At 43.1% G+C, this 110249-nt stretch overlaps 1 protein-coding gene across 3 annotated transcripts; it reads right to left on the bottom strand.

Moving 5' to 3' along the window:
• Positions 1-419: 419 nt before the first annotated feature.
• Positions 420-104982, bottom strand: megf10 (multiple EGF-like-domains 10). 3 transcript variants are annotated; one of them, XM_021601689.2, is made up of 25 exons: positions 104675-104980; positions 78362-78504; positions 71182-71283; positions 70739-70839; positions 66791-66883; positions 48109-48355; positions 46388-46508; positions 45817-45953; positions 25105-25317; positions 21959-22133; positions 21412-21532; positions 20176-20339; positions 14035-14137; positions 11160-11306; positions 9057-9191; positions 8592-8720; positions 6159-6287; positions 5852-5980; positions 5422-5550; positions 4826-5053; positions 4444-4583; positions 3487-3610; positions 3290-3334; positions 2992-3195; positions 420-2823 (listed from the first exon to the last, which is right to left on the bottom strand). In XM_021601689.2, exons 2-25 carry the CDS (start codon positions 78484-78486, stop codon positions 2657-2659), a joined length of 3408 nt encoding a protein of 1135 aa, XP_021457364.2. In that variant the 5' UTR covers positions 78487-78504; positions 104675-104980; the 3' UTR covers positions 420-2656. The 3 variants fall into 3 exon arrangements, with proteins under 3 accessions (XP_021457364.2, XP_021457366.2, XP_036832683.1); XM_021601691.2 differs by having other exon boundaries at positions 78362-78498; XM_036976788.1 differs by lacking the exons at positions 420-2823; positions 2992-3195; positions 3290-3334; ... (7 more) ...; positions 9057-9191; positions 11160-11306 and adding an exon at positions 13436-13746 and having other exon boundaries at positions 104675-104982.
• Positions 104983-110249: the final 5267 nt, after the last annotated feature.

The following is a 110249-nucleotide window of genomic DNA, read 5'->3' as shown; positions in this document are numbered from 1 at the left end:
AACCAGGCAAAGCAAAATAGTAACCTGGAGACTGGTGGTTACGGGGAAGTGTATGCTATGATCGGAGGCGGCGCCGGAACATAGCCTGCCTTGCCACAATCATCTCTTGCCCCCCCCCCCGTAACCTATCCAGTCCAAGTGCAAATGTAAGTCACGAGAAGGCAACTCCAAGTCAACAATGGTTGAGTCCAAGTAGAGTCACAAGTCATGAAAATCGGGACTCGGGTAGAGGTTAGGGTTAGGACCTCCCGAGGATCCCAGATAGCACTGACCGCTCCAAAACATTGTGTCAAAGACAGTACAATATTGGGTTAGAAACTCTGTAATTGCGTCCTGTGTCCCCAGGTGATGACATCTTCATCACTTCTCACTTTTTTTGTTAGCCTAGGCATCATTCATTTATGTGCCATGAACACAGGTCACATTTTTGTCATTTTATTGAAAAGCATTTGCAAATACAGTACATGTAACCTAAAACAAAAAAAGAGACAAAATGCAATATTGAGCATGTATAACAAGTGGTATTAAAATTAAATCCTTGTCATGAGATTTCTTTGGGGAGGAAAAATAAGTGTGAAACTCTTAGAAAAGTCTAAGTAGAATAGGGTGATTGAAAACAAACGAGCAAAAATATGTGTATATACATTTAGATTTACACGGGTCCAATTTGTCTGAAAAAATATCAATAGCCTACATTTTCAATAACACTAATCCTGAATTGTAATGTTTTTTTAGTGACATGTTATTTATAACGCATTATAAACAATTAATGGTATAAAAACAATATGTTGTTTAAGTGACTAGAGTTTTGTCAGCCTTCAAGAAACCAATGTCAAGCCACTGTCAAACTGTCATGTTGTTTCCTTGTGAAACTTGTCATTTGTAAGAGAACAGGGATTTAATTATTATGGAATTCTTTGTAATGAAAATAATTTAGTGAAATATAGTCTTATCTACAGTTTGATATTTATGCTATTCTGATTGGACCTTGAAGAACAGAGCACAGGGTGTGATATATTAATAACATACAAAAAGGAAGGCATGGTGTGTTGTTGATTTATTTGTTTACATCAACACCAAACATCACTTCTCGTTTTCAAGTGATTACAGCTATATACATCATTTTTGTACAAATACATTTCATATCTGGCTCAGAATAGTTTAAGACTTGTGGCTGTCTTTTAGGCCATTCATAATGCGTGAAAAGACATGCAGAATACACAAAGAGTTCTAAATCTAATGTTGAACAAATCCAGTATTTATGGAAATACAGTATTTTCTGGAAATGTAGGCTTATACAGTATTTCATGTGAATCTTGAATTTGTCTCATTATATTGTTTTTTTGATAAGGTCTTTCATTTCATTGCGATGCAAAAGTCCAGCTTATGCATTATTACTACAAATTATTTTTTATTTCTTTCTTTTTTTAAATGATACTGAGCCCTTTTAATTGCACTGCATAAAAGTTCAATTACTATTACATACTTTAACAACAGAGTACATCATATTAATAGTTTTCCTGTTCTAAATTTGATTAAAAGTCTAAACACAATTTCACAGGTAATTGCCAATGAACTCATAGTCTATCTAATTATCTAATATTGGAGATATTTAATAATCTGGATATATTTTAGTGGTCCTCCTTCAACATGCCTTCATAACCAGGAATAAAACCCCGCTCTTTTTCACAATTGAATTGACATAATGCTGACATGGAATGTTACGGTGTTCTGCAGTCAGTTGTATGACCTTCCAGGAGGTTATAACAGGCTTTATGTAATTCTTATGAAGTGTCATGAAAGTATTATGGCAATACATTTAAACTTGTTCTCACAACAGTAACTGACACAAAACTCTAACTGCTTATAGTAATAGACCTGAAACTGTGCGATTGAATGCTTGCCACAAGTCAACTATTTGCTCATAATCCACCACTAATAGAGCAAAAGGAACTTAAAAGAAAAGCTTTACTATGACTTACTATGGCACTTAAACCTTTGGTTACTTTAGTATTGATGTCAGACTAAAAAAAGATTAAGATTTGTCAACAACAATAACAGTTACATCGTCTAACAAACAAACAACAATGCTCAATCGTACAGTACTAATAACAAAAAACAAAGGGGGAAAATAAAATAAGAAAAAATTGGCTAAAATACTGGTAACTGGTTAATTAGCGGATTCCTAATACTGTTAAAGTTCACTTTAATCGTTACAATAATAAATTGAGGTTTGTTTTGTATACTATAGATTTTAAAAGGCAGGTGATGAGTCCCCGGTGATTGAAATGATTTACTGAACACTTCATATACAGCTTTTGACAGATTTTCCTATATCAATATTACTCAAACACCTCAAAATACCAAACTTTTCACAAATAACAGTCATGTCTACATTGATAAAGAAAATTGTGAATGTGACACTTGAGGCAACATAAGAGTTCCTCTCTCCGAAAAAAAACGTGATTAAGAATGATTATAGTGATAATAAAAAAACAAATGCAAGAAAACAATGGTGCAGCGAATGAGCATACAGTATGCCAGCAAATGAGGAGCATTCATTAGCTGAGCCATGGGTAGAGGGGGTGGGGTCCTTGTTGAGTCTCTGGAAGCACATTCGCTTGTCCAACTCCTAGTGGCGGGATTCTCTGGTAGCTCATTCGCTGTCTAGTTCCTTGTGGGGTGACGGGGGGCTGTCCCGCGTGGGCAGGAGATCATAGTGACAGGGGATGTGGCTGTTTTTTGGTAGGTCGTACGGGTCCTGGCCAAAGGGGCCGTGACCGTTGCTGTTCCCAGGTGAGTGGATGGCGTTGACAGTGGGTTCTTGAAATGCAAGCATTTTCAGATACTGTTAGCAACATAGCAATGACACAATTTTGAATTTACCTAACAGTATCACCCCCTCCCACATTTTTTTTTTACCAGACAGGACCTTCAATGGTCATAATGGAGGCTAAAAATAAGAGAAACAAAAATCCTACTGTTCCTCACCGACTTCGTAGACGTTCTTATTTGTGGGACTGGTGTTGTTGATTTCAGCATAGGGCGAGTCTCGCCGTGCGGGTGACTTCATCTCAACGTAGCCGCACTCTACTTTGGGCATCAGGAGGGGTGGGTCCTTGATGGTGGCGTAGGGATTCTCTGAGCTGTTGAGGGAGCAGGAGCTGGCGTGATAGGGTGTTCCCTTCACCAGGTCTGAGTGACAGAGAAAAAGTCAGATACGAAATTCAAACTGACCAACCTGTGTTTTATTATATACAGTATATGATATACAGTAATAAGAGCCTACCTCTCAGGGATTTCCCCATGTGTCGTCGGTCCACTCCGTAAGCTCCTGGTACAATAAAGAATGATATGAAAAATATCTAAGTAGAGCATTAAAACCACTCACTTTAAAATAAGTGTAAAATATGTTTATGTCTGTCTATGTGTGTGTGTATGGTATCCTGGTGAGTGTGTATGGTGTCCTGGTGTGTCTGATCTCACCCAGCTCGTTAAAGCAGCCCCCCTGTTTCCAGTCGGCAGGCAGGGTTCCAGTGTGGTCCGCTATGGGAAGCCTCTTCCTCTGGTCCACGTTCTTCAGGTTCACAAACAACTGGTTGTTCTTAGCCTTAAGTACATCCCAGAATACCCTGGTTATGGTAATGATCCAGGCTTTTAACACATTATATGGAATTACTGATAATTATTGTTAGCTGTATGCTTTTGTTGTGGAAAAATGCTATTAGACAAAGTACAGTACCTTCATAGATACAGTACCATAAGTATCAGTATGCAAGTTTCAAGATTTTTTATTGTCACGTGCTGTGCAGTTTTTTATATGAAGTACAGTGAAATGCCTGTCTTACTTGCTCTTTCTCAACAATGCAGTAATACTGTATCTTATGTAGCCCTTTCCTGTAGTCAATGACCAAAAGTGATCTCTTTGGCCTCATGGGTGAAATGTTATTCATCTTTTTCATAATTAATAAATATACCTATTTTTTTTAAACAAAGAAAATACAGTGTTTCTATGTCAAACAGTTTTGTTATATTTCAGTCTTCTGTGATGTATATAAAGTGTAATATTGGGATGCAAACTCAAAATGGAATATATTTCAACTCTCTATCTGACACGGTACAGGTGTTTTCTTTTCTTAAGCCCATAACCATGTGTGTGAAGTATATACTTTTGTTTCATAGTAGATTTGTTTAAGGTACCAAGACTGTGGCCCTGATTCAGCCCACAGCAAGCAAAAGGTTTTAAAAGTTGGAAAAACAACTATCATCTCTATGATTCCATCAAATAACATCAAAAATCAATTATTTTTTACCTAGCGCTTTTCACACCTCATGAAAATGTAGTTCAATAGGGAGGGTTTGCAAACTCAGTACACAGTTAAATGGCAAATTTAGCATCAAGCTAAGCTCTTTATCACAAGTCCATTTAAAAAGGGGTCTTACCTTTCCGTAGGGTAGGTTGTTGACATGTGGGGGACTAGTGCACTGGGTCAGAGTGTGGTAACTGGGGTTAGAGAAGTAGTTGCTGTTGGGATGTCTGTTGGGATGTCTGGGTGTCTGACTCGTTTGTGGGTGCGCTGCATCTGAAAGACAGAGATAGACTGCTTATTCATTTCTGTTGCAACTGCAGTAGGAATAATTAAAAAAAAGGCTATTTTAAATGTATTTCCTGAACTGAGCAGGGACAAAAACATATTTTCACAGTACTGTCATAGTGATATAACTTGACCACAGGATAAAAGTATATGCAGCTGAATTTAAAATATAGATAAAAGATGAGGCTATAGTACCGCCAAATCACTAGGGCAATGGTGCCTATGCTTACCGGCGATGGCGTAGTCGGCGGCGACGCGGATGGTGGGTGTGTAGGTGACAGCAAGCATAGTGGTCTCCTTGCCCTTCTGCTTCTTCCTGTATACAATGAAGAGGAGGAGAAGGAACAGCACCAACAACACCAGGATGATGATGCCCGCAATGACGCCGATCTGGTAGGAGTCCACAGGCACTGCAGCGCTAGTCAGGCTGTTGGAGTTTCCCACGATCACCACCCCGGCTATGGAAGAAGGATTAAGTTAGGTCTAGGACATATTCAATTCAACTAACTCAACTTTATTTATCCCCTCAGAAGCTATTGTTAGAGTGCAGGTGCCCTAATGCTACTTATCTTACTCTTACAGATTTGCAAGGGGACACTAACAAGGGCCTAGTGGTAGGGGCTAAGGATCAGTTTGGTATTGGGCCAGTATATTGATATTGTTCTTTGAGCAGCAATTACGTGTCTGAGTCTGATCCCAAAGGTGCCAGGTTTGAATCACGCCTCGGGACCTTGCACCACCAAATAAACGCCACATTGGTGTCAGCAGTAGGATTCAAAACCATCTTATCAGTGCCAGGTTTGTTCTAATATGTAACAGTCTTCACCTTGGTCACACCTCACCCCCTTCCAGCCGGGGTTGCAGTAGCAAGTACCCGTCATGTGGTCACAGGTGGAGTTGTTCAGACAGTCGCAAACCTGACGACAGCCGTAACCATAGGAACCAGGGGGGCATTCTGGGAGCAAGCAAGGTAATCGACAAGCATTTTTACAATCAACGTTACTCATTTATTCTTTAAACATGCATTACTGATGTACAACACTGTACAGGAGAACTTGTCATGCTTCTCTGAGTTGGAGTCAACATCACTACAATGCCAGTTAATTTAGGAGAATAATTTTAACATTAAGAGACAACTATTTACATTATGAGTATATTTCAATAGCATGATTTTGACCCCAGCTCTCATTCCTATCATGTGTATCCTGTGTTCTGTAGTTATTCTGATGACACATAATCCTGTGGGGTAAACTCACTTTGCTCACAGTGGCGTCCCATGAAGCCGGTCCGGCAGGTACAATGGCCAGAGATGTGGTCACAGTCGGCTCCGTTCTTACATTGGCAGGTCTGGGAACAGTCCTTACCATAGAAGCCCAATGGACAGCCTGCAATGGATTCATATACTATCAGTCTTAGGTCAGCATTTGATTGAAGTGTGGTCACATACAGCCTGTTATGAAATATATTTTTTACACAGGATCTAAATACAAAGTTTTATGACAGTGTGTCATGATGAGGTGGGCAGTGCTAGATGGGGTGTGTACTTGTGTGTGTGTGACTCACGTTGTGTACAGTAGAGGCCCGTCCAGCCCGGGGTACACTTGCACTCCCCGTCATAGGCACTGCAGTAGGCCCCGTTGTGACAGTTACATGTGTGGATACAGTTGGGCCCCCACTGACCAGGGGGACAAGCTGAAAGACAAGGACAACAACCACAGTATGAGCCTGGGGACGATGTTACAGTACACTAAAAGATGTTTACAGAACACACTATACAGAGTGGGGAATGAAAGCAGCAAGACTTCTGGTTTTACTTCCTCTTTATGCAGTAACTAATCTATAATTGGGCAAACCAGGGAGTGTGAACTGTCTTGCTAACCAATGACAATATTTGAGCCACTGAGCAACGGAGAACCAGGACAAATAGAAAACCAGCGGACCCTAGGCATTAAAAAGACATCTCCTGAACCAAAAAGACATCTCCTGAACTTGTGCTCATAGGGTAAGGATTAGGAATTAACCACAGAAGTATTTCAATGGGCTGAAAATCCATGTATCATGAACCAACACCAGAGGGAGCCACAGTACATCAATCCCCAGACTGTTAGCCACACTACTACACCCAATAGTGCCCTATTACAAACAGAAAATGTTCTCCCTCAGAATGTCTTCCCAGGAATTCGTCCTGGAAAGTCCATGATGTAACATTATGCTGGGCGAAAGTTATCGGGCTACACGAGAGGTCGGCGTCAATACTACTCGACACTCAGAATGCGAAGCATGTCGCCACACATCTGTGATGATGAGGCAGCCCATGCAGTGTATCTCAGGGTCCTTTAAGATTGTGATGAGTTAGGGGGTCATGCAGAGATCAATAGGGGTCATGAGAGTTCAAAAGGGGTCACGGAGGTCTCCTCACTTGGCAGTAACGTGAGCCAGGCCGAGGGGCTAGCAAATGTCAGCGCCTTAGATAATGGTGTCAGAGACCGGTAAATCTAATGTGGAGAGTGTCTCGCTCAAAACACGTTCAGAGTCAAGGGTCACAGTAAGTAGCACCTGTGGTCTGTCTTAATGGGCATTAATGGAGCTAGGAAGACTAGTGAAGCTGGCGAGGGGATTGTCAAGTAGATTAGCAGAGATGGTAAATGTGTACAAAATGGAAGTGTTAAAAGTGTTTTTGGTGTAATTAATCTAATGGTTTTGTAATTTGAGTTGTTTTGCTAAATGTAATCATTTTCTGTTATAGAAGATTATGACTTTCAGGACTTCAGACATGACTTGGTAGAACAAAGCAGGGAAATACTGGATTATGACTTTCAGGACTTCAGACATGACTTGGTAGAACAAAGCAGGGAAATACTGGATTATGACTTTCAGGACTTCAGACATGACTTGGTAGAACAAAGCAGGGAAATACTGGATTATGACTTTCAGGACTTCAGACATGACTTGGTAGAACAAAGCAGGGAAATACTGGATTATGACTTTCAGGACTTCAGACATGACTTGGTAGAACAAAGCAGGGAAATACTGGATTATGACTTTCAGGACTTCAGACATGACTTGGTAGAACAAAGCAGGGAAATACTGGATTATGACTTTCAGGACTTCAGACATGACTTGGTAGAACAAAGCAGGGAAATACTGGATTATGACTTTCAGGACTTCAGACATGACTTGGTAGAACAAAGCAGGGAAATACTGGATTATGACTTTCAGGACTTCAGACATGACTTGGTAGAACAAAGCAGGGAAATACTGGATTATGACTTTCAGGACTTCAGACATGACTTGGTAGAACAAAGCAGGGAAATACTGGATTATGACTTTCAGGACTTCAGACATGACTTGGTAGAACAAAGCAGGGAAATACTGGATTATGACTTTCAGGACTTCAGACATGACTTGGTAGAACAAAGCAGGGAAATACTGGATTATGACTTTCAGGACTTCAGACATGACTTGGTAGAACAAAGCAGGGAAATACTGGATTATGACTTTCAGGACTTCAGACATGACTTGGTAGAACAAAGCAGGGAAATACTGGATTATGATGTGTTCTTTAGCATGGAATGTTATCCAGATTCTAAGGATAGGGTATACAATACGTTCAACATATTCTACCAATCCTAAGAAACAAACCTAATCCACAAAAGAAACAAGTTAATGTCAGTTCCATATTAAATCTAAGAAAACAATAGGATATCTCTCCATCTCTCCAAAATTGAATTTCAACTAATTTGCTGAATTTACCTAAATAAATAAGATGAACTCTACCACTCTGGGGTTGCAGATAGACAGGGTCACACAGGCTTTTTACAAGACATTTCTGTGCCGAAACCGAGCCAAGCCAAGCTGTAACGAGCTGTGATGGATGGTTACACATCCTGTATAGTTTCTTCAACAATGCTAAAAGGACATTATGGGGAAACGTGAACCAGCATAGTTTGGTTCAGAATGGCACAATACTGTGAAAAGTAATTTGAGAGTTCTCACGTTGTGAACAGTCGCTTCCAATCCAGCCGGGGTAACACTGGCACGAGCCGTCGATGGGGTTACAGGTTCCGTTGTTGGTACAGGTGCACCCCCACACACAGTTCTTCCCAAACCTACCACTGGGACACACTGGGGGAGGAGGGCAAGAGAGAGTGAGACACAACCTTTAAATCAACAAGTGAGCCAACAACCCTTACTGGACAAAGAAGGGTCAATGGTATTTTTCATAGCGGAGAGTTACGCCATATAACATTCATGAATAACTCTTGTGGCAATGTTTTCATGTCACTATAATACACATTCATTATCCCAGTCTATCAGGTAAGTAGCCTTATGAAGGAAATAATTAATAAAAAAACGAATTTATGGAAATTACTTGGATAAAGCACTCGGACACAGTATAGCATGTACTGAAAAAGGTGTCATACAAGATTATGTTTGGGTGTCATACCGGGTAACACTCACCTTCGTTACAGAGGGCTCCCTTGAACCCTGGGAGGCAGTCACACTGGCCAGAGACATGGTGGCAAGGTCCAATGCTGTGGACACACTGGGGACAGGCCTGGCTGCAGCGGTGGCCATAGTAGCCTGGTGAACAGACTGGAAGGACAGGTTGAGAATAATGAGTCAGACTTAAGAGTGAGACACATACTGACTTGAGATATTCACATACTGTATGTAACTGTAGTATGAATCACGCATTGATGTCAATGGAAGGATTTAGGACATTTCTAGTACAAAATGGTTGCTGCATATCACCAAGCTGGGTGCCAGGTGGACAGGGTGAGTTACCCCTCTATTGGGTTGCAAAATTCCAGTAACTTCACAAGATTCCCAGGTTTTCCAGAAATCCCGGTTGGAAGATTACCAGAATATGGAAGAAATAAGCAGGAACTCCAGGAATCCACCAACCGGCATTTCTGGAAAACCTGGACATTTTGGGAACATATTTATACGTGCTATATTTACACTGAGTGTACAAAACATTAGGAACACCTTCCTAATATTGAGTTGCACCTCCTTTTGCCCTCAGAACAGCCTCAATTTGCCGGGGCATGGACTCTACAAGGTGTGGCAAGCATTCTACAGGGATGCTGGCCCATGCTGACTCCAATGCTTCCCACAGTTGTGTCAAGTTGGCTGAATGTCCTTCGGGTGGTGGACCATTCTTGATACACATGGGAAACTGTTGAGCATGAATAACCAAGCAGCGCTGCAGTTCTTGACACACTCAAATTGGTGTGCCTGGCACCTATTACCATACCCTGTTTAAAGGCACTTATATAATTTGTCATGCCCATTCTCCCTCTGAATGGCACACATACACAATCCATGTCTCAAATGTCTCAAGCCTTAAAAATAACCCATATCCTCTCCTTCATCTACACTGATTGAAGTGGATTTAACAAGTGACATCAATAAGGGATCATAGCTTTCACCTGGATTCACCTGGTCAGTCTATGTCATGGAAAGAGCAATGTTTTCCTAATGCTTTGTGCACTCAGTGTATATACAGTACCAGTCAAAAGTTAGGACACACCTACACATTCAAGGGTTTTTCTTAATTAATAAAACTATTTTCTACATTGTAGAATAATACCAACCAATAATCACACCAACTCCTCTATACTTCACAGTTGGAACCAAACATGCGGAGATCATACGTTCACTTACTCTGCGTCTCACAAAGGCATGGCGGTTGGAACCAAAAATCTCAAATTTGGACTCATCAGACCAAAGGACAGATTTCCACCGGTTTCGTGTTTCTTGGCCCGAGCAAGTCTCTTCTTCTTAATGGTGTCCTTTAGTAGTGGTTTCTTTGCAGCAATTCGACCACGAAGGCCTGATTCACACAGTCACGCAGTGTATGTTACTTGAACTCTGTGAAGCATTTATTTGCCTGCAATCTGAGTTGCAGTTAACTCTAATGAACTTATCTTCTGCAGCAGAGGTAACTCTGGGTCTTTCAAAGTTCTTGACATTTTCCAGATTGACTGACCTTCATGTCTTAAAGTAAGGATGGACTGTCGTTTCCTTTGCTTATTTGAGCTGTTCTTGTCATAATAATACACCTGTTAACTGAAATGCATTTCAGGTGACTACCTCATGAAGCTGGTTGCAACGTTGTCATCAAGGCAAAGGGTAGCTACTTTGAAGAATCTAAAATATATTTTGATTTATTTAAAACTTTTTTGGTTACTACATTATTCCATGTGTGTTATTTCATAGTTTTTATGTCTTCACTATTATTCTACAATGTAGAAAATGGTATAAATAAATGAGTAGGTGTCTCCAAACTTCTGACTGGTACTATACGTTTATAATAATAATACTAAGAATTTGGCTTATATTTGTTCAATTTCAGACTTGTACAAGTGTGTAATATAGCCATGTGTAAATTGTTTTTTTGCATATTCCAACTCCCCCTTAGACACCTTCTGAGAGTGGGGTCATGGCCAGGGTCAAACTTGTCCTTTGATAAGTTGTGAAACGTTCTATATAAATCCAACACAATAAGATACAATATGAGCCATTAACACAATAATTGGTCAGATATGAAATACTCACTGCGCTGGCAGGTGGTTCCCCGAAACCCAGGCGCACACTCACAGGTGCCCTCATCAGGAGAACAGGAAGCCCCGTTCTTACAGTTGCAAGGGAGGGAACAGTTTGGCCCCCAGCGGCCCTCGGCACACACACTGTCACAGTGGATACCTGGAAACACACACACTGTCACAGTGGATACCTGGGAACACACTTTCACAGTGGATACCTGGGAACACACACACCGTCACAGTGGATACCTGGGAACACACTTTCACAGTGGATACCTGGGAACACACACACCGTCACAGTGGATACCTGGGAACACAAACAACGTAGGGCTCACGCAAACAAGTCCACACAGGTCTGTCTCCCATTGACGTCAAGCCAATGCATCGCAGTGCTAGAGGCGTCACTACAGACCCGGGTTTGATTCCAGGCTATGTCGCAGCAGGGAGACCCATGAGGAGATCCATGAGGCGGCGGGGAGACCCATGAGGCGGCGCACAATTGGCCCAGTGTTGTCAAAGGTTAGGGGAGGGTTTGGCCGGCCAGGAGGTCTTGTCCCGCCACGCTCTAGCGACTCCTTGTGGCGGCCCGGGCGCATGCACACTGACTTCGGTCGCCAGTGTTTCCGGGGAACAGTGTTTCCTCTGACACATTGGTGCGGCTGGCTTCCGGGTTAAGAAGCAGTGCGGCTTGGTAGGATCATGTTTCAGAGGACACATGGCTCTTGACCTTTACCTCTCCCGAGTCCATATGGGAGTTGCAGTGACGAGACAAGACTGTAACTACCAATTGGATATTACGAAATTATAAATAATACAAAATAATGATTTGCTGTATTTGTGGGAAAGTCCAAGTTGCCTGTGTTTATCTCAACTCTGAATCAGAGAACATATATAAAGCCTTCATATACTATAAGAATTTGGGTCTGACGTAGGTGTTGTTAAGAAATTGTAAGGCCATCAAAAAACATACGGAAGGAGGGAGGGCTGTTCAACTCCTGGTCTAAGTACGGGTGGCTGGTAGTAGGGACGGGTCTTTCCCAACCAAGTGCCCTGACAAGGAAATAATCTGGGCATTAGTTGTAGGCTATAATAAGGCCCAGTCTTGGTAACGTCTCATTGTTTTTTAGTAAACAGAGGTAGCACACCTGAAATAACGTTAAATCATAGGCTTAGCAAAAATTGAAGTAGAAAGGTTGAAGGGACTCCCACACACTGTGCACTCTACTTGCAAATAGAAATTCAAGTGTAATGTTTTGGTCACATACATGTAGTAGACCTCAGTCGTTCAATTTCCCGAACAACATCTACAAGTGAATTGCTCTAATGGTTTATTAACATTAAGCCTGTCAAGAAAACATGACATCTTTGTACCCTATCAAATTTCAAACTCTTTTGATGGTCTACATTACTTTCTATTTTGGATGGTGACACAGAAGCAGCCCTGTGCCAAATGAGTAATATGATTCAATTTGCCAGCAATTTGTCCGCAAGTCGTTTTAACCTGCATTACAATGCTTCTCACATTCTCTGTCTCTATCGAGCAAGCCATTTTAAAGCAGCAAAAAAAAAAAACACAAGATTTTTATCTCTAGGACTTAGCAGGAATGACACTAAGTTAACTTTTTCCTCCTGAGAACATGAAATAGAAAGGTGAGACAAACGATACGGCTCTTTGTCATTGTCCAAGGGGATTGGTTTCAGACTATGACAATATGGGCCATACAAGAGCAGCACACATGACTGTCTGGGCACTGTGCCCCTTGGTGGATAAAGAGAATGCTTCAATGGGGAGATTGGACACTATAGAGTTTCCCAATTACATTGTCTTCCCCCCTGAATCACTTCAACAAAGGCATGGGCAAAGCATGTTGAGCGTGTTTATGAAAAAAGAGACAGTTCTCAAACTTTTAAGTGTAAACGCATGTAATATGAGAGAGATATTAACTTGGAGTTGGCAGGACAAGCTGTGACAAAAAACTTGTTTTCTTCTGTTGGAAATTGAACCGTATCTGAGAACCAGGGAGTTCTCCCCCTCCTTCCTCTTCCCTGACTCACTCTGTTTTTTCTCAATCCCTCTGCCACCTCTCTCTTCCTCTCTCCGTCTTTTTGCCACCTCTCTCTTCGTCTCCCTCACATCTCTCTCTCTTCACTCTTTTCCTCTTACCCTTCCCTCTCTGAGTCAAAGGCTTTCTCCCCCTCTATGTTTCCCTTACCCCTCTTTTCTCATCTCCCTCTGTTTCCTCTTTCTCTCTCTAACTTTCTCCCCCTCACTTTCTCTCTCCCTCCCTCCCCGCCTCTCTTTCTCCCTTTTCTCTCTCTATCTCTTTCTCTCTGGGTTGTTTTGATGCTCTCCCCTTTTCCTCCATCCCACCCCTCACTTTCTCTCCCTCTCTCTCTGGGATGTTTTGATGCTCAGGGGGTGATAGGCAACAGTGTGATGGAGTGCGGTGCCCAGGCTGGGGACAAAGGGCTCATTGAGGGGCTGTGTGCGTGTTGCTAGGCGATGGCGGAATGCTGGCGATAAATGTCCGGCTAAGTAGCTTGGAAGAAATGCGGCAGTTTTTAAAGGTCTGACATCAGTATGCTGTGTAGGTATGGACCTAAGCAAAACACGGGAGAAGAGAGGGAAAGAGAGGAGACTTACTGGTGACACAGTTTTTGGGCCATGCTTACAGGTCAAATCATCCAGAGGCAGGTGGTATAGTCAGTCGTACAACTACTTTTAACAGTGGTTTAAATTTTAGGCAAAGTCAATAAATATTCCCAGTAATTTTGGATTTGGATTGGATGGATGGGTGAGTGGATGGATGGATGGGTGGATAGGAAGAATGGACGGATGGATAATCTTGTAAGCTAGAGGGTTCTACAGGTTAAGGCTCCAGACTCACCTGTCCATCCAGCCAGGCAGCGACAGTACCCCGTGGAGGGGTGGCACCCGTCGGCATGGCTACAGTCACAGCGCTCCCTACAGTCCATGCCATAGGTGCCATCCTGGAGAAAACCCAAAAGATGCCGTTTAGACTGATGTTTATTTTTTAATTGTAACTTTTTTTTTTACCCCTTTTTCTCCCCAATTTCATGGTATTCAATTGGTAGATACAGTCTTGTCCCATCGCTGCAACTCCCGAACAGACTAGGGAGAGGAGAAGGTTGAGAGCCGTGCGTCCTCCGCACTGCTTCTTGACACAATTCCCGCTTAACCCGGAAGCCAGCCGCACAAATGTGTCGGAGGAAACACAGCACACCTGGCGATCCTGTCAGCGTGCACTGCACCCGGCCCGCCACAGGAGTTGCTAGAGCGCGATGGTACAAGAACATCCCTACCGGCCAAACCCTCCCCTAATCCGGACGACGCTGGGCCAATTGTGCGCCGCCCCATGGGTCTCCCGGTTGCGGTCGGCTGCGACCGAGCCTGGACTCGAACTAGGACCTCTAGTGGCACAGCCTTAGACCACTGAACCACTCGGGAGGCCATCGACTGATGTTTTGACAGATTCTGCATAGTCAACACACAGTATATTTGGTAAACGTTGTGCATGTACATTAGGCAGCCTTTCCCAGTCCTAGTCCCAGTCTCAGTCTCAGTCTCAGTCTGGTCCTTCAGGTGCTTTGTCTACGCAAGTTTTTGTTTTGCAGCCTGATGTCTTTTCATTCATTTCAATCAACACTATCGGCATATCTATTTATTATGGCTATTACGTTAGCGACTAAAACGTTAGCTATTAAAATAAGATCCAACAATAATATCAAGGACCTAGAAATCCAGAGTTTAAAAACAAAGGTGTCATTGTACGCTGATGATTCATATTTTCTTTTAAATCTACAATTTGGATCCCTCAACAGCCTCATAGAGGATCTAGATACTTTTTCTAACCTCTCTGGATTACGACCAAATTCTGATAAGGGTACTATATTATTTATTGGATTACTAAAAAATACAACTTTTACATTACCGTGTTGGTCTTCACGTTGAAGTGGGCATACTTGGTATGTATTGTAGTGAGATAATTTCATTATTTTGAGTTAATAGAAAGTTGGCAAAAATAGATATGATCTTGCTACCATGAAAAGGAAAATACCTGTCTATTTGTGGCAAAATTACTCTCATGAACTCTTTAGTCATATCCCAGTTTCTCTATTTGCATATGGCCTTGCCTACACCCAGAGACTTGTTTTTTAAATTATACGAGCAAAGAATATTAAATTTTATTTGAAATGGCAAGCCAGACAAAATTAAACAGGCCTATTTATATAATGAATATGAATTCTGGGGCAGAAATGATTAAATATTAAAGCATTAGACCTCTCACTAAAGGCTTCAGTCATACAAAAGTTATACTTAAATTCAAACTGGTTCTCTAGCAGATTAGTAAGAATGTTTCACCCCTTGTTCAAGAATGACCTTTTCCCATTTATTCAGATTACAACCTTAAACTTTCAGTTATTTGAAAATGAAATGATCTCTAAAATATCACTATTTTTAAAACAAGCCAGAGAATTTGGTTGCAATTTCAGTTTAATCCACCAGAAAAGACAGAACAAATGATATGGTTAAACTCAAATATACTAATTGATTAAAAAATATATATTTTTGGACAAATGTTTAAAAAAGGTATAATCTTTGTAAATGATATCATAAATAGGACAGGTGGAGTTATGTCACACATGCAGGAAACAAACATATATTGAAATGTCTGCTCTACTCAAAAATACCAACTATTCTGAGCATTACCACAATAATGGAAGAGGCAAGTGGAAAGGGGAGAAAGTAAGGAACTTGTCTGCATTAAAAACCAAAATTGGCTAAAGAAAAAATTGTGATAAATAAAAAAGTATGCCAGTTTCAATTAAGGACCAAAAAACTTAGATTGTAAAATAGTTGGGAAGAGATTTTCGATAATTCCATGGCACATGGTTTATGAACTGATACACAAAACAACGCTGGATTCAAAAGTTTGAGTTTTTCAATTAAATGTATAATACAATAATTCTTGCAACCAATGTTATATATTATTTGACCCCTTTTTCATGGTATCCCATCTGTAGTTACAGTCCTGTCCCATCGCTGTAACTCCCGTACAGACTCGGGAGAGGCGAAGGTCGAGAACCGTGCGTACTCCGAAACACAACCCAGCCAAGCCGCACTGCTTCTTGACACAACAACCACTTAACCCGGAAGCCAGCCGGAGTCACTGGCGCGCAATGGGACAGAAACATCCCTGCCAGCCAAACACTCCCTCTTTTGCGACTGCACTTGAAGAAACTTTCAAAGTTCTTGAAATGTTCCAGGTTTACTGACCTTCATGTCTTAAAGTTAATGTCTTCCTGTTTGGCCCTGTCCGGGGGTGTCCTCGGATGGGGCCACAGTGTCTCCTGACCCCTCCTGTCTCAGCCTCCAGTATTTATGCTGCAGTAGTTTATGTGTCGGGGGGCTGGGGTCAGTTTGTTATATCTGGAGTACTCCTGGAGTACTCCTGTCCTATTCGGTGTCCTGTGTGAATCTAAGTGTGCGTTCTCTAATTCTCTCCTTCTCTCTTTCTTTCTCTCTCTCGGAGGACCTGAGCCCTAGGACCATGCCCCAGGACTACCTGACATGATGACTCCTTGCTGTCCCCAGTCCACCTGGCCGTGCTGCTGCTCCAGTTTCAACTGTTCTGCCTTATTATTATTTGACCATGCTGGTCATTTATGAACATTTGAACATCTTGGCCATGTTCTGTTATAATCTCCACCGGGCACAGCCAGAAGAGGACTGGCAACCCCACATATGCTCTCTCTAATTCTCTCTTTCTTTCTCTCTCTCAGAGGACCTGAGCCCTATGACCATGCCCCAGGACTACCTGATATGATGACTCCTTGCTGTCCCCAGTCCACCTGACCGTGCTGCTGCTCCAGTTTCAACTGTTCTGCCTTATTATTATTCGACCATGCTGGTCATTTATGAACATTTGAACATCTTGGCCATGTTCTGTTATAATCTCCATCCGGCACAGCCAGAAGAGGACTGGCCACCCCACATAGCCTGGTTCCTCTCTAGGTTTCTTCCTAGGTTTTGGGCTTTCTAGGTAGTTTTTCCTAGCCACCGTGCTTCTACACCTGCATTGCTTGCTGTTTGGGGTTTTAGGTAGGGTTTCTGTACAGCACTTTGAGATATCAGCTGATGTACGAAGGGCTATATAAATACATTTGATTTGATTTGATTTGATTTAAAGTAATGATGGACTATCATTTCTCTTTGCTTATTTGAGCTGTTCAAGGCGCATCTGTTAATTTAAATGCATTCCAGGTGACTACCTCATGAAGCTGGTTGAGATAATGCCAAGAGTGTGCAGAGCTGTCATCAAGGCCAAGGGTGGATACTTTGAAGAATCTAAAATCTAAAATATATTTTGATTTGTTTAACACTTTTTTTGGTTAATACATGATTCCATGTGTGTTATTTCATAGCTTTGATGTCTTCACTATTATTCTACAATGTAGAAAATAGTAAAAATAAAGAAAAATGAGTAGGGTCTGTCCAAACTTTTAACTTGTACTGTATATATAATATATATATTTACGAAAAAATATAGGGGATTGGAAATTATGCAGAAAATTAATGGTGTTGAAATCCGTTTAAGCAAACACTAGCTCACCCAGGAGTACTCCCATGATTTGGTAAGCTTATTTCATGTGTGTTCAATAAAGACTGTTTTCATCCTCGCAAGATTAAACCAGTGTCCTGGAAAACTCCTGAAACTATGGACCTCGGAAGGCAAAACTGCCTATATGAATTATACTGTATGGTATTTCACACTGTACTGAGTACTTGTGATGCGTTCTATTAAGGGACACTAACATTAAACATCTGAGTGAAATATTTGTTATGTTTGATTCATTCCACATTTCACTGTATCTGATTTAAATCTTAATTTGACCTCCTCCATCATCACCACCTTGTTTGAAACTACCATTAAACTGGTATATGGCTTTGTATGCAGATATAAGAACAAATCCTCAAGATTTGGAGCTTCTCGACGCCAAGCTATTGGGAAAAGAGTCTTAATCCACCAACTCCTGACTTCCTGAATGGCAAGTAGCTCTTGGAAGAGGGTGGATTTGCTAAATCATTACGGAAAGCTGTGGATCAAAGGACTAGCGCTTAGCATAGCATGTGACTGCTCAAGACTCCACCGCAAGTGCTAGAGCTGCAGTTTCTTCAAGGGAGCAATTGGCCACGAAACACACTTTCACAAGTTTCACATTTGCGAGTTTCCAAGTTTCTCACATGCAAATTGGCTGTAAGAATGCTGCTCAACTTCTATGGAGGTCAGAGTCAGTGTGATGCAGTTGTTCATTTGTAAATCGGGAGATGTCGGAAACAAAAAGTTGGCGCAAGAGGGGAGTGACCTGGGGAGTTCTGAGGTACTGGAAGAAAATCACCTTTATAATACATTTCATGGTATTTGCATAGTGACATAGAGCAGTACAGTAGAGGCACTTGAAAAAGTTGCACACTTTGGGTACATTTTAAGTAGACTAGATTGTGGCCTTTTCTAAACACATTTCATTCAATTCTATGTCATTTTACATGACTGGAGACTTTAGCAGAATCTTTTTTAATACAGCAGAAATGATGGAAATGACAGGCTACTTTGACACTGACAAACAAAGAATCTGAGATCAGTGAAAATGACCTTGCCTTGAATCCATCAATAGCCTATCTCTAGGTGTGTGGAGACACATATTGTAGGCTACAATATGAGGAGGGAGTTAAAAATGCCTTCCAGTTTCACTGACTGACCCAATGATGCGCAGCTCACTTGCTGGTGATGCTTTGTGGCAAAAGCCCCTGTCTCTCTCTCTCTCTCTTTAGTAAAACAACATTTGGAAGTTGATCAATCAGTATAATCTTCGCTTTTCAGCAGGAGCCATTTGTTTTCCAACCTGTGTTTTCCCTCGATTGTATTTGAAATATTGAGAAAGGGCTGTTTTGTCTGCATTATGTTTTTTCACTGACAGATTTGCTGCGAGTTCCCGACTGTTGGCAGATTTGCTGCGAGTTCCCGACTGTTGGCAGATTTGCTGCGAGTTCCCGACTGTTGGCAGATTTGCTGCAAGTTCCCGACTGTTGGCAGTCCACAGTTAGGCTATTTAAAAACATAAGCTATTGATCTGTGGCTACATCATAGTTATTCTCATGGTGTAGTTGGCTATTCTGAATGATTTCATCAACAGATAGCAGCATTTCTATAACTTTGGCAAATGTATTTCAATTTATCAGGGGTGCTGCAGTTCCTTCAGAACCCTTCGTGTTGCTATGCTTCTATAAGTAAATAAAGGATGAAGTGCAACGTTGGAGAGACGAGAGTTGCAGGCTCATGTCTATCAGAAGAGAGAGAGATCATATAAAGTTAATATAATTCTAGTTATGTGAGATACTGGTGCACTTCTCACACAGCCACGGCCAAGCGTTGGTCTCAAACTGGGTACAATGTTGCGAAAAACCATAAACCCGGTACGGCCCAACCCGAACTCTTAGAATATTAGGCCCGGGCTGAAAATCTACTTTTTCCCCATAACGTTTTTTTGTGGGGGCAGGAGAATTAACGAAGAGGACACTCAAATGAACTTAGATCGCTTTAATTATAATTTTTACGTAAAAAAAAGTACATTATTTTAAATGCCACGAGAGGTACAGGATCCAAATAGGTACTAGAACAAAACATTCCAAAACGGAGAGGTGCCAGATTCTGTTCCGGCAGGATCAAGCTCAAATAAAGCACTGATGTGATGTATATCTAACTGTGCATATTGTAGTTCACAGATCCCTATCAAAGCCAGCATTGTACGCAATGTATCTAGAGTGTTCTGTGGTTTGATCATATCAAAGCTTCCACCACCTTTTTCTCAACTGAAATTAAGTTGAGATAATAATATATATGCCTATTACGTTGTACACATTCATCATATTATTATAGGAGTGTTATAACCTATAATGATGTCATCACTGTGCGACAGGGGCGGGTGGGGGGGACAACATCACTCACCTGGCAGTGGAGGTCACACCTCTCACCCCTCCAGCCGGGGGCACAGGTGCACTGTCCGTTGAGGGCGTTGCAGGCGCCCCCGTTACCACACATACAGGTGAGGTTACACCCCAGCCCCCATGTACCACTGGGGCAGTTAATGGAGCAGTGCACTCCGTGCCAACCTGGAAGGGGGAGAAGACATTTTGAACATCAACATAGTTTAACAGCGGAGTAGTCAATTTCTCTCAAATTTTTTATTTCACCTTTATTTAACCAGGTAGGCAAGTTGAGAACAAGTTCTCATTTACAATTGCGACCTGGCCAAGATAAAGCAAAGCAGTTCGACACATACAACGACACAGAGTTACACATGGAGTAAAACAAACATACAGTCAATAATACAGTATAAACAAGTCTATATACGATGTGAGCAAATGAGGTGAGATAAGGGAGGTAAAGGCAAAAAGGCCATGGTGGCAAAGTAAATACAATATAGCAAGTAAAGCACTGGAATGGTAGATTTGCAATGGGAGAATGTGCAAAGTAGAATAATAAAAATAATGAAATAGTGTCTACAGTTATGTTTGTAAATCTTTAATTGAGAATATTATTTGGTCCCCAAAGAGTCGTACCAAATGCCACTGCATTAGTAGAATGATCCAGCAGATCCACAAATGACAAATTAAGTTTTGCTTTCATATGTAAGTTAAGATTACTGCAGTTCTACTGTATTTTTACTATATTCTACTGTATTCTACTGCATTTCTACTGCTTTTTTACTTTATTCTACTGTATTTTTACTATATTCTACTGTATTCTACTGCATTTCTACTGCTTTTTTACTTTATTCTACTGTATTTCTACTATATTCTACTGTATTCTACTGCATTTCTACTGCTTTTTTACTTTATTCTACCGTATTTTTACTATATTCTACTGTATTCTACTGCATTTCTACTGCTTTTTTACTTTATTCTACCGTATTTCTACTATATTCTACTGTATTCTACTGCATTTCTACTGCTTTTTTACTTTATTCTACTGTATTTCTACTATATTCTACTGTATTCTACTGCATTTCTACTGCTTTTTTACTTAATTGTACTGTATTTCTACTATATTCTGCTGTATTTCTACTGCATTTCTTCTGTATTTCTACTGTATTCTATTGTATTTCTACTGTATTTCTACTGTATGTGCTCCTTGAATGGGCTAGCCTTACACACACAGAGTTCCCTGGTGTAAGCAGCCTACCTGCTTTACAGGAGCAGGCTCCATCCACTGAAGAGCACTGTGCCCCGTTCTTACAGCCACACGTGGCAGAGCAGTTGATCCCGTGGGTCCCTGATGGGCAGGCTGTAGAACAGTCGGACCCCTGCAATGGAAATACTGTTAGCATTCCTGTACTATAGTTTAGTTGATTTTGTGTTATTCATGATACGTGGTAAGTGGGTCGTGTTCAGGGAGGCATACCGTAGAAAACATTTCATAACATTTTCTCCTTATTGAACATGACCCAGGTAACATCACAATGGAATTACGAGTGAATACTGTCTGTTAGACAGTCTGTTAGAATGCTCAAGACTAAGTCAGTCCAATCCTTGGACCTTCTTACAATTCCAAGTATACACCACCTTAATAAAGTCAACTGTTACTTCTTCAGTAAACAATGTATAATCAATAATGTTATGAATGATTTAGGCTACTGTAGCATTATTAGACTGGACATGGAGTATATTACCACTCATTAGCCTTCATAACCTTTCACAGAGCCTTCCTAGACCCCTCATAGCGGCTTTACCTTGAAGCCAGGAGCGCAGATGCACTCCCCGGTCACGCTGTGGCAGTCGGCACCATTCTGGCATTGGCACACTTGCTGGCATGACTCGCCGAAGAAGCCGGGTGTACATGTCTCATTACAGTAGGTCCCCGACCAGCCAGGCTGGCACGAGCACTCGCCAGACATCGGGTGGCAGCTGGGCACAAAACAGGGGGACAAAAGAGGACAATGGACTGTCATTGATATCATCGGATAACTCTGTTGTGACATCTTGTCTGGACACCAAGTACGCCAACACTCAAATGTGAATCTAGCTAATAAACGACTAGCATATTAATAATGTATAAGACATTTTTTTATGTTTGTTTTGCCAAATTACTTTCATAGTGTCTTATTTATTTGGGTTGTGTTTACGCTTGGTAAGGTAATGTATTATCTTGCCCTACAATTCTCTACCATTTCATTTCATTACCTTAATGAGGTGCTTGGCTGACACCTATCTGACTGTTCTGCATGGTTGATCAAATCTCATGTGAAATGAATGATCTCTTGAGTCACAGCCAGGCGGCTTGCCTGTAGTTTATTACATTATAAGATTATATGTGTTCCAATGTTGATCTTTGGCAAGCACTACTTTGACTGTAAAGATCTAAGGAAAATAGAAGTACCCTATAGAGCATGGGAAAATGTAACAATACCGTATCATTGTAATAACAGAAAACAGTCAATGACCGTTTGACTTTTCACATGAAACCTCTGTATATCAAATCAAATATACGCTGTATACTGGGTTGAAACAACTAAACAAACTAAAGAGAGAACGTAAAGTGCAAAGTGCCTTAAATGTGTAATATAAGGAAACCAAGGCATAGAAATACGTTCATTACATCTATACCGCTCACTTTACCCCCATGTTCAAATAAAAAAACATATGGAAAAGCTCTGTATGTCATATATGTAAGTGTGTCAATAAAGTTCTCATGAATGAATCAGCTTTTCGGATACAGATTTAAAACCATAGAGCTAGAAAGAGGGCTCTGGATGAATAAAACCCGTTTTAACATGGATATTGCCATTGAGGGCTTCCACCATTTTAAAGTAGTCTACTGGATGGGTATTCCTATGGGTTGGGAGGGATCAGCCAATGATCAGAGCATTGTCTACTTCTTCAAATTGGGTTACCAATGGTTTGATAATGGCTTTAAGCTTTATTGGTGCCATCAATTGGGTGGCCACAATAAATTAATGACACACAAGACTTGGCTAATATTGGTGAAATCACCACTTTTTCAAACATAAAAGAGGAAGAAAATGTACTACTTTAAAATGGAGCTAGCCCTCAATGGCACCGTCCATGCTGTCACAGAAGCCACTATAGCACAGATACAAAGTAAGTCCTCTTTGTACCTCTATGGTTCAACCCATAAAGTAATTGGTTTAAACATTTCTACTGGTACTGAACAGTAATGACACAGTCTCTAAAACGTTCCAGCTTTGCATATACTGTAGGTAATTGTGTCAATATTTTTTTCTTCTCTCCAAATGAATCAATTCTTCAGAGATCAAGTTCAAACCATACAGTCATTGGTTCAAACATTTATTTTAGTACTTAACACAACACTAATTAAACAGAACATCTCCAGAACTTTCTCCAAATGCCCTCACAGGAGGCGGGATTAAACAATGTAACAGCCGGGGCAGGTTTGCTGCATGCACATGTGGCACAATACCGTTGTTGCCGTGGTACCTGTTTGAGTAGCAGCTGCTCCTACCTGACACAGCAGCCCCATTGAGACAGAGCAGAGCAGCTGTCCCCCTCACAACACATGGAGTCTGCCAGCTGTGCCAGTTTGTCTAATACACAGGCAGTGGCACAATGGAGAACTGTCTGACTCCCCTCCGACCCACCCAGCTACCCGCCACACACACACACACACACACACACACACACACACACACACACACACACACACACACACACACACACACACACACACACACACACACACACACACACACACACAAACCCAGACACACTTTGAATGACTTCCAACAGTCTTGTTAAACTTTGAATCATTAATGTTACTGTAGTACAATCAATGTACTGTGAGAGGTGTAGGGCTGAATAAAACAATTCAATGATAGATTCTTAATTCGGGTGGCTCAATTGGTGTAGCATGATAATGGTTATGAGTAGTGTAATTAGTGCAAGGACAATTACATTATCCTCATAGGATGATCACCATTATAGATTAGAGCATGATTATAGAATGTCCATTCTAGAATGATCTCAGGGATAACTACATTATCCTTATAGGATGATCTCCATTATAGATTAGAGCATGATTATAGAATATCCATTCTAGAATGATCTCAGGGATAACTACATTATCCTTATAGGATGATCGCCATTATAGATTAGAGCATGATTATAGAATGTCCATTCTAGAATGATCTCAGGGATAAACACATTATCCTTATAGGATGATCTCCATTATAGATTAGAGCATGATTATAGAATGTCCATTCTAGAATGATCTCAGGGATAATCACATTATCCTTATAGGATGATCTCCATTATAGATTAGAGCATGATTATAGAATGTCCATTCTAGAATGATCTCAGGGATAACTACATTATCCTTATAGGATGATCTCCATTATAGATTAGAGCATGCTTATAGAATGTCCATTCTAGAATGATCTCAGGGATAATTACATTATCCTTATAGGATGATCTCCATTATAGATTAGAGCATGATTATAGAATGTCCATTCTAGAATGATCTCAGGGATAATCACATTATCCTTATAGGATGGTCTCCATTATAGATTAGAGCATGCTTCTAGAATTAAGCAATAAGGCCCAGAGGGGTGTGGTATATGACCAATATGGCTAAGGGCTATTCTTTCGAGGGACACAACGCGGAGTGCGTGGATACAGCCCTTAGCCTTCGTATATTGCCCATATACCACAAAACCCTGAGGTGCCATATTGCTATTATAAACTGGTTACCAAGGTAATTAGAGCAGTAAAAAGAAATGTTCGAACCACCCAGTTTATAATGTTCATTCTAGAATGAGCTCCGGGATAATGTAATATACTGTATTGTGTTGTATGTACTGCAACGTATATCGTATCATATGTGCCAATGAGTGGGTATTACCTGCGTGTGTTCTCGGCGTGGCAGGGACACCTCTTGTCACACTTGAGGCCATAGTGTCCCTCGGGACAGAGGCGCACCTCGCACATCTCCCCCGTGTAGCCCGGTTCACACAGACACGCGCCACTGATGTGGTAGCACTTGGCTCCGTTCTCACAGCGACACGTCTGGCGACAGGACACGCCAAATGTACCCACCGGACACTCTTCCTGGCACCTGGGGAGAAGGGCGATGGATCAATTCAATTCATTTCAAATAACTTTATTTTTCCTGTGAGGGAATTTCTTGACTACTGCTCAAGGCCAGGTTTAAGGATAGTGTCTCTGTACATACTGCAACACACTGCAAGTGGGGACAAAATGTGACTAATACTGTGACACATTGCACCGAATGTGGATCTCTCGTTCGTCTACTGATCCTTCAGTATGACATTTTCACGCCATTCTACATGTAAAACTGGTTTGCAACTACTCGCTGCAGGCAAACGCTATTTTGGTGTGTTCAAGCCCATACAGATGTATGATCGTAATTTGATCACTATTTTGTTGCTGAGAATTTTCCTGCATAGCCCCGGGCTGTGCCACAACCGGCTGTGGCCGGGAGTCCCATAGGATGGAGCACAATTGTCCCAGCGTCGTCCGGGTTAGGGGAGTGCTTGGCCTGGGGAGCTTTACTTGGCTCATCACACTCTAGCCGGGTGCCTGCAGGCTGTCGCCAGTTGAACGGTGTTTCCTCAGACACATTGGTACGGCTGGCTTCCAGGTTAAGCTCAGGGGGGTGTTAAAGATCCCGGTTAGGCGGGTCATGCTTCAAGGACGCATGACTCCACCTTTGCCTCTCGCGAGCCCGTTGAGGAGTTGCAGCGATGAGACAAGATCCAAATTGGAGAGAAAAAAGGGGGAAAATACAAAAAATAGAGAAACTACACAGTAAGACACATTGTTCTCATATTTCTAAATACGCTTCAACTTTCCAGGAAGAACAGAGTCATTACAAGAGCAACAGTGTTCAGCAATTGGGCCTAATTGCTATGAAAAGCAGGTGATTTGTAAACACACTGTTTAAAATTCAATGTCATAGGTATCTGGTACCTATCACTGATTATAAAAAATCAAGCTTTGTTTATGACATAGGTGGCCGGCAGGTATGCTGAAAGCATGTTGCAATAGCACAATATCAGGGAGAGGAGAATGGATATTATCAAGGTCAGAAAGGACACACATGGAAACCAGCTGAGAACAACTGAACGGAATTGTTTTTGACAGTTGAATTCATATGGAATGTGACACATGAATCCCACTAACAGCACTACTTCTGTCTTACTTTCCAGATTATTCTAAAGGGACCACTGCATACTATATATTTTTATACTTATTTTAATTATTTTCTCTCTCTCTCTCTATCTCTCTCTCTCTCTCTCTCTCTCTCTCTCCTTATTTCATTCATTATTTAAGCATGATTTGTGCGTGTGTTGTTTTTGTGAGTCAGACCAAGACCGAAGCTGTTTACACACACACAAGCACACACACACACACACACACACACACACACACACACACACACACACACACACACACACACACACACACACACACACACACACACACAGACACACACACACACACACACACACACACACACACACACACATACACACACACGCAAACACACACACACATAAACACACATTCACATGCACGCACACACAGCCCCAAAACCCAGGTAACACTGTAATATACTGAAAATTCCTTTTACAACACAGAGGACACCAGCTTGCCGAACAAAATCCCCAAATTTCCTTCCATTCCCAAGTCATATCCATAATATCATTCCCACATTCCATCACCATTGGCTAAGTGAGCAGACTGAGCACTGGTCTCCTTCATTTTCAGTTGTTGATATCCCTCTATCTCCCTAGGGGACTGGGTACTACACTATACCCTCTCAACCCTATCTATCTCACTCAGGGAAGCTAAGGGGCAATCTTAGCAAAGTTAGCATTCTCTAGTGCTAGCAGCCTTAATGGTCTTAGTAGTGTTAGCATCGCCCCGACCACTCATAATGCATGGAGCTGTCACATTAAACAGGATTCAAAGCATGCCGATAGGACACGCTCATTCATTTGCCCGACAGATGGCGTGTGTCAAAGACATGAAGTCACAAAGCAACAGCAACTACTGTACAACACTAGGGGCAGCTGAGAGGATTGTGTGGAAGACACATGGGAACTAACTTAACTTTACATGAAGTGTCCTGTTGATGGTATGCTACAGGGTAAACCCAAGAAAGCACCCTGGTATTAGTAGAATATACTGTATAAGTGCATAATACAGTGCCTTGCGAAAGTATTCGGCCCCCTTGAACTTTGCGACCTTTTGCCACATTTCAGGCTTCAAACATAAAGATATAAAACTGGATTTTTTTGTGAAGAATCAACAACAAGTGGGACACAATCATGAAGTGGAACGACATTTATTGGATATTTCAAACTTTTTTAACAAATCAAAAACTGAAAAATTGGGCGTGCAAAATTATTCAGCCCCTTTACTTTCAGTGCAGCAATCTCTCTCCAGAAGTTCAGTGAGGATCTCTGAATGATCCAATGTTGACCTAAATGACTAATGATGATAAATACAATCCACCTGTGTGTAATCAAGTCTCCGTATAAATGCACCTGCACTGTGATAGTCTCAGAGGTCCGTTAAAAGCGCAGAGAGCATCATGAAGAACAAGGAACACACCAGGCAGGTCCGAGATACTGTTGTGAAGAAGTTTAAAGCCGGATTTGGATACAAAAAGATTTCCCAAGCTTTAAACATCCCAAGGAGCACTGTGCAAGCGATAATATTGAAATGGAAGGAGTATCAGACCACTGCAAATCTACCAAGACCTGGCCGTCCCTCTAAACTTTCAGCTCATACAAGGAGAAGACTGATCAGAGATGCAGCCAAGAGGCCCATGATCACTCTGGATGAACTGCAGAGATCTACAGCTGAGGTGGGAGACTCTGTCCATAGGACAACAATCAGTCGTATATTGCACAAATCTGGCCTTTATGGAAAAGTGGCAAGAAGAAAGCCATTTCTTAAAGATATCCATAAAAAGTGTTGTTTATAGTTTGCCACAAGCCACCTGGGAGACACACCAAACATGTGGAAGAAGGTGCTCTGGTCAGATGAAACCAAAATTGAACTTTTTGGCAACAATGCAAAACGTTTTGTTTGGCGTAAAAGCAACACAGCTGAACACACCATCCCCACTGTCAAACATGGTGGTGGCAGCATCATGGTTTGGGCCTGCTTTTCTTCAGCAGGGACAGGGAAGATGGTTAAAATTGATGGGAAGATGGATGGAGCCAAATACAGGACCATTCTGGAAGAAAACCTGATGGAGTCTGCAAAAGACCTGAGACTGGGACGGAGATTTGTCTTCCAACAAGACAATGATACAAAACATAAAGCAAAATCTACAATGGAATGGTTCAAAAATAAACATATCCAGGTGTTAGAATGGCCAAGTCAAAGTCCAGACCTGAATCCAATCGAGAATATGTGGAAAGAACTGAAAACTGCTGTTCACAAATGCTCTCCATCCAACCTCACTGAGCTCGAGCTGTTTTGCAAGGATGAATGGGAAAAAATGTCAGTCTCTCGATGTGCAAAACTGATAGAGACATACCCCAAGCGACTTACAGCTGTAATTGCAGCAAAAGGTGGCGCTACAAAGTATTAACTTAAGGGGGCTGAATAATTTTGCACGCCCAATTTTTCAGTTTTTGATTTGTTAAAAAAGTTTGAAATATCCAATAAATGTCGTTCCACTTCATGATTGTGTCCCACTTGTTGTTGATTCTTCACAAAAAAATACAGTTTTATATCTTTATGTTTGAAGCCTGAAATGTGGCAAAAGGTCGCAAAGTTCAAGGGGGCCGAATACTTTCGCAAGGCACTGTATCTTTAACTCTGCGTTGTTGGAAAAGGACCCATCAGTAAGCACTACACCTGTTATTTACCTGTGACCATCAACAATGTTCTAGTGAGACTTGGGAACTAAGTTAACTAACTGTTCACTTTAGATGAAGTGTCCTGTTTGTGCTATACTACAGGATATACCAAACAATGCAATGCACCCTGTGTCGTATATACTGTAAGTTAATCAAGTGTATACTGTACTGTTGGGAATAAGGGGCTATATGGGGTCAATTAATGTGAGACGTGGTAAACGTTACCCTCCCACACCAGAGGGGGCTGGTGGGCGGAGATATAGAAGGAAACGCTCATAGTAACGGCTGGGATGGACTAGATGCTAAGGTATCAATCACGTTTCCCTGTTTTCCATGGTTTCCATGGTCTATATGTTTTCCATGGTCTACATGATTCCATGGTCTACATGGTTTCCATTGTCTACACATTGTTTCCACAGTCTACATGGTTTCCATGGTTTCCATTATCTACATGGTTTCCATGGTCTACACATGGTTCCCATTATCTACACATGGTTTCCATTGTCTACACATGGTTTCCATGGTCTACACATGGTTTCCATGGATTACACATGGTTTCCATGGTCTACATGGTATTCATGGTCTACATGGTTTCCATGGTTTCCATTATCTACATAGTTTCCATGGTCTATACATGGTTTCCATAGTTTCCATGGTCTACATGGTTTCCATAGTTTCCATGGTCTACACATGGTTTCCATAGTTTCCATGGTCTACATGGTTTCCATAGTTTCCATGCTCTACACAAGGTTTCCATGGTCTGCATGGTTTCCATATAGTTTCCATGGTCTACACATGGTTTCCATGGTCTACATGATTTCCATGGTTTCCATTATCTACATGGTTTCCATGGTCTACACATGGTTTCCATGGTCTACACATGGTTCCATGGTTTCCATTATCTACATGTTTCCATTGTCTACACATGATTTCCATGGTAGACACATGGTTTCCATGGTCTACATAGCTTCCATGGTTTCCATGGTCTACATGGTTTCCATGGTCTACACATGGTTTCCATGGTCTACACATGGTTTCCATGGTTTCCATTATCTACATGTTTCCATTGTCTACACATGGTTTCCATGGTCTACATGGTTTCAATGGTCTACATGATTTCCATGGTTTCCATTATCTACATGGTTTCCATGGTCTACACATGGTTTCCATGGTCTACACATGGTTTCCATGGTTTCCATTATCTACATGTTTCCATTGTCTACACATGATTTCCATGGTATACACATGGTTTCCATGGTCTAAATGGTTTCCATGGTCTACATAGCTTCCATGGTTTCCATGGTCTACATGGTTTCCATGGTTTACACATGGTTTCCATGGTCTACACATGGTTTCCATGGTTTCCATTATCTACATGTTTCCATTGGTCTACATGGTTTCCATGGTCTAAACATGGTTTCCATGGTCTACATGGTTTCCATGGTCAATATGGTTCCCATTGTCCACACATGGTCTCCATGGTCTAAACATGGTTTCCATGGTCTACACATGGTTTCCATGGTTTCCATTATCTACATGTTTCCATTGTCTACACATGGTTTCCATGGTCTACATGGTTTCATTGGTCTACATGGTTTCCATGGTCTAAACATGGTTTCCATGGTCTACATGGTTTCCATGGTCAATATGGTTCCCATTGTCCACACATGGTCTCCATGGTCTAAACATGGTTTCCATGGTCTACACAAGGTTTCCATGGTCTGCATGGTTTCCATAGTTTCCATGGTCTATACATGGTTTCCATAGTTTCCATGGTCTACATGGTTTCCATAGTTTCCATGGTCTACATAGTTTCCATAGTTTCCATGGTCTACACATGGTTTCCATAGTTTCCATGCTCTACACAAGGTTTCCATGGTCTGCATGGTTTCCATAGTTTCCATGGTCTACACATTGTTTCCTTGGTCTACATGATTTCCATGGTTTCCATTGTCTACACATGATTTCCATGGTCTACATGGTTTCCATGGTCTACATGGTTTCCATGGTCTACACATGGTTTCCATGGTCTGCATGTTTCCATGCATTTGATATCTTTCCATTTATTCCAACACAGCCATTACGATGAGCATGTCCTCTGATTTCTCCGCCCAACAACCACCACTGTCCTACACAGCTGAATGGATGTAGCGCGATTGCTGTGCTGAAATTTGATAAAAGTATAGGAGCTTACAGTCATGGCCAAAGGTTTTGCGAATGACACAAATATTAATTTTCACAAAGTCTGCTGCCTCAGTGTCTTCAGATATTTTTGTCAGATGTTACTATGGAATACTGAAGTATAATTACAAGCATTTCATAAGTGTCAAAGGCTTTTGTTGACAATTACATGAAGTTGATGCATAGAGTTAATATTTGCAGTGTTGACCCTTCTTTTTCAAGACCTCTGCAATCGGCCCTGGCATGCTGTCAATTGACTTCTGGGCCACATCCTGACTGATGGCAGCCCATTCTTTCATAATCAATGTTTGGAGTTTGTCAGATTTTGTGGGTTTTTGTTTGTCCTCTTGAGGATTGACCACAAGTTCTCAATGGGATTAAGGTCTGGGGAGTTTCCTGGCCATGGACCCAAAATATCAACGTTTTGTTCCCCGAGCCACTTAGTTATCACTTTTGCCTTATGGCTAGGTGCTCCATCATGCTGGAAAAGGCATTGTTCGTCACCAAACTGTTACTGGATGGTTGGGAGAAGTTGCTCTCGGAGGATGTGTTGGTACCATTCTTCATTCATGGCTTTGTTCTTAGGCAAAATTGTGAGTGAGCCCACTCCCTTGGCTGAGAAGCAACCCCACACATGAATGGTCTCAGGATGCTTTACTGTTGGCATGACGCAGGACTGATGGTAGCGCTCACCTTGTCTTCTCCGGACAAGCTTTTTCCGGATGCCCCAAACAATCGGAATGGGGATGCATCAGAGAAAATGACTTTACCCCAGTCCTCAGCAGTCCAATCCCTGTACCTTTTGCAGAATATCAGTCTGTCCCTGATGTTTTTCCTGGAGAAAAGTGGCTTCTTTGCTGCCCTTCTTGACACCAGGCCATACTCCAAAAGTCTTCGCCTCACTGTGCGTGCAGATGCACTCACACCTGCCTGCTGCCATTCCTGGGCAAGCTCTGTACTGGCGGTGCCCCGATCCCGCAGTTGAATCAACTTTAGGAGACGGTCCTGGCGCTTGCTGGACTTTCTTGGGTGCCCTGAAGCCTTCTTCACAACAATTGAACTGCTCTCCTTGAAGTTCTTGATGATCTGATAAATGGTTGATTTAGGTGCAGTCTTACTGGCAGCAATATCCTTGCCTGTGAAGCTCTTTTTGATGACGGCACGTGTTTCCTTCCAGGTAAACATGGTTGACAGAGGAAGAACAATGATTCCAAGCACCACCCTCCTTTTGAAGCTTCCAGTCTGTTATTCGAACTCAATTAGCATGACAGAGTGATCTCCAGCCTTGTCCTCGTCAACACTCACACCTGTGTTAACGAGAGAATCACTGACATGATGTCCGCTGGTCCTTTTGTGGCAGGGCTGAAATGCAGTGGAATTTTTTTGGGGGGGGGATTCAGTTCATTTGCATGGCAAAGAGGGACTTTGCAATTAATTGATTCATTGATTAATCTGATCACTCTTCGTAACATCTGGAGTATATTCAAATTGCCATCATACAAACTGAGGCAGCAGACTTTGTGAAAATGTATATTTGTGTCATTCTCAAAACTTTTGGCCACGACTGTATACTTAATGGAATTTACTATTTACTATTGCAATAAATTGACAGTGGACCTGTCGAGTCACTACACCCACTCACTTAACTCCACAAAATAACACACATCGCCTCATCCCTCCCTACCTCCCTCCCCACCCAACCATTAACATTACATTGACATCTGAGTTTTTTAGCAGATGCTCTCCTCCAGAACGACTTACAGTTAGTTTATTGATCTTAAGATACCCTAGCCAGATGTGTGTAGAGCCCTCCTGAGTTGACAAACACACACACACACACACACACACACACACACACACACACACACACACACACACACACACACACACACACACACACACACACACACACACACACACACCCCATCCCTCCATCAATTAACTAGCATGGCTTAGACTGGGTTTCCATCCCTCCATCAATTAACTAGCGTGGTCTAGTCTGGGTGTCCATCCCTCCATCATTGAACTAGCGTGGTCTAGTCTGGGTGTCCATCCCTCCATCATTGAACTAGTGTGGCCTGGTCTGGGTGTCCATCCCTCCATCAATTAACTAGCATGGCCTAGTCTGGGTTTCCATCCCTCCATCATTGAACTAGCGTGGTCTAGTCTGGGTGTCCATCCCTCCATCATTGAACTAGCGTGGTCTAGTCTGGGTGTCCATCCCTCCATCATTGAACTAGTGAGGCCTAGTCTGGGTTTCCATCCCTCCATCATTGAACTAGCATGGCCTAGTCTGGGTTTCCATCTCTCCAACATTGAACTAGCGTGGTCTAGTCTGGGTGTCCATCCCTCCATCATTGAACTAGCGTGGTCTAGTCTGGGTGTCCATCCCTCCATCATTGAACTAGAGTGGCCTAGTCTGGGTGTCCATCCCTCTATCAATTAACTAGCATGGTCTAGTCTGGGTTTCCATCCCTCCATCATTGAACTAGCATGGCCTAGTCTGGGTGTCCATCCCTCCATCAATTAACTAGCATGGCTTAGACTGGGTTTCCATCCCTCCATCAATTAACTAGCGTGGTCTAGTCTGGGTGTCCATCCCTCCATCATTGAACTAGCGTGGTCTAGTCTGGGTGACCATCCCTCCATCATTGAACTAGTGTGGCCTGGTCTGGGTGTCCATCCCTCCATCAATTAACTAGCATGGCCTAGTCTGGGTTTCCATCCCTCCATCATTGAACAAGCGTGGTCTAGTCTGGGTGTCCATCCCTCCATCATTGAACTAGCGTGGTCTAGTCTGGGTGTCCATCCCTCCATCATTGAACTAGTGAGGCCTAGTCTGGGTTTCCATCCCTCCATCATTGAACTAGCATGGCCTAGTCTGGGTTTCCATCTCTCCAACATTGAACTAGCGTGGTCTAGTCTGGGTGTCCATCCCTCCATCATTGAACTAGCGTGGTCTAGTCTGGGTGTCCATCCCTCCATCATTGAACTAGAGTGGCCTAGTCTGGGTGTCCATCCCTCTATCAATTAACTAGCATGGTCTAGTCTGGGTTTCCATCCCTCCATCATTGAACTAGAGTGGCCTAGTCTGGGTTTCCAACCCTCCATCAATTAACTAGCATGGTCTAGTCTGGGTTTCCATCCCTCCATCATTGAACTAGCGTGGTCTAGTCTGGGTGTCCATCCCTCCATCATTGAACTAGTGTGGCCTGGTCTGGGTTTCCATCCCTCCATCAATTAACTAGCATGGCCTAGTCTGGGTTTCCATCCCTCCATCATTGAACAAGCGTGGTCTAGTCTGGGTGTCCATCCCTCCATCATTGAACTAGCGTGGTCTAGTCTGGGTGTCCATCCCTCCATCATTGAACTAGTGAGGCCTAGTCTGGGTTTCCATCCCTCCATCATTGAACTAGCGTGGTCTAGTCTGGGTGTCCATCCCTCCATCATTGAACTAGTGTGGCCTAGTCTGGGTTTCCATCCCTCCATCATTGAACTAGCATGGCCTAGTCTGGGTTTCCATCTCTCCATCATTGAACTAGCGTGGTCTAGTCTGGGTGTCCATCCCTCCATCATTGAGCTAGCGTGGTCTAGTCTGGGTGTCCATCCCTCCATCATTGAACTAGAGTGGCCTAGTCTGGGTGTCCATCCCTCCATCAATTAACTAGCATGGTCTAGTCTGGGTTTCCATCCCTCCATCAATTAACTAGCATGGTCTAGACTGGGTTTCCATCCCTCCATCAATTAACTAGCATGGCCTAGTCTGGGTTTCCATCCCTCCATCATTGAACTGGCGTAATCTGGGTTTCCAGCCATCCTTCATTGAACTGGCATGGCCTAGTCTGGGTTTCCATCCCTCCATCATTGAACTAGCATGGCCTAGACTGGGTTTCCATCCCTGCATCAATTAACTAGCATGGCCTAGTCTGGGTTTCCATCCCTGCATCAATTAACTAGCATGGCCTAGACTGGGTTTCCATCCCTCCAACATTGAACTAGCATGGCCTAGACTGGGTTTCCATCCCTACATCATTGAACTAGCATGGCCTAGACTGGGTTTCCAGCAGGGTGTGGCTAGGCAGGCAGAACCACAGGCAATGGCATGGTATACAGTACCGAGGTTTTGCCATGACGTCTGGTTTCCCTCAAACCCTTATTAACTCATAAAAGCTCACTTGCAGTGCTATTCCTGTAGGTTCACTGGGCTGGCTAAGTATATGGTGCGTCCCTCTCTGATAATGTTAATTATATGGACAAAGTCCTACTCTGTTGCAGGAACCAAAAGCCTCTGATTGGAGCATGATTCATTGCTCTAAACTTTGAACTGTACACTTAGAAAAAACCATGCTATCTAGAATGTAAAATGATTCTTTGTACGTCTCTATGGGAGAACCCTTTGAAGAACACTTTTGGGTTCCATGTAGGACCCTTTCTACAGAAGATTCTACGTGGAACCAAAAAGGGTTCTCCCTGGAACCAAAATTGGTTCTCCTATGGGGACAGGCGAAGAACTGTTTTGGAACCCTTTTTTTTCTAAGAGTGTAGCTTGATTGAGCTTGCCTGGTACAATGGGAGCAATGGAATATTCCCAAAAGTACAATCCACAGCCAACCCTCTGGAACTCCAAACAGACTCGATCAAACGCTCAAAGCATTTTAAAGAAAACAAGTACAATTTCAACCCAGGTCTTCTGAGGTCACAGTTGCGTGTTTGATTGTGTCAATACAAACATGTATAGTTGTTGTGAAAGTACTAGCTAAGCACACTTTCCTCATAGTGCTTTCAAGGAAAAGAGGATACAAGGAAGATTTACTGTCCTAGACGGTTTGGCTCAAGTCCAGCTCTGGCAGAGCAATGGGAGGGTCTCTCTAAGGAAGAAACTGAATAACAAAGAAAGTTTCCCACTCTAAATTACTCCCAGGATGCGTCTCGAATGGCACCCTGTTCCCTATATAGTGAACCCAATTGAAGCCCCGGTCAAAAGTAGTGCACTATAAAGGGAATAATATGCCATTTGGGACGCATGACCAGCGCTTCATCCTCTTAGGAGGAGCCGACAGAAGCCTCAAGCGGCAGTAGTGCATGGGAGGGTCTCTCTTTCTATGAATTATATTTCTATGGTCTCTCCCCCACAGCTTCCTCAGGCATCCCAGGTCACTGGCTGCAGCCTGACAAGAAGCAGACAGACCACACGCATCATACTGGTCTGGAAGAGATCCACACCCCTGTGATCACACACACACACAGACACACATGGGCGCACACACACAAATTCCCATTCACTTCCTTCCACTCCTTACATCCTCCCCGCAACCAGACTGTCCACACACACACACACACCACACACACACACACACACACCTATGTCAGGGTTCCCCACCTTTCGGCCCACAGATAATTTTATTTGGCCCCCCAAGTTTTCTGTGCAAAAAAAATATGTTTTTATTGTTGGACATAAAACACTGTAAAAAGGGGGACAGGGAGAGGGGGTTTAGATCTGGGATAAGAGGAGGACAGGGAGATGGGGACAGGGAGATGGAACTGGGATAAGGCTAGAAAGTTTTTCCACATTTTTATTTTGGTCATAAGGGTTGTTTTATTAGCTAAAACTTGCAATGCACACACAACAAAAATCATATTCCGAAAATATTCAGACCCCTTGACTTTTTTCACATTTTGTTACGTTACAGCCTTATTGGATTAAATTGATTAAATTATTTTGTTTTCCCTCACACAAAATACCCCATAATGACAAAGCAAAAATAGGTTTCTAGAATTTTTTGCAAATGTATTAAAAATAAATAACAGAAATACCTTATTTACAAAACTATTCAGACTCTTTGCTATAAGTGTTAAGGTGCGTGAATGAGGACCCAAAAGCGAATTAACAAAACAGAGTTACTTTAATGACGAAACACACGTAGGCTCAGATGGACAGGCAGATTCCGACAGGACAGGACAAGGTTAGATGAACAGGCAGATTCCGACAGGACAGGACAAGGTTGCAGCAAACACGACGATAGTCTGGTTCAGGCATGAGTAACACAAACGAGAATCCGACAAAGACAGGAACAAAAACAGAGAGAGATATAGAGGACTAATCAGAGGGAAAAAGGGAACAGGTGGGAAAAGGGGTGACGAGGTAGTTAGGAGGAGACAAGGAACAGCTGGGGGAAAGAGGGGGAGAAAAGGTAACCTAATAACGACCAGCAGAGGGAGACAGGGTGAAGGGAAAGGACAGAAACAAGACACAACATGACAATACATGACAGTACCCCCCCACTCACCGAGCGCCTCCTGGCGCACTCGAGGAGGAAACCTGGCGGCAACGGAGGAAATCATCGATCAGCGCACGGTCCAGCACGTCCCGAGAGGGAACCCAACTCCTCTCCTCAGGACCGTACCCCTCCCAATCTACTAGGTACTGATGACCACGGCCCCGAGGACGCATGTCCAAAATCCTACGGACCATGTAGATGGGTGCGCCCTCGACAAGGATGGGGGGGGGGGGGGGGGAAGACGAGCGGGGGCGCGAAGAACGGGCTTGACACAGGAGACATGGAAGACCGGGTGGACGCGACGAAGATATCGCGGAAGAAGAAGTCGAACTGCGACAGGATTGATGATCTGGGAAATACGGAACGGACCAATGAACCGCGGGGTCAACTTGCGAGAAGCGGTCTTAAGGGGAAGGTTCTGAGTGGAGAGCCAAACTCTCTGACCGCGACAATATCTAGGACTCTTAGTTCTACGCTTATTAGCAGCCCTCACAGTCTGCGCCCTATAACGGCAAAGTGCAGACCTGACCCTCTTCCAGGTGCGCTCGCAACGTTGGACAAAAGCCTGAGCGGAGGGAACGCTGGACTCGGCGAACTGAGATGAGAACAGCGGAGGCTGGTACCCGAGGCTACTCTGAAAAGGAGATAGCCCGGTCGCAGACGAAGGAAGCGAGTTGTGGGCGTATTCTGCCCAGGGGAGCTGTTCTGACCGAGACGCATGGTTGCGAAAAGAAAGACTGCGTAAGATGCGACCAATAGTCTGATTGGCCCGTTCTGCTTGACCGTTAGACTGGGGGTGAAAGCCGGAAGAGAGACTGACGGAAGCCCCAATCAAACGGCAAAACTCCCTCCAAAATTGAGACGTGAATTGCGGACCTCTGTCCGAAACGACGTCTGACGGAAGGCCATGAATTCTGAAAACATTCTCGATGATGATTTGTGCCGTCTCTTTAGCAGAAGGAAGCTTAGCAAGGGGAATAAAATGAGCCGCCTTAGAGAACCTGTCGACAACCGTAAGAATAACAGTCTTCCCCGCTGACGAAGGCAGTCCGGTGACAAAATCTAAGGCGATGTGAGACCACGGTCGAGAGGGAATGGGAAGCGGCCTGAGACGGCCGGCAGGAGGGGAGTTACCGGACTTAGTCTGCGCGCAGACCGAACAAGCAGCCACGAAGCGACGCGTGTCATGCTCCCGGGTGGGCCACCAAAAACGCTGGCGAATGGAAGCAAGCGTACCCCGAACGCCAGGGTGGCCGGCTAACTTGGCAGAGTGAGCCCACTGAAGAACGGCCAGACGAGTAGGAACGGGAACGAAAAGAAGGTTCCTGGGACAAGCGCGCGGCGACGGAGTTTGAGTGAGTGCTTGCTTTACCTGCCTCTCAATTCCCCAGACAGTCAACCCGACAACACGCCCCTCAGGGAGAATCCCCTCGGGGTCAGTGGAGGCTACTGAAGAACTGAAGAGACGAGATAAAGCATCAGGCTTGGTGTTCTTAGAGCCCGGACGATAAGAAATCACGAACTCGAAACGAGCGAAAAACAGCGCCCAGCGCGCCTGACGCGCATTAAGTCGTTTGGCAGAACGGATGTACTCAAGGTTCCTATGGTCAGTCCAAACGACAAAAGGAACGGTCGCCCCCTCCAACCACTGTCGCCATTCGCCTAGGGCTAAGCGGATGGCGAGCAGTTCGCGGTTTCCCACATCATAGTTACGTTCCGACGGCGACAGGCGATGAGAAAAATACGCGCAAGGGTGGACCTTGTCGTCAGAGAGGGAGCGCTGAGAAAGAATGGCTCCCACGCCCACCTCTGACGCGTCAACCTCGACCACGAACTGTCTAGAGACGTCAGGTGTAACAAGGATAGGAGCGGATGTAAAACGATTCTTGAGGAGATCAAAAGCTCCCTGGGCGGAAACGGACCACTTAAAGCACGTCTTGACAGAAGTAAGGGCTGTGAGAGGAGCTGCCACCTGACCGAAATTACGGATGAAACGACGATAGAAGTTCGCGAAGCCGAGAAAGCGCTGCAGCTCGACGCGTGACTTAGGGACGGGCCAATCAATGACAGCCTGGACCTTAGCGGGATCCATCTTAATGCCTTCAGCGGAAATAACAGAACCGAGAAATGTGACGGAGGAGGCATGAAAAGTGCACTTCTCAGCCTTCACAAAAAGACAATTCTCTAAAAGGCGCTGGAGGACACGTCGAACGTGCTGAACATGAATCTGGAGTGACGGTGAAAAAATCAGGATATCGTCAAGGTAAACGAAAACAAAGATGTTCAGCATGTCTCTCAGGACATCATTGACTAATGCCTGAAAGACAGCTGGAGCGTTAGCGAGGCCGAAAGGAAGAACCCGGTATTCAAAGTGCCCTAACGGAGTGTTAAACGCCGTCTTCCACTCGTCCCCCTCCCTGATGCGCACGAGATGGTAAGCGTTACGAAGGTCCAACTTAGTGAAAAACCTGGCTCCCTGCAGGATCTCGAAGGCTGAAGACATAAGAGGAAGCGGATAACGATTCTTCACTGTTATGTCATTCAGCCCTCGATAATCTATGCAGGGGCGCAGGGACCCGTCCTTCTTCTTAACAAAAAAAAACCCCGCTCCGGCGGGAGAGGAGGAGGGGACTATGGTACCGGCGGCAAGAGCTACAGACAAATAATCTTCGAGAGCCTTACGTTCGGGAGCCGACAGAGAGTATAGTCTACCCCGGGGGGGAGTGGTTCCCGGAAGGAGATCAATACTACAATCATACGACCGGTGTGGAGGAAGAGAGGTGGCCCTGGACCGACTGAACACCGTGCGCAGATCGTGATATTCCTCCGGCACCCCTGTCAAATCACCAGGCTCCTCCTGTGAAGAAGAGACAGAGGAAACAGGAGGGATAGCAGACATTAAACATTTCACATGACAAGAGACGTTCCAGGAGAGGATAGAATTACTAGACCAATTAATAGAAGGATTATGACAAACTAGCCAGGGATGGCCCAAAACAACAGGTGTAAAAGGTGAACGAAAAATTAAAAAAGAAATGGTTTCGCTATGATTACCAGAGACAGTGAGGGTTAAAGGTAGCGTCTCACGCTGAATCCTGGGGAGAGGACTACCATCCAAGGCGAACAAGGCCGTGGGCTCCCTTAACTGTCTGAGAGGAATGTCATGTTCCCGAGCCCAGGTCTCGTCCATAAAACAGCCCTCCGCCCCAGAGTCTATTAAGGCACTGCAGGAAGCTGACGAACCGGTCCAGCGTAGATGGACCGACAAGGTAGTGCAGGATCTTGAAGGAGAGACAGGAGTAGTAGCGCTCACCAGTAGCCCTCCGCTTACTGATGAGCTCTGGCTTTTACTGGACATGAAGTGACAAAATGACCAGCAGAACCGCAATAGAGACAGAGGCGGTTGGTGATTCTCCGTTCCCTCTCCTTAGTCGAGATGCGGATACCTCCCAGCTGCATAGGCTCAGCACCCGAGCCGGCAGAGGAAGATGGTAGTGATGCGGAGAGGGGGGCAACGGAGAACGCGAGCTCCTTTCCACGAGCTCGGTGACGAAGATCAACCCGTCGCTCAATGCGAATAGCGAGTTCAATCAAGGAATCCACGCTGGAAGGAACCTCCCGGGAGAGAATCTCATCCTTTACCTCTGCGCGGAGACCCTCCAGAAAACGAGCGAGCAAAGCCGGCTCGTTCCAGCCACTGGAGGCAGCAAGAGTGCGAAACTCAATAGAGTAGTCTGTTATGGATCGATTACCTTGACATAGGGAAGACAGGGCCCTGGAAGCCTCCTCCCCAAAAACAGATCGATCAAAAACCCGTATCATCTCCTCCTTAAAGTCCTGATACTGGTTAGTACACTCAGCCCTTGCCTCCCAGATTGCCGTGCCCCACTCACGAGCCCGTCCAGTAAGGAGAGATATGACGTAGGCGACACGAGCAGTGCTCCTGGAGTAAGTGTTGGGCTGGAGAGAAAACACAATATCACACTGGGTGAGGAACGAGCGGCATTCAGTGGGCTCCCCAGAGTAACACGGCGGGTTATTGATTCTGGGCTCCGGAGATTCGAAAGCCCTGGAAGTGGCCGGTGGATCGAGGCGGAGATGGTGAACCTGTTCTGTGAGGTTGGAGACTTGGGTGGCCAGGGTCTCAACGGCATGTCGAGCAGCAGACAATTCCTGCTCGTGTCTGCCTAGCATCGCTCCCTGGATCTCGACGGCAGAGTGGAGAGGATCCGAAGTCGCTGGGTCCATTCTTGGTCGGATTCTTCTGTTAAGGTGCGTGAATGAGGACCCAAAAGCGAATTAACAAAACAGAGTTACTTTAATGACGAAACACACGTAGGCTCAGATGGACAGGCAGATTCCGACAGGACAGGACAAGGTTAGATGAACAGGCAGATTCCGACAGGACAGGACAAGGTTGCAGCAAACACGACGATAGTCTGGTTCAGGCATGAGTAACACAAACGAGAATCCGACAAAGACAGGAACAAAAACAGAGAGAGATATAGAGGACTAATCAGAGGGAAAAAGGGAACAGGTGGGAAAAGGGGTGACGAGGTAGTTAGGAGGAGACAAGGAACAGCTGGGGGAAAGAGGGGGAGAAAAGGTAACCTAATAACGACCAGCAGAGGGAGACAGGGTGAAGGGAAAGGACAGAAACAAGACACAACATGACAATACATGACAATAAGACTCAAAATTGAGCTCAAGTGCATCCTGTTTCCATTGATCATCCTTAAGATGTATCTACAACTTGATCGGAGTCCACCTGTGCTAAATTCAATTGATTGGACATGATTTGGAAAGGCACCCACCTGTCTATATAAGGTCCCACAGTTGTCAGTGCATGTCAGAGCAAAAACAAGCCATGAGATTGTAGGAATTGTCCTTAGAGCTCCCAGACAGGATTGTGTCGAGGCACAGATCTGGGGAAGGGTACCAAAACAGTTTTGCAGTATTGAAGGTCCCCAAGAACACCGATATCACGCCGATATCATTCCGAAATGGAAGAAGTTTGGAACCACCAAGACTCTTCCTAGAGCTGGCCTCCCGGCCAGACTGAGCAATCGGGGGAGAATGACCTTTGGACAGGGAGGTGACCAAGAACCCGATGGTCACTCTGACAGTGCTCCAGAGTTCTTCTGTGAGATTGGATAACCTTCTAGAAGGACAACCATCTCTGCAGCACTCCACCAATCAGGCCTTTATGGTAGAGCGGCCAGACGGAAGCCACTCCTCAGTAAAATGCACATGACAACCACATGACAACCTGCTTGGAGAACTCTCTGACCATGAGAAACAAGATTCTCTGGTCTGATGAAACCAAGATTTAACTCTTTGGCCTGAATGCCAAGCGTCATGTCTGGAGAAAACCTGGCACCATCTGTATGATGAAGCATGGTGGTGTCAGCAGCAGGGAATGGGAGACTAGGCATGATCGAGGGAAAGATGAAGAGATTCTTGATGAAAACCTGCTCCAATGCACTCAGGACCTCAAAATGGGGCGAAGGTTCACCTTCCAACAGGATAACGACCCTAAGCTCACAGCCAAGACAACCCGGAGTGGCTTTGGGACAAGTCTCTGAATGTGGCCCAGCCAGAGTCTGGCCTTGAACCCAATCGAATATCTGAAAATGGCTGTGCAGCGACGCTCCCCATGAATGGGAGAAATTCCCCAAATACAGGTGTGACAAGCTTGTAGCGTAATACCCAAGAAGACTCGTGGCTGTAATCGCTGCCAAAGGTGCTTCAACAAAGTACTGAGAAAAGGGCCTGAAAACTTATGTAAATGTGACATTTCAAGTTTTTAATTTTTTTTAAAACATTTTTTACATTTATAAAAATCTGTATTTGCTTCATCACTTTGGGGTATTGTGTGTAGATTGATGAGGAAAAAAACTATCGAATACATACATACTTACAGTATTGGGTGGCTTTTTTTGTAAAATTTTTACTGTACTGGTCCCCAATGTGAATTGAACCCACAATGCTGGAATTTCAAGCTTCTTGCTCTACCAACTGAGCCACACAGAATCCCCACTTGATATGGATTAGTGCATATATACAGTATATACACTACCGTTCAAAAGTTTGGGGTCACTTAGAAATGTACTTGTTTACCATGAAAACATACATGAAATGAGTTGCAAAATTAATAGGAAATACAGTCAAGACGTTGACAAGGTTATAAATAATGATTCTTAATTGAAATAATAATTGTATCCTTCAAACTTGGCTTTCGTCAAAGAATCCTCCATTTGCAGCAATTACAGCCTTGCATACCTTTGGCATTCTAGTTGTCAATTTGTTGAGGTAATCTGAAGAAATTTCACCTCCCCATACGGTCAAGCTGCTCCTTCATTTTTTCTGCGTCTCACAAATGTTCTTCTTTGTTATCCGAACACCTCAAACTTAAATGTATCTGTCCATCCACTGTCCAGTGTATGTGTTATTTTGCCCATCTTAATCTTTTCTTTTATTGGCCAGTCTGAGATATGCCTTTTTCTTTGCATCTTTGCCTAGAAGGCCACCATCACGGAGTCACCTCTTCACTGTTGACTTTGAGACTGGTGTTTTGTGGGTTGTTTTGTGAAGCTGCCAGTTGAAGACTTGTGAGGCGTCTGTTTCTCAAACTAGACACTCTAATGTACTTGTCCTCTTGCTCAGTTGTGCACCGGGGCCTCCCACTCCTCTTTCTATTCTGGTTAGTGCCATTTTGCACTGTTCTGTGAAGGGAGTAGTACACAGCGTTGTACGAGATCTTCAGTTTCTTGGCAATTTCTCACATGGAATAGCCTTAATTTCTCAGAACAAGAATAGACTGACAAGTTTCAGGTGAAAGTTCTTTGTTTCTGGCCATTTTGAGCCTGTAATCGAACCCACAAATGCTGATGCTCCAGATACTCAACTAGTCTAAAGAAGGCCAGTTTTTTATTTATTCTTTAATCAGACAACAGTTTTCAGCTGTGCTAACATAATTGCAAAAGGGTTTTCTAATGACCAATTAGCCTTTTAAAATTATAAACTTCGATTAGCTAACACAACGTGCCATTGGAACACAGGAGTGATGGTTGCTGATAATGGGCCTCTGTACGCCTATGTAGACATTCAATAACAAAATCAGCCGTTTCCAGCTACAATAGTCATTTACAACATTAACAATGTTTGCACTGTATTTCTGTTCAATTTGATGTTATTTTAATGGACAACAAAATGAGATTTTCTTCCCGAAAACAAGGACATTTCGAAGTGACCCCAAACTTTTGAACGGTAGTGTATATTATTATTTTTAAATCTCATGTATCAGGTTAATATATAAAATTGGAAGTCCTGATAATAAATGTATCATATCTGATGATCCAATATCAAATTACATTACATCACAGGTATGTTTGAGATAAGAGCAACCTAGACTACTTTATTCCTTCATGTCATACTGTTTGTACTTGATTTGACCCTAATTGCTAAAGACGGACAATATTACTGTTAGGTTGCTGGGATAACATGTGCACCACATTTGTCCAGTGGGTATTTAGATTTTTCCAAGCCCTATTAGGTACAGTTGGCATCACTAGTTAATTGCTTGGCCTTGCCTGCTGCTCTCTCTCTCTCCGTCTCGCTCTCTCTCTCTCCCTGACCTTGTTATTGGTCTGGAGGGATCAATGGGACCGCTACAGTAGCAACAGATGGTATGCTATAGTCCCACTAACATATATAGACTTAATATAGGTCAAAGATGACACTCACCATTGAATTCCAATTCAGCCATCGCTGACTAATGTATACAACCAAGGGATTACTTCTGCAGTGTTTGTTTATGACATTATAGTTGTATGTGATAGCCTGTTGCCTGAATTTCAAGTATATTCTGCTTTGCAAAAATTGGGAAATAGGCATGAACAGATATCCATGGACTAGGCTAGGGTTAGGAGTTTTTCTTGACCACAGGACTCGACTAGAATGACACTGACCTGGCAAAAGAGTGGATCCTAGACAAACTGTTTTACTGAGTTTGACTGAATTGGAGCCATTTAGTGTAATGTCATGTCAAAAGAATGTTTATTCTATTTCTTGCCTTTTGGGGGAGGTGAAGGGGAGGGTGATTTCTCAATCCAGGGTTTGTGTTTGTTATTTTACCTTAACTTTCTTACAATGTGAAATAAAATAAGAAATCAAGAAATCAAGAAAAAAAAGCCTGTCATGTCATAGTTTGGCATGGCTCAGTTTGGTTTGGCCTGGTCCAGCCTGTCTTACCGTTCTCCGGTGTAGCCTGGACTGCACAGACACTGTCCGCTGGAGGATACACACATCCCCCCGTTGTGACACTGACACTCCTGGGAACAGTTCCTCCCGAAGCGCCCCTCCGGACACGGCTGGCCACACACTGTACCCTAAACACACACAGAACATTGAATGTGTCAGCACAATATCAACATCCCAGAGTAAATACAATATGTAGGCCATTATATCAATATCCCATAACACATATCAATACATATGATGCAAAAAGAGGATATGCACAATGTGGAGGCAGCTGAGGGGAGGACGGCTCATAATAATGGCTGGAACGGAGCGAATGGAATAAAACACATAGAAACCATGTTTTTTATGTATTTGATACCATTCCACTGATTCTGCTCCAGCCATTATTATGAGCCGTCCTCCCCAATTCATTTGCCACCAACCTCCTGTGATGTACATGGTGTCGTAGCTATCGACTCCTTGCAGTACCATTATATTATGACGTTATATTACTGTAAATGTCAATATGATAACATACAGTAATGCATGAGACTATCAAACATAATTTATGTGTGTGTATTACCATCCATCCAGCGGGGCAGGAGCACTCTCCAGTGACATGGTGGCACACTCCTCCATTCTGGCAAGGGCATCTCTCCTCACACTGCTGTCCATGCTTCCCTGGTGGGCACAGGTCCTCACAACTATAGGACAAGAGGAGAAACATGAAATCTATCCTTACAGACTTAAAGAAATGACAGAGTCAGAAACAAAAAGGGACTGATTAATTAATTATAATACAAATTCTGAAATTATGTCTTTCACAAGAACATCTCTTTCAAACCCTTTTTTGTCTTGAAGCACCCTAGCCACCGTTGTCAGAAACTAGCAGGTTCACGTACCCTACCGGTCATAAGTTTTAGAACACCTACTCATTCAAGGGTTTTTCTTTATTTTTACTATTTTCTACATTGTAGACTAATAGTTTTGATGTTTTCACTTTGAAATAACACAAATGGAATCATGTAGTAACCAAAAAGTGTTAAACATATATTTGAGATTGTTCAAATTGTCACACCCTGACCTTAGAGACCCTTATTTATTCTCTATGTTTGGTTAGGTCAGGGTGTGACTCGGGTGGGAAAATCTATGTTTTCTATTTCTTTGTTGTTTTGCCGAGTGTGGTTCCCAATCAGAGGCAGCTGTCTATCGTTGTCTCTGATTGGGGATCATATATAAGTTGTGATTTTCCCTTTGGGTTTTGTGGGGTGTTATTTTCTGTTTAGTGTCTGTGCCTGACGGAACTGTTCGCTTTCGGATGTGTTATTTTTGTTTGAGTGTTTCTTGTAAATAAATATCATGAACACTTTCCACGCTGAGCTTTGGGCCACTCTTCCTTCCACCGACGACGAGCGTTACACAAATAGCCACCCTTTGCCTTGGTGACAGCTTTGCATCCTCTTGGCATTCTCTCAACCATCTTCATGAGGTAGTCACCTGGAATGCATTTCAATTAACATTTCTTAAAAGTTAATTTGTGGAGATTCTTTCCTTCTTAATGCGTTTGAGACAATCAAATGTCTTGTGACAAGGGGGGTGGGGTGGTGGTATACAGAAGATAGCCCTATTTGGTAAAATACCAAATCCATATGATGGCAAAGAGAATAAGCAAAGAGAAATGCCAGTCCACTCTCTGAAATTTCCTTTAAGTGCAGTCACAAAAACCATCAAGCGCTATGATGAAACTCTCTCTCATGAGGACCGCCACAGGAAAGGAAGACCTCTGCTGCAGAGGATAAGTTCATTAGAGTTACCAGCCTCAGAAATTGCAGCCCAAATAATTGCTTCACAGAGTTCAAGTAACAGACACATCTGAACATCAACTGTTCAGAGGAGACTGTGACTCAGGCCTTTAGGCTGTGTAAAGGCTATTTGACCAAGGAGAGTGATGGAGTGCTGCATCAGATGACCTGGCCTACGCAATCCCCCGACCTCAACCAAATCGAGATGGTTTGGGATGAGTCAGACCGCAGAGTGAAGGAAAAGCAGCCAAAAAGTGCTCAGCATATGTGGGAACTCCTTCAAGACTGTGGCTATTTGAAGAATCTCAAATATAAAATATTATATACACTTTTTTGGTTACTACATAATTCCATATGTGTTATTTCATAGTTTTGATTTCTACAATGTAGAAAATAGTACAAATAAAGAAAAACCCTTTTGACTGGTAGTGTACATAGTGTGTGTTTGTGTTTTTTTAATATTTCCGAGTGCGTGCATGTGTGCGTGTCTCTGATGACTCACAAGGCACCGGTGTATCCGGGTGAACACTTGCACTCCCCGGTCACGTGGTGGCACGCTGCTCCATTTTGGCACAGGCACTTCTGTTGGCACCCGTTGCCATAGGTGCCCGCCTCGCAGACCGCTTCGCAGCGCCAGCCCCTGTACCCGGGCTGGCAGATACAGGCGCCCGTGATGGGGTTACACAGTGCACTGTTCTGACACTGGCAGCGGTTACTGCAGTGGGGACCCCAGTGGTTGCTGTCACACGCTGAGAGAGAAATAAGAGAGAGAATGTAAGATTTAAACTAGGAGATATAAAAAAGGGCTGATTTTAGCGTTGTATTCAGTAAGTGAGTATGATAGTTTGTAAGTATGTATTTTAGAAGAATGCTCAGAACATACTGTAAATATAGGACTTTAAAATCTCCAAAAGCTCCTAATATCCAGGTTATTGAGGTATTCAAATACATCGAAAATGAGTTGACTGCTAAGAGACCACAAAACAAAGCCAGAAACCACCAGCCATCCACAACCTGTTCCTCAAGCTGATTTAATCAGAGCTTGTTTTGATTTATTACCTCACATTGAGGTCAATCATCTCTCCTTGCCAGTTGTGCATTACTACGATTTATTTCAGGCACACACCTGTTTTCAGTTTTGGACAGGCAGCTGTGCTGGAGGAGCACTTCACCAACAATCACCTCAGCCAAAGCTATTGTAAACATCTGGGTCAAACGAAACCCTGCGCTTCATCGATGTCTCTACGTTAAGTCACTTGACCAAAACAAACATACTGTCTCCAAATGAGTGTTGAGGTTGCTAACTTTAGGTCGTGTTTCACTATTAACCCAGGAAGTTAACCATCTGTGGGGAAGGGGGATCCTACCAGCCTTCCACACTCAAGACCACTCCTATTAAAAATCTGAGTAGCTGAGTGGAGTCACACATCTTTAGCGTGGACCCGGCACTCCTTTTATCTGTTTCAACAGGGTCCTGTTCATTAGCGAGCACCATAGCAACAGAAAACAAAAATAATAATTTCTCATTGGACAAGTCCAGGTAATGCCTCCCTGTTTCAGTCTGTTTTCTTCTGTTTGGTGCCAAATGAACACGCCTCTCAAACGTAGGTTCTCTGCTGAACTGGAGGAAACTCACATTCTCTCTGTAACCACATGTTTATTCTAGTTGTCTTTCATCTTCTGTGAAACACGTTTCTATGTTTCTACGATTACGGCAGTACTCGTAAGGGAACTTCCCTTATGGTAGGGTTAGGGTTAGGGTACTGCACTCATGGTTGGGTTAGGGTTATGGTACTGCTCTCATGGTTGGGTTAATGTTAGGGTACTGCCCTCATGGTTGCCCTAAGGGGTCTGGTAATGACTTGGGGGAAATATGAGAGAACACAGGTTTACTTTCACTGGCAAACCCTTCATTAGAAATGCACTGTATAAACTCAGAACTTAGTCTCAGAGAAAGAGGCCTCTCTTTAGCGGTGTGGAGACCGACAGAGTTTAGAGTTGAGAGCGGGACAATCTTAAAGACAGGCATCAGTACTAGTAAGCCCAAACAAAGATAGACAGCAAGTGGTCAGTAGTTACTCCTGTCATTAAAATCTTTAAATCACAGTGCAAAAACTAAGTAAAAACTCAATGTACAGCAGTGTGTCTAGATCCAGGTGCTGGTGCTGGCAAAAAAAACTCCTATCTATCCAACGTGTTATCCAACTAGGTGTCCAACTACATAACGAACTTGGTATCCAACTAGGTACAGTGAGGCAAAAAAGTATTTAGTCAGCCACCAATTGTGCAAGTTCTCCCACTTAAAAAGATAAGAGAGGCCTGTAATTTTCATCATAGGTACACTTCAACTATGACAGACAAAATGAGAAAAAAAAATCCAGAAAATCAAATTGTAGTATTAAGTATTTGGTCAATAACAAAAGTTTATCTCAATACTTTGTTATATACCCTTTGTTGGCATTGACAGAGGTCAAACGTTTTCTGAAAGTCTTCACAAGGTTTTCACACACTGTTGCTGGTATTTTGGCCCATTCCTCCATGCTGATCTCCTCTAGAGCAGTGATGTTTTGGGGCTGTTGCTGGGCAACACGGACTTTCAACTCCCTCCAAAGATTTTCTATGGGGTTGAGATCTGGAGACTGGCTAGGCCACTCCAGGACCTTGAAATGCTTCTTACGAAGCCACTCTTTCGGTTTTCACTCAAAATCTCACGATACATGGCCCCATTCATTCTTTCCTTTACACGGATCAGTCGTCCTGGTCCCTTTGCAGAAAAAAGCCCCAAAGCATGATGTTTCCACCCCCATGCTTCACAGTAGGTATGGTGTTCTTTGGATGCAACTCAGCATTCTTTGTCCTCCAAACACGACGAGTTGAGTTTTTACCAAAAAGTTATATTTTGGTTTCATCTGACCATATGACATTCTCCCAATCTTCTTCTGGATCATCCAAAATGCTCTCTAGCAAACTGTAACGGTTTTCTTGGTGAGAAGGAGAGTCGGACCAAAATGCGGCGTGTCTATTGCAATCCATGTTTAATGAAGTAACACACTAAACACAAACACTATCAAAACAATAAACTTAACGAAAACCGAAACAGCCTATACTCGTGTAACCTAACACAGAACAATGACATCAGGACACTAAGGACAATCACCCACGACAAACTCAAAGAATATGGCTGCCTAAATATGGTTCCCAATCAGAGACAACGATAAACACCTGCCTCTGATTGAGAACCACTTCAGACAGCCATAGACTTAGCTAGAACACCCCACTAGCTACAATCCCCATACATAACACCACATACACAAACCCATGCCACACCCTGGCCTGACCAAATAAATAAAGATAAACACAAAATACTTTGACCAGGGTGTGACAGAACCCCCCCCCTAAGGTGCGGACTCCCGAACGCACCTCAAAACAATAGGGAGGGTCCGGGTGGGCGTCTGTCCATGGTGGCGGCTCCGGCGCGGGACGTGGACCCCACTCAATCAATGTCTTAGTCCCTTCTCCTCGCGTCCCTGGATAGTCCACCCTCGCCGCCGACCATGGCCTAGTAGTCCTCACCCAGAACCCCACTGGACTGAGGAGCAGATCGGGACTGAGGGGCAGCTCGGGACTGAGGCAGCTCAGGACTGAGGGGAAGCTCAGGAGTGAGAGGAAGCTCAGGAGTGAGAGGAAGCTCAGGAGTGAGAGGAAGCTCAGGCAGGTTGATGAATCTACCAGATCCTGGCTGGCTGGTGGTTTCGGCAGATCCTGGCTGACTGGCAGATCCTGGCTGACTGGCAGATCCTGGCTGACTGGCAGATCCTGGCTGACTGGCAGATCTGGAAGAGTCTGGTCGACTGGCAGATCTGGAAGAGTCTGGTCGACTGGCAGATCTGGAAGAGTCTGGTCGACTGGCAGATCTGGAAGAGTCTGGTCGACTGGCAGATCTGGAAGAGTCTGGTCGACTGGCAGATCTGGGAGAGTCTGGTCGACTGGCAGATCTGGAAGAGTCTGGTCGACTGGCAGCTCTGGCTGCTCCATGCTGACTGGCAGCTCTGGCTGCTCCATGCTGACTGGCTGCTCCATGCTGACTGGCAGCTCTGGCTGCTCCATGCTGACTGGCTGCTCCATGCTGACTGGCAGCTCTGGCTGCTCCATGCTGACTGGCTGCTCTGGCTGCTCCATGCTGACTGGCTGCTCCATGCTGACTGGCGGTCCTGGCTGCTCCATGCTGACTGGCGGCCCTGGCTGCTCCATGCTGACTGGCGGTCCTGGCTGCTCCATGCTGACTGGCGGCCCTGGCTGCGCCATGCTGACTGGCGGCCCTGGCGGCTCCTTGCAGACTGGCAGCTCTGGCGGCTCCTTGCAGACTGGCAGCTCTGGCGGCTCCTTGCAGACTGGCAGCTCTGGCGGCTCCTTGCAGACTGGCAGCTTTGGCGGCATCCTGCAGACAGGCAGCTCTGGCGGCTCCTTGCAGACTGGCAGCTCTATGCTAACTGGCAGCTCTATGCTAACTGGCAGCTCTATGCTAACTGGCAGCTCTATGCTAACTGGCAGCTCTATGCTAACTGGCAGCTCTATGCTAACTGGCAGCTCTATGCTAACTGGCAGCTCTATGCTAACTGGCAGTTCTGAACAGGCGGGAGACTCCGGCAGCGCTGTAGAGAAGGAAGGCTCTAACAGCGCTAAACAGGCGGGAGACTCCGACAGCGCTGGAGAGGAGGAGGGCTCCGACAGCGCTGGACAGGCGAGGCGCACTGTAGGCCTGATGCGTGGTGCTGGCACTGGTGGTACTGGGCCGAGGACACGCACAGGAAGCCTGGTGCGGGGAGCTGCTACCGGAGGGCTGGGGTGTGGAGGTGGCACAGGATGGGTTAGACCGTGAAGGCGTACTGGAGATCTTGAGAGCGGTGCTGGCACAGGACGTGCAAGGCTAGGGAGGTGCACAGGAGGCCTGGTACGTGAGACTGGCACCATCTTCACCAGCCGACTAACACGCACCTCAGGACGAGTATGGAGCGCTGACCCAGGTGCCATCAAATCCCCGACACGCTCCGTCGGGCGAATTCCATGTTTAAAACACCAACACAGCAACTCCCTCATTTCTCTCTCCTCCAATTTCCCCATTAACTCCTTCACAGTCTCTGTTTCGCTCACCTCCAACACCGGCTCTGGTTCTGGTCTCCTCCTTGGCTCCTCACGATAAACAGGGAGAGTTGGCTCAGGTCTGGCTCCTGACTCTGCCACACTCTCCCTGAGCCCCCCCCCAAGAAATTTTTGGGGCTGACTATGGGGCCTCCGTCCACGCCGCCTTGCTTGCTTCGCAAACTCCATTCTCCTATATCCTTCCGCGCACTGCTCCATCGAATCCCAGGCGGGCTCCGGCACTCTCCCTGGGTCGACCGCCCACCTGTCTATCTCCTCCCAAGAAGTATAGTCCATACTGTACTCCACTTTGGGCTGTTCCTGCCTGTTGACACGCTGCTTGGTCCCTTTGTGGTGGGTGATTCTGTAACGGTTTTCTTGGTGAGAAGGAGAGTCGGACCAAAATGCGGCGTGTCTATTGCAATCCATGTTTAATGAAGTAACACACTAAACACAAACACTATCAAAACAATAAACTTAACGAAAACCGAAACAGCCTATACTCGTGTAACCTAACACAGAACAATGACATCAGGACACTAAGGACAATCACCCACGACAAACTCAAAGAATATGGCTGCCTAAATATGGTTCCCAATCAGAGACAACGATAAACACCTGCCTCTGATTGAGAACCACTTCAGACAGCCATAGACTTAGCTAGAACACCCCACTAGCTACAATCCCCATACATAACACCACATACACAAACCCATGCCACACCCTGGCCTGACCAAATAAATAAAGATAAACACAAAATACTTTGACCAGGGTGTGACACAAACTTCAGACGGGCCTGGACATGTACTGGCTTAAGCAGGGGGACATGTCTGGCACTGCAGGATTTGAGTCCCTGGCGGCGTAGTGTGTTACTGATGGTAGGCTTTGTTACTTTGGTCCCAGCTCTCTGCAGATCATTCACTAGGTCCCCCCGTGTGGTTCTGGGATTTTTGCTCACCGTTCTTGTGATCATTTTGACCCCACAGGGTGAGATCTTGCGTGGAGCCCCAGATCGAGGGAGATTATCAGTGGTCTTGTGTGTCTTCCATTACCTAATAATTGCTCCCACAGTTGATTTCTTCAAACCAAGCTGCTTACCTATTACAGATTCAGTCTTCCCAGCCTGGTGCAGGTCTACAATTTTGTTTCTGTGTCCTTTGACAGCTCTTTGGTCTTGGCCATAGTGGAGTTTGGAGTGTGACTGTTTGAGGTTGTGGACAGGTGTCTTTTATACTGATAACAAGTTCAAACAGGTGCCATTACTACAGGTAACGAGTGGAGGACAGAGGAGCCTCTTAAAGAAGAAGTTACAGGTCTGTGAGAGACAGAAATCTTGCTTGTTTGTAGGTGACCAAATACTTATTTTCCACCATAATTTGCTAATAAATTCATTAATAATCCTACAATATGATTTTCTGGATTTTCTTTCTCATTTTGTCTGTCATAGGTGAAGTGTACCTATGAAGAAAATTACAGGCCTCTCTCATCTTTTTAAGTGGGAGAACTTGCATAATTGGTGGCTGACTAAATACTTTTTTGCCCCACTGTATCTAATTATTTATCCAACTAGAGATCCAACTAGGTATCTAACCATGTATCCAACTATCTATCCAACTAGGTATCCAACTATCTATCCAACTAGGTATCCAACTATCTATCCAACTAGGTATCCAACTATCTATTCAGTTAGGTATCCAACTATCTATCCAACTAGGTATCCAACTATCTATCCAACTAGGTATCCAACTATCTATCCAGCTAGGTATCCAATTATCTTTCCAGCTAGGTATCCAACTATCTATCCAACTAGGTATCCAACTATATATCCAACTACGTATCCAACTATCTATCCAACTATCTATCCAGCTAGGTATCCAACTATCTATCCAATTAGGTTTCCAACAATCTATCCAACTATCTATCAAACTAGGTATCCAACTAGGTATCAAAATAAGTATACAACTATCTATCCAACTAGTTAATCAATTATGTATCCAACTAGGTATCCAATGATGTATCTAACTAAGTATCCAACTCGCTATCCAACTCAGTATCCAACTCAGTATCCAACTCAGTATCCAACTCGGTATCCAACTCGGTATCCAACTAAGTATCCAACCAGGTATCCAACTATCAATCCAACTAAGTATCCAACTAGGTATCCAACTATCTATCCAACTCTTTTCCAAATATCTATCCAACTATGTATCCAACTATCTATAAAACTAGATATGCAACTATCTATCCAACTAGGTATCAAACTAGGTATCCAACTATCTATCCAACTAGGTATCCAACTATCTATCCAGCTAGGTATCCAATTATCTATCCAACTAGGTATCCAACTATCTATCCAGCTAGGTATCCAATTATCTATCCAACTAGGTATCCAATTATCTATCCAACTAGGTATCCAACTATCTATCCAGCTAGGTATCCAATTATCTATCCAACTAGGTATCCAATTATCTATCCAACTAGGTATCCAATTATCTATCCAACTAGGTATCCAACTACATATCCAACTATCTATCCAACTAGGTATCCAACAAAGTATCCAACTAGGTATCCAACTAGGTATCCAACTAAGTATCCAACTAAGTATCCAACTATCTATCCAACTAGGTATCCAACTAGGTATCCAACAAAGTATCCAACTAGGTATCCAACTATCTATCCAACTAGGTATCCAATTATTTATCCAACTAGGTATCCAACTAGGTATCCAACTAGGTATCCAACTATCTATCCAACTACGTATCCAACTATCTATCCAACTAGGTATCCAACTAGGTATCCAACTAGGTATCCAACAAAGTATCCAACTAGGTATCCAACTAGGTATCCAACTAAGTATCCAACTAAGTATCCAACTAGGTATCCAACTAGATATCCAACTAGGTATCCAACAAAGTATCCAACTAGGTGTCCAACTAAGTATCCAACTAAGTATCCAACTATCTATCCAACTAGGTATCCAACTAGGTATCTAACTAAGTATCCAACTATCTATCCAACTAAGTATCCAACTATCTATCCAACTATCTATCCAACTAGGTATCTAACTAAGTATCCAACTATCTATTCAGTTAGGTATCCAACTATCTATCCAGCTAGGTATCCAATTATCTATCCAACTAGGTATCCAATTATCTATCCAACTAGGTATCCAATTATCTATCCAACTAGGTATCCAACTACGTATCCAACTATCTATCCAACTAGGTATCCAACTAGGTATCCAACAAAGTATCCAACTAGGTATCCAACTAGGTATCCAACTAAGTATCCAACTAAGTATCCAACTATCTATCCAACTAGGTATCCAACTATCTATCCAACTAGGTATCCAACTAGGTATCCAACAAAGTATCCAACTAGGTATCCAACTATCTATCCAACTAGGTATCCAATTATTTATCCAACTAGGTATCCAACTAGGTATGCAACTAGGTATCCAACTATCTATCCAACTACGTATCCAACTATCTATCCAACTAGGTATCCAACTAGGTATCCAACTAGGTATCCAACAAAGTATCCAACTAGGTATCCAACTAGGTATCCAACTAAGTATCCAACTATCTATCCAACTAGATATCCAACTAGGTATCCAACAAAGTATCCAACTAGGTGTCCAACTAAGTATCCAACTAAGTATCCAACTATCCATCCAACTAGGTATCCAACTAGGTATCTAACTAAGTATCCAACTATCTATCCAACTAAGTATCCAACTATCTATCCAACTATCTATCCAACTAGGTATCTAACTAAGTATCCAACTATCTATCCAACTAAGTATCCAACTATCTATCCAGCTAGGTATCCAATTATCTATCCAACTAGGTATCCAACTATCTATTCAGTTAGGTATCCAACTATCTATCCAACTAGGTATCCAACTATCTATCCAACTAGGTATCCAACTATCTATCCAGCTAGGTATCCAACTATCTATCCAGCTAGGTATCCAATTATCTATCTAACTAGGTATCCAATTATCTATCCAACTAGGTATCCAATTATCTATCCAACTAGGTATCCAACTAGGTATCCAACAAAGTATCCAACTAGGTATCCAACTAGGTATCCAACTAAGTATCCAACAAAGTATCCAACTAGGTATCCAACTAGGTATCCAACTAAGTATCCAACTAAGTATCCAACTATCTATCCAACTAGGTATCCAACTAGGTATCCAACAAAGTATCCAACTAGGTATCCAACTATCTATCCAACTAGGTATCCAATTATTTATCCAACTAGGTATCCAACTAGGTATCCAACTAGGTATCCAACTATCTATCCAACTACGTATCCAACTATCTATCCAACTAGGTATCCAACTAGGTATCCAACTAGGTATCCAACAAAGTATCCAACTAGGTATCCAACTAGGTATCCAACTAAGTATCCAACTATCTATCCAACTAGATATCCAACTAGGTATCCAACAAAGTATCCAACTAGGTGTCCAACTAAGTATCCAACTAAGTATCCAACTATCCATCCAACTAGGTATCCAACTAGGTATCTAACTAAGTATCCAACTATCTATCCAACTAAGTATCCAACTATCTATCCAACTATCTATCCAACTAGGTATCTAACTAAGTATCCAACTATCTATCCAACTAAGTATCCAACTATCTATCCAGCTAGGTATCCAATTATCTATCCAACTAGGTATCCAACTATCTATTCAGTTAGGTATCCAACTATCTATCCAACTAGGTATCCAACTATCTATCCAACTAGGTATCCAACTATCTATCCAGCTAGGTATCCAACTATCTATCCAGCTAGGTATCCAATTATCTATCTAACTAGGTATCCAATTATCTATCCAACTAGGTATCCAATTATCTATCCAACTAGGTATCCAACTAGGTATCCAACAAAGTATCCAACTAGGTATCCAACTAGGTATCCAACTATCTATCCAACTATCTATCCAACTAGGTATCTAACTAAGTATCCAACTAAGTATCCAACTAAGTATCCAACTATCTATCCAACTAGGTATCCAACAAAGTATCCAACTAGGTATCCAACTATCTATCCAACTAGGTATCCAATTATTTATCCAACTAGGTATCCAACTAGGTATCCAACTAGGTATCCAACTATCTATCCAACTACGTATCCAACTATCTATCCAACTAGGTATCCAACTAGGTATCCAACTAGGTATCCAACAAAGTATCCAACTAGGTATCCAACTAGGTATCCAACTAAGTATCCAACTAAGTATCCAACTATCTATCCAACTAGATATCCAACTAGGTATCCAACAAAGTATCCAACTAGGTGTCCAACTAAGTATCCAACTAAGTATCCAACTATCTATCCAACTAGGTATCCAACTAGGTATCTAACTAGGTATGCAACTGTCTATCCAACTATCTATCCAACTAGGTATCTAACTAGGTATCCAACTAGGTATCCAACTATCTATCCAACTATCTATCCAACTATCTATCCAACTAGGTATCCAACTAGGTATCTAACTAGGTATCCAACTAGGTATCCAACTAGGTGTAAAGTAAAGAACATCACACTAAAGAAGACAACCAGCCTTAGCTTCATTCTATTTCATTTATTTCATTGTAAGGTGCATAAAGGAACAACACATGTACAGTACAGGTAATTGCCAAAATAATGGAAACACTCAATTGAATTAAGGATACAAAGTATATTGAAAGCAGGTACTTCCACACAGCTGTGATTCCTGAGTTAATTAAGCAATTAATTAACATCCCATCATACTTAGGGTCATGTATAAAAATGCTGGGCAGGCCATCATTTTGGACACCATGGCTATGCCCCATAGGATGACAATGCCCCCATCCGCAGGGAACGAGTGTTTCACTGAAGTGTTTGATGATCATGAAAATTATTTAAACCATATTCCATGTCTTAGTCATCAGAGCTCAACCCAACTGTACACTGGAGATTCTGGAGCGACGCCTTTCCACCACCATCAACAAAACACCAAATTATGGAATATGTTATGGAATAATGGCGTCGCATCCCTCCAACAGTGTACCAGACACTTGTAGAATCTATGCCAAGGTGCATTGAAGCTGTTCTGGCTCATTGTGGCTCAACACCCTATTAAGACACTTTATCTCGGTGTTTCCTTTATTTTGGCAGTTGCCTGTAGCTTCATCAGGTTAATTTCGACACTTGTTTTGGATACCTCCCACTGGGCACACACTGGTTGAATCAGCGTTGTTTCCACATCATTTCAATTAAATTATGTTGAACCAACGTGGAATAGATGTTGAATGTTGTTCTGTTGAATGTTGAATAGATGTTCTGACGTCTTTACCCACGACGTCAGAAACTAGAGTGTGGTTGAAGGGTGTCTGCCAACCAGGCACATAAACAGTAAAGACCTTCCCTTTCCCATGTGTGGTGTGGTATTAGATTGAGGCCGACCTCCCCAGCCACACGTGTTATGGCTGCCCTGATTAAAGCATGAAGAGGTCTGATGAGAGGATGCGAGTGGAAGCCTCATGCCTTAAAATGGGCCGTAAAATGTACTGTTTGGGTGAACGATGACATCGTTGACTGGGTGTGTGTGGAGGTTGAAGGGTATGTGTGTGTGTGTGATGGTGATGGAGTAATCAATAGGTGTGTTGTGCTCACACCCCTCCCCCTTTTCACAAGGAAAGTCCCCATAGTCATAGTATGACCATAGAATTAGAATGCATTAATTATAGTATGACTCGAAAATGTGTATGAGTCGGCGAAACCACTTAAAATCAGTTCTTCTTCATAGTTCGATTCACCCACCCTATCCTTCCTCCACTGCTACACAGTTACACAAGCTGGACTGACCCTATAAAACCAACCAGCTGTTTATCTCAAGCTATTTCCAGAGCAGTTCCTCGTGAATCAGTCCTCTTAACATCGGATATTTCCACAAATATTTTTCTCCAATTTATAGGAAGTATGCACTTTCAAAGTCAAACAAGCCTTCGACAGCCATCTGACCTAAAAATGCGTCACTGACTGAAATTCAGCTTATGCGTCTACAATATCATTGTAGGAGTTCTGGGTCTTCTGTAGATGATCCTTTACTACCTGTAACATTTCCGGAGATGATGGAAAATGTCCTGTCCAGAGTTCCAGACAAACATCTGGCCAAACATTGAGCTGTCTGAATGTACAGTAATCCATACACCATAACGAGTCAACTGGAGACCAGTCATATTGCTCAACAGTGACAATAAGGTTAGACTGATACCAGACAAGATTGAGAACTGCTCAAGGTACAATTAAATTCAGATGTAGAATCCTTTCTCTATCCTACCCTTACCCATAAAAAGGAAAGAAATACACACCGCCCTGAAGTCACCACTTACAGTGATAGTTCATCCAAATTGCTAAATTACTTACTTTACCAAGCCACTGCCACCAACCACTAACTTTTAAGCATTTTATAACCAAAGTCAATGTATCATATATTACCATAGTTGGAATTTCACACCCATTTCATGCAACCTCATCCTTCACTATGGAGCGACAGGAAGAGTATCCTTTAACACTGAGCCAAGCTGAGCCAAACAGCATGACCCTCATGTGGCGCTGGACATGCGCCAAACAAGAACTATGCTGTACCTCAACCACAGTTTCTCTCTGACACAGCTAAAACCAGGAAACCAGGAGTCTTCTTGGCTCAACCGCTTAACGGCTGCCATATTGGCTCCTGCATTAGCCTCTTTCCATTTTGGCCTGCTGGTGAAAAGTGCACTGCTTAGCTGCGGGCTAAAGTGCTGTGTTTTACACAGTATCACACAGTGTGGGCAGTGGGTGCGGAGAGAGAGAGGGATGGAAAGAGAGAAAGAGAGACAGAGAGAACGAGGGAGAGATTAAGAAAGAAATAAGAGAGCAAGAGCAAGGTAGAGAGAAATAGAGAAAAAGTCAATTTTGCAGAGAAACCTCCTCTCGCATTTACTGTGGGACTCCGGTATCTTTGTGCAACCTAATCTAGATAGAAAGGGTTAGGGTTCAACCTGACCTAGATAGAAAGGGTTATGGTTCAACCTGACCTAGATAGAAATGTCCCACTAGAAAACCTGAAGGGCTCCTCATTGTCGAGCCTTGGGACAAACTGTTCCCTTTTATTCAAGACTCAGCACATATGACCCAAAGACAAGAGACACACTAAGCATTGGGGGTTTGGTCATGAGGTTGTTTGTTCCAGAAATTGGATCAAGATGTTCTGTTATTGACATATATTATGTTAATTGCTTAGAAAACACAAGCAATCAGTGATTGGCAATACATACAGACCACATGCAATGGACAAAATCTAGGCCAGGGGTCGGCAACAGGCGGCAGGAACTCCTATAATCAACCTCTTTACTTTACTTATCTTTACTATTCTTTATTAAAAGTCATTTCTCCTCTACCTATGGAAATCAGACCAAATGATCCTGTCAAAAACAAACTCAAGTTTACAACCCAATCTAAAAATAATCCAGAGAGCTTCTAAGAGACAGAGCAATCCTCTTGAAAAAGTGTCAGTTACAGAGAAAAAACCATTGCCCAGTAATTTGACATGCTATTTGTCGAGAGTTGGCCCAGACTTTGCCCCAGACCAAGAGTGAGGGACGGAAGAAGGGAGGGATGGAAGGAGGGAGGGAGAGAAAGAGGGAGAAAGAAAGACAGAAAAAGAGAGAGAGGGAGTGTTTTTCCATGCCTCTAAGATCGCCCAGTCTTCCATGCAGAGCCCTGCACAGTGTGTCAGCCCACAAGGCTCATGGGAACAGTCATACAGAGGAATCCCAGCTAAGAGACGACATCTGTACAATTCCTCAACATTTCCACATTATTGTGTGAGTGAGTTAAAGAGGATATATTATGTTTTCTTTCTCTCCCCTCCCCCTTTCTTTCTCTTAAACACTCACCCTCTCTCCCTCTGACCCCTCTCTCACTCTGTGTGTGTGTGTGTGTTTCCAAGGATTCGACCATGACAATTAACTTCCGTGGGATACTCCAGTGAGATACTCAAGCTGGACAGCTCAGAAATGGCATCGGCAAGGCATTTGAAGTTATTTGTCTCCCTCGGTTTGGGTACAGCCTGGGTACATGGCTGGATAGATGTCCTAGGGCTAGTACTATGTTTATGTCATTATATACACTGAGTGTACCAAATGGAACACCTGCTCTTTCCATGACATAGACTGACCAGGTGAATCCAGGTGAAAGCTATGATCCCTTATTGATGTCACTTGTTAAATCCACTTCAATCAGTGTAGATGAAGTGGAGGAGACAGGTTAAAGAATGATTTTTAAGCCTTGAGACAATAGAGACATGGATTGTGTATGTGTGCCATCCAGAGGGTGAATGGGCAAGACAAAAGATCGAAGTGCCTTTGAACGGGTATGGTAGTAGGTGCCAGGCGCAATATTAGGAGGGTGTTCCTAATGTTTTGTACACTCACTGTATATCAAGTGAACTGTTGAAGTTGTACAGTAAACACACTTACTACTGGGATGCTCTAACGTTACAGTCTCTTAGATTTCAATTTGGTTGAGTTGTTAAGTAACGTGAATTCAAAGTGAATTTAACAACAACAAAAAATCACCATGTAAATTACATTTTGGTTAAAAGTGGTGGAAAAAAAAGATGAAATTCCTTTACATTGATGACTTTTTGCCAATCCAATTAGTTTTCCACATTTATTCAAAATCATCACACAGACTTTTTGTTGTTGAAATGACATGGAAACAATGTTGATTTAACCAGATTGAACCAAATTCTTTCCTGCACATTTTTTGGGTTTAGGTGTCCAAACTCTAAGCCACTCAAGCCAAGTTCAATACAGAAAATATAGAAATATATATTCAACCATTGCTGTAAAGTAATAACTTAAAACAACACCTGTTAAATCAGGCATATATCAAGTATGAAAGTATAAGAGGAGACCGACAGCTAATGTAAATTCCCTATTGCAGGCTTATCATTTCCCAAGTGAAGTACAGTTCAATGTAAAGAGGAGCCACAATAGGCTACAGTGCATCCCATATGGCACCCTATTCAGTGCACTACTTTTGACCAGGGCCCATAGGGTTGTAGTCAAAAGTAGTGAAATAGGAAATAGGGTGCCATTTGGAACACAACCTCCATCTCCATGTTAAAAGCCAACCCACATAAACCTAACACCTGACACACTGTTTCCAGACTAATGGCTTCAGCTGTGTGTGTCTGATTGTTCCTCACTGTGTGTGCCCAGACTGCCCTAGATGATCCTAATACAGCATATAATCCACACCAGCCAAACAGGCTCCTCTGAGCTAACTAACTAACTCTCTCCTGTCTCGTAAACAAAAGCCTGACACTTTATGACCAAGCCGTTGTGTGGATATGGAGTTTCAGCGCAAGGTATTAATACCTTTTATTTTCCAAGAGACAGGGAGGTTTCTGTGAATTGTGGGGTCTTGGAATTGAAAGGGGATATTCGAAAACAGCTGGGTATTAGTGCTTCATTTAAAGGTTAGATTGTTTTCATACATTTGATACAAATCTTCTGAGGGCGTTGAGCGCTATGTAGTGGTGCTAAGTAGTGGTTAGCATCGCTTCATTTTCTGAGGGGGTCATTGAGTTAAGGTCTTTTGACAGGTTTTATGTTAAAACCAGTGAATAGATAAGAGACAAGTCAAGAGTCATGGACAAAATGAAACAGTCCCTCCTGAGTATCTTGGGTTGTTGGGTTGTTGATGTCATGTGTCTACTGTGAAATCACAAGAGCTAGACCCTCGGGTTATTTCCTACATTACCATCCTTACAATTTCTCTCTTTCATTCTTCCCACACTTCCTTTTTAATCTAAGAAAGAGATTTAGCGTACTCCCTTTTCCTCTTGTTCTTGAACCCCACACAGCAAAAACAAGCCTCAGACATATTGTTGGGGTCCGTCGATCCGTAAACTAGAGGCAACAATAAGGCAACAATAAGTCTGGCTTTTAAGGCTCAAGAGGAAATGAAAAGTCATTTTACTTAGGGGGATATTGAATAGGGTACTAGGATACTGCACGGGACCCACACCCCCTTTGAGAGTCTGGCTCAAGGGGGGCCCCCAAAACAGAGACTGAATGCAGCTAAGACCTGGTTTTAAAAAGGAAATTGATATTCATTCTCAACACGACTGGTTGGCTTAGCCTTAGACCGTTCCACTCAATGAGTTGACTCTGATCTCAAAGCAGTAAGATGGATATTTGGGTAGATTACACCACAATTATTGTATCTTGCTATATTATTTATCGTACAAAGCGACTATATCCTGAAACAGCATGCTTTTAGAAGAATATGTAGCCTGTAACACAGCAAAACAAAATATACTGCATTCCAAATAGAGATGTTACTGTGTTTTCACAGACAACAAATAACTGAAAACATTCCTCATCAGTCTCTCCCATGTCCATCGATCTAATAAAACAAGTTGACTCATTGGATGGTTTGGGTGAAAACAGACTTTGAGCTAATCAGCTGTTAACAAACACACCCACCAGGGGTGGGCCTGAGGGGCTATCCTTGGCTACTCTTATTGATCCATGAACCAAGCAGTCAATACAGATTAGTTACAGTAATCATAGGAGCACGTGTGGTGGCCCCAGGCGCAGACCAACGGCCAGTAGGACCCCTCACCGTGGCTGTGTAATACTCACGGAATGATATCATTCTCATACTGTCAAAATAATTCCAAATCCTAACAAAACATAACTTTACAAAAATTACAGTTGGTACAGCATGGTGCTTGCAATGCCAGGATTGTGGGTTTGATTCCCACGGGGCACCAGTACAGGAAAAAAAAGTATGAAAATATAAATATATGTTTGCTCTGCATAAGAGCATCTGCTAAATTACTTAAATGTAAATAAAGGTAAAGTGTAAAAATGTAGTTCCTGGAATAGCCTAGGAATAGCCCAGGAATAGCCTATGAATAGCCTATGAATAGCCCAGGAATAGCCCAGGAATAGCCTAGGAATAGCCCAGGAATAGCCTAGGAATAGCCCAGGAATAGCCCAGGAATAGCCTAGGAATAGCCCAGGAATAGCCCAGGAATAGCCCAGGGATAGCCTATGAATAGCCTAGGAATAGCCTATGAATAGCCTAGGAATAGCCCAGGAATAGCCTAGGAATAGCATAGGAATAGCCTATGAATAGCCTAGGAATAGCCCAGGAATAGCCTAGGAATAGTCTAGGAATAGCCTATGAATAGCCTATGAATAGCCTAGGAATAGCCTAGGAATAGCCTAGGAATAGCCTAGGAATAGCCTAGGAATAGCCCAGGAATAGCCTAGGAATAGCCTATGAATAGTCTAGGAATAGCCTAGGAATAGCCCAGGAATAGTCTAGGAATAGCCCAGGAATAGCCCAGGAATAGCCTAGGAATAGCCTAGCAGTAACAATAACATTTTCATTTTCATCTAACAGGGCAACTTTGGAGAAATGTGTGCACTTTGATCCCATTAGGTAAGGCACAAGTGGTTTTAAGTGATATAGCGCTACAAGCCTATCTATGGCCATATCTCCTTACCTTTTACCATTGGTCCAGTTAGCCAGTCAGATCCCAGACTAGTGATATTAGGATCTGGTTCCCCACCATCAGACAGATTAGTCAGGCCTGTTCAGGTCCTTAGGGATTCCCAGGCTCCAGACACAACAATAAGGTCCCAGCCTCCAGACACAACAATAAGCCCCTTTATTAAACGATGGACACTGGAGACAGCGGGGGAGCAATGCTTGAGCACCTAATATAATCACAGACGCACACATGTGTGGAGGCTCACGCACGCACAGTCGCATACACACTTACACACGCCCACGCATTATGCACGCAGACACAGACACACACAGGGCTCATAGACTCCTTACACCTGTTTCAATAGAGACTGAAAGAGGAGACTTTTTAATCTGATAACATCACTATCCCCCCCTACACAATTTGCTCTACATTCATTCTAGATCAAGAAAACAAGTCTAAAAACCCAAACATTTCATAATCTAAACTTTATCCCAAAGTTCCTCAAATGACAATCTAAAATAAGCTATATTTCTAAGGAGATAGGTGTCGCTAATTGCATGCTATAACTCCAAGGGCAGTCATGCTGGCCATCTTGAAAGAGAAGGCAGTGAGTGGAAGTTCTGCCCTGCCGTTTGGCTAACAAAGACAAAGGCCTTGAAGTGTGACGCCATTCAGACAGAGCACATAGAAGAAGACCTGGCAATCTCACAACTCACAGGCAAGTGTCCCAAATGGCCCCCTGTTCACTATGTAGTGCACTACCTAGCAAAAAGCCCATAGGCCCCTGGTCAAAAGTAGTGCACTACATAGGAAATAGGGTGCCATTTGGGATGCTGACACACACGGTGTCCCCACTTTGTCTGCAGCTGTGGATCAGGGTACAAACAACGTGGCTGAAGGGGTGTCACGTCCATATTTATACATCAAAGCGGTTCCAGACTAACAAAAATAGGGTGACTTCACCCATGTCACATTCACGTCGTAACAAATACGGACGTTCAAGATAAAAGCAAACCCAAGTGTGCCCAAATTAAATCAGAGGGGTGGACGAGCCTGGTGTGTGTGAGGGAGGAAGTGTGTATTGGCAGTAGGGTCTGAGAGAGTCACACTATGTGCGAGCTGAGAGACAAAACGCCTGTTAGTGTGTGTGTGTGTTTATCTCTCTGTCTCTCTCTCTCTCTTTCTCTGTGTGTGTGTGTTTGTCTTTGTGCCTGCGTGTGTGTTACTCTCTATCTCTCTGTGTGTGTGTTTGTCTTTGTGCCTGCTTGTGTGTTACTCTCTCTCTTTCTCTGTGTGTGTGTTTGTCTTTGTGCCTGTGTGTGTGTGTATGTGTGTGTGTGTGTGTGTGTGTGTGTGTGTGTGTGTGTGTGTGTGTGTGTGTGTGTGTGTGTGTGTGTGTGTGTGTGTGTGTGTGTGTGTGTGTGTAGGCAGGCCGAGGCGGACAGACAGACAGACGGACAGGCAGACAAATAGACTGACAGACACAGCTGTAGAGTCTCACCACTGGAGCAGTCGGGGCCCCCCCAGCCGGGCTCACACTGGCAGGTGCTGGGGGCTACACAACGGCCATGAACACACTTCTCGGCACAGTGGGCTGGAGAGAGTGATGAGGAGGAGCAGGGAAATAGAAGGGAGGGATGAGGAGAGAGAGGGAAAAACAAGAGGAAAGAAAGGTCAGATTTTAGTGGCTTTTAGAACACATTGCTACTCCCAGGAAAACCATGTAGATTTACATCAAAGGAATACAGATTCCTGAACCGATAACAACAATATCATAAGAAGGGTTTGATTGAGCTTGTCTGGAGCGTGAGATGGGCGTGGTTTGCACTTCTGGGACTACGCAATTTGGTTCCATTAAACAGGGCAAACTCAATCAAGCGCAGCTAAAGTATTTGAAAGAAAACTATTACAATTAAACCCATGTTCCGAATAGACAATCAGAATTTCAGGGAGAATGGGATCCAATTCATTAGGGACAGAGACTTCAGGCTGGACATGATTGGTCCACAACGTTCAAAAAAACATGTACACGAACGTAACGTCAGACCGACGGGTGATGTCATTGAAACAGTGGGGTTAAAGGTTCCATGGGTGATGTCATAGAAACAGTGTGGGTTAAAGGTTCCATGAGTGATGTCACTGAAACAGTGGGGGTCAAAGGTTCCATGAGTGATGTGACTGAAACAGTGGGGGTTAAAGGTTCCATGAGTGATGTGACTGAAACAGTGGGGGTTAAAGGTTCCATGGGTGATGTCACTGAAACAGTGGTCGTTAAAGATTCCATAGGTGATGTCATTGAAACAGTGGTTGTTAAAGATTCCATAGGTGATGTCATTGAAACAGTCTGTGTTTGTAAAAGGTTTCATGACTGAGGTCATGAGTGACGAGCAGTCAAAAACAATGACGCCATCAAACATTTTTTTACATTCACACACTACAGCAATTGATTAATTGACTAAATAGTGCTAACAATGAATTAACTGATTTTGTGTATGAATTTGAGTTCTTATTTCCCCAACATAATATATTTTCAAATACATTTGAGTAACTTAGCAGATGCTCTTATCCAAAGCAACTTAGAGTAGTGAGTGGATGCATTTTCATATATTTTTTTCATACTACTCCCTCTTGGGAATTGCACCCACAACCGTGGTGATAGAAGTGCCATGCTCTACCAACTAAACTACCAAGGACCACATCATCTGAGAGGCAAGTGATGGTAGCACAGATTGGGGCCACGTTAATTCAGATGGCGGGCCAGAAAATGGCTCCCCGGGGGCACATTTTTCAGACCACTGGACTAGATAAAAGATTCCCATATTTAAAAATGAAACTCGGTTGTACTCAATCTTATTAAAATCTAAAAATAACATTACATGATATTAACTTAACTCATAAATGTATTCTAACAAAGCTGATGTTGTTACATCTTAACATCTGTATCCATCTGTCTTCATTTACATTTACGTCCTCATTTATTACGTACCATGTATTTCAGCTGATATTTGACACTAAATGGCTTCCACCCGGGGAGACTGTAAGTCTATTGATGGAGGAGGAAACTGGGGAAATCAGAGGGCAGCATGTGATTGTGGTTTACTGTATTCACCACACAACAGTACCTCTATAGAGCCCGGACTAAAGTTCCCTTTGAGCCCCGAGCGGTCACATTCTCACATCCACTCTGTCGAGTCAAAAGCTGATTCACCAACGATAAAGGGAAGTGACTATCAGTCCAACTTTTAGCCTCATAGCTTATCATTGCTTAACATCACTTTGACTTAATCCTTTTGACTCAATCCAACTGCTTAATAACCACACTTACCGGGCACAAAATCAAAGAAGTTCAAATAAATCCGACAATAACTACTCCTCTAGTAGTGTCAGTTGTACAACTGCTCACAATGTGATGGCAAGCGTTTTCTCTACACAGACAGAGGGTTTGTTGTGAGGCGGTTGTTGAAATGTAGGTTTGTTTTTATGGCTTTCTCCTGTTGCTGTGTCAGTTGTTGTTTTTGTCTCGACCTCTGGGGCCCCTCTGTATATCTGCTACGCACCTGTTGTTCCTGACTCCTGAGACACAAGCTCTGCTTCTGGGTGGCGATTGGTCGGTTGCCCGCCACATGCGGACACAACAGTCATCAGTGTTTCCTCTATGTTGTTTTTCCCCAAGGTGGGTTGCAAAACCACAACCTTCGGCTCTAATAGGAGTTTTGAGATGTTACTACTCAACCACACAGAGATTAACAGATGACCGTCAACAGATGACCGATATCCATATCATATACTGTATGACTCTGGTGAGCAAGCAGTTTGAGTCACGTCATAATACATAGGGTCAACCATCTACTAGGACTTAGGTGGCCACCCTCATGGAGAGATAGAGAGTCCCTACAGCGCCCCCACCAGCACAACAGGGGTCTCCAATACTCACCCCCTCCACACACGGTTCCAGTGGGATTCGTCTCACACTTCCCAGGGAGTACGATTGGATGGCCGCACGCTGCCAGTGTTTCCTGCTGCAGCTGGATTTATACCTGGCGACCGTTCACCTGAGCTCCCTCGGGCCGTGAGAGGGTGTCCGCCCTCGTCTCGGGCCTATCGGGGAAAGCTCTGGAGTGGGCCAACGCTATGTGGGGAGAAGGAGACGCGGCACTGGACCACTTCGAGGATGAACTTTCGGACCCTGGCCACCGGTGCTGGATGGAACGACAGGGCCCTGATCGACCACTATTGCTGCAGCTTGCGCGAGGACGTCCATCGGTAGTTGGCCTGCAGGGACACCACCTTCACCTTTGACCAGCTGGTGGACCTGTCCATTCGGCTGGATAAGCTGCTGGCTACCCGCGGACGTCCAGATCGAGATCTGTCAGTTCCATCCCCCAGCACCACCACTCCGATACCCATGGAGCTTGGAGGTGCTGCACTCAGGGAGACCAGAGGAGGTTACTTCACATGCACCATCTGTGGCCGCAGAGGTCACACTGTCGGTCGGTGTCGGGTTGGTTCCTCTGGGGTCAAGGCAGCAGGCAGGGCACTCTGGCGTCACCCCAGGTGAGCCGGCACCATTCTCCGAATCTCTGCATCAGGGGTACATTCGGTCCTCCACATCACCCGATCCTCAAGTAAATTTTTTTGTGAAGGAGAAGGTGCGCCTATGTATTGACTATTGAGCCCTAAACCAGATCACTGTGAAGTACAGTTATCCGCTACCTCTCATAGCCACAGCGATTGAGTCAATGCACTCAGCTTCTTCACGAAACTAGATCTCAGGAACGCTTAGAACCTGGTGCGTATCCGGGAGGGAAATGAGTGGAAGACAGCATTTAGTACCACCTCAGGCATTATGAGTACCTCGTCATGCTGTACGGGTTGATGAATGCTCCATCAGTCTTCCAAGCCTTCGTGGACAAAAATTTTCCCCGGTGGGGGACGTATTGGACCCTTCAATGCTGCGGGAGTTCCACCGTCTCCAGCCGGATCGCCCTGCGCCTCGCCCTCCGGGTCATCCCCGAAGCCGGTGTCGGCATGCTACTGGAGCTGCGCATCAAGGGGAGGTGCTGCCATGACTTAGTGACTTAGTTTTCTTAGTACCATGTTTGGTTCGCCTCAATAAAGGGTTCCGTTTGCCACCCATGTCTGCTCTTCTGCGCCTGACTTCCCTACAGCTAGTTACGCACTCCTTTACATACTGTTCACTGTTGTGGATAGGGAGGAGTGATACTTTCAATGTTGTGGATAGGGAGGAGTTATAACTTCAATGGCAGCAGATAGAGTGGACGTATACGTTAAATTGTTGTGGATGAGGAGGTATACATTTAATGGTAGCAGATAGGGAGGAGGGGTATGTTCAATGGTAGCAGATAGAGAGGAGGGTTCTATTCAATGGTAGCAGATAGGAATAGAGTGATGTGTTCAATGGCAGCAGATAGGGTGGAGGGATACGTACGGACACACATCTCCCTGCTCTCGTAGAATCCGGGGCAACACTGAGACTTGCGGCGGTACATAGTCTTCTCTCCTCTGCGGTAGGCCGTCCGATAGCTCACCCTTAAGACACACAGACACTTAATGGTCAGTATGGGGAATATAGTTTATCGTCTCCACTGTGTTTCCTAAGGTAGAAATGTGAATAGACATCTACTAATGGTGCACAAGTTGGCTAATTACAAACATACTATTTCTTTATGGAGCTTACAGTACTTATTAACAAAATACATTGTTATGGAAATCATTGCTGTTGACTTGGTTTAACCTATTATCATTCTCAGTGACACACACACACACACACACACACACACACACACACACACACACGTGCACATGTACACACACACACGCATGCATGCACGCACACACACTCCATCCCTCCATTGACCACTCCATCCTCACCTGTGCCGCGTGCACTTGAACCAGTTGAGGATGTCGGAGCAGCTGGTGTAATAAATCTGATCAAAGGGGTGGGCGTACGACTCCTGGACGGTGACTGAGTAGCTAAAAGAGTGGAATAGAGGAAGAGCAAGAAAAAAGAGGGAGGGGGGGTCCGTTAGAAAGGAAGAGAGAAGGGAGGGAGTTACAAACACACACGAGCGCTCACCACGGACCCAACATGTCTTGCGTGTGGTCCCATAACTTATGGTCCCGCTACCACTAGGCTAAGCACTAGGCTAAACACTAAGTGGTTTAATAACGGCACCATTAGGCTGCTTGTGTATCTGACTGGGATTAAGTATCAAACATCTTTCACCGACTCAGCGGTGGGTATAGCGGGTCAAACAGCCCCTGTGCTGTGTGTGGCCTCGTATTTTGTCACGACTCTTCCAGTGTACAGATTTATAACAGGGTTTTACAAATAGGATTATAGAATGTTTCGCATAGAAGAAAACTGTTGGCTGTGACAATGGCTCCCTTATGACATGCATGTGAGCAATTGTGACCGCAGGCCTTTTTGGAAGACACGCAATGTAGGAATGGAAGAGTCGTATGAAATGAGAGTTGGCTGCCCAAAACCTTAAGGATGTTTCCTTTTAGTGCCTTTTAAGAACGTTAAATTGTTTAGTTCTGTTCCATCGTTAAAGTTCACAAATTTGAGAAACATCAACTTAAAGTGCACTATTTCAAGAAAGTGCAACTTGACAAAGCCACACCTCTTTTCAGATAGGCCTTTAACCAGAGTAAAGCGTTGGGATGACCTATGTAGAAAAATAACTACCACGTGCAGTTACGCAGGGGGCCTGATTGGTGTCACACTTTTTCTCCATCCCTAGTAAACACAGCTGATTAATTCAATTGTATTCTAAACTGAAGATCATGATTAGGTGATTATTGGAGTCAGGTGTGTTAGCTGGGACTGGGGAAAAACTGTGACTCCAATCAGGCGCCTGAGGACTGGAGCTGCCCACCCCTGAGTTAAAGAGTACTTAACACTTTAGCGTTCACTTTTCCTTTATTTCTTGGAAAACTTACTATATACTATGTGACTGTCTGAACATACATTCCTAGTGCCCAATAATTGCATAAGTTAGCCACTTACAGTTCCCCTGATATGAGGCCTTAAAAAAGAAGGTCTTTAATTTAGGGGTATACAGTCCATAAGACAGCACCAAAATGACACAAGATTCCCAGCCACGTGTTGATTTTAAGGAACGCTTGGGTTACTTACTTCTCAGAGGAAATAAAAAGATGGTACCCAAAATGAGAACATCAATAACATTGAATAAAACGTGCAATTGATCGAGAAAGTGCAAACATGACTGGCCTTTTGATTCAATTTGAATCAGACAGGAAATGGATGTGAGGAGACAGGTGAATTGCATGGTCACTCACACACACAGGCACACAGACATATACACACTACAGAAAAAAATCCATATCCATATCCCAAAAATACATTTTATTTAACCTTTATTTAACTAGGCAAGTCAGTTAAGAACAAATTCTTATTTACAATGACGGCCTACCAAAAGGCAAAAGGCCAAAGGATGGGATATTTTTATATATATATATATATATATATATATATATAGAAATATAGGACAAAACACATAAAGAGAGACCTAAGACAACAATTGAATTGATGCAATAGCGATAAATAGAACAATAGCTTTATAACATTAATGAACATTTCTCGACTATAGGCTACTTATCATAATGAACGATGCCTGCGATAAGTGATCGGTGTCGATAATTTTGGGTTTATCGTCCCAGCTCTAAAACACGCGCGCACACACACACGCACGCACGCACGCACGCACGCACACATACACACACACACACACACACACACACACACACACACACACACACACACACACACACACACACACACACACACACACACACACACACACACTTGCCCCAACAGTCTGTGGGAGCTGTTCTGCAACCTCTCTCTCTCCTCTCCCCCTCAGCTCCTGAAAGGCTGCAGCTGTTGCTCCAGATTAGCCAGTGAAAGTGAATCTAGCTGGGAAAGCTGCCTCCACCTTTGTTCTTTTCAATCTGTTTTAATGGATTTCCCTCAAAGATGGACTCCGGGATCTTAAGCACAACAAATTCGTAACATGTTGCACAAATTGGATTCGTAGCATATCACACGAATTGCAAAATTAATATGATATCAAATCAAATCAAACCAATTCTGCCATTTTGTGTTTTTTTTCGCTGATATAAAAATGTTTTGTACATAATGTCTCTGCCATCATTTCCTATAACCGAAAACAGCTTCTGGATATCAGAACCGCTATCACTAACCTTGATTTGGATGACAATTTCTACTTCAACGAGTTGGCATCTCTGGACGTTCTGCTTTCTCTGGAACAGACCCTAATCTCTGGACGTTCTGCTTTCTTTGGAACAGACCCTAATCTCTGGACGTTCTGCTTTCTCTGGAACAGGCCCTAATCTCTGGATGTTCTGCTTTCTTTGGAACAGACCCTAATCTCTGGACGTTCTGCTTTCTCTGGAACAGACCCTAATCTCTGGACGTTCTGCTTTCTCTGGAACAGACCCTAATCTCTGGACGTTCTGCTTTCTCTGGAACAGGCCCTAATCTCTGGACGTTCTGCTTTCTCTGGAACAGACCCTAATCTCTGGACGTTCTGCTTTCTCTGGAACAGACCCTAATCTCTGGACGTTCTGCTTTCTCTGGAACAGGCCCTAATCTCTGGACGTTCTGCTTTCTCTGGAACAGGCCCTAATCTCTGGACGTTCTGCTTTCTCTAGAACAGGCCCTAATCTCTGGACGTTCTGCTTTCTCCGGACCAAGCCATAATCTCTGGGAACTGAAAGAATGAACAATGGAGCAAGAGAAGCAAACAAGCCGGCATCCTGACAAGACTACGTTGGTGAGCAAATAAACCGCCTTTACCCTCCGTTCCATTGGCGAACGTACAATCAATCACTAGATAACAAACTGGACAAGCTCCTCTCGAGACTACCCTATCAACGGACCTGAAGAACTGTAATATTATTTTTTCTCGGAACAAGGACATGGATAATATACATCTCACTGGTTTTTCCATACATCGTCTAGACCGGGTTGGCAGTCTCGGGTAAGATGAGGTGTGTGTCGCTTTGTTAACAACAGCTGGTGTGCAATCTTTAATGTTAAGGAAGTCTCAAGTTTTTACTCGCCTGAGTTAGAATACCTCATGATAAACTGCAGACCATAGTATTTACTAAGAGAGATTTAATTCATATTTTTCGCAGCTGTCTATTTACCACCACAAACTAATGCTGGCACCAAGACTGCACTCAACAAACTGTATAGGGCCATAAGAAAACAAGAAAATGCACATCTAGAGGCAGCCCTTCTCTGGCCAGTGATTTTAATGCAGGGAAACTGAAATCTGTTTGACTTTATTTTTACCACAATGTCACCTTTGCAACTAAAGGCAACAAAACTCTTGATCACCTTAACTCTACACACAGAAACGCATACACGCATACAAGGCCCTCCCTCACCCTCCCTTTGGCAAATATAACCGTAACTCTATCGTCCTGATTAGAGGTCGACTGATTAATCGGAATGGCCGATTAATTAGGGCCGATTTCAAGTTTTCATAACAATCGGAAATCGGTATTTTTGGACATTGATTTGGCCGATTTAAAATTATTATTTAAAAAAAATGGTTGAGGATATTACTATTTTATATAATCTGACTGAGCATACAAGCATACAAGTATCTGACTGAGCGGTGGTAGGCAGCAGCAGGCTCGTAAGCATTCATTCAAACAGCACTTTCGTGCGTTTTGCCAGCAGCTCTTAGTTGTGCGTCAAGCATTGCGCTGTTTATGACTTCAAGCCTATCAACTCCCGAGATGAGGCTGGTGTAACTGAAGGGAAATGGCTAGCTAGTTAGCGGGGTGCGCGCTAATAGAGTTTCAAACGTCATTTGCTCTGAGACATGGAGTGGTTGTTCCCTTTGCTCTGCATGGGTAACGCTGCTCTGAGGGTGGCTGTTGTCGTTGTGTTCCTGGTTCGAGCCCAGAGAGGAGTGGGGAGAGGGACGGAAGCTATACTGTTACACTGGCAATCCTAAAGTGCCTATAAGAACATCCAATAGTCAAATGTTAATGAAATACAAATGGTATAGAGGGAAATAGACCTATAATTCCTATAATAACTACAACCTAAAACTTATTACCTGGGAATATTGAAGACTAATGTTAAAAGGAACCACCAGCTTTCATATTTTCTCATGTTCTGAGCAAGGAACTTAAACGTTAGCTTTCTTACATGGCACATATTGCACTTTTACTTTCTTCTCCAACACTTTGTTTTTGCATTATTTAAATCAAATTGAACATGTTTCATTATTTATTTGAGTCTAAATTGATTTTATTGATGTATTATATTAAGTTAAAATAAGTGTTCATTCAGTATTGTTGTAATTGTCATTATTACAAATACATTTTAAAAAATCGTCTGATTAATCGGTATTTACTCACCCTAGCAGAGCTGGTTAGGCTGTTTCATGTTATCCAGAGCGTTGGTGTCTGCAACTGTGTTGCTGGCAACAATTGAATTACGCTTTTTTTTTGCCAATGTTTACTGACACCGGCCATATACAATGGGTGTTGAGCGTTTGTAAATTCGTTAGTTATTTTACCAGCTACGTCTATCGACAGTTGTCACAGTGACATAATGAACATTCTATTTAAATGGTTACATGCATAGTGGAATCTTTTGTTCAGGCATGTAGCTAGCTAGCTAAACAATGAACCATATTCCCAACTCATGATGTTACTACCCTGCATGAATCTGCAGGTAGCTAACCAACCAGGTTCAACATTAGCTAGCTAACATTAGGCTATAACTAGCAATGCAAATGAAATAATATTACTACACAGATCATACAGAGAATACACGAGCGAGCCAGCTAATGTTAGCATTTTTGGGCCTCCCGAGTGGTGCAGCGGTCTAAGGCACCGCATTGCAGTGCTAGAGGCATTACCACAGACCCGGGAGTCCCAGACCCGGGAGTCCCATAGGACGGCGCACAATTGGCCCAGTGTCGTCCAGGTTAGGGGAGGGTTTGGCCTGTGGGGCTTTTGTGGGAGGCGGGTGCCTGCGGGCTGACCGCGGATGCCAGTTGAACGGTGTTTCCTCTGACACATTGGTGTGGCTGGCTTCCGGGTTAATCTGAAGGGTGTTAAGGAGGACACATGACTCCACCTTCGCCTCTCCATTGGAGAGTTGCAGCGATGAGATAAGATTGAAAGTTGGGGAGAAAAAGGGGGTAAAAAAATAACTAAATGCATTTTGATAAAAAACTAAAGTTCACGTTTAAATGGCTCTCCTGTGAAGTAGTGACATGCGACATACACCTAGTATCCTGAAACAGCTCACATTTATTCCTTGTGCTATTATTTTTTAAATATTTTTCTATTTTTCTCTCTGTAATGTTGGAAAGCGCCCATAAAATAACAATTTCAATGTTATAGCTGTTTTTTTATGAAGCATGTGAAAAATAACATTTGATGGATTTGGTTCTCTGGAAAATGTAACAGATATGAGATTAGCACTGAACAAAAACAAGTTGTTCTAAAACAATGTTGAGAAATGTGAGTCTTGCTAAGTACTTAAATCTGGGTTTGGGTCAACTCCATTCCCATTAATTGAATTACGATTCATGAATGGAAAGGTCCACAGTGACAATAATGATCCGTTTGCGATTCATGAACTGAACTTAACTCAACTCAGACTTGAACTTAACTCAACGCAGACTTTAACTTAACTCAACTCAGACTTGAACTTAACTCAACGCAGACTTTAACTTAACTCAACTCAGACTTGAACTTAACTCAACGCAGACTTTAACTTAACTCAACTCAGACTTTAACTTAACTCAACGCAGACTTTAACTTAACTCAACGCAGACTTTAACTTAACTCAACGCAGACTTTAACTTAACTCAACTCAGACTTTAACTTAACTCAACGCAGACTTTAACTTAACTCAACGCAGACTTTAACTTAACTCAACTCAGACTTGAACTTAACTCAACGCAGACTTTAACTTAACTCAACGCAGACTTTAACTTAACTCAACGCAGACTTTAACTTAACTCAACGCAGACTTTAACTTAACTCAACTCAGACTTTAACTTAACTCAACGCAGACTTTAACTTAACTCAACTCAGACTTGAACTTAACTCAACGCAGACTTTAACTTAACTTAACGCAGACTTTAACTTAACTCAACGCAGACTTTAACTTAACTCAACTCAGACTTGAACTTAACTCAACGCAGACTTGAACTTAACTCAACTCAGACTTGAACTTAACTCAACGCAGACTTTAACTTAAACTCAACTCAGACTTTAACTTAACTCAACGCAGACTTTAACTTAACTCAACGCAGACTTTAACTTAACTCAACTCAGACTTTAACTTAACTCAACGCAGACTTTAACTTAACTCAACGCAGACTTGAACTTAACTCAATGCAGACTTTAACTTAAACTCAACTCAGACTTTAACTTAACTCAACTCCGACTTGAACTTAACTCAACGCAGACTTTAACTTAACTCAACGCAGACTTTAACTTAACTCAACGCAGACTTTAACTTAACTCAACGCAGACTTTAACTTAACTCAACGCAGACTTTAACTTAACTCAACTCAGACTTTAACTTAACTCAACTCAGACTTTAACTTAACTCAACGCAGACTTTAACTTAACTCAACTCAGACTTTAACTTAACTCAACTCAGACTTGAACTTAACTCAACGCAGACTTTAACTTAACTCAACGCAGACTTTAACTTAACTCAACTCAGACTTTAACTTAACTCAACGCAGACTTTAACTTAACTCAACTCAGACTTTAACTTAACTCAACTCAGACTTGAACTTAACTCAACTCAGACTTTAACTTAACTCAACGCAGACTTTAACTTAACTCAACGCAGACTTTAACTTAACTCTAGGGTGTAACTCTAAGGCTGTGGTGGTGTTAAATAATGCACACCTGTGAGAAGGTGTGTCCCTGTATGTGGGTGTGTCTGGCTTGTGGGTGTGTCTGGCCCCTGTGGGTGTGTCTGCCCCTGTGGGTGTGTCTGGCCTACCTCTCCCAGTGGCTGCAGACGTTGGGGTCCTCCAGATTGAGGGAGGAGGTGGAGCGGGGCAAGAAGCAGCACATCACCGCCAGCAGGATAGTCGCGTAGTGCCACAGGAAGGAGGAGGCGGCCATCTTGGGTGGAAGCTACACCTTGGAGATGACAGCAGACAGAAATGAGAATCCAGCTGCTCATGAGTTGGTGTCCTGTCTTTCCCGTAGTCGGTTGTTATAAACACATTTGAATAGGTAACTTGGTGAAGAAACGCAAGCCTTCTATATCTATTGTTGTGTGAGTGATTTGTGTGTGTGTGTGTGTGTGTGTGTGTGTGTGTGTGTGTGTGTGTGTGTGTGTGTGTGTGTGTGTGTGTGTGTGTGAGGGGTGAGGGTCTGTGTATATGTGTGTGCAAAAACAACCGGGAAAAACACAAAACTGGTACTTGACTTCTTCTCGCCGTCAGAATGCCTACGGTCACAGTGACAGCTTGTTGTGTGGGGACAGGATGGTGAGTCTATTCCCCCACAGAGCTCCTCACTGTTAGACAATTAGTACAGCGTCTGTGTAAACGTGGCCCAGTGGCCACTCCATGGGAATGACACACTTACAGTGCCTTCAGTAAGTATTCCCTCCGCTTGACTTTTTCCACATTTTGTTGTGTTACAAAGTGGGATTAAAATTGATTTCATTGTATTTTTTGTCATCGATCTACACAAAATACTCTGCAATGTCAAAGTGGAAGAAACATTTGAACATTTATTACAACTTAATGAAAAATAAAACACTAATATATCGTAATTAGATAAGTATTCAACCCCTTGAGTCAATACATGTTAGAAACACCTTTGGCATCGATTACAGCTGTGAGTCTTTTTGGGTAAGTCTCTAAGAGCTTTGCACATCTAGATTGTACAAAATTCAAAAGAATTTCAAGCTCTGTCAAGTTGGTTTTTGATAATTGCTAGATAGCCATTTTCAAGTCTTGCCATAGATTTTCGTGCCGGTTTAAGTCAAAACTGTTACTAGGTTACTCAGGAACAATAATTATTGCCTTGGTTAACAACTCTAGTGCAGATTTGGCCTTGTGATTTAGGGTATTGTGCTGCTGGTGAATTCGTCTCCCAGTGTCTGTTGGAAAGCAGACTTATTGCAAAAAGGATGCGTGTTTTGGAAGATTTTTTATTCAGTACAAGCTTCCTTCTTTTCACTCTTTCATTTAGGTTAGTATTGTGGAGTAGCTACAATGTTGTTGATACATCCTCAGTTTTCTCATATTACAACCATAAAACTCTGTAACTCTGTTTTAAAATCACCATCGGCCTTGTGGTGAAATCACTGAGCGATTTCCTACCTCCTCGGAAGGACACCTGTATCTTTGTAGTGACTGGGTATATTGATACATCATCCAAAGTTTCATTTATTAATTTATCTGTGCTTGAAATTCATTAATCGATTGAGGGACCTTATAGATAATTGTATGTGTGGGGTACAGAGATGGGGTAGTCATAAAAAATAATGTTAACGACTATTAATGAACACAGAATGAGTCCATGCAACTTCTTATGTGATTTGTGATTTGTTAAGCACATTTTTACTCCTGAACAGATTTAGGCTTGCCATAACAAAGGGGTCGACTATTTATTGACTCAAGACATTTCAATTTTTCATATTTTATTAATTTGTAAAAAATTCTAAAAACAAAATTCCACTTCGGCATTATTGTCACGACTTCCGCCAAAGTCGGTCCCTCTCCTTGTTCGGGCGGTGTTCGGCCGATTTGGCTCTCGCCTTCTCTAAGAAGAAGGCGACTCAATTACCACCCCATCGTCGAGGGGATTGTGCGATAAACTTTCAGGTAGACGCCGCACTTCCTAGGAGTCACGTGTATCCCCTGTCACAGGCGGAGAGGGTGGCTATGGAGACATATGTCCCCGAATCTCTGCATCAGGGGTACATTCGGTCCTCCACTTCACCTGCCTCCTCGAGTTTATTTTCTGTGAAGAAGAAGGAGGGAGCCTGTGTATTGACTATCGAGCCCTTAACCAGATCACTGTGAAGTACAGTTACCCGCTACCTCTCATAGCCACAGCGATCGGGCGCGCTTCTTCACTAAACTAGATCTCAGGAGCGCTTACAACCTGGTGGTTATCCGGGAGGGAGACGAGTGGAAGACAGCATTCAGTACCACCTCAGGGCATTATGAGTACCTCGTCATGCCGTACGGGTTGATGAATGCTCCGTCAGTCTTCCAAGCAGGGTGTAGTGGTGTATATCGATGACATTCTGATATACTCCACTGCATGACCTTGGTGCATGACCTGTATGTCAAGGCTGAGAAATGCCTGTTCTTCCAGCAGTCCGTCTCCTTCCTAGGATACCGCATTTCCATCTCAGGGGTGGAGATGGAGAGTGACCACATTTCAGCTGTGCGTAATTGGCCGACTCCTACTACGGTAAAGGAGGTGCAGCGTTTTTTAGGGTTTGCCAATTACTACCGGAGGTTTATCCGGGGTTTTGGTCAGGTAGCGGCTCCCATTACCTCACTGCTGAAGGGGGGCCCGGTGCGTTTGCAGTGGTCGGTTGAGGCGGACAGGGCTTTTGGTCACCTAAGTGTTCTTTTTACCTCGGATCCCGTGCTGGCGCATCCAGATCCCTCTTTGGCGTTCACGGTGGAGGTGGACTCGTCCGAGGCTGGGATAGGAGCCGTGCTTTCTCAGTGCTCGGGTACGCTTCTTCTCAAAGAAGCTCAGCCCGGCGGAGCAAAACTATGATGTGGGAGACCGGGAGCTGTTGGCTGTGGTGAAGGCATTGAAGGCGTGGAGACATTGGATTGAGGGGGCTCAATACCCTTTTCTCATCTGGACTGACCACCGCAACCTGGAGTACATCCGGGCAGCGAGGAGACTGAATCCTCATACGATCATAATCCTGGTCGCTGTGGATCATTTTTCCAAGTCCCTCTGCCCGGTCTCCCTACAGCCCTACAGACTGCGGAGGCCTTGTTTACACACGTCTTCCGGCATTACGGGGTAACTGAGGATATAGTGTCTGATCGGGGTCCCCAGTTCACTTCGAGGGTCTGGAGGGCGTTCATGGAATGTCTGGGGGTCTCGATCAGCCTTACCTCGTGTTTTCACCCTGAGAGTAATGGGCAGGTGGAGAGAGTGAATCAGGATGTGGGTAGGTTTCTGCGGTCTTATTGTCAGGACCGGCCGGGGGAGTGGGCGGCGTTTGTGCCCTGGGCAGAGATGGCTCAGAACTCGCTCCGCCACTCCGCCACTCCTCCACTAACCTCTCGCCCTTCCAGTGCGTACTGGGGTACCAGCCGCTTCTGGCACCGTGGCATCAGAGTCAGACCGAGGCTCCTGAGGTGGACAACTGGTTCAGGCGTGCGGAGGAGACCTGGGACGCCGCCCATGTTCACCTCCAGCGGGCCGTGCTGCGCCAGGGTAGCCTAGTGGTTAGAGCGTTGGACTAGTAACCGGAAGGTTGCAAGTTCAAATCCCGACAAGGTACAAATCTGTCGTTCTGCCCCTGAACAGGCAGTTAACCCACTGTTCCTAGGCCGTCATTGAAAATAAGAATTTGTTCTTAACTGACTTGCCTAGTTAAATAAAGGTAAATAATAATAATAATAGAAGGCCAGCGCAGGCCATCACCGCAGTGAGGCCCCGGTGTCCGCACGCCATTTAAAGTCCTGAGGAGACTGAACGAGGTTAGTTACCGGTTACAGCTTCCCCCTGATTACTGTATTAACCCCTCGTTCCATTTGCCTCTCCTCAGGCCGGTGGTGGCTGGCCCGCTCCAGGAGTCTGAGGTGCGGGAGGTTCCTCCGCCCCCTTTGGACATCGAGGAGGCCCCGGCGTACTCCATTCGCTCCATACTGGATTCGAGGCGTTGGGCGAGGGGCTTTCAGTACCTCGTGGACTGGGAGGGGTACGGTCCAGAAGAGATGCTGGGTGCTGGGTCCTGGTGGAGGATGTTTGGACCCTTCTATGCTGCGGAAGTTCAACCGTATTCGTCCGGATCGCTGTCTCCGAGGCCGGTGTCGGCACGCTGCTGGAGCCGCGCGTCAAGGGAGAGGGGGTACTGTCACGACTTCCACCGAAGTCGGTCCCTCTCCTTGTTCGGGCGGTGTTCGGCGGTCGACGTCACCGGTCTTCTAGCCATCGCCGCTCCACCTTTCATTTTCCATTTGCTTTGTCTTGTTTTCCCGCACACCTGGTTGACATTCCCTCATCAGACTAAATGTATATTACCCACTGTTTCCCCCATGTCTGTGTGTGGAATTGTTCTTTGGGTAGGGTGTTACGCTACAGGCTGGCTTGCGCTAGGTTTGTTTCTAACCTAGGTTTGTTTGTTTTGTTTAATCCGGTTCAAGTTACCGTGGTTGTGCTTTGTGCTGTCTCGCCTATGCCTTTGGGCCAGGGTGTATATTAAAGTTATCCTGTTATCACCCATCTCTGCTCTCCTGCGCCTGACTTCCCGGCAACCAGTCACTCACCCCGTTACAATTGTAGGGTATTGTGTGTTGATCAGTGACACAACATCTCAATTGAATCCGTTTTAAATTCAGGCTGTATGTAACACAACAAAATGTGGAAAAAGCAGTGTGAATACTTTCTGAAGGTACTGTACCTTCCAATGGAGTTCCCCACAACGTTCCCTTAAAGAGTCCATTTGAGTGTTCTTCAAAGTGCAGTTCTTAGTAACCTTACAAAAAGTTCCACTGTCAATACTTCTAGAAGTTCAATTTCACCCGTCAGGCTTAATATTAAGCTTACTTTCATGGCACCCTACTCTAACTACTGTACTCAAAGTCCCTTCGGAGGGCCCTTCATAATTCAGAACCCATAGTTCAGAGGTTAAAAATGCACTTCACAGTGCACTGCCTTCACACTAACATAAAAATATACAAACCACATAAACATTCCCATATGCGTAGCACCAAAAAATATTTTCAGAAATATACAGTATGCGAATAAATCCACTCGCAGCATGAATTGACACTGCGGCACAAAAAAATCCTCACTAACCATTTGCTTTCCATCAACACCCATTGGATCCATGTGGTTTGTTAGTTTTAGTCATTGCAAACATATTCCAGAGAATGACCTTGTAAAAGAGGTTTTAAGAGGCCCCGAGTTGACATGATGTTGAGCACCCAAACCCCAAAGAATGACCTTGTATGCCCTCACGGTGGGGTCAGAGAACAGAGAAAGTCAGAGCGGTGAGGAGGATGACAACACAGAGCCCTGTAATTCGGACCGTGAAATACTATTGATGCTTTTGTTCATTGAGTTATTCAAAATTCGAAAAGCACTCGCCCATCTGAGCGATCTTTTTTGCAGGTGCATGAAAACATAAGACACCCGCACACTGCTTTTGCTAGCATCACTGCTCTTGAAATAAGCTTTACATATCGGCCTCAAGGCCTTTGTCAGTGGCTTCATTGAGTTATGAAATAATGTCACAAGAAAAGTTCTCAAACTATTCATCATTGTAGCCTAAAAATATGTCATGATTCGACATGGTGCGATGTGGTAAGATCAAACAGTAGGTTATGCCACTCTGTTTAATTGTTTCATAACAGAGACATACTGACGTTGACGTATCTTCATGATGTTACTTACAGAATATGAAGAGTGACTTTAGTTTTCAAGTATAACTTACTAAAACCATGACATGTCCATTCTCCAAGACTTCACATCTTATGCCAAATCATCCAAAGTTCTATTTCTGTAGCATTTTGACTCATTTAACCCCAAAACGTAAGCGTCTCCCTCAAACACTATGGCATTTGTTTCATAGTTTACCAGAATGACAGGATTCAGCCAACAGATTGTTGGTTCCAAAACCGTTGTTGCTATTTGTGATCCCAAGCCACCAATAATGATAAGGGAGAGTCACAAGCCCCAGGCGTATCCTTTATGTCAAGAAAGTGGTCAAAAGTAACCATTCAGAAGATATTACCTTTGCACATAATTAAAAAAAATATAATCTTTATAGTAGTCAACAGTGTTTCAACCATATTTCAACCATAAATCAATATACACCAGCAAATAGAAGTGGCCGCAACAACAACAAATTCCCTGTTAATGGTTGTTATGGCATCGTTTCCATTCTGAGGGGACCAAATTGAAGACAAGCTCTGGACTCCCCTGACTCCACTGACGTTTCCTCCTGTGGTACAGTTCCCATTGATTTGGAGTCTGTTTCTCATCCATTCTGAATTTCTCCTTGGTGGGGCATCTGTGTGGCAAACCCCCAAACAACTGACTGTTTCCCCACATATAATTATTGAGCTTCATTCAACATCGTTTACTGTCTATTGTTTCATTTGAAGTCTTCTAAGATAAATATTCATTTTCCCAGTACAGTTTTCAGAACATTTAAGAAGCTTTAACTAGATGCACAGTATATCTCCAGAATGAAGCTGAATGGCTATTTATGACAAGACCTGGTACCGTACATTGGATGGAAATATTCAGGACAGACATAACTACGTTCTACGTGAAAGATCCTCAAGTGCACATTACAGTGTCTTCAGAAAGTATTCACGCCCCTTGACTCTTTTCACATTTTGTTGTGTTAAAGCCTTCATTTAAAATGCATTTTGTGAGATTTTGTGTCACTGGCCTACACACAATACCCCATAATGTCAAAGTGAAATTATGTTTTTAGGATTTATTTGACAATTAATTAAAACTGAAAAGCTGAAATGTATTGAGTCAATAAGTATTCAACCCCTTATGGAAAGCCTTAATAAGTTAAGGAGTAAACATGTGCTTTAACATGTCACATAATAAGTTGCATGAATGAATACCTCATCTCTGTACCTCACACATACAATTATCTGTAAGGACCCTCTGTCGAGCTGTGCATTTCAAACACAGATTCAACCACAAAAATCAGGGAGGTTTTCCAATGCCTCGCAAAGAAGGGCACCTATTGGTAGATGGGTAAAAATAAAAAAAAGCTGACATTGACTATCCCTTTCAGCATGATAAAGTTATTAATTACACTTTGGATGCTGTATCAATACACCCAGTCACTACAAAGATACAGGCGTCCTTCCTAAATCAGTTGCTGTAGAGGAAGGAAACCGCTCAGGGAGTTCACCATGAGGCCAATGGTGACTTTAAAACAGTTACAGAGTTTAATAGCTGAGATATAAGAAATCTGAGGATGGATCAATTACAATGCAGTTACTCCACAATACTAACCTAAGTGACAGAGGGAAAAGAAAGAAGTCTGTATAGAATAAAAATATTCCAAAACATGTATCCTGTTTGCAATAAGGCACTAAAGTAAAACTGCAAAAAATGTGGCAGAGGAATTATCTTTATGTCCTGAATATAAAGCGTTATGTCTGGGGCAAATCCAACACAACACATCACTGAGTACCACTCATCATTGTGGTGGCTGCATCATGTTATGGGTATGCTTATCATCGGCAAGGACTAGGGAGGTTTTTAGGGTACATAGAAATAGAATAGAGCTGAGCACAGGCACATTTCTAGAGGAAAACCTGGTTCAGTCTGCTTTACAACAGACACTGGGAGACAAATACACCTTTCAGTAGGACAATAACCTAAAACACAGGGTCAAATATACAGTGGAGTTGCTTAATAAGATGACATTGAATGTCCCTGAGTGGCCTAGTTACATTTCTGACATAAATCGGCTTAACAATCTATGGCAAAATTGAAAATGGTTGTCTAGCAATGATCAACAACCAACTTGACAGAGCTTAAAGAATTTTTTAAAGAATAATGTGTGAATATTGTTCAATCTAGGTATGCAAAGACTTAGCCAGAAAGACTCACATCTGTAATCGTTGCCAACGGTGATTCTAACATGTATTGACTCAGGAGTGTGAACGCTTACGTAAATGAGATATTTCTGTAATTCATTTTCACTAGATTTTCATTTAAATTCCACCCCTGTGCACACCATTACAACAAGCTAAATATACCACAATAATCACATCGGAGATACAGAAGAACCTGTGCGTGTGGAAAGGCCGGATCAGCGTCACACATTGAAAACACAAATGTCACTGATCTGACATGCTTTGATACGAATGAGCCCTATCAAATCTCAGAAACCTTCTCGGGACTCTTTTGAGGGCAGTAGGAGGGAAGGATGCATTCTTAAAGTATTAAAACAGGTCCAAACTGGCCCTGTCCACTGCCCACTGAGTCACCACTTCCTGCCTGACTCACAGAGGGTGGAAGGGTGTCGGGTGCAAAGTCCTTGAGACCCAAAGCAGGTCATTTGAATATTGCACTACTTTGTGCAGAAATCCCCCTCTCCCCCGCTTCAGCTTCCCCATCCAGTATTTTACAGGCAAGACTGCAAAAAGGGAGGGGTAAGAACCCAAGCCAACAATGCATGCCATTGGTGCAAGCCCATCCCTGTGCCATCAAGGCCCTAGCAGTGTTTAGTCTCAGAGGAATCCAAAGCCTCCTTTCGCTAATGGCCATGTTGAAACCAGTTTGCTCTCTCTTTCTCTGTCTCTTGCTCTCTCTCTGTCTCTATTTTCTATACCTCCTGTCTGATAGTACACTGCTTAGACAAATCATCCCTGGCATCAACAGTCATGTCACATCCCAGGCAACTGTACATGGTAGAAGTCTATGGCAGCACATAAACAAGTCAAAAACAAAGTAAAAATGCAGCACTGGCTCCAAATAGTATAATGTTTCTTTGATGATTTCTAAACGTTGAATCTTTGCGTGCAATATTTTGTTCACAGCTTGAAGGGATAGTTCTCTCAAAGAACTTTCAGAATTTGTCAGAGGCGTTCAAATAAAAAGAATCCCATTGTGTGTAGTGTAAGACTAGTTAATATGCAACATAGTCTACAAATCAGACAGTGTTAGTGTGGCAGGTTGGGCTTCCTGCCAGGATTGAAGCTTGTGGTGATAGAAAGACACCCCTGGTGGATGCAACTTCATGCATATGATCTGACCACATTGCTTCTACAGCTGCTCTCCACATCTCTCTGTGCTAGCTAGCTAACCAAATAAAAGGCTAACCACCAGGGCTGCATCTCTGCCTCAGGCTAACCTCCCGAAACCCCGGTAGAAAGAGGACGGTGGAAGTCTACGAGAAGACGGGCTTCTGCGTCCTCTCGCTGATGACAGTGTGTCTATGCGGGCGGTTAACGGGGGCACCAGGGGCTCGCTCTCTGGTTTCACTGAGCTAACGGGCACAGCTGCACCCACCCCGCAAAACCCCAAACCCCCTCCCCGGGACAACTGCAGCAGTTCACAAACAAGGGTGTTGCTGTGCGTGTGAAAGAACCCTACACACACTATACACACCACTCCTGATGCAGGGCTTAGGGGGCCAACAGGGCTTTGATATGCTGTGCATAGCAGTCCAGTATCGGATGCCCCGGGGAAGTTCATTCAAGCACAAACAGAGGACGGACTGAGTCCGTGCACAAAGTATTCATTTGCCAAAACATGCTGTCTTCTTTAGGCACTTCTGCCAACGTGGGGCTTAGCCGTCCAAAGTTAGTTCACTAGAGAACTATTCAGAATTGAGATGACGAAATGACAAGCTGTTTTACACCGTGTATGCTGGTTAGTGGAGTTGTCAGTTATGACAGCAGTAGAGTCAGATACTGAAGAGTGGTAAACAGGCAATAGCCAATTGGTGCATAGGGTGCAACAGTTTTGGGTGATTGGGGACGATAAGTACCCAGCTAGCACATAACGTTCTGAGAACCATATGTTTCTTAGAGCTTGTTGAGAGCGTGGTTAGTTTCCAAATGGGTGGCAAGGAATAAGTTAGTCCTAAATATTTCAAAAACTAAAAGCACTATATTTGGGACAAAACACTCACTAAACCCTAAACCTCAACTAAATATTGTAATGAATAATGTGGAAATTTAGCAAGTCGAGGAGACTAAACTTCTTGGAGTAACCCTGGATTGTAAACTGTCATGGTCAAAACATATTGATATAACAGTAGCTAGGATGGGGAGAAGTCTGTCTATAAAAAAAGCACTGCTCTGCACTCTTAACAGCACAATCAACAAGGCAGGTCCTACAGGCCCTAGTTTTGTTGCACCTGGACTACTGTTCAGTCCCCAAGTCCAGAATAGATAATGGGAGGCGCACAGTACTACATAGAGCCATGACTACATGGAACTCTATTCCACAGTACTACATAGAGCCATGACTACATGGAACTCTATTCCACAGTACTACATAGAGCCATGACTACATGGAACTCTATTCCACATAAAGTAACTCATGCAAGCAGTAAAATTAGATTTGAAAAACAGATACAAATACATCTTATGGAATAGCAGGGACTGTGAAGCGACACAAACATAGACACATGAATACAAACACACGATAACATACGCACCATACTCACACGTACACATGTATTTTGTGTTATAGATATGTGGTAGTAGAGTAGGGGCCTGAGGTCACACAGTTAATACATTGTGAAATCTGTTCTGAATGTATTGGTGGTGCAGGGGACTAATTCCATGGTTAGAGGACCGTAGATCATTGGTTTGAATCGCACTGACGCCGCGCCACAATAAAAAATAAATGTGTTTGCATAATTAATGCCTAAGCAAATGGATTTTCATCTGTGCATGGAGTTCAAAAAGGATAAATTAAGCTAGCAGTGTTATTAGAATTCTTATTGAAACATGTTCTCAAACGTTATTTAATTACCTTCAAATAACCTATGATTTTTTATTCTCAGAATGTTAATAAAACCTCTCAGGAAAACTTTCAGGGAACCGTAGTAAAACGTTCTCAGAACCTCCCTGCAACTTAAAATGAACGTTACCAGAACAGGCAAAAATCTCACCTCCGTTCTCAAAACTTAAAAATGCAGTTTTACCAGTCAGGAAACTTATGGCTTCGTTCCCAGAAACAATGGGAAACCACAAAAGTATGGTCCCACAACTTCCAAGGAACAAAATGTGCTAGCTGGGTAGTAGCCTTGCAAGAGGCTCATAGGAGCAGCTTCATGTACAAGTACACACCCTGGACAGGACGCTAGACTATGGCAGGGCTTTGGCAGGGTTTGAACCTTGAGTTTATCAACTACATGTACAAGTGTGAATAACTAAGAGTCTTATAGGAGGTTGAGTTTTCACCTGACAAATCCTACAACACAGAACAAAACATCTTGTCATCTTTTGATACTTTAAATCTAAAACGTTCAATTATTTATTCTTAGAAGGCGAATTGAATTCTTAAAAAGTTTGAATGTCAGATCTGTCATTTGTCAGCCCACATTAGCATGTAAATGACCCAGAGGATGTATTTAGCTAAATTGCTAAATTGACAGTGCCATGATCTCATCCTGTGACATGATCTCTTCCTGTGACATCTGCTTTATAAATCAAGTGAGTTAGTTCATGAGTTTTGATTGGACTTGCAGTAGGAATACCTCGACAGGACAGACAGTTTCCTTTACTAGATAATCAAAAATAATCTAGCACTTCCCATTTCCTTTACATTCAGGAGGAACATGAATGACCCTGTGCTGTGTGTGCGTTTGTGTGGGTGCGTGTATGTCACAGTGGTGGGGCAGGACTCCAAACACCTTATCACAAATGTCCTTATCTGGTTACAGTTTTTCTCAATTGCTAAAACACTAAAACCCATTGGCTGAACAAAGTTCTCAGTTGCCTGGACTCATTTAGCTAATTATGCAGTCTGTTGTCAATACCTTAAACCATTTCACATGGTAAAACACAATTTGCAGATCTCACTTAGACTTTTCAGCAAAACTCTAAAAACATTCTCATTCTCAAAACACATTCTGCACTCTAATGCACATGTCATCCATACTGGTAAACACAAGTGGCAACAATCAAATACAAATAGAGAACACATGTCATTGATTGAACACAACCACTCAAAATTGATTTAACCTGTTTCAAATGATGCGACACAACCAATATAAGCCAATTCAGAGAGCAAACAGGTTGTTGAAGGTGGGAAGGAGAAAGTCTGAGAATGGATACTGTAGTACAGTGCATTGTAGGCTGTATACTGTACAATGGACAGATTGTATGGCCCTGAACATTGTGCTTTCCATTTACAGTTTTTTCCAACTGCTTACACAAGTTTTCTAAACTGTCTCCTTTTTTTCAAAACTCTACACACAATTCCCAAAACTGCACACACAAAATGCAAAATGCCTCACATCTCCTTCAAAATGTAACACTGCATTCAAAATTACATGTCAGAATGAAGCATTTGCATCAAATGGCAAACACTGCTTTCATAATAGTATATTTTTGGATATACCATGTAAACACTGTTGTTCTAAATCTAAAGCTCTTTGGTCTTTCATAGGCTTATATCTACATTTCAATACAATGTTCTACAGTGAACGTAATCTGCTGAGAGGGGTAACAAGTACACTGTAAACACCAATGCAATGTAGAAACAGAAAATATTTATTAGGCCAAACATTACTGTTGTATACAGTAGCATACAACAAAACCATAAAAATATGTAAACCAAAAGTATATTCTTTAGAATACAGTAAAGAACACAATTGTGTGTGTGGGGTCCCGGGGGGTCAGTCCAGGAATTGGTAGGGGGGGAATCACCAGTGCTAAGCTACGCTTCATCTCTTCTCCGGCCTGAGTCTGGCCACAATACTTCGTCCACATCACAGGATACGTTTTCTCTTGCCAAACATCGGGGGAAGTACAGTGCCTTACAAAAGTATTCGGCCTCCTTGAACTTTGCGACCTTTTGCCACATTTCAGGCTTCAAACATAAAGATATAAAACTGTATTTTTTTGTGAAGAATCAACAACAAGTGGGACACAATCATGAAGTGGAATTACATTTATTGGATATTTCAAACTTTTTTAACAAATCAAAAACTGAAAAATTGGGCGTGCAAAATTATTCAGCCCCTTTACTTTCAGTGCAGCAAACTCTCTCCACAAGTTCAGTGAGGATCTCTGAATGATCCAATGTTGACCTAAATGACTAATGATGATAAATACAATCCACCTGTGTGTAATCAAGTCTCCGTATAAATGCACCTGCACTGTGATAGTCTCAGAGGTCCGTTAAAAGCGCAGAGAGCATCATGAAGAACAAGGAACACACCAGGCAGGTCCGAGATACTGTTGTGAAGAAGTTTAAAGCCGGATTTGGATACAAAAAGATTTCCCAAGCTTTAAACATCCCAAGGAGCACTGTGCAAGCGATAATATTGAAATGGAAGGAGTATCAGACCACTGCAAATCTACCAAGGCCTGACCGTCCCTTTAAACTTTCAGTTCATACAAGGAGAAGACTGATCAGAGATGCAGCCAAGAGGCCCATGATCACTCTGGATGAACTGCAGAGATCTACAGCTGAGGTGGGAGACTCTGTCCATAGGACAACAATCAGTCGTATATTGCACAAATCTGGCCTTTATGGAAGAGTGGCAAGAAGAAAGCCATTTCTTAAAGATATCCATAAAAAGTGTCGTTTAAAGTTTGCCACAAGCCATCTGGGAGACACACCAAACATGTGGAAGAAGGTGCACTGGTCAGATGAAACCAAAATTGAACTTTTTGGCAACAATGCAAAACGTTATGTTTGGCGTAAAAGCAACACAGCTGAACACACCATCCCCACTGTCAAACATGGTGGTGGCAGCATCATGGTTTGGGCCTGCTTTTCTTCAGCAGGGACAGGGAAGATGGTTAAAATTGATGGGAAGATGGATGGAGCCAAATACAGGACCATTCTGGAAGAAAACCTGATTCTGCAAAAGACCTGAGACTGGGACGGAGATTTGTCTTCCAACAAGACAATGATCCAAAACATAAAGCAAAATCTACAATGGAATGGTTCAAAAATAAACATATCCAGGTGTTAGAATGGCCAAGTCAAAGTCCAGACCTGAATCCAATCGAGAATCTGTGGAAAGAACTGAAAACTGCTGTTTACAAATGCTCTCCATCCAACCTTTACTGAGCTCGAGCTGTTTTGCAAGGAGGAATGGGAAAAAGTGTCAGTCTCTCGATGTGCAAAACTGATAGAGACATACCCCAAGCGACTTACAGCTGTAATCACAGCAAAAGGTGGCGCTACAAAGTATTAACTTAAGGGGGCTGAATAATTTTGCACGCCCAATTTTTCAGTTTTTGATTTGTTAAAAAAGTTTGAAATATCCAATAAATGTCATTCCACTTCATGATTGTGTCCCACTTGTTGTTGATTCAAAAAAATACAGTTTTATATCTTTATGTTTGAAGCCTGAAATGTGACAAAAGGTCGCAGGGGGCCGAATACAAGGGCCGAATACTTTCGCAAGGCACTGTATCTCCTAGCATGGCGTATCCAACCTTGGACAGAGGCAACCTCTATGTCCCCACATAGACCATATTTATAATTGCAGTCTCTTGTACATCTGTAAACAAGCGTCCTCGTCCTCCATGATGTCTTTGACTCTCAGTCCAGCCTCTCTCATGGTCAAACTGTGGTTGATCACATGATCAACAAGTGTTGCCCTAATCTCATCAGAGATGGCTCTCCTTCCTTCTCTTCTTTGCCCTCGTCCTCTTCTTCATCCTCCTCTCCCTCCTACTCCTTTTGCTCTCTGTCCATTGTTGGCATCCATTGTTCAAAACAGGTTATCTGACCTATGACCTATTTATAGGCCTATACTACAGTAAAGCAGTGATTTGTTAGTGATCAGTTAAGCTATTAGTGTTTGCACATGTTTGCACATGTGAGGAGTGTGTGTGGTGAATAAAGTGTCACATTTTGATTGGTTGTGTTTGGAAAAGGAAAGCAAGTCCCTTCCTGTTAGATTTTTGTGTTTTAGGTAGAGAATTGTGTGTAGTGTTTTGAAAAAAGTGTTTTATGCAATTGACAACTGAGTCAAAGGCTGAGAAATAGCTTATGGTTTGGGATATTTGGTGTGTAGTTCAGCACTTTAAGTGAGAGGTTTCAAAAATCGTGTGACATGAAAAGATTTTGTGTGTAAGCAGTTGGATAAAACTGTATTAACAGTACTGACTGCTCAATAGATTTTGACTGGTTGCAGGTTCATATCAACAAAGAACAAGAATTACAGTATCACAGAGACAAAGGACAAGTTTGTGAAATGCAGGGTACAGTACTGTAAAAATATGGGTACAAGGAGGAGGAAGAACAAAAAACAAAATTGCAAAGAGCAAAGCAGAGTAGTAATTTCTGATCCATTTTGAGCTACTATGATAGAACATGTTTTCGTTCATCAAAAGACAATGATGGAAAAATATGAATATTTTTTTAGATTAAAAATGTACTTCTCCCTGAAAATGGTATGTTTTGAACAATGTGTTTTCTATTTTTCGGTGTATTGTTTACTGATTGCTTGAGAGTGTATATCATTTTGATCACTTTGTTTATGATTTGAGAGCAGTGTTTGATTTTGAACACAGGTAAAACTGTTTTGAGGCGAATGTTTCATTTTGCAAGAGGAGTCAGAGGTTTTGTAAATAGTGCTTGAAGATGAGGTTTTGTGTTTAATGTTTTCAGGAAATGGAGCAGGGTTTCAGAAATTGTGTTTTAGCAATTGAGAAAAACTGTAATTCAATGAACCTTCGGCTAGTGTGAACGTGAAGCTTCGGAGTTGGAAACTTTTACCGGTAGAGAGAGAATGAGTGAGTAGGTCTATGTTCTTAGTGAAGCTTTAAAGTTGTCTTTATCTAGATTGATTCAAATTGATATGGTTAGTTTGTCTTTGCATGATCTGAGCATTGAGAGAGAGAGAGAGAGAGAGAGAGAGAACAAACGCAGCTGCTGTGTCTCTTGTCATCTGTGGTGTGTCGTCTGCCTTTCACTTGACCCACTCAGCTGTATACCAGGACAACCTGCCTTTCACTTGACCCACTCAGCTGTATACCAGGACAACCTGCCTTTCTTTTAAACACACTTTGCCTGGGAAACTGCTCCAGTATGGGGTCCCATAGTCCTCTACCAACTACTTATCTCCCTACCTAATAGGCTTGGGTGGTATACCGTATACACGGTATTAAAAGGGTATTTTGAAGTACTGACGGTATGATTTTCAATACCGTCCCCAAAAAATGTGATTGTTCGTTTACAAAGAGCGCATGGGGCTTAGCAAATGTGACGTGACGATCCACTGTTGAGCAGCACAAGAGAGGCGATCAAGTTACACAAGGAATTCACAACTAATGTTTGCCAGCTAAGTTAACTATCTAAGATGTGCCAAGTACATTTTCTCCAGCTCAGAGCTCCAGCTATGCATTTTGGTTTGCTAACTTGCTAGCTATAACATTAGGTGTCTAGCTTGCAATATCAAGCTGCTTGGTTACAGCAAAGACAATCAATCCCCTTCTGGATCAAGTGTGAGTAGCCTTTTGAGATAGATAGTATAATATATAGTATATATATAATATATAATACTATCTATAATATATAGATAGTATATAGATAGTATAACTTTATGAGCCAGGTTGTCTGTCCTTGCATTTGGTTTATGTTCGCTTGTGCTTATTAGCATATAGCTAGCGTCAGCTAAAGGAATTCGCTAGTATTTTGTTAGTTAGTATTTTGTTAGTATAAGAAATAATCAAAAAAAATTGCCTCTCTGCCGGTAATACCGTATACCCTGTTATGGTACAGAAACTGTATGAAGGTATGGAAATCCAATGCTTTAAGACATGGCGTTTCAATCAGTAATGTAGAGCTAGAAAAATTGGTGGGTAAACTTTGATTGGCAGTCACGGTGCAAAGAATTAGGTTCGCTATACTTTCAATGCATTTTTTCCCAAAAGGTTGGTAAACTTTACCCTCCACTGCATCACTGGGTTCAATGTATTTGCTATAGAAGATGTAGAGCAGAATTGGGGAAAATTCTATTTCATTTCACATCAGGAAATACATTGGAACCCACTTAGCTAAATAACAGAACTAAACAAATGTCTAGAAAATGTCAACTACTGTATGTGAACTACTACAGTAAGACACTGTTCAGTGAAGTACCAGGCACAAGCAGTGAGAGGCACAGCCTAATTAAGAGTGTGTGTGTGTGTGTGTGTGTGTGTGTGTGTGTGTGTGTGTGTGTGTGTGTGTGTGTGTGTGTGTGTGTGTGTGTGTGTCGGTTGCCACTTACCATGCTCACTAATGTCTCCAAAGCTCACGGTGTTCAAATGGTCTTTCTCTAAGCAGCCCCTTGCTACTGTTTATTGGGACAGGTGGTGCATTCAGAAAAGCTGTACAATTCCCCTATCTGAGATATCTACTGCAGCCCTCTTCATCCACATACAACACCCATTCTGCCAGTCACATTCTGTTAAAGGTGCCCAAAGCACACACATCCCTGGGTCGCTCCTCTTTTCAGTTCGCTGCAGCTAGTGACTGGAATGAGCTGCAACAAACACTCAAACTGAACAGTTTTATCTCAATCTCTTCATTCATAGACTCAATCATGGACACTCTTACTGACAGTTGTGGCTGCTTTGCGAGATGTATTGTTGTCTCTACCTTCTTGCCCTTTGTGTTGTTGTCTGTGCCCAATAATGTTTGTACCATGTTTCGTGCTGCTATCATGTTGCGGTGCTACCATGTTGTTGTCACGTTGTGTTGCTACCATGCTGTGTTGTCATGTGTTACTGCCTCTGTATGTTGTTGACTTTAGGTATCTCTTTATGTAGTGTTGTGTTGTCTCTCTTGTCGTGATGTGAGTTTTGTCCTATATTTATATTTTATTTATATTTGTATTTTTAATCCAATCCCAGCAGGAGGCCTTTTGCCTGGTAGGCCGTCGTTGTAAATAAAAATGTGTTCTTAATTGACTTGCCTAGTTAAATAAAGGTTAAATAATGTTTTTTATTTTTTAAATGCCAAGTGATCCCTGCACAACACATAAGCTCACACAACCCAATAAAGCATCGCACTTTAAAGGGGGATTCCACTAATGGTCAAACGTGTTTGGGGAAACAAAAAACATTAGGATATACTCATAAACATGTATGTTGACAGATGTTGAGAGGATACAGCATTTTTGCTCATCCCATAACCCCAAAAAAGGTAACTTGGTCCATTTGATGCCCCACCTGCGTTAGCTGTGATTGATTGAGCTTTCCTGTCTCAAAACTGTCCAGCCCCGTCTATCCGGTACTCCAAGCCGACTTGAGCAAACGCGCAAATTATTTGAAAGACTTTAAATACTACTTGAGCCCAGGTCTGGCCAGTGTCCGCATATCATTTCACCTAACGCTCTAGTTTTCATAATCAGAAGTGGGATTAGAACCAAAGGAGGTTGTTGGTTCCAGACAGTCAGACATCAGGGGATGAGGAGGGTCAGACAGTAAGGATGGGAAGTGTGGCTGCCACCAGAGACAAGAGAGCAGGAAATGACAGTAAAGTCGCCCGTTTATGGCGGCTTCCAGGCAGTGGACTTGGATACGAGAGGCCTGGAGTGAAAATATAGAGTTACACACTTTGCTGCCCTGAGGACCCAGACCCAAACAGCAGAGAGAGATATCAGAGGGATATGTTGGTAGGCGCCAACCGTGAAAGCCTTAGTCATAACGCCAAAACGATGTTATCTTATGACAAATTGTATTATAGAATGTTATGCCATTGTGCAGTTAAAAAAGATGTGCATTAGGGAAAGTATGCTAATGGGTAACTCCTCTGTCACTCGGTGACATCGTTGCCATTGTTATCGACATTCTGCTGACTAATGCCCAGTCTTTCTGAACGGGGGCAAATGACTGTTTTGTCTAAATTACACTAAAGTGGCTTGGAAATATGATTACTAAAGTAGGCAAATAATTAGTCGGAAACAACTTTGCCATCCTTATGATGCAGGGCAAGTTTACTTTAGAGAGATGGCAATGTTGCCATTAGGTAGTAAAATTTGTAAAAAAAAATATCTAGCAATGCTAATATTAGCTAGCTAAAATTCAGTGCTGTCCCCTCAATCTTAGGTGGCTAGCTAAAGTTACACTGCAACTAAAGTCAATCTGGTGACATCACAATGATGACAAAAGGTTTTCCTACTAATTATTTGCCTCCTATTTAAATCTCATCGTTTCCAAGACACAGTAATGCACTTTAGATGAACTCTTCATCAACGCCCATTGGGAATGCATTGAGTATAATGTTCAGTTGGGCATCAGTCCTAAAATGAACGTTCAAAACAATATTGTGACAAAACGTGCAACCTGGTTTCAAGTCCTGGGTACCGTTGAGCCATTGACCCTGAAAACAGCTCACTTGATTCAGACCTTAGTGCAAATGTTCCACTGTACAATCATCCCTGTTGCCCGGCAATTGACCTCTGTTACGCTGATCAAGCTGCCAAATTTGGGACTTAGGATCAAATTGTACTACTGCTGCCAACAATGTTAGAGCGTCTTTAACAAGACTGATCTCAAATAGACACTTAATCTGAAAACATACTGTATACCAGTATGATTCCTGATTGAATAATCTGTCCCTTCTAGGGTTTACGGGTTGGCTCTATACCCTGATATCTAATGCAGAGGTCTGCAATGCTCTTTGAAGTTAAGCGTGTGCCCTCTTTGACTTTTAGAGAAAAGTAATGTTGTCATAAGAGAAGAATTTCCAATTATCAGAACTTGCTCAAATAAAGTGTAGATTACATTTGCTGGGTCTACGTCTGTGATACTTCCTATAGAGAGTGAACTGTGAATGTGATGGGGATAGGCTACCTCTTCATGCCATCCTCATCCATTTAGCCATGTTTAGCTAGCTAGAACATGGGCAAAACTACATTTAACTTGATTAGAACATGGGCGAAACCAACTTTAGCTACCTAGAACATCGGTGAAATTGACTTTAGCTAGGTAGAACATGGGTGAGACTAAGTTTAGCTAGAACATGGGCAAAACCAAATATAGCTGGATTAGAACATGAGTGAAACCAATGTTAGCTAGCTAGAACATGGGTGAAACCAACATTAGCTAGCTAAAACATGGGAAAAACAAGTTGAGCTAGCTATAACATGGGTGAAATCTACTTAAACTAGCTAGAACATGGGTGAGACTAAGTTTAGCTAGAACATGGGCAAAACCAAATTTAGCTGGATTAAAACATGGGAGAATCCAACGTTAGCTAGCTAGAACATGGGTGTAACCAAGAAGATAGCCGGGATATGCTTTCCCTTTAAGATGGTTTCCTCTAGGTTTCTTCCTTCTAGGGAGTTTTTCCTAGCCAATGTGTTTCTTCTTCTGCTTGCTCTTAATTACCGTAATTAATCTAAATTAAGATAGAAATGCTAAACCATTTAAGTTCTTCTTCTAATTATTCCATATTCTAAAGTGTAAAACCCAACAACATTACATCCGAAACATCACATTACTATGTAGGAGTCAGAGTATGCTACGTGGGATAGGGTGTATAATTAAGCAATAAGGCCCGAGGGGGTGTGGTATATGGTCATATACCACAAACCCCAGAGGTGCCTTACTGCTATTATCAAATGGTTACCAAGGTAATTAGTGCAGTAAAAATACATGTTTTGTCATACCTGTGGTATATGATACCACGGCTGTCAGCCAATCAGCCTTCAGGACTCGAACCACCCAGTTTATAAATGAATGAAGATCAGTAATGTAATTATTTGGTGGGTGCCTATATTTGTCCAAGTGTGTATTATACACATGTTCGAATAGGACATTTTATTTTCTTGCATATGTCAATTCTCCCTGAGACACCCTCAAAGAGTGGGGTCGTGGCCAGCGTCTACCATTATCAACGGCAACCCTGGAGTAATTAGGGTTAAGTGCCTTGCTCAAGGGCACATCAACTGATTTTTCACCTTCTCAGCTCGAGGATTCAAACTAGCAACCTTGGGGATATTGGCCCAACACTCTAACCGCTAGGCTAACCGCTAGGCTACCTGCCACCAGCAGATCACTGCCGAGTGCAAAACAAAATCGGATCTCAATCCAATTGCACATACAGTATGTTACTATGTGATCTACTATACAATACATTTGCATCTATATCATTCAATTCAGATATGTAATACAGTACCACCCGGGGAAGGAAAAAAAAACAACTGACCTGCAATAAACCCAAACATGATTTTAATCCTGTATCACATTTATATATAAAAAAATTATATAGGGTACACATCCTGAATGAATATACCATGAGAACTTTTCATTGTTGCAACTGTGGTTTGGATTTGTAAAGGTAACTCAGACCGCATGAAAGACGGGTTCATTTTACAGTCGGCTTTGTCAACAATTGTTGTAGATTTTTGGAAGTGGGAGACATTGAGGCCGGCAGTCTAGCTCTGCATGTCTACTGAGATTTGTCATGCCATTGTAATACTAGATTGGAGTTTTAAACAAACAACCAAATAAGTTTTGTTATAGTGGAGAGGGATTGGGCTTTATCAAATATGAGCTCAGTTCAACTCAAAAGGTGAGTTTCAAGGTGGGAGAAATACATTCTTGATGAAAAGCCACAGTACTTTGCCCCTTAGAGACACCATAAGGAGCACCCAGAACTTCCCCCTCACTTAAGAATAAGAGTATGTTCCGTTGACAGGTCCAGAATGATTCTGTCTCAGAAAAATGAAAGAGTGTTTTAGGAGTAACTAGGGTGGGCTCCCTCACATTTATTTATTTGTGAGGCTAAAGAACTTCTGCCCCCTTCTTATAGCTGTCCAGTACACACGGACATGTGTTCCTGTCAGTCATGGCACATCTCCATTTGTCCTCCCCTTACACTCTGTTCTCTCCCCCAGATATCTCACATTCATTTAAAGTGTTTAATTATTCATGAATTATTACAACTCTAATGTTAAAGAGTGCAGAGGCTGGTATTTAATCAAACCTGTAATGTGGACAAAGTCACTATTCTGTACTGCAAAATCACATAATTTCATATAGAACATCTTTGTTTTGTTTTATGACAGCCAGTAAACATTTTCTCAATATTTTCCACACTATGATGCATAACAATCTGGTATTTCACATTGTGGATGTCACAGCATGTAATTGATTGAATTTCCAGCCGTAGGCTCTTTGGAACCATGAAATACACCATACTGTGTATTGGATGTATCACTCATTGTACTGCAGTAACATTGAATATCACTCTGACCAAATCTCATGATCTTCCTAGTCCTGATTGTGTCCAATCTCTGCATCATCAATGTATGTTTTACATACATCATCAAGTTTGGAGAAAATAATATGGCTAGCTAGGCATTTACACAAATAAGAATAGGAAACCAGCAAAAATGTGGAAGCATCTGTAACAGCCTTGCTTATTTTTATCTGTCCTAGGGAGTCTGTGTCCATGGCTGAACCCTTTAATTATAAAAAGGAATAATGTTGTTTTTATTGCTAGCAGCTGGAGGAGCTTGCCACTCCCAAAAACAAACTGAGCTTGTTATATTATCATAATGATACAGTCGTGGTAAACGGATTAGCCTACTATGATCATGCTCCGGACTTTCTTTCCCGCGCCCACCCCCATTCAACTTATTGGTAGACTAACTGTGTTAGCAACGGCCTGTACTTCTGTTCTTTACTAGCAGTGTTAGGGAGTAAGTGGAGCAACCTTGATTTGGCCTTGAAGACTTGGCGTCGGCTCCCTAAGATAATGCCTACCCACTGGGCACAGACGTCAGTTCAAAGTCTAGTTTTGACATACATTTGGTTGAGTTGTCAATTAACGTGAAATCAACTACAAAAAAGTTCAGTGTCATTGGATTTTTTTAAATGCCCTTACGCGGAAACAACTTTGATTCAACCAGTTTTTGCCCAGTGGGTAAGCTTTAACTCAGCAGGCTAACACAGTCTTATGGCATGCAGGAAACACAGTTTCGAACCCCTGTTTGTCACATACTACACAAGAAAGCAATAATCAACACACCACACAACTATAGCTTGGACAAACTGTCATGTCTAGTCTAGATGCTGACACTCTTCTCCACTGTCTATTCACCTGACATAGTCAATATTTGACCCAAGTTTACACTTGTGGTCATCTCTCTCATCTTGTTACATGAAAGAGCGTATGTAAGGAACTGTCCCGTTATCTGGTTTTAATGTACATTCTAGAATTCCCTCCTAGCCAATCAGAAACTAATATTCAACAATGCTGTGGTATAAAACAGTGTAACATCATTGTATACCAGTGTGAGTCTCTCTCCGGACACTTTGTGCCCTTTTCTTCCATTCACAGCAGGTCACATGACTGTGGCAGCGAGACAATGATCACCATACTGCAGGAGCCTCGCGCTCCGCTCGTCACTGCCCCCGGGACACTAGGCGGCAAGATTTCTCCAACTAAAATAGTTCCACCCTGTGGCACTTACTGGCATGGGCTTAATTCAATGGTTTGGTACACACATTCTTCTTGTTAACTCATTGGAAGCTTTCTATTCAGAGTCTGTGTCGCTTTGAAAATATGAAGGGGGATGGATGATGTGACAAAGGCATTTTAAGGCACTCAAACACACACACACACACACACACACACACACACACACACACACACACACACAGAGACATAAGAATAGAATATGGGCAGAGAGACACATGCACGTGTAACAAGGGAAACTCAGGTCCCATGAAACACATGCAGATGTGTGCACAAGCGCCAACATGGTACAAAACATTAGGAACATCTTACGAATATTGAGTTGCACCACATTTTGCCCTCAGAACAGCCTCAATTCGTTGGGGCATGGACTCTACAAGGTTTCGAAGGTATTCCACAGGGATGCTGGCCCATGTTGACTCCAATGCTTCCCACAGTTGTGTCAAGTTGACTGGATGTCATTTGGAAGGTGGACCATTCTTGATACACACGGGAAACTGTTGAGCGTAAGAAACCCAGCAGTGTAGCAGTTATCGACACTCAAACCATACCCCCATTCCAATGCAGTTCGTTCAATAGTTTGTCTAGCACATTCACCCTCTGAATGACAGACACAATCCATGTCTAAATTATCAAGGTGACATCAATAAGGGATCATAGCTTTTACCTGGATTCCCCTAGTCAGTCTATGTCATGTAAAGAGCAGGTGTTCCTAATGTTTTGTACACTCAGTTTACATACAGTGTCTTCTGAAAGTATCCAGACCCCTTAACTTTTCCACATTTTGCTACGTTACAGCCTTATTCTAAAATTGAATAAATAAATAAAATATCCTCAGCAATCCACACAAAACACCCCATAATAACAAAGACAAAACAGTTTTTTAGACATTTTTGCAAATGTATTAAATACAAAAAACAGAAATACCTTATTTACATAAGTATTCAGACCCTTTGCTATGAGACTTGAAATTGAGCTAAGGTGCATCCCTATTTCAATTGATCATCCTTGAGATGTTTCTACAACTTAATAGGAGTCCACCTGTGGTAAATTAAATTGATTGGACATGATTTGGAAAGGCACACACCAGTCTATATAAAGGTCCCACAGTTGACAGTGCATGTCAGAGCAAAAACCAAGCCATGAGGTCAAAGGAATTGTCAGTAGAGCTCAGAGACAGGATTGTGTCTAGGCACAGATCTAGGGAAGGGTACCAAAACATTTCTGCAGCATTGAAGGTACCCAAAAATACAGTGGCCTCCATCATTCTTCAATAGAAGAAGGCCACTCCTCAGTAAAAGGCACATGACAGCCTACTTGGAGTTTGCCAAACGGCACCTAAAGGACTCTCAGACCATGAGAAACAAGATTCTCTGGCCTGATGAAACCAAGACTGAACTCTTTGGCCTGTAGGACAAGCGTCATGTCTGGAGGAAACCTGGCACCAACCCTACGGTGAAACATGGTGGTGGCAGCATCATGTTGTGGGGATGTTTTTCAGCGGCAGGGACTGGGAGACTAGTCAGGATCAAGGCAAAGGTGAACGGAGCAAAGTACAGAGAGATCCTTGATGAAAACCTGCTCCAGAGCGCTCAAGACCTCAGACTGGGGTGAAGGTTCACCTTCCAACAGGACAACAACTCTAAGCACACAGCCAAGACAACACAGCTTCGGGACATGTCTCTGAATGTCCTTGAGTGGCCCAGACAGAGACTTGAACCCAATCGAACATCTCTGGAGAGACCTGAAAACAGCTGTGCAGCAACGCTCCCCATCCAACCAAACAGAGCTCGAGAGGATCCCAAATACTGGTGTGCCAAGCTTGTAGCATCATATACAAGAAGACTCCAGGCTGTAATCGCTGCCAAGGTGCTTCAAGAAAGTACTGAGTAGAGGGTCTGAATACTTATGTAAATGTTATATTTCAGTTGTTTATTTTTAATACATTTACAAAAAATTCAAAAAACTATTTTTTGCTTTGTCATTATAGACTATTGTGTGTAGATTGATGAGGGGGAAAAACAATGTAATCAATATTAGAATACAGCTATAATGTAACAAAATGTGGATAAAGGCCTTGTGCAAGCTACTAGTATCAAGACACACACAATTCAATATCAAGCTCACTCAGAAGTTGCAAATTAACATTAGAAATCCCAGAGCACACAATGGGCAACCTTGCTAGTGACCTGAACAGTGGCATTGGCCCCCGAGTCAATGCCTAAACTTTGGCTTAGCTGGGTAATGTGCTGGCGCACAGGAGATGCTGGGTCGAACCCTGGCACCGGCGGTTACACTGGCACTTACAGTGGGGGAAAAGAGGACCCTATGTATAATATTTGGCTAAACTACCAGACCTCATAAATAGCAAACGTCCAGCTGCTGCTCAATACATGCGGAGTTACGGGATAACGCAGAACCACAATGACTCTAAACTCACTGGTTCCCAATGTTCGTGGAGGTAATAAAAAAACTACAATGAGAATAGAGACAGGGCTCTAGCTGTTGCTATTTACCTTCGTGAATAGACACTGAAATTGTTTCCGATGCTTGTCTCGTATCACCGCGTCGCAGCGCACCATTCAGAACCCAGAACCAAAACAACACTTTTTAAAACCTGTCACTCATGCTAAGTGGCAAGATTATTGCATAACATGATACATCTAATTCAAATACATGAATATGAGATCAATCAACTCTCCTTGAGTTTATGCCTACATCATCTTACGTTGTATAATGTTTAAGTAACCTAATTGAAAAGCAGTGCATATTTTAATCAGAAAAAAAGATGGGCTTTATAAAAGATGGGCTTCTTAAAATCAGAAGAACTTTAAAGAAAGTTAGGTTCTTATTAGGATTGTTCGAACATGTTCAACTAAACACTATATTATGTTTAATACAAACGTACACTGCAGGCTAGATAGACCCGATATTGCCCAATAGGCTACACACCAAGGAACGAAATAATTAATGCAAAACATACCTATTCTATGCGAGGGTTTTCGTCCTATTCGGGCTCATGGATCCTTTAAATGTTTCGCTCCTCACAATTGAATGGTCCTCACTAGTGAATGATGAATGATCCAAAAACTGCAGGTTGACGAAAATAAGTTTATCCGGTGGATGGTGAAACAAAACGTTTTCCACTGAAATAGGAAACGAGACCTACAGTACGCGTCCAATTATACAAACGTGGTTGAATTGTTAGAATTGCGAAAATGCTTTGGTTTGGCTCATTTACTGTACATCCCAACAGCCGTCGGACAGTGAGAAAGTTATCCCGAATGTCAAAAACACTGGCACCACTCTTGTGATGACCTCACCGCGGCGTCAGCCAATCAGGACGGTAAGGGATGCAAGGAGACTTGTAAAAAGGGCTCGACACTTTTTTTGTGGCAACTGGAAATTTTGTTTTTGCTGTTGAAAGAAAAAAAGATACCATTATTTTGGATCGTTTCAATATGAACATAGATGTGAAAAATTAGTTTACTGAATGTAAAAATGTTCAATTAAATACATGGGAAAATATGTATTTATCTAAAATGTGCTTTGCAATCTGCGTAACACTCTCCAATGAGCCAATGAAAGGAGCATACAGTATTATAGGCCTAGGTTTACGTTGGATAATTTTTCAACATCTCTGGTGTCATCTAGCGGTGAATGTTGTGTATCACGTGGAATTACTGTACAGCATGGCCAAGCCTATGGTCCATGCTCTTGATACAAAGGATGGCAAAAGTGTACACTTCAGAAGAAGGAAGATATTATTAGTGGTCAGAACTCACCCCTGCAATAGAGTAGTTTGCTGTGTAGGCCCATTAGGCTACAATTAATTCATTCATTTATTTATCTAACCTTTATTTAACCAGGAAGTACTCAGAGTGTCCTGGCCAAGATAGGCAGCACCAAGTCATTACACAATTACAGACAGACAACATGAAAAATTACAAGTAATCTAGTCAAAAAAACATAGAATTCACAAGAGTATAACAAAATCATAAAACAGCAAATTAAAAACATTGACAGGTCAAGGAATCAGTCTCAAAATCCTTTGTCGGTGAATTAAAAACACCAATCGAGACAAGTTCTTCCAGTTCAAAAGTATTTTGTAAGGCGTTCCAAGCCAATGGCACAGAGTACATAAAATCCCTTTTACCAAATTCAGTTCGGACATTTGGAACCGTTAGCAGGATAAAGTCCTGCGAACGAAGAGAGTACCCACCACATTTCTGAACAAAAATGCCCAAGTAAAATGGTAGTAAACCCAAAATGGCTTTGTAAATAAAAGTATACCTGTGACTGAGCCTATGAGTGACTAGAGAAGGCCAGCCAACCATGGTATACAAAGTGCAGTGGTACGTAAGGGTTTTGCAGTTTAAAATAAACCTCAATGCGCCATGGTTAAGGGCGTCAATTGATCTCAAACACTGAGCAGAAGGATTCATATATAAAATATCCCCAATATCCACATACCTGGGGTGGCAGGTAGCCAAGTGGTTAGTGGTTAGAGCGTTGGACTAGTAACCAAAAGGTTGCAAGATCGACTCCCTGAGATGACAAGGTAAAAATATGTTGTTCTGTCCCTTAACAAGGCAGTTAACCCACTGTTCCTAGACCGTCATTGAAAATAAGAATTTGTTCTCAACTGACTTGCCTAGTTAAATAAAGGTAAAAGAAAATAGTCTAGTAAAGGCATAAATGTAGCTGATACTAGCCTCCTTCTGGCTTCAAAAGAAAAACAGGCCTTATTCCTAAAAGAAAATCCCAACTTCAGTTAAAAAAAAAAATTGTAAGTTGTTTAATATGCAATTTAATAAAAGAGAGGTCATCATCAATTAATATTCCAAGATATTTATATGAGGTTACAGTCTCAATCTCATTGCCCTGGCAGATAGTAATAGGCGAAAGGTTCAGAGATCTATTTCTTGCTTTAGAAAACACCATTAGTTTTGTCAGTATTGAGGATAAGCTTCAATTGACACAAGGTATGTTGCAAGTTGAAAGCAATGTGGTGGACAGCTCCAATGCATCAAGCAGTACGTCTTCCCAGTGGGCATATGACATGATAAAGATGTCTTTTACTGGTTGAAATTAGGTCGGTACATCATATAACCATATAGCCATATTACATCCAGATTAAGAAGACCTCTTCATGATGTCTTTTTGATGTCATGAAAATATGTCTTATTTTGGTTGATATCTGGATTTTGGTTGAAATCTGATTAAAGTACTGACCAGTTATCTAAATACTGTTTAATTAATAGAAACCAATCTACAGTACATAAACATGTCCATAGTGTTTGTGGGCCATGCACCCATTGCATATAAGACACTAGAACCATTACAATTACAACAATAGGAGTAATGTTCTTTTCCAACAGGGTTTGATTCAGCTGAGCACACTTGGCAAACAACAGATGGCAGAGCACTCCAAAGCGGGTTAGGGTCTCGTGGCGTACTGTACCCAGTAGCGGGTTAGAGTCTCGTGGCGTACTGTACCCAGTAGCGGGTTAGAGTCTCGTGGCGTACTGTACCCAGTAGTGGGTTAGAGTCTCGTGGCGTACTGTACCCAGTAGTGGGTTAGAGTCTCGTGGCGTACTGTACCCAGTAGCGGGTTCGAGTCTCGTGGCGTACTGTACCCAGTAGCGGGTTAGAGTCTCATGGCGTACTGTACCCAGTAGCGGGTTAGAGTCTCGTAGCATACTGTACCCAGTAGCGGGTTAGAGTCTCGTGGCGTACTGTACCCAGTAGCGGGTTAGAGTCTCGTGGCGTACTGTACCCAGTAGCGGGTTAGGGTCTCGTGGCGTACTGTACCCAGTAGCGGGTTAGAGTCTCGTGGCGTACTGTACCCAGTAGCGGGTTAGAGTCTCGTGGCGTACTGTACCCAGTAGCGGGTTAGAGTCTCGTGGCGTACTGTACCCAGTAGCGGATTAGAGTCTCGTGGCGTACTGTACCCAGTAGCGGGTTAGAGTCTCGTGGCGTACTGTACCCAGTCAACACACTGGGCACGAGTCTATTTCTCTTGGCATAGACTCGGACTCGGGGGGAGGGGGGCTTCATCCGGGCCGAGCTCTTCCCTAATCCAGCAGTATCATATTACTCTTGGCTCTGGCTAATGGTACTTGTGCAGAGTCCACTTCAACTTATCCGGCACAATTATGTTTTCAGGCATGTGATGAAATACCAATTTTAAAAAACAAAGAAATATATATTTCACCTCCATTATTATGAATACACAAAACATGGATTGTTTGTGTAAGAAAGTAAGCTAGGCTAATTATTGAAACTAATGGATGTGAAGATTTTCTTGATTCGAGATCCTTGTATTTTATATTTGAGAATACCATACATTTTAGGGCCTCCCGGGTGGCACAGTGTTCTAGGGCACTGCATCACAGCGCTAGCTGTGCCACCAGAGACTCTGAGTTCGTGCCCAGGCTCTGTGGCAGCCAGCCGCAACCGGGAGGTCCGTGGGGCGATGAACAATTAGCCTAGCGTCGTCCGGGTTAGGGAGGGTTTGGCCGGCAGGGATATCCTTGTCTCATCGCGCACCAGTGACTCCTGTGGTAGGTGCGCTAACCAAGGTAGCCAGGTGCACAGTGTTTCCTCTGAGACATTGGTGTGGCTGGCTTCCAGGTTGTAGGCGCGCTGTGTTAAGAAGCAGTGCGACTTGGTTGGGTTGTGTTTCGGAGGACTCATGACCTTCGTCTCTCCCGAGCCCGAGTTGTAGCGATGAGACAAGATAGTAATTACGAACAACAATTGGATACCATGAAATGCAGGAAAAACTTTTAATAAAACAACCAAGTAACGAGACAACATAACAGAGGCATGAACACAGGAATAATACCAACTGAGGAATGAACAAAGGGAGGGACCTATAAAGGGCAGGTAAGTCCAGGTGTGAATCATGATGAGTGCCAGGTGTGCGTAATGATGAGTGCCAGGACCGGTGGTTAGTATTCCGGCAACGTCGCCCGCCGGGGGGGAGGAGCCGGAGTATACGTGACTGACCCAACCTTCTGATGCGCGGCTCCTGCCGCAGGACGACGACCAGGGTGACGACCCTGAGGACGAGGAGCGGGTCAATCCGTGCGGCGAAGGTGGAAATCACAGATGATGTTGAGATCCAGAACGTCCTCCACCAGAACCCAGCGTCACTCCTCTAGTCCATACTTCTCCCTGTCCACCAGATACTGGAGCCGACCCCCACGACGCCGGGAGTCCAGTAGAGCTCTGACAGCATACGCCGGACTGCCCTCGATGTCCAGGGAGTGGTGGTGGGGTGTCGTGGGGGACAGCATCAGCTAGGGGACCAGGAACCACCGGCCTGAGAAAGGAGACGAGGGTGAGATACGGTAGTGACGGGGCAATTGTAATCTATATTTCACCACGTTGACCCTCCGGGGGGAACCTTGAACGGCCTCACAAACCGGGGGCTCAGTTTCTTGCAGGGCAGGTGGAGTGGGAGGTTCCTGGTAGAGAGCCAGCCACAATCCCCAGGGTGGAACACAGGGGTCTCACTGCGGTGGCAGTCTGCCTGTTCCATTTGACGATGGACGGCGCGCTGGATTTTCACGTGAGACTCCAGTTTATGCACACCTGAACCACTCATCAACCGCAGGAGCCTCGGTCTGGCCCAGAGTCCACAGAGCCAGGGCTGGCTGAAAACCCAAGACACACACACACTGGAAGGAGTCGTTGTTTGAGCACATACAGAAGAGGAGCTGATGGAGCAGGTGATATCCTGCTTTAATTAAAATCAAATCAAATGTATTTATAAAGCCCTTCTTACATTAGCTGATATCAGCTGATATATAAGTGCTGTACAGAAACCCAGCCTAAAACCCCAAACAGTAAGCAATGCAAGTGTAGAAGCACGGTGGCTAGGAAAAACTCCCTAGAAAGGCCAGAACCTAGGAAGAAACCTAGAGAGGAACCAGGCTATGAAGGGTGGCCAGTCCTCTTCTGGCTGTGCCGGGTGGAGATAATCACAGTGGTTGTCGAGGGTGCAACAGGTCAGCACGTCAGGAGTAAATGTCAGTTGACTTTTCATAGCCGATCATTCAGAGTATCTCTACCGCTCCTGCTGTCTCTAGAGAGTTGAAAACAGCAGGTCTGGGGCAGGTAGTACGTCCGGATGAACAGGTCAGGCAGGATTCCATAGCCGCAGGCAGAACAGTTGAAACTGGAGCAGCAGCACGGCCAGGTGGACTGGGGACAGAAAGGAGTCAATACAGTTGAAAATAAAATACAGTGGGTGGTCTGCCCAGTTCTAACTAGGGTACTTAGACAAAGTATTCCTACGGGTAATGTATGCCCAGTGGCGACTTCGCTTTGTACCCCCTTTTCCCACCAACAAACAAACAGTCATAACACACAGCAATACATAATCATGGACAAAGTGAGATGTAGGCACCAAAACATATGAGAGAGAGCGAGAGAGAGAGAGAGAGAGAGAGAGAGAGAGAGAGAGAGAGAGAGAGAGAATACTTAAATTCACACAGGACACCGGATAAGTAAGTACTCCAGGTGTAACAGACGGACCCTAGGCCCCG

This window comes from Oncorhynchus mykiss, chromosome 5 (assembly GCF_013265735.2).
Source record: "Oncorhynchus mykiss isolate Arlee chromosome 5, USDA_OmykA_1.1, whole genome shotgun sequence".
In the NCBI taxonomy this organism is placed as follows: domain Eukaryota; kingdom Metazoa; phylum Chordata; class Actinopteri; order Salmoniformes; family Salmonidae; genus Oncorhynchus; species Oncorhynchus mykiss.
This window is presented reverse-complemented; position numbering and strand designations above follow the sequence as displayed.

Excerpts from the sequence above, each read along its gene's own strand:
- megf10 (XM_021601689.2), bottom strand. The coding sequence starts at position 78,486 with ATGGCCGCCTCCTCCTTCCTGTGGCACTACGCGACTATCCTGCTGGCG. Across the intron at positions 45,954-46,387 it reads CCTGCCCCGCTGGATGGATG|GGTACAGTGTGTGGCCAGCC; the intron begins GTAATACACACA and ends GTGTGTGTTTAG. Across the intron at positions 22,134-25,104 it reads CACGCCGAGAACACACGCAG|CTGCCACCCGATGTCTGGCG; the intron begins GTAATACCCACT and ends TTTTGTGCCCAG.